We start from the raw sequence: 144,179 nt of genomic DNA on the forward strand, positions 1-144,179 counted from the left end.
CAGCAGGGAGACTGCTTGTCCCTGCCTTTACAGATGGTCAGAGTGCCATGCTCACAATACCCAACCACTTCATCAGGGATCAGTTTTGTGGTCACTGTAATACGTGGTCATTGTGGTCACTGTAGACTATGTTAAATATTACAAATAGAAAAATTTAAATTATCCACAATGCCGACCACAGATGTTGGGTGGAAGGGTTCTTGTCCTAACTTACCTCCCTGAGCCCCTCTTGCACTGCTCTCCCGTACTCACCCTGACACAACAACTTGGCCAAGCTGCTGCTCTCCGAACAAACCCTCCTTTCTCTATCCACTGTGCTTCCTTTTCCTGGAATGCTTTCCTCACTCTATTTGCCTGTTGCTCTTTCCCTCCACAGCCCAGATTGCATGTACTTCTCTCTTACAGGTGAAATTCTGAACACATCCTCCGCTCCAAAGGGCGAAGCTCCACCCACTCCGACCACACGCTGTTGCTCTCTAAAAGCACTTCTGTTATGTCCTTGTATTGTTCATATTTTTGCAGTCATCTCAAGCCCCGACTAACCCGCAGGCTTGAAAGTAATTCTTACTTGAAAGTATGAATTTTGTTTTACTCAACTGTTCATCCTCCATGCTAACTCGTGCAATGCCTTCCTTGCAAATAGTACATACCCAGTAAATATTTGTTGAAAAATATATGTATGCACCAGCAATAGAAAGATGATGTATGAATTTAGTTAGCCCAGTCACATTCTTTAAAATCAAAATAAAGAGTATCAATGCCTATTACATGTAAGATACCAGGTATTTATTTCAAAATTTTCTTAAATTTATTTGGAAAAAGTTCAGATATAAAATATTATAAATCATATAATACCCATACATCCACTATCCATATTAAGAAAGAAAACACTGCCAATACAATTAAAGCTCCATGAAGCCTTTCCTGAACATATCTCTTTCCCTCGCCACCATTGTGAGTCAAATCCTGAACTTGGGAATGACTCTTTCCAAGTATTTATTTTATATTGTAACCATATGACACATGCATTTATACTTTGTGTTTCCTGAATTATTTTAAAAATTCAATTCTGCTAAGATAAATAAATATATAGGGAGAAAAAATGAAATTATGAATCAAAGAAAATAGAAACAGGCAAAATCCATAAGACATGTTAATAAGAATAAGTAAGTTGCCCAGCCAGTGTGGCTCAGTGGTTGAGCATCAACCTATGAACCAGGTCACAGTTCAATTTCTGGTCAGAGCACATGCCTGGTTGCAGGCTTGATCCCCAGTGTGGGGTGTGCAGGAGGCAGCTGATCAATGATTCTCTGTTATCATTGTCGTTCCTATCTCTCTTTCCCTTCCCCTTCATCTCTGAAATCAATAAAAATAGATTTAAAAAAGAGAATACGTTGATAATCACTGAGATATGTTAACCATAGATAAAGTAAGTAGAGCATTTGTGTAATGAACATAATTAGAAAGAGATGGGAAGAGCGAGAGACACCTAGTAGTCATGATACACTAAATATGTATGAGGCTGTGAATCATCAAATATTCATGACACACCAAAGATACTTGAGAATTATAGGCATTCACTAATTAAGAGGTCTTAATTGGGCCAAATATTGGGTCCTCATATCCTCTGCACAAGGAATGCCAAAGAAATCCATAGGTGTTCATGGGGCTAATTGGTAAGTGATGCACTTTCTCGAAAGCCTATAGAGTAACTATGTTTTGACCCCAGGAACCTTCTACATGTTGGGCCACTTTGCTTAAATTTCCATTCTGGTCCTTGCAAGCAAACCCTTATCAAGAAGAGAGACAGGACTGAGGCCTCAGGCAGTGCCATCTTTCATCCTGCATACACCACGTCTTACAGGTGTTAACCTAGCCCATCTCTTTCACCTTGCTTCTTGCTGTGTGTTTTTAATTGAGTTAATAAACTATGTGATTTAAGCACATTGTTTTTGTCTGTAAGCTTTTTTATGATCTCTTGGATAGCCTGCCTGTTATTATACTTACAGGCTTCTGTTGCAGCAAGGTAATTTCCCATACAACAACAGTACTTGCAAGTTTTCAACCTGGATAAAAATTGCATCATATTTTACATATTCATCTGCAACATGTTTTTTTTGCATCATATTTATAAGATTCTTCCATGAAAGGTATGTAGATCATTTTTAAAAAAATATTTTTATTGATTTCAGACAGGAAGGGAGAGGGAGAGATAGAAACATCAATGATGAGACAGAATCATTGATTGGCTGCTTCCTGCACACCCCCCACTGGGGATTGAGTCTGCAGCAGGGCATGTTCCCTGACTGGGAATTGAACCTTGGTCGATGCTCACCCACTGAGCCACACCAGCTAGGCTAGATCTTTTTAATTTATTTTCATGGCTATATCCATTGTATAAATTGATCACAAATTGCTTATGAATTCTTCTCTTGATCTAATGTAGGCTGTTTCCAATTTGTTACCATTGTAATCAGTGCTGCTGTAAATATTATCTCCTTGGTCACATGTAAGAGAGTTGCTCTGAGGATAACCTAGAAGTACACTTTCAGGGTCCAAGGGTATGCACATCTTTCACTTGACTAAATCTTGCCAAGAGTACATGAGTTCTGGAGTGCCGGGAGCCGGTCCATCCTTGCTGTTTCAAGGGACCTGGCATATATGGCATACGGTTCTTAATATGTTTGCTCACCTTCTTGGCGCTGTGTTTTAACCAAAGTCACCTCTCCGAGAAAGGTTGAATCCCCAGGTAGGGATTTTCCCCTGAAGTTAGGGAGGGAATAAAACCCCTCAACTAAGTGCCAGGCGGGTAATTAATCCCTTTAACTACGAACAATCATGCTTAAACTACATAATCTTTTCTCCCTGGAATGGAAATAAGAAACGCCCTAACCTTTGTAATAGAGATTGATAGGATTGAATCAACTGGTATAAATACAGTTGTAACAAGACAGAAACACTCAGAACTTAGAACAGAATCAAGAAGACAGAACTCAGAACACAGAACTAAGGACACAGGGCTTGGAAGACAGGACCAAGAGAGACAGAGCCTAGGCACAGAACCTACACAGAACGTTCTCTAGAGACAGAAGAACTTCGCTGGCGAGAGCATGCCGGAGGATCCTGGACAGGGACTGGCCTCGGAGCCTGGAGGCGGAGCCTGGCGAGAGAGCATGGCAGGGATCCTGACTAGAACCTGGTGACTGAACCTGACTGGAGAACCTGAGCAGAACCTCTCTGGAGATCCAGACCAGAACTTGGCTGGAGATCCTGGCTGGAGATCCTGGCTAGGCTACTGATCAACTGAACGTTGTCTCCGTGTCATTCCTTCTTCGCCGACTCCGTCTACGCCTTTGGGGACCCCTGGACCTGCTGGGGTTGGACCCCGGCACTGGAGAACCAAGATGGCAGCGTAGGCAAACGCCTGTACTCACCGTCTCCCACAACCACATCAAAATTACAACTAAAATACAGAACAACCATCATCCAGAACCACTGGAAAGCTGGCTGAATGGAAGTCCTACAATTCGAGAAGTAAAGAAGAAAGCACACTGAGACTGGTAGGAGGTGGGGAGGTGCAGGACGGGCTGGTCTGGCACCCACGTGGGCTGCTTTTTTAATTAGGAGGGAGATCACCTCTGTGGAGGCCTCCTGGAGGAGCAAGGTGTCCCAGCCCCACACCAGACCCCTAGCCGAGGGTCCCAGAGCTGGGGAAAGAAGTCCCTATGGGCAGTAAGAACTACAGGCTGTAAAAACCAGTGCGGATTGGGGCTGAGTGACACACAGGCTGCTGGAGACCCAGCTGCTCCTCTTAAAAGGCCAGCACCACAAACTGAACTTACAAGCTCCCGCTTCCTCTGAGCTCCAGGTGAGGCTCTGGGGGACCCAGACATATACGAGGAGAAACTGGACTGTCTGGCATCAGGGCAGGAACTCGCGGGCGCTTTCTTCCAGGAGTCACTGTTCCTGTACTGGCACCTCCTGGCAGGGCTGACTGGCAGCCATTTCTGTTTGCTCTGCCTGGTGATTCCCTGAGACCCCGCCCCACCCAATTTACAACCCCACTCAAGCTGTGGGCAATGGCTTTTGCATATGAAGGGCCTATCCTTTCTCAGGCTAAAAACCTGTCAAACAAGCTGCAGCTGGGTCAGGGAGCCCCAAACCTATCAAAAGGCAGAAGACCCAGCACGAGCACCAGCCTGCCTTGCTTCACAGCTGGGCCTCGTCTGGGCACTTCCAAATCTGATACAAAGAGGAGGAATCTGCAGATCTCTCTGTAGCTCCTGCTGGGTGGCCCCAGGCAGTGGCTGACTTTGCACCTCCCTGGAGACCCAAAAGCCAGTGTACCCAGTGGTCAGTGTGAGACCATACCAGATTACAACTCTACACATCCACAAGCAACACACTCAAGGGGCAGACTCAGTGAGCACCAAAGCCCCACTGAAGCCAGTCCTGCCCCATGAGGGTGTCTCCTGCACAGCAGCTCTCCCACTGTAGTCACAGCTGGTCCTCACAGCCAATTGGCCTGGAGGTCAATTCCTCCCAGTGATACCAACAGCAATCAAGACTCAACTACAACAAGACTGTGCTCACAGCCCACAAATGGGTGCACCTAGAGCTCCCAGCTCAGGTGACTGGGGAGGCTGAGCCATTGGGCCCTATAGGACACCTACTACACAAGGCCACTCTTATCAACTCAAGAAGACTTAGCAGCTCTATCCAATACATAGAAACAAACACAGGGAAGCAACCAAAATGCGGAGACAAAGAAATATGTCACAAATGAAAGAAATGGAGGAAAGCAAACTACTGGATATAGAGTTCAAAACCATGATTATAAGGTTACTCAAGAATCTTCTAGAAACCTCCAAGGGATTTAGTGAGACTTTCAAGGATCTTAGTGAGAATGCAAAAAAAAAAAAAAAAAAAAAAGGAAAAGGACCAGTCAGAAAGTAAGCATACACTGACTGAAATAAAGAATATAGAGGGATTCAACAGTAGAGTAGAGGATCCCGAGAATCAAATCAATGATTTGAAATATGAGGAAGCAAAAAAGATCCAACTAGAAGAGCAAAAAGAAAAAAGAAACAAAAAATATGAAGATAGTGTAAGGAGTCTCTGGGACAACTTCAAGCATATCAATATCTGAATTATGGGGGTGCCAGAAGAAGAGAGAGAACAATACATTGAAAACCTATTTGAAAAAATAATGACAGAAAACTTCCCCTACCTGGTGAAAGAAATAGACTTACAAGTCCAGGGAGCACAGAGAACTCCAAATAAGAGGAATTCAAAGAGAACCACACCAAGACTAATTAAAATGTCAAGGGCTAAAGGCAAAGAGAGAATCTTAAAAGCAGCAAGAGAAAAACAGTTAGTTACCTACAAGGGAGCACCCATAGGACTGTCAGCTGATTTCTCAACAGAAACTATGCAGGCCAGAAGGGAGTGGCAAGAAACATTCAACGTGATCAATAGCAAGAACCTACAACCGAGATTACCTTACCCAGCAAAGCTATCATATAGAATTGAAGGTCAGTTAAAGAGCTTCACAGATAAGGAAAAGCTAAAGGAGTTCATCACCACCAAACCAGTATTATATGAAATGCTGAAGGGTATTCTTTTAGAAGAGGAAGAAGAAGAAAAAAGTAAAGATAAAAAATATGAACAACAAAGTGGCAACAAATCCGTGTCTATCAACAATTGAATCTAAAAATCAAACGAATAAAAAGTCTGATGAACAGAATAAACTGGTGAGTGGAATAGAATCAGGGGCATGGAAATGTAGCAGACTGATGATTCTCAGAGAGAACGGGGTGTCTTAGGGGTGCAGGAAGAGATTAGACAATAACCTTATATGCATGGATGCATTACCTATGGACACAGACAATAGGGTGGCAAGGGCCTGGGCGGGGTGGGAACTGGGTGGAAGAAAGCTATGTGGGGGAAAAGAGGGACATCTGTAATAATCTCAATAATAAAGAGTAAGTTTTTTTAAAAAAAGTACACGAGTCCCTGTGTTCTTAATCCTAGCCGACACTGTGTTGTCAGCCTTTGAAAGTTTTGCTGATCTGATGAATGGATGCACTCTGGTTATAAAGAAGTTAATAACCATGGCAACTAAAAAGCCTCATGGCATTTCCTCAGCACCTTCAATTATGAGGGAAAAGTCTGTGCTAACTCTGTGTCAGATTTTTGGACTTTCCCATTCCCTGTTTAACGCCAAGTCGTTTCCTCTTTCTCTTTCCAACTCTGTGAACACTGAAGAAAAAACAACTTTGCGACAAAATTTGTCATCCCCCGCGCTCCCTAGGGATTAGGGTTTGGAAGAATACCATGCTAGTTGCTTTATGTCACAAAAATATCCCTCTGATGGTAAAGGGCACAAGAAAAAGAATTTAGCCGTATCCATGCAAATCTGTCATCACTAAGCACATGGCATAATGATGGTGGGTCAGGAGCTGAACAACCATTACTCATAGGCTGAGAATGCCCTCATTTAAAAATTCTAGAAAGTTGTTCCTTGCCCAAGAATATCTACTCCAGGGCTTTGCTCTGTACCTTAAATTCAACTATTAGAAATGAATGCGCTCAGGTAGATTTTTTTCCTATTTAAGGAATCTCCAAATGAAAACACATCTCAAATAATACATTAGTTCTTATAAATCATTGGCACCTGCTTGTCACGACTCCTTCAAGAGCACAAAGGGGAGGGGACCCAGGGCACACAGATGCTATCAGGCCTAAGATGGTGGCCATCCTCAGCTTCCTCTCCCTCATCCAGCACAGGCGGACAGGCAAAGCTTTTGTTCTTAATTTCTCGCTTAAACCTTCTGGGTAACTCCCCACCAGCCCCAGCAGTGTTCTCAAAGTGTGGTCTAGGGGTCCCTGTGGCTTCAGATCCTCTAACATAATTGTTTAAAAAGGCAGATTCCTTATCCTAGACCCGGCTTCCTCAACCCTAATGACTGTGAGAGGGTCTGGAATCTGTGTTTTCAAGAAATTACCCAGCTTGATTTTTTAAAAAAACTTTTTTTTTTTTAACAATGAGAAGAATAACGCACATGAAAAAAAGTAGTGGAAACATAAATATGCAGTACAGGAAGTTCTTACAAAGTGAGCGTCCATATAACCATGCCAAGGACAAGAAAGAGAGCCCTGTCGGCACTTCAGAAATCTTTCCAATCCCCTCCCTCCTCCCTCATCTTTACTATTCTGAGGTCTAACACTACCAGCTTGATTCTTACATTCTCTGGAGGTGGGAACCACGGTGACAGGGTGAAATCCACTCTGCTTAGAGTGTCATATGAGGCCATTGCCTAACTTGTTCTTTGCAACGTCGCCTCCTACCTCTGGCCTCTTCACATTTCATTCTCAAGTCCTTTGGAACCAGTTGTGTCATTTTACAACTAGTGACCCAGCGCGTGAAATTGCACGAGACCCAGACCTGTGGGAAATTGCATGAGACCTGGGACCCCATACCCCGCTGTGCCGCAGGACTCCCCCAAGTCCTGCCGTGCCATGAGACCCAGAGTCAAGTCCCACTGTGCCACGGGACCCAGAGTCAAGTCCCTGCCCACCTGCGCGCGCCTCACCGCGCATGCAGCCTCCTGGTGACCTGTCTTTGGTCGTTATGGCATTAGGGTCTCGGGGTTTTTATAATATAGATATTGCCCTAATTCATTATTCATACCCCATGCTGTTTCATTGGCCCTGTACTTGCTGGAGATGTTCCTCGTTCCTGAGTCCTTCTATTAAGGTCATCCCTCAAGACCTGTCCACTTGTCACTTCCTTTAAAAAATATATTTTTATTGATTTCAGAGAGGAAGGGAAAGGGAGAGAGGGAGAGAAACATCAATGATGAGAGAGAATCATTGATGGGCTGCCTCCTGCACCCCCACACTGGGGATTGAGCATGCAACCAGGGCATGTGCCCCGCCCGACCGGGAATCAAACTGTGACCTCCTGGTTTGAAGGTCGATGCTCAACCACTGAGCCACACCAGCCAGGCCCACTTGCCACTTTCTTATAAGCCTCATGACTTTCACCTGTGTCCCAGCCAAGGCAGAACCCTCGCTCTCTGCACTGTGTGACCAGGAACATCTTATGACGTGGAGCAGCTGTTCTTTCACAGTCCATTCCCCTTTCCAGACCAGAAATCAGGATGAGAGTCCTCCTTTAAAATGCTCTTGAGTACATAGACTTAGTCTGTGTCCCTCAGTAGGTGCTTAATAGTTGAACAAACAAATCATCCCCCAAGCATGCACATCTTCAGAGAAGTGGCATGTGGAACCTGAACACGTCCGGGTCGGTTTGGATCAGGTCATGCCCTTCCTTGTCGGGAAACAAGCTCAGACATTAGGAGAATGCTGGGTCTGAAAGGGAGGTGACAGCAGCTGAAGGAAGTGGGATGGAAATAAAAGGGCAGTGGGGAGCTGGTGACGCTGCCCAGATCCCTGGGGGCCCTGCAGAGAAAGGAGTGTGCGGACTGCTCCAGGCAGCCTTGGGGGACCTGCCTCGCCTGGTCCTCCCTTCTTTCTCAGATAGCACCCCTAGGAAGCAGGCCACTGTGCTGTGTGGGAAGCCTAGACTGTTCTGACTTCTTTACATCCTTCCCTGCCTCTGATTATCCTCAGATTGCCCATGTGCTTGTGAGTGCTCATTCTTGCTTGAGAAATGCCACCTTATAAGAAACCTGCCTATTTCTTGACCTTAGCACACAAGGAAGGTGGCATGTTCAGTTCTTCGACTCCTACCCATCCACAGTATGTGCGTGGGAGTGCAGGGCAGCAGCGGGACACAGAGGCCTTGTGTGGCTGCCCTGGTGCTCAGAGGATGTGGATCAGCAGCATCTGGGCAGCCTGCCCTGGGACCTTCGCAGCAAGGCAAGCCGTCCTGGCACAAATGAAACTCGACTGTGAGGCAAATGGAGAGTTTGGAAGAACAGGAATGAGAATGACTCAAAATGGATATAGGCCAGAAAAGATACTGTAAAACAAGATTAGCGTCTACCAAACGTGCTCTGAAAGAGAACCCTTGCTGGTGGTTGAATCCCAGGGCTGCGGAGAGGGGTGATTTGAGTCTGGAGGTGCACAAGGCCAGCATGGAGTCCACACTCTTGGGAGGTGACCTGGAGGTGCACAAGACCAGCATGGAGCCCACACTCTTGGGAGATGACCTGGAGGTGTGCAAGGCCAGCCTGGAGCCCACTCTCTTGGGAGGTGACCTGGAGGTGTACAAGGCCAGCATGGAATCCACACTCTTGGGTGACAGCTGTGCTTGTGAAATGAGGAGGGCTGAGCCCCGCAAACGCGGTCTTGGAGACAGTGACTCCTCTGTCTTCCCTAAAGACCACAGTGGCCTGCAAAAGGGTCTCCAGCAGCACCGACCAGCACTGCGGTCGGTTTGGTGGCAACACAGGACCAGTGAGAAACAGTGACATCAGAGGCTGGCCTGACACCAGTTCTGTCACTGTTTGGATGTGGGAGCCCAAGGAACTAAAGCCACTCTGAATGACAAAGCCTTGGGCTGGGCAAGTCCCTGGAGTCGGGGCACCTGCAAGAAGATGGAAGTGGATGCCTGCTTGAACAATTACTCAGAAAAATAAATGACTGTTTTCGCAACGACACATAAAGCAGTTCAGGCAAACTTTATCTGCACCTGTCTGACAGGTGGTCGACTCTCAGTACACGTGGGTTCTACAACACTGTTACCTACGAGGGCTCAATTTATTGCTGGGTGAGTTCCTGATTTTTGTTGTCCTCTTCAAACAAGTAGGTAAATACAGTACAATTTTGCCTTAATTTTCATTTCATTGTAAACCACTTTTAAAGTAAGATCTTTGTTTAAAATAACATTTAAAAATTTCCCGATTTTCAAACTAATGCATGCTTGTGATTGAAATTTTTGAAAATTAGAAAACCATAAAAAAAAATAAAAATTATCTATAGTATCATCAGCCAGAGATAACTACTGGTAGCATTTGGTCAATTTCCTGCCATATTTGCTTAGGTAGAGAGATTACAGACTGTTCTGCCCTGTTTTGACCAGTAATATTTTACCATGAGCATTTCCAATTACTATTAAATGTTAATTGAACATATTCCATCAAAAAGATGAAATATAAATCAACAATCATAATTTTGAGTGTTTTGGTTTTTCAATTTATAAATCAAGTTGTGATAAATATTCCCTTCTTAGATGTTAGTAAACTTTGGATAATATTCTAGAAGTGAATCTGTTGGATCAAATCACATGAACATTTTGAAACTCATGGTTCAATTTACCAACCTGCCCTTCTAAAGGTTGTTACCAGCAATTTGCATAACAGCCCTTAACAACAGGGAAATCTGGGAACTTTTATTTAAGGAACATGTTTTATAGTTGGAAAGAACTCTCACTCTCACTAATAGAGACTGTTCTTAGAGTAGGAGGTAAAAAATATAGCAATAGATTGAAAGATCCTTAAAATTTTTGACTACTATATATTATTGCCAATACTGGGCCAGCTGAGTCATGATGTCTAAATCTGGGTAAGCTCAAAAATATAATTAAAACTGTAAACATGTTACTTGGCAGTTATATGTGAACAGAATCATGTTTGATTTACCTTTGTTTCAATAGTTTTAAATCTCTTATTATACAACACAGACACTGTCCTTTCAAAGTGTCGCTCTTAGAAGGCAGTCAGCGTTGAGTAATTTGTGGTGACAATGAGCTCAACTCATTATTAACATACTCACTTTCTTTATATCTTAGCTGGCATGGTGAAAGCACTTGGTGTTTTTGAGCCCATTCTACTTGTCTTTCCTTTTCCTGTTGTACACCTGCACCTGATGCATGCACCACTTCTTCCTGTCTACCTGAAGGATACGCGCAGGCTCTCTGCGGGTGAGGACAGGCTGGCCGACTGCGGCTCTCCTCCGTTCTTCCTGCGCATCTGTCCCAGCCACTCCATCCCAGCACTGCCACCTGCCCCAGGTCCAGAGCACACTTGCATGGCCCAGAGGCATTTATGTGAAGGTAATTCTTCTCTGCCTCTTCTTTTTTTCCTCTTCAGGACAGTCCTGTACTTGGGTCCCTTTTCTTTGGTTTATTACTTCTCCCTGAATAGTAATGTCCATTTTAGTCAGCTTCTCACAAGTGCAGTTGTCTTCTTTCCATCCTTTGATCTCTCCTCATTTTCTTCCAACTCTTGCCCATTTATTCTAAGACTCTCCTCTTTCCATGCTCTCTTCCTCTGGCCTTGCTCCCTTTTAAATATCTATATTCCAGAGAGAGGAAGGGAGAAGGAGATAGAAACACCAATGATGAGAGAGAAACATTGATTGGCTGCCTCCTGCATGCCACACAGGGAGATTGAGCCTGCAACCCAGACATGTGTCCTGACCAGGAATCAAACCATGACCTCCTGGTTCATAGGTCGACACTCAACCATCTACATTTGAATATTTTAAATCTACAATGTACATCCAAAGCTTTAAATTTCAAATGACAAAATGTGAGAATTTTAAATTGTATTTCTGATATGAATACTGAACACAACTCAGTTAATTGCAGGGCCTCCACCACACAGAGCAGAAAATCCGTTAAGTGTAGCATTGTTCTGAGGGAATAACAGAACAGAGAACAGAATTGTACTGTATCTTAGATCTTGTAGGTCATAAGCCATGCTATTCTTTCTCTCTCCTGAGAACATTTTAAGTCAATTAGGAGTTCTTTTGTTTTGAATCACTGAAGCATTTTAAAGTAATATGTCTTTCTGAAAGTAGTAAATTAATGTTCCTTCAGTGAAATTTTCACTCAGATGTCAGAACCACGACAGAACTCAGAATCTAGAGACAGAAGACAGAACTGAGAACACAGGGCTTGGAAGACAGGACCAAGAGAGACAGAGCCTAGGCACAGAACCTACACAGGAACGTTCTCTAGGGACAGAAGAACTTCGCTGGCGAGAGCATGCCGGAGGATCCTGGACAGGGACTGGCCTCAGAGCCTGGAGGCAGAGCCTGGCGAGAGAGCATGGCAGGGGATCCTGGACTGAACCTGACTGTGGAGATTGGCAGGAGAGCCTGACTAGAACCTGGTGACTGGACCTGCCTGGAGAACCTGGACAGAACCTGGCTGGAGATCCTAAGCAGAACCTCTCTGGAGATCGAGACCAGAACTTGGCTGGAGATCCTGGCTAGGCTGCTGATCAACTGAACGCTGTCTCCGTGTCATTCCTTCTTCGCCGACTCCGTCCACACCTTTGGGGACCCCTGGACCCGCTGGGGTTGGACCCCGGCAGTTACCTACAAGGGAATACCCATGCGACTGTCAGCTGATTTCTCAGCGGAAACTTTGCAGGCCAGAGGGGAATGGCAGGAAATATTCGGGGTGATGAATGGCAGGAACCTACAACCAAGATTGCTTTGTCCAGCAAGGCTATCATTCGGAACTGAAGGTCAGATAAAGAGCTTCACAGATAAGGAAAAGCTAAAGGAGTTCATCACCACCAAACCAGTATTATATGAAATGCTGAAAGGTATCCTTTAAGAAGAGGAAGAAGAAGAAAAAGGTAAACATACAAATTATGAACAACAAACATGCATCTATCAACAAGTGAATCTAAGAATCAAGTGAATAAATAATCTGGTGATCATAATAGAATCAGGGACATAGAAAGGGAATGGACTGACTATTCTTGGTGGGGAAACGGGTGTGGGAGATGCGGAAAGAGACTGGACAAAAATCGTGCACCTATGGATGAGGACAGTGGGTGGGGAGTGAGGGCGGAGGGTGGGGCGGGAGCTGGGAGGAGGGGAGTTATGGGGGGGAAAAAAGAGGAACAGATGTAATAATCTGAACAGTGAAGATTGAATTAAAAAAAAAAAAAAAAAAAAAAAAAAAAAAAAAAGATGTCAGAACCACTACCAACTTTCTACATTATTAGTTTTACTAAAAACTTTTTTAGTTCCACAATGTGGAAATGTTTTTTTAAATCTAAATAATTCCTTATTTTTGCAAAAGCACTAATAATTGAAGTATTTTTAACAATATTATTTTTTTAAATCCTGTTAAACATATGTTTTTCTGAATTTAAAAGAATAAGATACACTTACAGGATGGAACAGAATATGGAATAGACACCATAGCTGTTCTTACAGGATGGAATGCTTTCCCTCTGCAAACCACGAGGCCTAGCAGTGGGAGAAGAGTGTGTGTGTGTGTGTGTGTGTGTGTGCGCGCGCACGCACGCACGCACGCACGCACGCACGCACTCTAGGGATGGAGATGGTGTTTTTAAGGGTGGGATGGGTGACAAAAGTGGTAAGGAGATAATAAGAATCCGAGTTGTCTCAGATACTGGTGAATGCCTCTTTTTGAGCAGTCATATTGAATTAAGTGTTGTCATATAGACATACAGAATTGGATGCCTACAAGCTAAAAATTTTATCTTTTCTTCACTTTCCTTCCTCCCAACACCTGCCCCAGCAAAGGACACTGAAGATGCCACAAAGTGGGCCAAAAATGCCATTCTTTTTTGTGTGTTAAAACTTACCCAAGGGATGTTTTTTTCATTGATTTTTGAGATTAAAAGGGAGGGAGTGAGACATAGATTGTTTATCTCCCTGATTAGGGGGAGGGAGGGCAACCAGGGATCAAACCTGCAACCTAGGAATGGAACCTTCAAACCTTCAACCCTTGCATGCATGGGCCAAGGCTCTAACCACTGAACCCCACCAACCAGGGGCAATAATGCCATTCTTAATGTGGAAAACATACCATCTAAACATGCTTAGAAAACAAACAAACAAACAAACAAACAAACAAACAAACAAACAAACAAACAAGGGGAGATGTCAGCATTTCCCTGCAGAAATAACCAGTTGCAAGGCAGAAGAAACAGTGTCTGCCCTGACACCCTTCCCTTCAGCCTCATGGTCAGTGGTGGAAAGACACATACAACTCGCCAACAGGATTGAGCCTTATTTCTCCCAGGCTGGGGACAAGTCTCCCGGGAGGCTCAGTCCAGGTACAGCTGCTCATTTTGTGACCTGTGAATCACTCACTGATGGTTCACCTTCGCGGAAGAAAGTTCTTTCCCTCTAACTGCTCCTCGCCAGCTCTGTTTGCACAACATCAGGAATCCAGAGAGTAACCCGAAGAGAAGACCTTTCAGACTTCATCGCCTGACAACTTAACTTTTATCTTTCCCAGAAACTGTCTTTATTTTATAGCAATGTTCTCTTTAACAGAACAAGGTGCACAGATGCAAAACCAGGACAATTAGGCTGAGACAAACTTCCGGGGGTGATTTCTGCAGGAGAAGAATTGGGCGAAGCAAACATGCTTACTCATTTGAAATATCAACACAACTACCTCGCACAGAGCCTTTTACCGACACTGGAGAAAGGCTTACGCATGTACACAGGCTGTCCCCCCCAAATGTATAAGCACTTTGAATGTAATTATAAAGGCGGTGCTTATTAAAATACACTTCATTTGCATTTAACAGCTATCAGCTATGAAAGCCTGTATACATTTTTGGGGGACATCCTATATGTTCCATTGTGGCATTACTCACTCCTACAACGTCTTCCCAGAAAGAAAAGAAGAAAGCTTCGGTACTCGAATAAGATCTCTTTCTTTCAATGCTATCATACCCCCCATTGCTCCAACATCAGGATGTGGTGTGAAGCATTTCCCATCTCAAAGAATGCCTTGTGTCCCCGCGGCAGTGGGCATGCTCGCAGGCCGGCCAGGATGTGGGCGTGGCCGCCCATGGAGCCGGATTTCTCTGCGGACGCCAAGCGGGACTCTGCCCGCCTTTGCGCTGGTTCCACCTTCACTAAGCGCTCTCCACCCTTCAGGAACACAACGCTCAACACTGGGGAGTCTTTCATTTTCCCATCTTTGCACAGGAAGGAAGAATAGATTTCGGGCAGTTGTCTAAGTGCATTTTGGGAGGTGTTTGAATACTTTCTTTGGTTAGAAAAGTTCATGCAGGCTAAACTCAACAATTCTACATCGTGCCGTGGGCACCCTCCTTTAACAAACACCCAGGACTGTTCTATCGCGGCCGGGCTTCCACACCACGGAAAGGGAAAATGTTAACCAGCAAATAGCAGGCAGGTTTTGAGGAGGGTTGATGAGGTTGGAATTAAGTTACCAGCAGGCAAGACCCTTGTCAAAGCTGCACTTTGGGTTGGTCGGCTCCCATTCCCCCCCCCCAAGCCCCCCACCCCACCCCGCAGAGCCGGGGTTGCGGTGGGGAGGGGGCACCATAGGCGAGGCAGGTCCTCTGTGAACCCCGGTTTTCCACCAGCGCCTGCACCTGCCGCCCCCACCCACGCGGTCGCAGCCACCTTCCCAGGGCCCCTGGCCATCGGGGCGCCCGCCCCGCCCCCCCCCTCCCCCCGCCTCCAGGGGCGAGGACGGGTGCGCACCGGCGCGCGGGCCCAGCGCGATCTGTATTTTTACGTTCAAGCCGGTCTCGGGGGGAGTCGGACTTGGCGGGGTGTGCTCTTCGCAATACTATATCGGGAACCTCACACGTTAAAAAAAAAAGACTTTTTCTTTTTATTGCAAACCTTCCCGGTTCCCTGGCAGCTGGAGAGCAGGCCCGCGGCGGCGTCCTCTCCCCGCCGCCCCCGCCCGGAGCCGGAGCCGGAGCCGGGAGCCCGGGCGCGGGAGCCGCCCCCCGCCGCCCACGCGGAGCCTCCAGCTGCCGTGTGAATGGGCCGCCCTCCGGGCCCGCGGCGGGGGCGGCGGGGAGAGGCCGTGCCCGGCCCCGCGGCCGCCACCCCCCTCCCGCGGCGGCCCACGCCGGGCTCTGCGTCACTCGGCCGCGCGTGGGCGGCAGCCGGAGCGGCGCTGGTGGCAAGAGCGGAATCTCCCGACGTGACAGCGCGGGGGCGGCGGCGGGGGCGGCGGCGGGGAGGGCGGGCGCCGCGCGCAGGGCCGCGGGGAGCTGGGGGCGGAGGGGAGGGAGCGCGAGGAGGCGGAAGGGAGGGAGGAGGGAGGGAGGAGGAGGGAGGGCCCGGCGGGGGAGGCGCCACGGCCGCAGCCCGCGCGCCCCGAAGCGGAGGAGCTGCTGCCCGAGCGGCTGGGCGAGAGCCGTCGGGGCTGCGGGCGGGAGGCGGGCGATCGGACTGGCGGGGAGCTGAGCGCGCGCCCGCCGCCGTCCCTTCCCCCCTCGATGGGAGCGGGGGCGTCCCGGCCGCCGCCGCAGTCTGTGCAGGGAGAGCCGGGGGCCGGCACGGAGTCGGGGCTGAGCAGCCTTCGGGGGAGCGCGCGCCCGGACCGCTGGCCGAGTACGTACCGACCGGCGTCCGCGGGTGCGGGACGCGCGGGCACCGGGGTGGGGGGGGGGAGGGGGGCCGGCGCCGCCGCCGCGGGGAGAGGGCGGCATCCGGCTGGTGTGGGCGATTCCCGGAGAAATGCGGGCGCGGGGGCCGCGGGACGAGGACGAGCCGGGCGGCGGGCCTGACTCGGGAGGCTCCGCTCCGGGACAGCCGGGGTGCCGATCCCTGCCCCCCGGCGGGGTGGCGCGCGGGGCGCGGGGTGGGGGCCTCCCCGGGCCGCGTCCCGGTTGGCTGGCTTCCCGGGTGGGAGTCCGGCGCTCCCAGTGCCCGGCCTCGTCCCGGGCATCCTCGCCCGAGCGTCGCACGCTTGGAAAGCGGAAGGCGGGTTTGCTGGGAAGTGGCTGGCGAACTTGGCGCCGGACGCGGGGGAGCGAGTGTGGAATCTGCACACACACGTGGGACACGAGGCTGGGACGCAGAGGTGCGTGGCCTGGCGCGTGTGGAAGCGCCGCGAGTGCTGTCAGAGGGTTCTGGCCGGCAGCCCCGGGGCTCCCAGCGCCGGCGAGGAGAAAGGACGCGCAGGCAGCCCGCGGAGGTCGGCGGAAGGTGCTGGGGTAGGAATCCGCCCTGGCCGGGGTCGCTGACCGAGCTCTGCAGCTGGGGGCCTGGAGGATTCCTTGACGCGCATACACTGCACTCTCTCACACCGGCAGATCCTGGAAGCGGTCACAATTTGGGGATAGCTGTCATTTTAAAATCTCATCCGCGTTCACCTGTCACTACCAGTTGGTTTGCCCGTGATGTGTCTGCAAACTTGCAAACTCACGGAGTGCAAAGATCAGAAGCTGCAAGGGAAACGCTCAGGTCTTGTTTAAAAATATTTTGGCAGTTTTAACAGGAAATATTAGATTGCATAGGAACAGAGGAGCGGAATTTAAAATGGATTAGTCACGTAGGCAGCGCTCGGCTGTTTTGTTAGAAAAGTGCTCGCAGTGAGGAGTTACCTTCTCAGGTTCTCACTTTCTGGTAGTTCCTCCTGTGAAGCAGCAAATGGTGACATGCCATAACGTCCGTCCGCGAGGGCTTGGGAGACACTGGACGAGAGACGCGCAGCCTTTACTTTCTTTCGGGTGGCGGCTGATGTCCTCCTGAGCACTTAAAAGAGCTGCTTCTAATCTAAGTGCCAGTCCAGTGGCCCTTGGGTTCAAGGGTACCCTTTCCCTCCGTTTTTCGGTAGTAAGACATTAAATACTGTCCTCTCGTTAAGCTTTAACAATTAAGCTGTTCTTACAGGTGTAAATCCTGCATGGAAGGGTCCTTACAGATGTTTGACAAGGGCAGCCTTCTTTATTCTTGTTTGAGTGTAAGATATTGGAAAATTGGGTCTGGAAAAAGAAATTTCAAGGAGCCATTGAAAGGTTCCTTATTTTAATTTTATTTTTAGCATCTTGCACAAAAGTTAACCTGCCATCTTGGTATTAGAAAAATGTTTTCCTTGGCTATGGTGATTTCCTGTTATATGTGAATATCAATAAGAATAGGAGTAATAAAAACATTGAGGCATTGTAGGGTTTTAGTTTATTTCATTCTGTCTCTGATTAAAATGACAAAAATCCTTAGGAATACTATAGCTGATATAAGGAAATGTAGTCAGCTTGTATGTCTAGTAAATAATTTGCTAAGTTTAACAAATACTTTACATCTTGTCTTATTTCAGAATTACTGATAAAATTGAGTAATCTCGGCTAAATTGATTTTAAATTTTCCTTTTTGTGACTAGTAAATAACACCCATTGTTCTATAGGAAAGTTAATAGGTCTTCATTCTCCTTGTTTAGAGAATAAGTTAAGGCGTTAAATATTTTTTCTTTTTTACAAAATATTTTTACTGATTTCAGAGAGGGAAGGAGAGAGAGATAGAAACATCAGTGATGAGAGAGAATCATTGATGAGCTTGATGAGCCCATGGCCTGGGTATGTGCCCTGACTGGGATCTAACTTGACCTCATGGCTCCATTGGTCTGCACTCAACCACTGAGCCACGCAGGCCAGGCAGATATTTTCTTGTAATACCACTTTAAGTCATAGTGGTTTGTTATTAAGGATTCTGGGGCTGTGCACTGTGGATCCTTTGAAATAAGAAATTACATGTCTTACAAAATGGGGGGTTGAAACTTTTGAAGAATTTATTGCATAAACTCTAAATATTTAAAGCAAAAGATGGTTGGATGAGAATAGAAGTATGTCAGGTTTTTGTGTCTGTTGACCTAGACACTGTCCTAAGACTGAGGCCTCATCTCTTCCATTGTAATAAATCTAGTTGTTTTTGTTTGTGCTACTCATGGGCATTACTGGAAATGAGAGCTCTGTAAAAACACCCTGAAACGTGAATCTCTATTCTGGATTCCACAGACACATGATCTGTTTTATTTTCATGGACATGACCATTTTATAGTATGTTTTGAACAGTTTAAGATCTTGCTAATGTATAATTAACTTGTGTACATACATTTCATTGTGGAGTTTTTAAAAATTTTAAGGAATATGTAGTACCCACTCAAGTATCACATGTTTGCTAGCCCCTTTGTTTTGGATTTATCTTGCCTACTTCTTTTATGCTTTTTAGTAGAATGAAGAATTGTACAGTTATATTAAATGCAAATTTCCTTTCTGAACTCACATGTTCAAAAACTAGTACAATAGAATATACTCTCTTAAACTTGATGGAGCAAGTAGGAAATTAGAGAAGTTGATGCTGGGGGGAAACAGTAATACTCGTCTTGTCAGAATTCTCGCAGCTAAACATACCATTCAGCTTTCAGATAGTTTGTCATTTCTCAATATGTTGTATTTAGGAGGCTGCACATGAATATAAACAGTATGTTAATTTCATAATTTCTAAAGAGAACTTTCTGAAAAAGATAAAATTTAGATAATACTGTGTATATACTACATGATCAGAGGGCACGTACTGGGTGATGAATGACGTGGCTGTTGGTTGTTTGAAGATTTTCCAGCCAAATTGTATGATGCTGATATTTACCTATTGGTATTACAGTTAGGTTAATGTATAGTTATGGTTTATTTGCAAAATAAATCTGATTTACTTCTTTCTCATTTTGATAATTTTAAACTTACACTTTCATTAGAACTTTAAGGGGTCTGAAAGAGTTTTTTTCTACAGCGTCATTTCAGAATTCAGAAAAGAATCAATAGAGAAAAATATTTTAAGTTTCCCAAATTACCATTAATTTTATTAGAAGCTAATGTTTAATTCATAGCAATGGCAGTATTAAAATCCAAAAATATCTTGATTTAAGATATATCATTGCATGCTTACTAATCAGTGCCTCTGGGTAAATCACTTGGTACGTGAAACACAGACACAGGAGTCTAGTAGCTAGGCCAACCCCTCAGTCGCGATGGAACTGAGCTACGTTTATTATGTTAGCTTAGCGCTAGGCCTAGAAAGAAGTGAGAAGACTCCATTTCCTAGGGTCAAGGCTCATCCTTCCCCAAGCCAGATTCTTGTTACAAACCTTTTCAGTTGCCGCCTCCCAGTGTGCCCATGGCACCCTTCCCCCGGCCTCCAGGCCACCCTCTTCCCAGCGAGGTGGCATGTCAGGGGCTTCCAGTGTAGTCTGTGCCCCAGCGCTCCCATCCCTTCCTCACCCTTGCCCTCCTGTCTCATTCCGCTGGATCGCATCTAGATGTGAAGAGGAAAACAAACGGTGGAACTAATTCACCTTAAACTGTAAGTGACTCATAAGCTAACTCTCCCCAAGGTTCTCCACGTGTTTTGTAAGTCTGTAAGAGGTTGCTGTTAACTTAGATAATTTTAACGTAAAATCCAGGCAGCGTCCGGAGGAAGGAATTTACAGTCTCTGCATGAGTAAGCCACATCTCACTGGGAGTTAGCCCAGGTGCCTCTCTACTCCTGGATGAGCGGCTCTCTGGAATGCCATAGATTTCATAAAAGTGTGCGTATATACACGCTACGTACGTATGTGTGTGTGTGTGTGTGTATAGATATAGATGTAAGGAGTACCTGTATCTATATACCTTTCCTACATCATGAAGAGGAGAAGTTAAGAGTGGTGATTATGAAACCATTTGAATATAATGGTCATTTATAAGATATTTGTTGTTTGGGGATAGTTGATACTGCGTGTTAATTTATAGGAACCATAAAGAAAAAGACATAGGATCTCGCATGACTAAAATTGGCTTCTTAAAATTCGGCTGGGGCTGGACTATCTCATATGACATATATTACAACATGAACCAGGGTGTAGTTCTTACATTTGGGAGGGGATCCTTTGATCTCTTGGGGAAAATACCTGTGTTATGGGAACTCAGCATATAGCCCCATAAGAAAGAGGAAGTGCCCTGACCGGTTTGGCTCAGTGGATAGAGCGTCGGCCTGGGGACTGAAGGGTCCCAGGTTCGATTCTGGTCAAGAGCATGTACCTTGGTTGTGGGCACCTCCCCAGTAGGGGGTGTGCAGGAGGCAGCAGATCGATGTTTCTCTCTCATCGATGTTTCTAACTCTCTATCCCTCTCCCTTCCTCTCTATAAAAAAATCAATAAAATATATTTTTTAAAAAAAGAAAGAGGAAGTATGAGGATGAGAGAACAGAGAGGACTGTAGTTTGTAAAGTAGCAGGAGGTGCTGTTACTAGATTGCGAATTCACTGGGACACCGATCCGAAGGCATTCCTTTTGGATATGAAAGGCGGCTGCTGATCAGATTCTAACTCAGACATTGGGTTTCATGTAACAGCAGCCTTTCTAGAGATGTGATTGAACACTGTGCGGGGAATAGAGGGGGTAAAAGATGAATGAGACCAAGTTCCTGCCCTCAGGGAGCTTATAACAACTCCTGCTGAGTCCTTGAACCACAAGGAAGCACTCCATAGGGCTGTGGGAACAACCTCCCTCCATGCTGGGATGTGGGGATTAGGGTAGGACAGAGGCCTTTCCTGCTTACCAGGGAAGAGAACTATTCCTTCATTCCTGCCTCAGTCTATTCCAGGCTTCAGCCTGCAGTATGGCCCCACAACTCTCAAAACTCACGAATAACTACTGGCCTCGCTCTGCAGCTGGACACCAACCGTTGAAATGCTTTTCACCTAGACTTACACGTTGTCTTCCCTACCTTCCCTTTGCAGTTCTTTGCAAAACTTTAATTCCAAAGTTTTAAATTCAGTCTCTTTTCTACTGCCTTTTGCTATTCTCCCTCAATGAGCACATCCACTCCCAAGCCTCAGTCACCGCCTCTCGGAGACTACCCTCCAGATTGCTAACCCTAGCTGGAGGAGTGGTTCACGGGCCAGGGGCCAAGGGTATTGCAAGTGCTCTCAAATCCAAGTGCACACCAGCACTGGCTGCGGAGTCAGATGCCTCTCACACATGTCCAGTTTGCAAATGGAAAGTAAGCAAGCACGTTATGACTTACTAAAATATAGTCACTTAATTAAAAGTATAACCAAATTCATAGTAGTCGTCATATGCATTCTCAACAAATACTAACAGTAAAACTATCAATGAATATTTGCCACTTTGTATTTAAAGTGATTTTCATACCTGAAAAGTTTGAGAACCATTAGCTCAAATCATTTTTCTGATAATTCAGCATTTCAACTACTACTTGGGGATTATCAAAATCTCAAAATGGATACGTCCAAAAGCAAGTATGTTTATCTTACCTCCCTCCCTTCTTCCAGACTCCCAGATTTATCCTTTCCAACGTTCTTCTTTCTTTACTTGCACCACTGCTCTCCCAGTTTCCTGAATTGACAGGAGTGGGATTGCATCTTTGTGTTTCCTATTCCTTCCTCACATCTGCATGTCCTAAAGCCACAGCACCCCCCCTTTTTCTTTCTCTGCCTCCAAAGCACCGGGTTCTAGTTCTCAAGCGTCTTGTCCCAACAGCTGCCTCACCTCCTCGCTGTAGCGCCGGCTTCCATTTCCTAAAGCACTGGTGTGGCTCCTCGCTCGCCTGGGCCACTGTCTCCTCATAGAGGCGCCCCAGACCCACACCTCCTCCCCGGCTCTCTCTCTGCTCCCCTGATGCCCCTGTGCTCCTACCAAACAGATCCGCTGGCATTCCTCACATGTGCCTCCTGCTCCCTCACACCTCCAAGGCCTCTCCCAAAGCCTCCCGCCCCGCGCTGTGCACCGCTCTCTGAACCCACCGTGTGGTGTGTTCTCTTACTTATGTCTGCCAGAGACTGAGCCCGTCCTGGGGAGACAGAGGACAGCGGGCCCGCCCGGAGAGCCATTTCACAGGAAGGACACCAGGAACCCGCCTCGCCGCTGTGATGAATGCTGTGCTGAGTGGCCCTGCTGTACTGCTGGCTCCCTGTGCAGAGCGTGTGAGCAGAGATGCAGTAGAGGCTTTCTCTTGATGTATTTGACCTTCATGTTGAAGCATGAAGAGTTTGTAAAAACAGAAAATCTCATCATATAAAAATTGTACATTCAATCTAATATATGAAATGGTGGGTGTTTAAATGATCACAACACGCTTCTGTGGGAACTGAAGCCTTCTCCCACTGCAATAGCTTCGGGAGAAAACTCCTTTCCCAGCAGGTAGTGTGGGCCGCCTGGGCTCTCAGAGCTCGCCTCCTTCCCTTTCAGCTGGTATCTTGACTTTGGACATATAAGTCCTTACAGAGCTTTATAATCATAACTACTTCCTCACCAGGACCGGAGTTTTCTCCTGGGAACAAGGGGGTTTCCCTTACTTCTGGGTAAAGATGAGAAAGGATAAACAGTTGAAAATGAATGTATTCTAAAATCGTGGCCTTTTCTCAGAAGAATAAAACCTAAGTTTGGGTCTTTAGTTCTCCTTTTAAGTTTCTTTTTAAATTTTATTTGCCTAACATATTTTTTCTTACTGCTCATAAAAAGATTCAAAAACTGTATTCTAGATTTTCTCAAATACTCTTTCCTCTATTCCATAACTTGGGGGAGTACATAGGATGAGGTAATTGATGATAGAGACCTTGGGAAGTTACAGCCCTCTTATGAAAAGGATTTGGGGGGTGCGCGCGCACAGGTGTGTAGGCGTATTTGTATGCTGTTGAGTTGATAGCCTGTGGAGCTGTTGCGTCAGGTGTGTGACGGAAAGTTAAGTTCCTTCCCTTCCACCTTAGGCCGTTTCTAGAAGCCTTTCTGTTTGGTGTGACGGCGGGAAACAGAACTGAGCTCGTGCCTGTCCCTCCTGAGAGCTGCGTTTTTGTGGGCCAGTTTCCAGCTGGGTGATGGGAGGGGAGGACCAGCAGACCAGCCCGTGGGGACTGGAGGAGGCAAGAGTGTCTTTGTCCAGTGGACTGAGGTGACGTGGATGTGAAGGCGGCCTTAAGAGGCTGGATGATCACAACGCAGAGGACTCTGTGGTGCCCAGAGGGGATACTAAACAGGGATCGTCTAGTGCGGTTTGCGGGAGAAATCTCTCGGAAAGGCGTCAGTTCACATGGCAGTACCCTTGTCAGGGAAAAGCCTGAGAAGTTGAGGAGTCGCTGGCTGATGAGAGCAGATTGTGGATGAGCAGGGGTTCCAGGAGTGGGGCTTCCCAGGAGTCAGCCTCAGCGTGGCAGGGAGAGGCGCTGCCCTGGGATGGGGTGGCCGAGACTCGCATCCCCGGAGCATTCTGACCGGTGGCCCAGGGCGGAAGTCCCGGCTTTGGTCTGGCCTTCAGGGATGTGCCTGGCATTCCTCTGCTGGCCTCATCTCCCAGTGAGTGACGGCTCCATACAGCTCTCACTTGAGAGTGGAGCTTCCATTTCCCTCTGCATTCTTTTCGCCTTCTGTAATTTTCTCCACAGAGGGCTGCAGGGTCCTTTTAATCCTAAGAGGGTGCGTTATTACAAGTTTGTTTCTCTTAAATGGAAGTACTTGGCCCACACCTTTGTATGTGGGAGGTCTCCAGGCAACTGTGAATAACTTGTAAAGGCTGCTAAGAGGTCAAGAAGTGCTTTGCTGGGTCTTGTTCTTTCTCTTTAAAGGCGGCTTCTCTGTCTTGGTTGGCTCTGCCCTTTCTGTTTCTTCCGTGGCTCTGCCTTGGGCTCTCTCGCCCTCCCTGGTTTCATCCTGTATCTCTAACCTTATCCACACTGACACCCCAGCGCTGGCCATGAAGTGCACGTGTTTGAAGGAGATCCCATCGTCCTGATTGGTCTGTGTCCCCAAGGCCTGTCACAGTCTAGACTCTCCCGTCCTCACCTATCACTCCTTTCTTCCCGGAACCATGAACTCTTAGGCCTAAATGATCACCACGTCTTGTCATTTGTTTGTCTGAAGTCTTCCTGTCTTTTTTTCTTGTTCCTAATATACCATCTTCTATCTTCTCACCTGCAGTTCATACTGAAAGCTCTCTCTTCCTCTGCCTACCAGACTGATGTGGCTGTTTTTCCTTTATAAAATGGGAATAACTAAACCTATCTTGCGGGTTAGACATAATGTCATGTACAGCGTTTATCATATTGTCTGGCACAAAATCAGTATTCAGCGAATGGTGGAATAATAGGCTTCTTACGTCCTCCTGAATCTGAGTACCCTCGCCCCCCTCTGTGTCCACACTATGGGAGCGGCAGAGTGAGTGGTTGTCAAAAATCCGGGCTATCGAGCCCTGAGAACCTTGGCTGGAGTCCCTAGACTTCTGCTCAACAGGTAGTGAGATCACAGGCAAGTCTGAGCCTTCCGATTTTTCTCTTTAAAACGGAAACAGTTAAACTGGTCAGTGGGATTGTCAGGAAGTAGGAGATGACTTCTGGACAGGGCATGGTTCCTTCAGTCCGGTGCTCTGCTGATGCGTCTTGTGTTGCACCTCCCACCCGCATGCGCAGTCCGGGAGTGTCTGCCAGTCCTGGGTGCGGAGTTCGGAGCCCTTGTGCTGAGTCTCCCCTCTTCCCTTTGCAGGCTAAGCACCTCCACAGTAATGGCTGCGGCCTTGCCCCGGACGCTGGGGGAGCTGCAGCTGTACAGAATATTACAGAAAGCCAACCTGCTGTCCTACTTCGATGCCTTCATCCAGCAAGGAGGCGATGACGTCCAGCAGCTGTGCGAGGCTGGCGAGGAGGAATTCCTGGAAATCATGGCCCTCGTGGGCATGGCCAGCAAGCCGCTGCATGTCAGGAGGCTGCAGAAGGCTTTGCGGGACTGGGTCACCAACCCCGGCCTCTTCAACCAGCCGCTCACCTCCCTGCCCGTGAGCAGCATACCCATCTACAAGCTGCCCGAGGGGTCGCCCACGTGGCTAGGAGTGCCCTGTGCCAGCTACGACAGGAGCAGCGGCGCCCGGGAGCCGCACGTCAAAGTCCCCAAGTGCGCGGCCATCACGTGTGTGCAGAGCCCCGGGCAGGGGAAGCCGGACATGGGGAGCCTGGCGCTGCCCAGTGTCGGGGAGTCCAGACTCTGGCAGGGCCACCACGGCACCGAGAGCGAGCACAGCCTCTCCCCCGCCGACCTGGGCTCCCCCGCGTCCCCCAAGGAGAGCAGCGAGGCCCTGGACGCCGCGGCCGCGCTCTCGGTGGCCGAGTGTGTGGAGCGCATGGCCTCCACGCTGCCCAAAAGCGACCCGAACGAGGTGAAAGAGCTGCTGAAAAGCAACAAGAAGCTGGCCAAAATGATCGGCCACATCTTCGAGATGAGCGACGAGGACCCCCACAAAGAGGAGGAGATTCGCAAGTACAGCGCCATCTACGGCAGGTTCGACTCCAAGAGGAAGGACGGCAAGCACCTGACGCTTCACGAGGTAAGAGCCGTGTCCCTGGGGCTTGTGCTGCTGAGAGAAGAGATTGGGGACGGCGCCCAGGGGTGCCCCCCCCCCCCAAAGCAGCGATAGAACATGGAGGTCTCCGCGAAATGCAGCCTTTGCGAAAGAGACCATGTTTCCTGTGCTGGTATTTTTATGTTGAGCTCAAACATGTTGAGCTTCGGAACTACAGTGTAGGGTAACTTAGGAAAATGTCAGAATTTAAACAGTGAAAGCACCAAGTCTTTGCATTTACAAAGCAGTTTGTTTTTTTCATTAAATAGGATTTAAATGTAACCATTCATTTAAAAAACATTTTTGTAGACAAAAAGAAATTGGAGAAATAACCAGAACTTAAAGCAATTTTCAACTAGCATAGAAAGCAAAATTAGATGAATGTTGTAGGAATTATTTTAACTTTGGTTTCATTTATTTGGACTTATATTGTTTTGGTTTGATACTTGGCATTAAAATTCCTCGTTTTATCTTCCTGGCACTCTATTTAGAAATACTCCGCTTATGTGTAACGCATATCTCATTTGCATTTACTCCCTTTCTCTTGTCCATCTGGCCAACACATCATCTTAGGATTTGGCTCAAGCATAAGCTTAACTCTGATATGCTTGCCTCCAGTTCCAATGACCTCTCCTTCCCATGTTTATCCCCACAGACACTGCTGTCGCAGTCACTTCAACTCTTTATGGTACTTATTTGTACACTGGTCTGTCCCTCTCAGTCTATTTGGGTTTTGTGAAGGCTGAGATAATGTCTCATTCATTTTATGTCCTCAGAACCTAACACACCCAACAAATGCTTGGAAAATAAATGCATTTTCAAAACTTTAAAAAGATATTCTATAGTTAAATTTTTTTATAGCCATTTATCCTTTACAAGAAAGAAATAAGCCCTGTTTGAAAAAAATGTTCCGTTGGATGCAGAATTTCATGTTAGAAACATGAGATCTTCCCCCCAGACTTGTATGTAACAATAAAAAAGAATTTATACTTAGGCAAAGTAGTCAGTTATTGCAAAGGATGTCAAGTGATTGACTCTGTAAACTTTGAGATACTTTCTTTACATATACAAATATGAGATCATATTTTGCACACTGTTCTCCAAATTCCTTTCTTTTTAAAAGTTAACATGCATACACAGTACAATATGCTATTAGATATTTTTTAAGTCAGTACACACAGAGCTACATTATTTATGGGTTGCATGTTTTTCTATAGAATATATGCCAACATGTAAAATTATGGGGTCAAAGGAAATATAAATTTAATATTTTAGTAGCTACTGCTAAATTACCTTCTAAAGGCTGCAATAATTTACATCTTCACTATCATTATATGCAAGTGTCCATTTCTCTACGCTTTTGCTAATATTGTGTTTATCATTCTATTTTAAATTTTAAAAATTGTTTTCAATTACAGTTTGCATTCAATATTATTTTGTACTAGAGGCCTGGTGCATGAAAATTCATGCACTCGGGGGGCGTTGCTCAGCCCAGCCTGCGCCCTCTCACAGTCCAGGAGCCCTCAGGGGATGTCCTATTGACAGCTTAGGCCCTCTATGGGAGGCAATTAGGCGGGCAATCAGGGGACAGCTCCCACCCCCATCACCCCGCCGTTGTCGCTGCCACTGACCTCCCTCTGTGGGAGGCGACCGGGCAGCCAATCAGGGGACAGCACCGGTGGGCGTGTACCCCCCCCATCGCCCCTCTGCCTACCCTGGTTGCTGCCACCTCCCTCCACATCGCTGTTTCCTCCCTCTGCCCGCTGGCACGCACCTTGGCTGGCCTGGCATGCCTGCTTGCCGGCCCCGCTCCCCCACTGACTGGTTGTTCCGCCATTGGGCCGACTTGCATATTACGCATTTATTATATAGGATTAGTTTCAGGTGTGGAGCATCATGGTTAGACAATCGTATATGTTACAAAGTGTTCCCCCCAATATTTCCAGTGCCCACGTGGCACCAAACATAGTTACTACAATATTATTGACTATTATCCTTTTTAATCTTTGCCAGTCTAGTTAGTAGAGGAAAATTTTTCATTGCTCAAATTTACTTTGCTTAGTAAGGATAAATAATATCTTTTAATATGTTTTACAGACATTCAATTTTATGTTTATATTTTTGTTCTAATATTAAGATTGTTTGTCTTACCAGTAAAAAATTGATTGGTAAGAACATTTTTATTTTAAAGATATTAAATTTTTGCCCTGACCGGTTTGGCTCAGTGGATAGAGCGTCGGCCTGAGGACTCAAGGGTCCCAGGTTCGATTCCGGTCAAGGGCATGTGCCTTGGTTGCGGGCACATCCCCAGTGGGAGGCGTGCAGGAGGCAGCTGATCGATGTTTCTCTCCCATCGATGTTTCTTCACTCTCTATCCTTCTCCCTTCCTCGCTGTAAAAAAATCAATAAAATATATATTTTTTAAAAAGGTATTAAATTTTTGTCTTTGTAAATGTTCTCCCAGATTCTCATTTGTCCTTTGACCTTTCAGACAGTTTGCCCTGTGGAAGTTTAATTTTATGTGAGAATACCTATTGTCTTATGTGAGTGCACAGTCTAATTCTCTAACCCTTCACCAGTGTAGAGTTATTCTAATTAGCTTAGCTAAATAATACAGTTTGATGTCTGGAAAGGCAAGTGCCCCTTCAATAGTCTTGTATTTCAGCTTTGTATTTTTTTAGGTAATCTTATCCATTTCTCCTTCCAAATAAAATTTTTTAATGCATTTGTCACATTTTCCAAAAATTTCTGGTGGTATTTTCATTATAGATGCCTTAAAAGTACAGATTAATTTGTAAAGAAAAAATGACATATTTACAACACTCCCATATAGTATATGTATTTACTTATTTAGATCTTTTATATTCCTTGGTAATTTTTAAAGTTTTTAATTCACATAGGTTTTGCATATTTCTTTTAAGGTCATATACTGTGCATTATATATGTATGTTAATGTCTATATTATATATATGAAAATTTAATTCATTTATATAGAATATACAAATATCCTATATAATAAAACCCTAATATGCAAATCGACCAAACGGCAGAATGACTGGTCGCTATGATGTGCACTGACAACTAGGGGGCAGACGCTCAACGCAGGAGCTGCCCCCTGGTGGTCAGTGTGCTCCCACAGGGGGAGTGCTGCTCAGCCAGAAGCTGGGCTCACGGCTGGTGAGCGCAGTGGTGGTAGCAGCACTAAGGAACAGGGAGCAGAGCAGTAAGGAGCAGCGAGCAGGCAGGCGGTAAGGTCCTGGACTGCAAGAGGGATCCCAGACTGCGAGAGGGTGCAGGCCGGGCTGAGGGACCCCTCCCCTCCTCCAGTGCATGGATTTCATGCACCAGGCCTCTATTATTAAATGAATTTTTCCACTTAAAAAAAATTGCTCTCATTGGCTGATTTTTGTATATTAATCATGTTTGCAGCAATTGTACTATCTAATCTTTTTTAAAATAAGTGACTTTATTTTTTAAAATTTATCTTTATTGTTGAAAGTATTACAGATGTCTCCCTTTTTTCACCCATTAACCCCTGTCCCCACCCCTACTGTTCCCCAGGCCTTCACCACACTATTGTCTATGTCCGTGGTTTATGCATATGTGAATATAAGTTCTTGGGTGGATCTCTTCCCACCCACTCCCCTCTCTGCCTCCCCTCTGAGATTCTTCCGTCTGTTCCCTGCTTCTAAGTCTCTGGATCTATTTTATTCATTAGGTTCCACATATGAGTAAGATCGTGTGATGCTTGTCTTTCTTTGGCTGGCTTATTTTGTTTAGCATAATACTCTCCAGGTTAGATATGAGTGTATATGGGAGCTTAAGATCAGAGAAGTGATTAGCAAAAAGTACTTAATCACAGTGAACCTGTGACTTGATCTGTTTTGGGCCTATCCTTTTGCAGATGTTATGCCTTATTGTTGCCATACAATAACTGACTCTCGAGAACTTGTAAGTAGAGCTAGAAAGTACACTTAGTGTTATAATTCGGACATACCTGGGCACTTTCACTACCTGCGAACCAATAAAAGAACCTACTAAAAGGCTATTGTGGTTGTCAGTATTAGAAAACAAAAAGCATAACTTGTTGGCAATTTTATTTCATGCTTTAATCCAGTTTCATATAGTTTTTAAAATATAGCAGATGAAACACAAAGTTTCGTTAAAAGACCCGTATTTTTTATCAGAGCAGAAGTATGTTAAGGAGATGACTTTAATAAACCAAATCAACCTCACATTTTTAAAAAACAACCCACTATAACCTATTTTGAAAATATCCAAAATGAATAATTTCACATTTGGCTTTGCTAAGGGGCTCTTTGCTTCTTTGGATAAAGAGGTACAGATGGTATTTAAGTAATGAAACCGTGGTGGCTTTCCCAAAATAAGGGGACACTTAAAATGAATGCTAGTAGGCTGAGATGTGGGGGTGGGGGCTTTGGAAAATGTGACTTGTGTTTTTGAAACTTACACTACTGGTTATTTGCAACTCCAGTATGTGAACCTGGTCCAGTATTATAGTTCAGGATAGACGTTTATAAATCAGAATTTTTTTTCAAAGTAGTAACCATTCAAAAGCTTGGTGGAAGTTATGAAATCCTGAGGGAATTAAAAGTGTACCTTTTAGATATTATGATAATTTCACATTTTTTCACTTGACTATTTAAAATAAGAATGATTTTGCCCTAGCCAGTTTTGCTCAGTGGATAGAGCATCGTCCTGTGGACTGAAGGGTCCTAGGTTCAATTCCGGTCAAGGGCATGTATCTCAGGTGTAGGCTCGATTCCGGCCCGAGTTAGGGGCACATTCAGGAGGCAACCAATTGATGTGTCTCTCTCACATTAATGTTTCTCTTTGTTTCTCTTCCTCTCTTCCACTCTCTCTAAAAATCAATGGAAAAATATCTTTGGGTGAAGATTAACAATAAAATAAAATAAAATTTTTGAGTTTTTCTAAATTTCTAAGATAGATGAATATTACTAGTTTGTCCTCAATTTCCAAATAAGGAAACATACGATTTATTATTAATTCACTGTTGGTAGTATTTCTGAGAGGGTTTTTAAATATAAACCCTATGGACAATGTTCTTTTAATCTTTCAAGTGGATGAAAATAAGGAGGTTATCTACATGTGAAAAGATTTTTTTCAACTCTCACAATTATGGAATGAATCATTGTTATAAATACTTTTTTATGAGCTAAATAATCAGTGCTGTCTTAGGAACTGGCTAGGTATGACCTGGTTTATAGGAGTCGGACCATGAAGATAGTGTGAGGGAATGAGGCTTAGAACCACACTAATTATTGGTGGATGGCATGAACCCAGGAGCAGTACTAGAAAGAAGTCCAGGCAGGCAGTGTTCCATCCATCCAGAAACGTGTAAGGAGGGTATGTGGTTAACTACACAATCAGTGTGTGTCCGATCTTAAGTCAGAGGTGGAGGAAGAGGAGCAAACGATAGGCTGAGAACAGCAAGGCAGCAGAGACTGCAGGAGCTTGTAATATTCAGAAATATAAGTCGGTAGACAATTTGGCATGATAGAATAGTCGTCAGCAGATAGCAGCTTCCAGCCAAAGGGCTCTGGAACTCAGAGATAGGAAGGGGGAGAGGGGCATGGAGATAGGAGCAATGGGTAAGTTGTAGAGCTAGTGGGACTTTTACAGGAATTGCAGTTGCTAAGCACATTATTAAGACAAGGATGAGGATGCCAAGTGTAGGTCCGTTTCCACTGTAGTGTTGAGAAGTCACGGCTGAGTGTTCCCGAGCAGTTCAATAATCTTAGTTTTGAGAGAGGAAGAATGCTGAATCTGGGAACCCCACAGACCGGTCCACATTTATTAGTAAGATATTATGCTTTATTCTGAACTCTTAGCTCAGAATGGATAGATTTCAGCATCTAATTCTTAAAAACAGCTCTGGGCGGCATGGCTCAGAGGTTAGAGTTGTCAGCCCATGCACCAGAGGGTCGTGGGTTTGATTCCCGGTCAAGGGCATGTACCTGGGTTTGGGTTTGATCCCTGCCCCCTGGTCAGGGAGCATGTGGGAGACAATCAGTCCATGTGCTTCTTTCACATTAATGTTTCTCTCTCTCTCTCCCTTATACCCCTCCCCGCTCCCTTCCACTCTATCTAAAAATCAAAGGAAAAAATATCCTCACTCCTTGAGTGAGGATTAAAAAACAAAACAAGAAATGTTAGCCATTTCCTTTGGATCGTTTATAAAAATGGAGTATAGAACTTTTAGGGTAGTCTCTTTTTAAGTCACTTTTAGTGAGTCACATTTTTCTAAGAATATGTTCATTTTATCTAAGTTTTCAAACTCACTAGCATAAAGTTGCTTATAATTTTTAAGACCTAATATTATTTGTACATTTAAGTATTTTCCCTCTGACCAATCATGCCAGAGATTTGTCAATTTTATTAATCTTTCCAGGCAGCTGCAAACTAGAGCCTGTGGGCCAAATCTGGCCCACCTCCTGATTTTGCAGATAAACTTTTATTGGAACATAGCCATACCTATCCTATATAATAAAGAGGTGATATGCAAATTGACCATCACACCCTCTGGGCACAAGATGGCCACCCCCATGTGGGCTAGCAGGGGAGTACAGTTAGGGGCAACCAGGTTGGCAGTTGGGGGGACCAGGCTGGAGGGGGGGAAGCTGGGGGTGACCAGGCCCACAGGGGAGGGCAGTTGGGGGCAACCAGGCCCACAGGGGAGGGCAGTTTGGGGGCGACTGGGACGGCAGGAGAGGGCAGTTGGGGGCAATCAGGCCAGCAGGGGAGCAGTTAGGCGTTGATCAGGCTGACAGGGGAGCAGTTAGGGGGTGATCAGGCTGGCAGGCAGAAGCGGTTAGGGGCAATCAGGTAGGCAGGCAGGCGAGTGGTTGGGAGCCAGCAGTCCCAGATAGTGAGAGGGATGTCCCAGATTGGAGAGGGTGCAGGCTGGGCTGAAGGACACCCCCCCACCAGAGCACGAATTTCATGCACCGGGCCTCTAGCCCAGGGGTGGGCAAACTTTTTGACTCGAGGGCCACAATGGGTTCTTAAACTGGACCGGAGGGCCGGAACAAAAGCATGGATGGAGTGTTTGTGTGAACTAATATAAATTCAAAGTAAACATCATTACATAAAAAGGTATGGTCTTTTTTTTTTTAGTTTTATTCATTTCAAACGGGCCGGATCTGGCCCGTGGGCTGTAGTTTGCCCACAGCTGCTCTAGCCTATATATATAAAAGCCTAAGCGACCAAACGACCGTTTGCTATGACACGCACTGACCACCAGGGGATAGACGCTCAATGCAGGAGGTGCCCCCTGGTGGTCAGTGCACTCCCACAGCAAGAGCACCACTCAGCTGACCAATGGGCACCAGAGGCTGGGCTCACAGCTGGCGAGTGCCGCTATGGCAGTGGCATGAGCCTCTCCCGATCGGGACTGACTAGGCGTGAGCCCACAGCAGGCGCAGCGGGGCCAGGATGAGCAGGAGCGGCAGGCAGCGTTGGACTGCCAGTTTCTGCCTTATCCCTGGCAGGCCACGCCGCGGGACCCCACCAGTGCATGAATCCATGCACCAGGCCTCTAGTGTATATCTGCGGCTGCTTTTGAGCTGTGATGCCAGAGTTCAGTAATTGTAACAGACTATTTGGCCTATAAAGTCAAAATATTTTCTATATGACCTTTTGTAAAAAAAAAGGTTTCCGACTCAATCTTTTTGAAGGAGTAGCTTTTGGCTTAGTTGTGCTGTGTGTGTGTGTGTGTGTGTGTGTGTGTGTTCTGTTTCACAGTTTATTTTATTCTTTTCTAATTTAAGTTGTGTGCTTAGTTCATTAATGTCCAGCTCTTCTTCTTTTCTAAGGAAGCAATTAAGGCTATAAATTCTTACTATTTATTGTATTAGCATCATTCAAAATTGTGATATGAGGTTAATATTTTTCCCAATGATTTCTAACGGAATTACATTGTAGTCAGAGAACATGGTTTGAATGCTGCCAACCCTTTAACTTTTGTTGAGATTTCAGTTATGGCCCATATGTAGTGAGTGTTTTTTATATATTTCTGCAGTTGTGATAGAGTGTTTTGTGTTTGTCTGTTTTAACAAGCTTATTAAACTCCGTTATTCAAACTTTCTAGTCTTACTTATTTTTTTTTACTTGCTCTGACAATAACTGAGAGTTGTGTGTTAAAGTCACCTACTGTGATTATTTCTCTTTGTATTATGCAGTAAGCTTATTAATCTTTAATAATGCATTTTTCTTTAAAAATTTATTTTCCTTAAAATACCACATGATCTCACTCATTCATGGACAATAGAGACCATTATAAACTTTTGAACAATAATAGATACAGAGGCAGAGCTGCCTCAAACAGATTGTCAAACTGCAGCGGGAAGGCAGGGGAGGGTTGGGGGGCAGGAGGTAGGGGGGTAAGAGATCAACTAAAGGACTTGTATGCATGCATATAAGCATAACCAATGGACCTAAGACACTGGGGGATAGGGGAGGCTAGGGGACTGTCTAGGGCGGGGGGATAAAATGGATACATATGTAATACCCTTTGTAATACTTTAAGCAATAAAAAAAATTTATTTTCCTTGATATTAATATAGATACATGTGCTTTCTTTTTGTTAGTAATTGCTGTTAGATCTTTTTTCTATCCTTCTACTTTTCAGTTGTTCCTAATCCATGTTTTAGAGACATCTCTTATAAATACCAATAGTTGGATTTCTTTTTTAAATCCAATCTTATATTCTTTATCTTTTAACTAGAACATTTGGTTCATTTACATTTATTTAGTGACTAATATATTGAATTTATTTCCATTGAATTGTTTTGTATCTCTTCCCCTTCCCAACTCTTTATATCTCAGATTGACCATCTGGAGTAAGTTAATTTTAGCCTGAAGTGCATCATGTAGAATTTCCTTAATAAAGGTCTGCTGATGGCAAACTATGTCCTTCCCCACCTCACTAGAAATTATTTTTATTTTGCCCTGATTCTTTTTTTTTTTAATCCTCACCCCAGGACATGCTTATTGATTCTTTAGAGTGAGAGGAGAGGGGAGAAAGATAGAAACATCAATGTCAAAGAGCAACATAGATTGATTGCTTTCCTAAATCCTCAACCTAGATATGTGTCCTGACTGGGAATTGAACCCCCAACCTCTCCGTGTAGGGATGACGCTCCAACCGAGCCACACTGGCCAGGGCTGCCCTGATTCTTAATTGACATTTATTCTGGGTATTCTATATTGTCAGTTATTTTCCCTAGTAATTGAAGATACCATTTCCTTGGCTTTTGGTTTTCATTTTTGTGTTTAGAAGTTAATGGTTATCTGACTGTCGTCTGCTTTTGAACTCTTCTGTTTGCCTCTGCCCCAATTTCTTCTCTCCTCCTCATTTCTCAGTTTTCCTGTTTTGTTTGTTTGGTTTACTATAGTACTCTTCAGTCATATTTTCAACTTTTATTTCTTTAAATGAAGTCTTTAAGGGTCTGATCCTGTTATCTGTTGTTTCTCCTGATTTTTACTTTTGATGCTTTGGGGGATTTTTGGGGTGTTTTATGATTTCTGTCTGTGAACTCATTTTTCTTGGAAGTGTGGGAATGTTTTGAGGCCTGGGAAGAAAATGGACTCTCCTAGAGGTTATCTGCTTTTGATTTTACCAGGCATCTGTACTCTGCACACTACAACTCTGGGACCCTGTGCAAACACAATCACAGCCTCCGTAGTGTGAATGAGGGCTGAAGTCTGAGGGCTGATTTGGGGTTAGGAAACCTCAAGAGAGCATCTCTGTTCTCTCCCACTCAGTAACAAGGTTCAAGACAGTCATTCCCCTGCTCTGTCCCTGGGGGTGCAGGTGTATTTCCAAGTCAGCCTTGCATTGGGTGTATAGTGCTTAGTGATTTCAGCCTTATGGAGGAGAGGTCTTAGACTCCTCGCCTTCCATGGGTCCTGGGTGTTCCCGCCACACTCACTTTTCCTCTCACCGCTCTCCCTCCACTCTCACCAGCCCCACCAGGCTGTGAAGGTTGAAGCTCAAGTTCATCTGGTTTAGTAACTGTCCCTAATGCACTCCTTTGAGATACTGTCTTCATTCATTTTGACCTGTCCTACTGGCCCATTGATGTATTTAAGGTCATGTTCTTCCCTCTATTTTATTCAGAGATTTTAGTTATCTGGGAGAGGGGCCAGCCGTTCATGGTACCTAGCTGTCCCTGTGCTGGAGACGAAAGTTGAGCCTCCCTGTCACCCAGCATTCACCTAGCATTTTATGCCAACAACATTGAACCCAGAGTCACAATCATTTGATTGCTAAAGGTTATAATTTTAACTATCAGCAAAGAGAATTTTTTAAGTCTGGTTATGATAGAAAGCTAAGTTTAAGAAAATTTTTACATCAAGTTATGAATGGAATTTTGGTATTTTTATCCACGAAAAGAGGAAGCGGAGGAGTAAGTAAAACAATTAGGGGGAATATCTTATTTCATACTTCAACAAAATTAGAAACTTAGAATTAAAAAAAAATTAGCATTGTGATCCAGTCTGCGACTACTGTTTTGGAGTATTTGTATCGTTTTTAAAAAATAGAATCGTCGTTGATTTAATTATTAGTGCCTAGGAGCATGTAACCTATAAAACAGTGACAGAAAATACATTTTTGATGGGGAAGTTTGATGATCATCTTCTTACTACAACTTGGACTGGGTTATAGTTATTTCTCTAGCCTCAGTTTTTTTACCAGAAAACTCCCTGAGGGCCTAGAAAGTTCAGTCTACCTTTTTGGTTGATTGGAGCCTGAATTTAATAACAAAGAATGTTATGTTTGTTTTTCTTAGTTTCTGTTAGGATGATGGGAGGAATGCTAGAACATTGTTTTCGGTTTATATTGAAAAGTTATTTTCTTTGGTTGTGCATAAGCTGATACTTCTGAAATGTTATCAATTAGTATTTAAATCAACCTCATTCCGGACATTTATACTCCCCCAAGTTTTTTTTTTTTTTACAAATCTTTACTGAGCATCTAATCCATGCCAAATGCTGATGTAAACAAGCCAAGTCTCTGTCTTAATACATGTTTAAAGTAAAAAATAACAGCATACATAAGTGAACAAAGATTACAAGAGTGAATTCACATTTATATGCTTATGTGTACACAGAGTAATATTGGAACCATACATAAGTCATTCTGGATGGTTGCATGCTGTATTTATTGTCTTGTTTTGCTTCTCTGTATTTTTTAAAAATTTAAGAAAAACGGTTGTTAATAAAGTGGGATGCCTGTGTGGGGAAAAACAGTAGACGCCCGATTTCTTACAGAAGAAAAACAAGAACTAACACTAACAACAGCCTTGTGCCGGGTGTGTCTCTCAGTACCTCCTGTTGTATCACCACCTTTGCGGTGGTGATACATCCCTGTGGGGCCCTGAGAAAACTGAGGCTCTGAGTTGTTACATGTCCAGCACCCACAGCTGGTGAGTGACGGAGCAGAACCTATCCCAGACCTGTCTGCCCCAAACCCTATTCTCTTCTTGCCCCCAATCGTGCCTTGAATGAGTATGTTTCTTGCTTTTAAAATAAGTCTAATATTAGCCCTTGGCAATTCCCTACATCTATTTAAATTGACAAATTATGTGAAAAAATGTTCTAGCTTATAAAACTATTACAGGTTTTGAGTTTTGGATAACATTTGCTATTTTAAATTTTACTATGGGGTGTTTGGTCACTAGTAACTCTGTATTGGCAATGTTTAACTCTTGGGTGAAAGAATAGAATTAGGTGAGTCTCAGCGACTCTAAGACCTTGCTTTTCCATTGTAGTCGTAATTTGTGATAACTATTCGAAATGATTTGGTAAATATTTAACTAAAATCATTTAATTTTTATTCCTTCAGGAATTTTTATGTCAGTTCGCATTGAAAAAAAACCTTCTAGACCATGTATACTCACTTTTAGTTAGGGAAATATTATCATCTTATCACACAGTGAAATCCCGTGGTTTTTCATAAGAAAAATGAGATGCAGATATTTTTACTTTTTATTTTGATTTTGCTTATTTTCCATAAACTCTCATACCTGAACAAAAATAAAGCGTATAAACAAATAAGCCTACAGTGACTATTTTGATTACTCTGAGTTCTGAGAGATGATAGGTACTTGATTTTCTTTGGAAATTAGGCATTAGGACTAATTAGGGATAAAGACCTTCATGATTTTTTATAAATTCTGATTTCATTATATATTGATATGACATGTTTATATTCTGTTCTTAAGTGAAATGTTTTATATGTCGATAAATTGAAATACAGATGTTTCTGGTTTTAAAAACTCTATTTTGATACGCAGCTCACTGTTAACGAAGCAGCTGCTCAGCTCTGTGTGAAGGATAATGCCCTCCTGACAAGAAGGGATGAACTTTTCGCGCTGGCGAGGCAGATTTCTCGAGAAGTTACCTATAAATACACTTACAGAGCCACCAAGTAAGTTTAACTCATGGGCAGCACTTTTGCATTTTTTGAGAGAAGTAGAGCTTGAAATACCGACCCTTTGATAGTATATAAACGAGCATTTCTGAAAACAGTGTGATTATAGTTCAACTAGAGGCCCGGTGCACAAAAATGCATGCACTCCGGGAGGGTTCCTCAGCCCAGCCTGCACCCTCTCACAATCCGGGACCCTCGGGTAGGTCCCTAGGCCTGGCCTGAGATCAGGGCCTATCGGGGCTTTCCTTCCCCCGGCTGTAGGCAGCTGGCCCCACTGCTTGCCATCTGTGCAGCGCTGCGCCCCCTCCCCTGTCACTGGTGGCCTCCCTCTGCAGGTGACAGGCTGGGGTGCAATGGCTTGGCTGGCCTGGGCCTCCCTCTTTCTTTGCTGGGAGGCGGGGCCAGCCCTGCGAGGGGCCATCTGCCTACCTGATCACCCCTAACTGCTGGCCTGCCTACCTGATCGCCCCTAACCCCTTGCCTGCCTACCTGATCACCCCTAACCACTGGTCTGCCTACCCGATCACCCCTAACCACTCTGCCTGCCTACCTCATCGCCCCTAACCGCTTGCTTGGGGGCGGGGCCAGCCCAGTGAGGGGCTGTCTGCCTACCTGGTCTCCTCTAACTACTTGTCTGCCTACCTGATTGCCCCTAACCACTTGCCTGCCTGCCTGATTGCCCCTAACCACTTGCTTGGGGGCGGGGCTAGCCCAGCGAGGGGCCATCTGCCTACCTGATCACCCTTAACCGCTGGCCTGCCCACCTGATCACCCCTAATCACCTGCCTGCCTACCTCATCGCCCCTAACCACTCTGTCTGCCTGCCTGATTGCCCCTAACCACTTGCTTGGCATTGCCAACCCTGCTGGCATGGCTCAGTGGTTGAGTGTCAACCTGTGAACCAGAAGGTCATGGTTCGATTCCCCGTCAGGGCACATGCCTAGATTGCGGGCTCGATCCCCAGCGTGGGGCTGTAGGAGGCAGCCGATCAATGATTTTCTCTCATCATTGATGTTTCTCTCTCTCTCTCCCCATCCCTTCCTCTCTGAAATCAATAAAAATATTAAAACAAAACAAAACAAAAAATATTGCCAGTGTTTTTTGTTGTTTTGTTTAATTCTGTTTGTCTTTCTTTAAAAAAAGCAGTTCCCTGGCACTATGACATTGTTCTGGTGGGTTTCAGACAGTCCCTCATGCAGATGCTTGGGCTGTGAGTGTGATGATGGGGTTTAGTTAGTCAGCATTATAGACTGATCTGTACAGCACTCACTGTATGCAACTGAACTCAGAGGAAGAAGCAGGTTAGTCCCTCTTGCGAGGTGTTTTGAGATTAGCTGAAAAAGTAAAAAGAATCCATTGACCAGTATTTAAGGGAAATTGGAAGATACTTTTATTACTAGCAAGTGGAATACGGAACATGTGTTTGAAAGGAAAAAATAACTGATGTTACAAAACAATGATGGTTCTCAAATGTAAACACTCCTCACTTGAACTCCAAGCACTGTCTGTGGGTGTAGTGCCCCTCGACTTTGCCCCCTCGGTTCCACGTGGTCCCTGGCTCCCAGTGCCCATCCTTGGTGCATGCCCCTGCGGCTCTGAGCGCTTGCAGATGGCCACCCACGTGACAGTGACGGAGCCTGTGCTGAGCCACATCCTCTGCACCCTGCCCGGCCCTAATAAATCACAGTCTCTGGGGACGGAGCCTTGGAATCTAAACGACACGCATCCAGACGATGTGCACGTCCAAGTTTGAACACCCCCTCCTGGTTGTCATCGCCATTGCTTTTCCTAACTCAGAGCGCTTCTCGCCACTGGAGCTCACGTATTTACAAAGTGACAACAACTGAAATTATGCAGACTAAATGAGCAGGGTAACAATATACAGCAATATTATAGGGTCACTTACAAGATTTTTTTTTTTGGGAGTTAGCTAATCAAGAGCTGATTTAGTTATTTTTTTAAATTTTCTTTATTATACAAAATTTTCCTTCTGATTGTTTTATTTAAATAATTTTCTTGAATCAAAGTAATACGTGTCCATGATTTAAGAAGTCATATAGTGCACAAGGTTTACAATGGAACTCAGCAGTTCTCCTGCTCACCCCTTTCTCTCTTTCCCCTTCTTAATATGGCCTCTAGAGGCAACTACTTTCAACAATTTTTAGTTGTTTTTTGTAGTATTTGTATTTCTTTTTTAAGTTAAATATATTTCAAAATACATAACACTTCTATATAATTTAGAAGACAAAACTATGTAAATAGGTAATACAAAAAAGTTGCACTCCCATTCCTGTCTCATTTTACCTTGTTTTTCTCCTCAATGTAGATAGCTTTTTAAGTGTTTTTTATATCTTTGCAGTGTTTATGTACATGCAAAAAAATAGTTTCTCATTTTCACCTTTTTAAAAAAACACAATAGGTAGCATATGTCTATATTATTATATGTTTCGCTCTTATTTAAACACTAGAGGCCCGTAGGGTCCCTCTGCCTGGCCTGCAGGATTGGGCTGAAACTGGCTCTCCGACATCCCCCAAGGGGTCCCGGATTGCGAAAGGGCGCAGGCCAGGCCGAGGTGCACGATCAGGCCGGCCAGGGAGGGACAGTGGCAGGGCTCCAGGGCGTGTCCGGCCCATCTCGCTCAATCCAAATCTGCCGGACCCCAGCAGCAAGCTAATCAACTGGTTGGAGCATCTGCGCCCTGGTGGTCAGTGCCCGTCGCGGTGAGCGGTTGAGCAACCGTAGCATATCATTAGCATGTTACACTTTGATTGGTTGAACGGACGACCGGACCCTTAGCATATTAGGCTTTTATTATATAGGAAGTCTTGGAGATCTCTCTCTATACATATTAGTACATATACATCTTCCTCATTATTTTTTACATGGATGTATCATGATTCATTTACCCAGTACCCTATTGATGGATACCTGAGTTGTTTCTAGTCTTTTTCATTATAAATAATACCACAGTAAATAACATTATGCGTATCTTATTTATTCTGAAGTTCACGTTTTTGACACTCTAACACAGGGGTTCTCAAACTACGGCCTGCGGGCCACATGCGGCCCGCCGAAAACATTTATCTGGCCCGCCGGGTGTTTTTGCTGCCGCAGTGTGCATAGGAATTTGTTCATAGTTTTTTTTCTAAACTACAGTCCGGCCCTCCAACGATCTGAGGGACAGTGAACTGGCCCCCTGTTTAAAAAGTTTGAGGACCCCTGCTCTAACATCTTTTATATCAGGGGTGGGGGACCTCTTTTCTGCCAAGGGCCATTTGGATATTTATAACAGCATTTGCGGGCCGTACAAAATTATCCACTTAAAAATTAGCCTGCTAGATTTGGTGAGACATTTAATTAACTCACCCCAATGCCTTGGCAGGGCCAGACCAAATGATTTCTTATGCCCCATATGGCTCGCGGGCCAGATGTTCCCCACCCGTTTGACATGAAAGTGTAGCAGAATTGATGGCTCGCCATAGTTCAGTCGGCAGTAGCAGTTCACGTATGTGTAGGACCTCTGTGGGCTAGGTTCCCAGCAGAGGGATCTCTAGGTGAAGGGGGAGTGCGTTGTTGTCTCGGTAGGTAGATAAAAAGCATTTTAATCTCATGTCACTTCAGGTGTTCATCTTAAATGGCCATTGTTGTCATTTTGTCCTAAATTGTTTCTACTGACCCATAAAGGGATATTATGGAATACAATCCTCAATTTTTTCTCCTTTTTCATTATGTAATAATCATTACATACTTATTGAGTACTTTCTGTGTGGGGAATTCTAAATAGTATACATCTTTAAAAATGGATAATAATTGCATCTGCATCTTTCAGTGTTGATTTAAAAATGAAAAATCTAGTTTTCCTCACTTCAGTGTTCGTTATGCATGTCTTACTTTTGGTGTCAGGTTTCAGGGTTATATGTTTCGGTGGACGTTTATAGATTAAGATGTCTCTAGAATAAAATTTCTTACCTTCTCAAGTTTGTCTCTCTCTCCCCTTCCCCTCAGGTCAAAATGTGGAGAAAGAGATGAACTGTCCCCGAAGAGAATTAAAGTGGAGGTATGATTATGTTATTTTCTTTTCTTATGTTAATAATGTTTGCTTTAGTAGTTTAAAGTAAGAAAAAGGATGGTCCCATAAACTAGTGAAAAATGTGAAATGCAGTATCTTAAAAGCAATATATAATTTTTTTGCTTTGATATATCTATGGTCATTTGAACTAGGATTCTAAGGAAGTTCTTAGAAGGAAACAACAATGATAAGATTGATGTCCAGTCGGTTTATCAAAGGTTGATTTATAAATAGGTGTTTTTTACAGATTTTAAACTCTACAGGTTAAACTATTTCTTTTTTAATCTTATTTACAATGTAAGTCACCTTATTAAGTATTTTTAAAGGAGCTAAGATTTAATTTCTTTACATTAACTATCTGAGGGAAATGACAATTGAGTAGGTGCAAATTATAGAGACTTCAGTGTAATTAAAGCCTCTTTTAGGGGACATGTTTGAGGCTGTCCTTCTGATTTTAGACCTGCCAGCGGGAAGGTGGGAGTTAAGCAACAACAATGTGCTTCTTTCTCTCAGGGCTCTCAGAGCTCAGAAGGTTTCAGAACGCGTTCCTTAATTTGGATTGATACAGTAGTTCCCCACCAGCAGCCATGGTTTCACTTTCCATGGTTTCAGTTACCTGTGGTCTCAGTTTCCCACAGTCAGCTGCAGTCCAGAAATATTAAATGGGAAATTCCAGAAATAAACAACTCACAAGTTTTAAATTCTGCACCATTCTGAGTAGCGTGATGAGATCTCGCTTTTTCCCGTCTGGGAGGTGAAACGTGCCTTTGTCCGGAGTACCCAGGCTGTGTATACTCTCTGCCCAGGAGTCCCTTGGCCGCCTCAGTTATCGAGTGACTGACAGCATCACGGTGCTTCTGTGCAAGGAGCCCTGATTTGACTTAATAATGAATGCTGAGTGCAAGAGCAGTGATGTTGGCAGTTCAGATACGCCAAAGAGAAGCAGTAAAAGGCGTCCCTTAAGTGAAAAGGTGAAAGTTCTCAACTTAATAGGAAAGAGAAAAAATCATATGCTGATGTTTCTAAGATCTACAGTAAGAACCAATTATTTTACCTGTGAAATTGTGGGTAGAAAAAAAGAATTTGTGTTAATTTTGCTGTTGTACCTTAAGCTGCAAACGTTATGGCCACAGTGCGAGGTAAGTGCTTAGATATGATGGAAAAGGCATTACACTTGTGGGTGGAAGACATGAGCAGAAAGTGTGTTTCAATTGATGGCAGTGTGTTGCACCAGAAAGCACTGAGCCAACACGCAGACTTCAGTAAGGGATCTTCTGAAATGACTGACACCAGCCACTTACTGCAAGTAAGGGATGGTCATACAGATTGAGGACTAGGTTTAGGCTGAAAAATATACAAATTACTGGGAAGGGAGGGAGGGAGGGAGGAGGAAGAGACCACATTCACATAACCGTTATTACAGTCTGTTGTTACACTTGTTCTTTTTTAATAGTACTTGTTGTTAATCTCTTACTGTGCCTGATTTATAAATTAGACTTTATAATAGGTATGTATGTGTAGGAAAAGCACAGCACGTACAGGATTCAGTGCTATCTGGTTTCAGGCACCCGCTGGGGGTCTTGGGATGTGTGTTCCCTGTGAACAGGGTGGGGCTGCTGTACTTTCTTAGGGTCCAGTCAGTAGCAGAGGAGATATTTTGAAGTCTGGTGGCACCTTCCTTGTTTTCTTGGGTAGGAGATAGGGCTCGGTGCTCGTAGCCATCCATTATTGGATTTCAAGGTAAAGCAAATAAGCTATGTTTGACTACCCTAAATATCTATCATCAAGTAAGATCTGTTTGTATTGGAACAGTCCGTCATGTATACCAAAGCCACAGTTACCCTTTAAAAACATAAATCCCTTTTTTGCTTACATCTCTCCAATGGCTGTCTACTATACTGAGAATAAAATCTACACTTTTCCCTTAGGCATCTAAAACCCTACATGATCTGACTCTGGGTGGCGTCTCTGACCTCATCTGCTACCACAACTCTTGTTGTGTCCCACCCACAAGGACCAATTTTCTGTTCCTGGAACACGCCAGACTCACTTGTGCCTCCGCATCAGTTATCTCTACCCAGATCTCACGATAGTCACTTGGTTTCCTCTGACTCCACTGCCTCCCTTTCTAAAAGGAACACCCTTACCCCCAAATCATTTAGGCTCGTTCTCATGGTTTGCTTAGCTTGTTTTCCTACCACTCCCCAGTATCTGGAACTAGTATATATTTGTTTTAAATTTATTATCAGTCTGCACCATTAAATGTGAATAGAGCTTTTATCTATCTATCCAGCATATCTTAATACTGAATTTAGAAGAGTGACTTACACTTGATAGGCATTTCATAAAATCTGTTAGATGAAATGATGAGTAGCTATGGATGAGCATCTTTGACTTCTAAAATCTTTAGCCTAAACCAACACCCATCTGCTGCCTCTGCTGAGGATCGAGCCTGCAATCAGGCCTGTGCCCTGACCAGGAGCCCCCCAGCACCTTTGGTGCACGGGACGATGCTCAACCCCCTGAGCCACACCTGCCAAGGCTGAGCTTCCTTTAGTAGCGTGGAGTATTAGGTTATAGCATTAGAAGTGGCCCTTCTATTCCTTTAGAAATAGTCCACTAGAGATGATGGAATTAGAGTTCCGTATGGTTGGTTGGTTGATTTACTGCAGTTCACAAAGCTCTTTGAATAGTTCTGAATTTAGAATTAAGATAATCAGCCCAGCCAGCGTGACTTAGTGGTTGAGTGTCAACCTATGAACCAGGAGGTTATGGTTTGATTCCGGCCAGGGCACATGCCCAGGTTGTGGGCTCCATCCCGTGTGGGGCATGCAGTCTGCAGGCGTGGTGATGCTCTATCCACTGAGCCAAACTGGCTAGGGCTATTGGTTTGTTTTTAATTTTTTTTTTACTTAAGTTTTTTTAAAAGCACTCGTGTACGATAGATATCAGTATCTCTTCATTATGCGTGTGTTGTATATATGTGTGTATACCTACACGCACATATAGTGTAACTAAAGACCTGGTGCACGAATTTGTGCACCAGTGGGGTCCCTCGGTCTGGCCTGTGGGATTGGGCCAAAACCAGCTCTCCGATATCCCCCAAGGGGTCCCGGATTGTGAGAGGGTGCAGGCCAAGCTGAGGGACCCCACTGGTGCACGATTGGGGACGCGGAAGGATGCGGGAGGTTGGCCAACTGAGGAGGGACCGTGGGAAGGCTCCAGAACGTGTCCGCCCGTCTCACTCAGTTCCGATCAGCTGGATCCCAGCAGCAAGGTAACCTACCAGTCGGAGCATCTATCCCCTGGTGGTCAGTGCATGTTATAGCGACTGATCGACCAGTCAACTGTTTGCCTCCTGGTGGTCAGTGCACATCAGAGTGAGCAGTTGAGCGGCCTTATATCATTAGCATACTAGAGGCCCGATGCACGAAATTCATGCAAGGGGCTCGGCCCTCGCAGCCCCAGCTTTGTCCAGAAGGTTGTTTGGCTGTCCGGTCCAATTAGCATATTATGCTTCTATTATTATAGATTATGCTTTGATTGGTTGAACGGACAACCGGACACTTAGCATATTAGGCTTTTATTATATGGGATTCTTTTTGAAATATACAATGTTGGCATAAGTCGTTGCCTACATTTTCCTGTGTACTCTAAGTCAGATTAGAGGTGCTAGAACTGTTCGTTTGGTTTGGGAAGCTGAGGCTGAGGTAGCAGTACTGGCTGTATAGGGTCACTACTACTCCCCTACGACTTTTCCACGCATTAGTGCTTTGTTTGTGTCTCCCTTTGGTGTGGCTGCTGAGGAGGGGGAGAATTCCTGGCATGAGAAGAGATTAGGGAGAGTTCTATTGAAGAGATATCATTTGAGCTGGGTTTAAAAAGAAAGGTAGGATTTCAGAGGGTAGGAATGTGGGTTGGAGGTGGAGGGGCATTACAAAGACAGAGAGGTAAGAAAATACTGTGAGTGTTTAGAGAACATTGAGACCAGTTTGTCCAGAATATATGACTGACACAAAGGACTTCGTAAGTAAAACTAGATTTTAGAATTCTTTTAACATACTTGTTCATCTTATTTCATTTGAATATTTCTTTTGGGATTCTTAGCTTCCTAATTCTCTATTTAACAAAAGTAATAAAAAGATAAGCTTAGTTTGTTGTAAAATACAACAGAGTCCTAATTATTGGGCCCAAATTAATGAGAATTTTTTTGTCTTTTCATCTTTATTTTTCCAAAGTCCTTGACAATGACGAATGAGCATACATGCCAAGTTGCTGACTTATTTTCATTTTAAAATTATAATTTTTACAGCGAACAAAAAGAAATGTAATGCCCAGTGGATAAAATAGAAATGACATCATAATAGACATGTAAGGGAAAGAAAAACATTTTCTTCCGTGCCATTACCAGCACGTTATGATACACCAGTGAACTAAGCCAGTGCCGTGTTCAGGCTCAGTCAGATGCCTTCTTGTTGCTGACTGCTTTCTGTTCCCGATCTCTTCGTGAAGGGCTGAGGGGGATGAAGGTTTTAAATCCTTGTCTGATTTTTCCCATTATGTTCTAGTGGCTCCCCTTGAGGATAGTTAGCTGTTTGGTGTTACTGTTGGTGGTGGTGGTGATCGGTGTGCATGTTATGTGAAAGTATAATTGCTAGAAGGCATGAGGAGACCCCGAGGAAGACGCCTGCTCATGGGGAGCCTGAGGGGAGCCCTGACTTGGAGTGAGGCCTCTACGGAAGGCTCCTCCTCCTCCTCCTCCCTCTGTCAGCGAGCGAGGTCCGGCCATGCTTCTCCTGCCCAGGCTACGGAACAGCTGCCCACCCGGGCTGGCCGCCCTCCCTGTGTGTGAGTCCTCTTTCAGCTGACATGAACATGGGTCAGACCCCCCAAGTCTAGCTCTGGGACCATGGTCACATAGCTACTTGGTTACTGAATCTGTTATGTGCCTGTCCCTCTAGGGCAGTGATGGCGAACCTTCTGAGCTCGGCGTGTCAGCATTTTGAAAATCCCTAACTTAACTCTGGTGCTGTGTCACATAGAGAAATTTTTTGATCTTTGCACCCATAGTAAGACAAAGATTTATATTTTTGATATTTATTTTATATATTTAAATGCCGTTTAACAAAGAAACATCAACCAAAAAAATGAGTTCGTGTGTCACCTCTGACACGCGTGTCATAGGCTCGCCATCACTGCTCTAGGCATTTGAAATTCATTGTCACAAGCCTTCATGTCTACCCTCTAGGAGGCTTTGTGATTTCCACTTTACAGCGAGGAGAGGCCCAGAAAGGCTCAGGAACTTGCCCAAGCTGCCACATTGCTGCCTGGTGGCCGAGCCAGGCCTTCCAGTCTAGGTCTGACTCCTAAACTTCAGAGCAGTGGCCATTCACAAAGCGCCTTCGGTGTGAAGAACACTACGTACTGGAATTACACTTCCCACTAGTGCGCCATGGAGGGCAGAGTGCGCAGAGAAGAGCGGCAGCTGCCATTTTCTTACCCAAGGAAGCTTCTCTGGGAAGCAGTGATAGGGTTTGAGGAGAAAACTTAATGTAAATTACAACACAAATAATGTAAACTTAGCCTAAATTATAAACACTTAATATAAATATAAGGCATTACCATTTGACACACTAATGGTTTTGAGTGAGGAAAAACTGTGTTGGGAAGATAATAGTAAATAAAAAATTAGCTTGCTTTGTTTATATTGTACCTGTGACAGAAAGGATTTAAGACAGCTTGACAACTAGCAAAGAGGATGAAACATCAAGAGGCCAAGGCCCTGGCACTCTGGCCTCCACCTCATTTTTTTGAAACATTAGTTAAAGTGGACTCGGTTGCTAACCTTTTTCATATAGAACGTGTTGCACTCCATGAACGAACCCTGTCATGCCTCCAGTGTTACAAGTGGCATCTCAGGAGGAGGGAAGAAGATGTAAAAGCCGGTCTACTGGCGTGGTAGCTGACTACATGGGCTGTTAACTGTTCAGATCTCAGCTGTGAGTTTTCTTGTTTCACTGAAATTGCTGGAGACGGGGCAGGGAGCTGGGAGGTACCGCATTCTTGATCCTGTGTGGGCTGGGAGTGCAGAGCAATCAGAGATGAGTGGATGAGAGAAGTGAAGTTTGTTAATCGAGGCCACAAAGTCAGAGAATTGGGGCTTAAAGAAGAAAGCCTCAGGAAACATCTGCCACAGCTCCCGTGGGCGGGGGAGGGAGCCACGGGAGGGGGAGCGGATCAGAACCCACCTACGCTGTCACGAAGCCTGTTGAAGAGGAAGCTGGTCTAATTTGATGTCGATTCTTCCCCTCTGGATCAGAAAACAGAAGCCTTACAATCTGCTATTCATATAGAAAGTGTGAGTAGAAAAAAGGAGAATGCACGTGTGAGGCTGAGAACATCTGCTGGGTGAGTCAGTTAAAGACGGCTCAGCAGCACATGAAGGCAGCTTGCTAGTGTTCAGTGGGAAGGTTGAGGGGTGGGGGTGAGGGTAATGAGGTCACAAACAGCACCCCACCCTGCACTCCTGTTTCCTCAGTGCTCAGACGCAGAGCCTCGCCACTGAGGGCGCGCTGTGATTAATGGCAGCAGCCAGGAATAGGACATGAAGATAAATGGCTCGTAGCATGGTGCCTCTGGCTTCCTGGGAAAAAGCTGGAGAGACAGAACGAAAGTCCGGCCCCACACATAATGCGAAGAGCCCAGCTTGGGAACGGTCTCCCTTTTACTTCTGAGTCATTCCTCTTGGGTCCTTTTGGGTCCCTGGGACCGCCTTTACATGTCATGAGTGACAGCTCCTCCACCCTGTAGTTTTCCCACCACATGAACTGACTGCCAGAGGCTGTGGGGCACCATCAGAAGGCCCGGCTGCTGGGCTCAGGAACCTAAGTGGTGGGCCTGGAACATGGACCAGGTCTTTCTAACCCAAAGCTCCACTGCCTGGCAGTGAAGGTCCAGGGAAATCACACGCGACGTGGAAGAGTCCCTCAGAAAATCAGATGGAGACTATTGGGTAGCACCTAAAAGAAAGTTTACTTGGATCTTTACCACATTACGTTTAACAAAATAAATTCCTGGTGGGTTAGAGATTAAATAAACACACACACACACACACACACACACACACACACACACACACACAAGGCTTAGAAAAACTAGAGGGTAGATTTGAATACTTATCAAATCTCTAAAGCAGAATCCTTTTCTAAACTTTATGGCAACAGAAGAAATCACAAAGTAAAACACAATTATATGCAACTACAGTATATAAAATTTAAATTTTTGAATATCAAAACAAAAATAAATTGGCAAAAACTGAGAAAGCAACACCACCCAGTGCTGGACAGAACTGTCAGATATTGCTTACTAGAGGCCCGATGCATGGAATTTGTGCAAGAGTAGGCCTTCCTTCCCCCGGCTGCCAGCACCGGCTTCCCTCCAGCACCCGGGACCCAGGCTTCCCTCACAGAGGGGGGCCCCGCCCACCCACCACAGCCCGCCAATCAGTGGCAGCCACGGTGGCTTGCCTCTACCCTCACAGTCCCAGCTTCGTCCAGAAGGTCGTTCAGCTGTCCGGTCTAATTAGCATATTACACTTTTATTATAGACTAGAGGCCTGGTGCACAAAATTTGTGTGTGTGTGTGGGGGGGGGACGTTCCTCAGCCTGGCCTGCACCCTCTCCAATCTGGGACCCCTCGGGGGATGTCTGACTGCCAGTCCCTGTAGGATTGGGCCTAAACCAGCAGTCGGACATCCCTCTCACAATCTGGGACTGCTGGCTCCTAACCACTTACCTGCCTGCCTGATTGCCCCTAACTGTTTCTGCCTGCCAGCCTGATCGCCCCCTAACCACTCCCCTGTTGGCCTGATTGATGCCTAACTGCTCCCCTGCTGGCCTGATTGCCCACAACTGCCCTCCCCTGCCGGCCTGATCACCCCTAACTGCCCTCCCCTGCCGGCCTGATCGCCCACAACTGCCCTCCCCTGCCATGACCCACCTCCTCCATGCCACATGGAGCCATGGGAGCCCCAGGCCTCACCGCGCAGAGTGGCCACTGGGCCCCATCTCCGCTGTGCATGCAGCCATCTTGTGGCAGGATCGCACGCAAGGGCACTAGGACCACCTAGGCTTTTATTAGTATAGATGATATGGCGAACAGTGAAAGGCCCTTGTAGAAAGTATGTGGAAAACATAAAAATGCTCATCTCTCTGCAGTAATTCTACTTCTGGGAATCTCTGAACTATGTGAAATGCTATTTCCATGGAAATATTTTTGCAGTGTTTTTCAAACCAAAAATGAGGAAAATAATATAAATGTCCAATATGGGGATAGTGGTTATGTAAGCAAATCACTAGATGAAAAGTTATATGAAATGTTATATAACCATTATTATCATTGATCATGAATTCTGCCTTCCAGTGTAAAATAGTATGGATGTATAAATCTTTTCATCTTTTTCATTTATGTTTTTATTGAGGTTACAACTCTAGAATAAGGTAGTTGTACCATAAAAGACAGAAATGAAACATTGTACATTGAAATCTTACTTAAGATGGTTGTCTTTGCTTTATTTTCTGAGCTTTAGATCATATGTTTATTTATTTAGAAATTCTAAATAAAAAAGGACTTATTCTTCGATCTACAGGATGGGTTTCCAGATTTCCAGGACTCTGTTCAAACCCTCTTCCAGCAGGCTAAAGCTAAGAGCGAAGAACTCGCTGCTCTCAGTTCCCAGGTAACGTAAACCATCAGTTCATAGCTCATAAGAATATCTGTAGGTTGAAAAGTAAATGGCTGTTTCAACTGGCTCTAGTTTTAAGCATCCAAGGACTGAATTAATTTCTGGTTCTTAAAATGTCATCTGATCACAGCTGTGTCAACAAGATAGCAATAATAACTTGGTTTGCTTTGGTTTATGAGCAGAATCTTTTTGAGCAGAATGTGATATGGTGATACTTATTTATTCTTTGTAGTTTTGTAGGAAGTAAAATAGATTCTCTCCCTAAGAAAACCCAAAAGAAATAATTTGATACCAGTAAATCAGCCATTCTGACTATGTCTGTGTGAAATACAATTCTGAGATAAAATAGTACTAGTTTTCAATAAAATATTAATCGTCGACTTTATAGCTTTTGTTAATTATTTTAATTAATGTGTAATAACAAGTGTTAAATTAATACACAGCTTCAGGTACTTTTGCTATTATTTCATTATGTACACTGAAATTAACATTTTAAAAAGTCATTTCTGCAAACAGCACCTTTTGGAAAGTACTGTAAGTTTTATTCCTGCTGATCTTCTCCCTAGTGCATTAGTAGTGCCAAGTTTTGTTGTTCATGTTAAAAGGATGAAAAATACATTTCCCACTCAGAATTCTTACTGAAATTTTATCAGTTAATTCAAATGAATTGAAGTTACAATTTCTTTTGATCTGGTTTATGAGCAGTCAGAAAAATAGTAAAAAACTTATATCCTATTCATTGAATTAATATATTTCCTATTGATTTTTACCATTGTGAATCAGGATTGTTTGTAAATGATTTTATATAGCATTTTCCTTATATTACTCTTTTATATAGAATGGTAATGATTCATGTCTATAATTTTTAACATCTTTTTATTGATTTCAGAGAGGAAGAGAGAGAGAGAGAGAGAGAGAGAGAGAGAGAGAGAGAGAGAGAGAGAGACATCAATGATGAGAGAGAATCATTGATCAGCTGCCTCCTGCAGGCCCCCTACTGGGGATCAAGCCCAAAACTCGGGCATGTGCCCTGATTGGGAATTGAACCGTGACTTCTTGGTTCATGGGTTGATGCTCATCCACTGAGCAACACTGGCTTGGCTCATGTCTACATTTTGACTATTACTCTTTAGCAAAATGTCACCAATACACTGTCCTGAATATCATATATATATATATATCCTATCTAATAAGAGAGAAACATGGTAATTAGCCATACATCTGCTACCCTTCCCATTAGCTAATCAGGGCAATATGCAAATTAACTGCCAGCCAAGATGGCAGCCGGCAGCCAGGCAGCTTGAAGCGAACATGAGGCTTGCTTGCTTCAGTGACAGAGGACTCCAACGTTCCCCGCCTGCCACTGCCGGCCTCTGAGCTTGCAGTTTGAAACATTGTTACAAATATAGACACTAAACAAAACCCCAGAAACCTGTTTTTAGCCAGCCGGGATCTCAGAGCAGGAGTTGAAACAGTGTTTTGATTATAGAACCCAAACAAACCAGATACCTGCTTTCAGCAGCGGAGGCCTAAGAGCTAGAGCCACGCCTCAGAGCTAAAACTGGCCCAGAATTTAAAAAAAAGAAAAGAAAAAAGGAGCGGTTGGGAGCTTCAGACACCCGCCAACCTAAAAACAGCCCTCAGCCCCTCACCCAGACTGGCCAGGCACCCCAGTGGGGACCCCCACCCTGAAGGGTGTGTGACCAGCCGCAAATAGCCATCATCCCCTTATCCAGGCTGGCCAGGGACCCCAGTGGGGACCCCCACCCTGATCCAGGACACCCTTCAAGGCAAACCAGCCGGCCCCAACCCGTGCACCAGGCCTCTATCCTATATAGTAAAAGGGTAATATGCCTCCCGGCACCGGGATCAGTGTAACAGGGGGCAGCGCCCAAACCCCCTGATCACCCTGCTCTGTGCCTGATAGTGGAGCTCCCCAACTACCTGATCGCCCTGCAGCTCTGTGTGTGACAGGGTGTGGCGCCTCAACCCCCTGATTGGCCCTGCTCTGTGTGTGACAGGGTGCTGCACCCCAACCCTCCCCCCACAGGCCCTGCTCTGTGTGTGACGGGGTAGAGCCATAACCTCCCCATCGGCCCTGCCCTGAGTGTGACAGGGTGCGGCGCCCCAACCCCCTGATCCGCCCTGCTCTGTGTGTGACGAGGCGGTGCCTCAACTCCCCTATTGGCACTACTCTGTGAGTGACAGGGGGGAGCTCCCCAACCCCCTGATGGGCCCTGCTCTGTGCATGACAGGGAGGAGCTCCCCAACCCCCTGATCGACCCTGCTCTGTGCGTGACAGGGTACAGAGCCCCAACCCCCCTGATGGGCCCTGCTCTGTGAGTGACAGAGGGCAGCACCCCAACCCCCTGATTGGCCCTGCTCTGTGTGTGACAGGGGGTGGCGCCGCAACCTCCCCATCGACCCTGCCTTGAGTGTGACAGGGGGCAGTGCCCCAACCCCCCAGTCAGCCCTACCCTGAGCGTGACTGAGGGTGGCATCGCAACCTCCCAATCCGCCCTGCTCTGTGCATGACAGGGCGGCGCCCCAACTTCCCAATCGGCCCTGCTCTGAGTCTGACCAGGGGCTGCACCTAGGGATTGGGCCTGCCCTCTGCCACCCGGGAGCAGGCCTAAGCCAGCAGGTCGTTATCTCCAGAGGGGTCCCAGACTGCAAGAGGGCACAGGCCGGGCTGAGGGACCCCCCTCCCCCCAGAGTGCACAAATTTTTGTGCACCGGGCCTCTAGTATATATATATGTATATATAATTTAGAGCAGTACGTAGAGAAGGAACTTATAAAACACACAGAGATAAACATATTTTAGCCAGCTAACTGTGTCTTTTATTTATTTATTTATTTTTAAAATATATTTTATTGATTTTTTTACAGAGAGGAAGGGAGAGAGATAGAGAGTTAGAAACATCGATCAGCTGCCTCCTACACATCTCCCACTGGGGATGTGCCCGCAACCCAGGTACATGCCCTTGACCGGAATCGAACCTGGGACCTTTCAGTCCGCAGGCTGACGCTCTATCCACCGAGCCAAACTGGTTTCAGCGCTGTGTCTTTTAAAACATGGCTTTTCGACCTAACCGGTTTTGCTCAGTGGATAGAGCATCGGTCTGCGGACTGAAGGGTCCCAGGTTTGATTCCAGTCAAGGGCATGTACTTTGGCTGTGGGCACATCCCCAGTAGGTGGTGTGCAGGAGGCAGCTGATCGATGTTTCTCTCTCATCAATGGTTCTAACTCTCTATCTCTCTCCCTTCCTCTCTGTAAAAAATCAATGAAATATATTTTTTAAAAAATCAATAAAACATGGCTTTTCATGGTTGGTTGGGAAACACTGCCATTTCGTTCTGTGACGAAAGTGAAGACCCTAGCTGGCACTGATGTTTTCTGCATAATCTGTTTTGTTTAATTTTAGGGGAAGTGTGTCTTCTTTCTCTAGACAACCATTTTACACTTTCTCCCCAAACACTGTCGTCATACCAGAGTCTGTGTAGTGCCAGATCCTAAAATAAAAATGCCGAGATGTCACCGTTAGAAGCAGCTTACAGCAGATGCTGCTGCTGCACTGAGGTTCCTTTTTCAAGAAACCTTCCAAAGGACTCGGCACCTTAGAAGCCAGAACTGAGGCTATTTTGCTTTTGAGCTGAACTGGAATTCTCTCGTTGGATTGAGCAAGATTTTCTCCCTTTGCATACTTATGGGACGTGTATGCCACATGAAGTGTGAACTAATTTTAATGAATTCTAAATATATCTGCGCGAGTCTGAAATTGGCATCTTTAGACCATTAAAAAAATCTGGAATGTTGTGGTTACTGATTTTATTTTTGCTTTCTTCCTAGCAGCCTGAGAAGGGAGTGACGAAGCAGATGGAGTTCCTGTGCACCCAGGCGGGCTATGAGCGGCTGCAGCAGGCCGAGAGGCGGCTGTCCGCGGGGCTCTACAGGCAGAGCTCCGAGGAGCACAGCCCCAACGGCCTGGCCTCCGACAGCTCGGACGGACAAGGTGCCTAGACCGACCGCCCCTGCAGACCCTGCTGTCGGTGCACTTCAAAGAGACAAAACTTAGCTGGTTTTTAAATCTTAATATTTTTAAGAGATTATCTTACAGATTCTCTACCAAAATTAATTGTCCAATTACAAATTGTCCCTTTTTCAAAAAGGGAAGGAATTCGCTCTGCAAATTTAATTTTTAAAGTTGTGTGGGTTTTTTTAACCTTATCATCCCTAAATAACAGCTGCACATACAGTTGATCTGTATTTTGTAAAGGGTGGTGGGATGGGAGATGTAAGTAGTGCAGTGTTCAGGGTACCCACAGGAGGATTGGTTTCAGGTCCCCCTGCAGATACCCAAGTCTGGATGCTCTAGGCCCTTAGATAAAACAGTGTGGTATTTGCAGATAACCTATGTGCACCCTCCCTCCTGTCTACTTCAAATCATCTCTAGGTTACTTATAATACCTAATATAATGGAAATGCTATATAAATAGTTGTCACCCTCTACTGTTTAGGGAATGACGACAAGATAAAAAGGCTCCACATGCCCAGTACAGATGCATCCATGTAAGCCGAACTACATACTACATGTCAGCAACAGCATCATCCCCCCCCCCAATATTTGTGATGTGCCACTGGTCCGCAGATGCGGAACCCCTGGATACAGAGGACTGGCTGTACTGACCGTTGTTCTCAAAGAAGTGGATTCCCTGGGAGATCTTTATCACTTTTTAATGGATGACAGCTTCCTATTTTTTATGGGTTAAGAACAGATTTGTCTGTGGAATGTGTGACATTTGGTTCCTAAGAGAATATGCTGAATGCTTCCTAAAGTGTGACAGCACAGAGTTGAGGACACGGGCTAAGAATGGAGAGACCTGAAGACGTTCTGTCCACTCTCAGCCTGACACTCCCGCAGGCCCTCTGGAATCTTCTGTGTGGTGTGCCCGTTGGGAAGTGGCCTCTTAAACGCTTTAAGTTTAGAAAGCTGTGGTTTATGAGTATTTTTACCATTGTAAAAACCACTTCATTTTTCTTCTTATGGGCGCATGAAGAAAATAGGTCATTGTCGTCCACTCATTCAACAGATGTGTGTCAGTGCCTCCTCTGCGCCAGGCGCGCTCCTAGGCACCAAGCTGCAGCAGCGAGCAAGGAGGGCCTGTTGCTTGGAGCTCACACCAGTGGAGGGAGATCACAGGAAGCAAGTGTGGGAATCGGGCCCCTACTTTCGATGGCGATAAGTGCTTGAGCAGAAACAGTAATTTTCTAGGGCTTTTTTTTTTTAATCCTCACCTGAGGATATTTTTCCATTGATTTTTAGAGAGAGTGGAAAAGAGAGGGAAAGACAGAGAGAAATATCTATGTGAGAGAAACACATCGATTTGTTGCCTCCTGCAGGAGACCCAACCCGGGTCTGGGCCGGGGAGGAGCCTGCAACGGAGGTACGTGTCCTTGACCGGAATCAAACCCGGGACCCTTTGGTTTTCAGGCCGGCGCTCTATCCACTGAGCCAAACTGGCTAGGGCGAGGACCTTCTTTTTTATGTTACTATTATGCTTTTCTAGAGAATGGTTACTATTGTCAAAAAGATAAGATTTCTTTCTGAGTGGGAAAGCCATGTGAAGCATCATCTAGCTGTTGAATAAAATATTACTGTGTCAGCAGGTCAGAGTGGTAGAGGAGAACGCTCTTCCTCTTTTAAATGTTAGGGAAACTTTCTAGTTGAGGTCTTGTTTAACCTCTCCAGTCATCCTTGACAGTGAAGACTTCAGAGTTAAGAAGCAAAAGCATTCGTGAAAGATTTTGATGACTAATTTGTCATGCCAGGGTAAATCAGTGGGGGTGGCAGTTTGTTAAGTGTGGTAGATTTAGGTTTATGACAGGACTAGAGGCCCAGTGCATGACATTCATGCACTGGGGGGTGGGGTCCCCTCAGCCTGGCTTGCACCCTCTTGCAGTCCAGGACCCCTCGGGGGATGTCCGACTGCTGGCTTAGGCCCACTCCCCATGACCCCAAGGGGGATTGCCCGACTCCCATGGGGAGCAGGCCTAAGCTGGCAGTTGGACAATCCTCTGAGGGGTCCTTAGCACTGCCGTGGAGGCGGGAGAGGCTCCTGCCACCATCACTGTGCTCACCAGCCATGAACCCAGCTTCTGGCTGAGCAGTGCTCCCCCTGTAGGAGCACACTGACCACCAGGGGACAGCTCCTGCTTTGAGCGTCTGCCCCCTGGTGGTCATTGCATGTCACAACGACGGCATTCCACTCTTTGGTCAATTTGCATATTACGGTTTTATTATATAGGGTATGCTTTGGTATATAAGGCATTTTCACCATATCTGTGATAATTCTGTTTTTTTCACAGATTTGAAATAGGTTTTGCTGTCATTGTTTTTAATAATAAGCAGTTGGCTTGAGCCATCTCTGTCCCTCTAGTATTTATTATGTAGTTCACGATAGGCCTTGGCAAATGGTCGCACTAGTAAGAAAATGCCTGACAGAGGGGATGTATATATACCAGAGGTGAGCACTTACTCAGAATCTCAGACTTTTGTTTAGCTCGTGATTAGCTCTTAAAAATATCTGGCAGATTTGTAAACCTTGGGACTAGCAAGAATTACCATTTTCCTCCTCTATTCTTCCACAAACTATATCTCCGACTGTTACTAGATTCTTCTGTGCCTGTGGACTTTTCCTTATTCCTTTCCGAAGGAGTGTTGAGGCAGTTTGTGGAAATTATTTTTAAGAAAAACCATGGTGTGTTTTTAATATTACTCACACTGCTTTTTTTTTCTTTCCATTAGGAGAAAGACCCTTGAATCTCCGAATGCCTAACCTACAGAACAGACAGCCCCATCATTTTGTGGTGGACGGGGAGCTGAGTAGACTTTACCCCAGTGAGGCCAAGTCCCACTCATCAGGTGAGAACGGGAGATGATCAGAGAGAAACACTGAATAAAGCATCTTTACATTCTATTCTTCACCTGCCACTGTCCCTCCCCTGAAAAGGTCATTCCTAACAACGTGACGAGTCAGTTTTTCTCCCCTTGGACGTGAGAGATGACCATAATAATGGCCAGTCTTCTTGAGACCATGGTCTTCCAAAGAGTTGACAGGGAACTCAGGAAGGTTGAGATGATTTTGATTAGCTATTACATGAGTGGTGACTTTAATATAAAATTTTATACCAAATTATAAATGGCTGGTTTGAGTTATGTAACTGTCTTTTTTCTGGCCTTTCACAATATGAAATGGATGGACTCCATGTTTGCTCTCTGCTGAGAAAACCTTGTGTATCAGAAGCTAAACTTGCCATGCAGATAGGTCGTGGAGATGACATTCGTAGTTCAGATGTAAACTGAACTCCATAAAAGGATGCGCTGTTCCTTATTATAGTTAGATGTTTACATATTTTTGCCCAAGTAAAGTGAGTTAGGCAGAGTTAAATTGCTAGAAACGACACCATGCAAAGGAATCATTCAGTCTCTGAGTTAAAGTAACATTAGGAGTCACTTGAAGTCAGGTGCTTCATCTGTAAAACAGAAATTCTTACCCCTCATAGAGTGGTTATGAGGATAGACAAGGCAGTGTACCTGAACTGCCTGGCTGATAGGAATTCAACAAATGGTAGCTACTATTTTTATTACTCTTCTTTGCTGAATTTAAAATCCACTTCTGTATAGGGAGGGTCAGTTCATAAACGGAACCACCTAATTTCAGATAAGCTATGAGTATTGGTTACCTTTCCATCATTCTGTAGTGTTTTTGTGAGATTCAAATAACTATACACACTTAACTCCAAGGAATTATTCCTTATGAATGAGTTTTCATTCTTTGACTCCTGTTTCTCCCACTTAAATGTCTCATGGTTAGAGAAACTTTTAAAAATAGTGCCATGTTTAAACACAAAAGATGTTTTTTTGTTTCATTGTTTTCATTGACAGTAAATATTTGGCTAGTAACTTGGTTGTGTATGAGTGGCTGGTTTTCTTTTATATATTTTACTTACCACATTGGACCAAGCATTAAAGGAAAGTCAATATGTTCTGTATGATAAATGCTTCACATGCATTTGGTGACTTCACTCTCACATCACCCAATAGAGATATTATCCCCAGTTTATAGATGAAGACAGTAGGGCCTTAGAGAGAGATGTAATGCCCTGAAATGGATACAGCTTAGTAACTGGCAGAGATGGAATTTTAATATAGAATCCAACCACTTCACAACTCTCCATATAAACATTAAAGTTTTACATGGAATGGCAGCATTATGAATAATTGATGCTGTTTGCTTTGGACTTTGGGGGCTTGTTTTGCAAGTTTGTTTGCGTTTGTTTTGTGATCCACTGATGTAAAGTATCGTACACTTGCTGTTTCCCTCTTTATGCAGAGAGCCTGGGGATTTTAAAAGACTACCCTCACTCCGCTTTTACTTTAGAGAAGAAAGTCATCAAAACAGAGCCTGAAGATTCAAGATAGCTGTGATTTTCCCACTCTTCTCTGGAAACGGCATCAGTTTTAAGGATAATGCTCCATCATAGAAATAAGCCTTAATAACCAACGTTGCCTCATTCAGCTCCAACAGATTTCATAGCCAAAGCATAAGGACTGACACAGTGGTCTGGAAGCCAGGAAGACAAAGCAACAGCCACAAGAGAGAAAACAGAGAGAATGTTGTAATAGAAATATTGATCCATTCACATTCCTGTGTGAGTCGGTTTATGTGGAAAGGCTTACAAAGTAATACTGTAAGCATTTATTTAAGAATGTACAATGTATTTGTGTAATTTATAGAAGTGAAATGTAGATGTTGAGACCTGTTCGGTCCAGTAGATATGGATACAGTTTATTTTACTTGAAATTTCATTGTCTACTTTAAGCATACTTAGCGTAAATATTATATGTCAGAGTTTAGAATCTTTGCAGTCATAAAGAAAGTTTAAGTAATGTAGTTATTGGCAGGGTAGCAGTGACTTTGGAGAAATGGAATTTAGCAAATACCCGGTTTAAACCAAGGAAAATATTGTGGATTTAATATCTGATGAAACTGATTTTGTTTAGTAGGAACTGTGTCATTTATAGTCGTAAAGTGTCATTTTTGCTGACTTAATCAGGCACATGTACACAATTAACCAATACTGGAGTAAAGTTAAAAAGATGAGAAGCACAGAAGGCAATCTTTCTTAACCTACTTGCCAGATTGCATCCTATGGTCGCTACTTAAGCTACGGCAGACATAGGAAGCCGTTGCTGGGACAGAGACCTTGAAACAAGGGGACCGATGTGGACAAGCCTGGACTCAAACATCGCTGTTCCTGAACGTGTGAGATAGATTGAGACATAGTAAGTTAACCCTAACTGTGACAGGATGGTGACTGTTAACAAAGGCTGTACCATAATAAAGGAAGTACCGTTTTATGTCCAGAAACTCTTCTCTACGCACTGGAGTCGGAGAAACTAGAGTCTCCCCGGGGGTCTTCCCACCCAGCCCTTCCCAGGAGGGGACAGTCACTACATCACACGTGCAGCATGTTTCTGTGGCGGTTTAGTTGACATATACTCATTATTTATTTTATAATTTCATTTTTGTACAACTTTCAGATTTGTGAATGCAGGTTTTTTTTTAATTCATTTTCACTTGAAAGTCTGTTTTAATTCCCCCTATTTAATTAATGGGCTGTGTGCATATACGTGGGGGGCTGTGCTTCAATGTTCATAATGTACTTGCACATTTACGAGAATTTCACATTGGAATTCATACTAAGAAAACAGATCCTATTAGAAATTTATATTTTTTTTCTGTTGGTTTAAGAGGAGAAGATATTAGATGGCTTTACCTACTTCCTCCAGATTCGTCTAAACCCCAATATTGCTAAGAGGAGCGTATTGACTTGGAATATGTGTGGTTTTTGTTTCAGTTCTGCTCTGGGTCACAACTGCATAAAAATATTGTCATAATCTGTTCTACTACAACTCCTCAGCCCCATGTTAGATGAGACGTCTGTGCTGGAGTTGTGTTCACTGTCGCATACACAACTGCTTTTTCATTCTGATTTGTGGACTAGCTTTACACAGAAACACCAGAAAGCAGCTTCTATCTATCAAAAGCTTCCCCTCCTACATGTTCTAACTGTGCCAGAGCATTCCCCCTGAAGCAGCTTTTCGGGCCTTGCACCTCTGTTGCTAGCTTGAGGTTGAGCACTGTGGTTGTCTTGCTCACTGTGTGTGGAAATAGTATGAATACGATTTAAATAGGTTATTCGATTTTTAATATTAGCCATAGAACTGGTTAGTATCTCAGTAGTTTCATGAAACGTTTCCTGTATTCTAATCTATTTTGAGAAATTCTGTAGGTTTTTTTTAAAATTGTGTCTTACAGTTGAAGTTTGTACATTTTAATAAGCAACCATTTTTAAAGATGCTGTAATCTTCCAACTAACATTTATCCGTCTTTCATGGCCAAACAAACTGCATCTTTAAATCCATAAATAAGTTTCCTTAAGTATTAGACTTTTCTGGTCTTTTCAAGTTTAGTGATAAGAGGGAAGCACAAGAAAAATTTCAGTAGAATACAGTTTTTATTTTATAAACACTAATGTATTAAATTTGCTATACATTGAAGCAAATAATATATATTTTTATTTGAATTGTATATATGAATTGGATGTTGTAACAGTTTGTGTTGTTGTTTTCATTGTGTTAGAGGTATTTTCACTGACCAAGGTCAATTGGTTACCTCGGTATTACCGCCAATACAGCCCAAGGGGCCGTTTCTCCCTCCGTCGGCGTGGTACTTTATCATGTGAAGTCTGCGTTTCTGTGACTCTCAGCTGTTGGTGAGGCGGGGTGAGTGCCCCCGCATCCCGTGGCAATAAAGGTTTTGTGCCTCACGCGTGTGTGTTTATAGAACTTTCTGCACTGCACTGTCCCCAGCAGGCGTTCTGGCTCCTCTGCCTCCCTCTCTGGGTACCGGGGCTGGGCTTGGGACTCGGGGCCCAGGGGCTGTGTCTTCAGTCAAGACTAAAGGTCCTTCTCCACTGCCCGTCACTGCCAGAGAGCATGTGGCCAACAGGTGCTCAGTCGACTCTGGCCTAGCAGAGAGAATTTGGTTTGTTCTCACAAGAAGTTTACAAAGCCATTAAAAAACTATAAAAAACAATACTGTATTTAACCAACTAAATGTTTAATAAATGAGAGGACCATCAGGATTTAACATTTATAATATACTACTGTTGAAAGTTACTGTGGCTTGGCTTCGGTATTACAGGCTGCCTCTAGGAAATTGAGCTAACCTGTGGTAGAAAATTAGCAAAGGCTTTGCAACGAAGTTTTAACTGATGCGCTTCATAGATTAAAGAGGAGCTGCAGTGTGTCAAGCACTGTGCTAGGCGCTGTGGTGAGGGCGGGGTGGGGGCACCGGAGAAACCTAAGACATGATGCTTGCCCTTTGGCAACTCTGTACCTGGTAGGATCGTAACTAACACCACTCAGGTGAAACTACCCATGTGTGTGTGCCGTAGACTTGGGATGGATAAGGAGCTGACACGTGAGTGCATTCGGTGTCTCTGGGCACGTTTAGTGAGTGAGACTTGCAATAGATGGACCAGGATGGAAACAGTTAACAGAAGGCTGTGGGGTCTTGCCGGGGTCCAACCCCAGCAGGTCCAGGGGTCCCCAAGGGCGTGGACGGAGTCAGCCCTTGGAAGAAGGAATGACACAGAGACAGCGTTCAGTTGATCAGCAGCCTAGCCAGGATCTCTAGCCCGGATCTCCAGAGAGGTTCTGCTTCGGATCTCCAGCGAGGTTCTGTAGCCATGTTCCCTCGCTAGGTTCTCCAGCCAGGTTCTGTCCAGGCTCTCCAGTCAGGTTCAGTGTCCAGGTTCCAGTCAGGTTCTCCTGCCAATCTATGTTCTCCCACTAGGCTCTGTCTCTAGGCTCCGAGGCCAGTCCCTCTCCAGGATCCTCCGGCATGCTCTCTCCAGCGAAGTTCTTCTGTCTCTAGGCTCCGTGTAGGTTCTGTCTTCTTGATTCTGTTCTGAGTTCTGAGTGTTTCTGTCTTGTTACAACTGTATTTATACCAGTTGATTCAATCCTATCAATCTCTATTACAAAGGTTAGGGCGTTTCTTATCTCCATTCCAGGGAGAAAAGATTATGTAGTTTAAGCATGATTGTTCGTAGTTAAAGGGATTAATTACCCGCCTGGCACTTAGTTGAGGGGTTTTATTCCCTCCCTAACTTCAGGGGAAAATCCCTACCTGGGGATTCAACCTTTCTCGGAGAGGTGACTTTGGTTAAAACACAGCGCCAAGAAGGTGAGCAAACATATTAAGAACCGTATGCCATATATGCCAGGTCCCTTGAAACAGCAAGGATGGACCGGCTCCCGGCAGGGTCTGATGTAAAGCCAGAGTGGTTGTGCGTTTCGCCTTGAGGCCGCTTAGAGGAAAATCATTGCTGTTTTATTTTGAAGCTGAATGCCGGTTAGATCTTCTTACCAGGATAGTAGTTCTTCTGATAGTCTCACTGAGCCTGTCACATGACAGGAGAAAAATTGGCTTTTTCCTGTCCTTAGTTAGTGAAACCACTTGGGTAAAAGCTTTAGAATGCTAGCACCTAGAAGACCTTTACAATTATAGTTGACTAGAGGCCTGATGCACAAATTTGTGCACGGGTGGAGTCCGGCTGGCCAGCCCTGATCAGAGCTGATCTGGCTGGAGGGAGGGGCCATGGGTGGTTGGCTGGCCGGCCCCACCCCCTGGTCGAACTCCCAGTTAAGGGAACAATTTGCATATTAGCCTTTTATTATATAGGATAGGATGGTACTAAAGATTTAAAACCTAAATAAGCATGCATGGAATTTCCTAGCATATGGCTTGCTGGTTGGCTGCTCAAATGTTTAAGCATTACTGACACAATGCCTATTTTGCTTATGACTACTTAATACTGCACTGTCTTCAAGAGAAAATGAACCTGGGTACTAACCTAGTGAAACTAGGAGGTCTATCTCTTATGGGAAATGAATGCCGTTAGTAAATAGCTGAAGTTAGAATTGCACAAATGTTCTGTGTTAACAGTTTGAAGCATATGACCAAATATGGCAGCTATTTAACTAAAAAAACCACCTAATGGTCCAGCTGCGTGCATGGGTGGTGGGTGGTTCAGGGAATCCAAGTTTATTTATTTGTTATTATCTTTGGGTGTCTTTGTAAATGAAATTCTCAAGTGGGCCTGCAAAATTAATAAAAGAATGATCTAATGTCCAGAAATTTATTTTTTATTGCAAATATGTTTAATCTCAAAAACCTTGCTGTTAAATGTAGGACTCTGTGGTATGACCCTTATTTTACCCAGAAATCAAAAGCTGAATGGGAGGGCTAAGAATTTTTTAATTCATTATTTTGAATATGCAACAGTTGCAGCTTTAAAACCTCTTTTCTGCATCTGTTTCTGCTGACCTATGAAAACAAAAAAATAAAAAACACCTCAAAGATGTTTTATTTTTTTGTTTAGAAAAAAGTCAGAATTTATTCTTGAAGTTCAACTTACAAACCTTTAAGTTTAGCAGATTTTATCCACCACTTTTATGGGAACAATGAATAATGATTTGTTCCATTTACAAAATTGGTTGATTAAGCTCTTTTATTCTTTCATATTCTTCCTGTGTTTCAGGGGCCACAAAGTTTTTTATTAGGAAAACAATATCCTGTTGAATTCTGGGTCTCCTGGCTGTGTCTGTTTGGTCACAGTGCCCCAGGTTATTCCTCTGATAGCTAAACAATGCCCTCCCAAGGGGTCACTCAGCAATGCCGAAGGTTTCACCTTTACAGTTCATCTCAAAGGAAACTCTCCAACAAGGAGCTCTGGAAATGAATCGCATGCAGTCCTCATCCAGGTTTTACTTCAGCCTTCATATAAAATATTCGTTAGGATCCTTTTTTGTTTCATTGCCTGATTCAAGACACTTGAGTGAGAAAGTGCCTCTGTCTAGTTTTTTTAGTATACAATTGCTGTCTATAAATTTTTCAGTGTTACGTCTTAAAAGAATTGACTTCACAATCTGGGGGAAACAGTGAATTGAATGCCGCCATCAAACAACGTCGCAGAATGCAGGTTTAGTACATATAACACCGCTTCAAGATGGTAGTGTGCACGCAACTGTTAAAATCGCCCCCGAATTGCTCTCATCAACAGGTTTTGTGAGTTTCCTGGTAGTCCAAACAACTTGGCATCGGCCCAGGCTGCTGTTGCTGTGGGTGAGCACCAGTGACGGTAGAAGTTAGACTGCGCTTCGTATTTACACATTCTGAAACCTTGTGAGTCATCTTTGCATTGAAAGTTTGCACCTCACACATTTACGGTGAAGTACCAGGCTCACCGCCCACACACAGCGCTAAGCAAGCACACGCTCTCTCCCAACTGTCACAGACACCCCTGCTGCCAGGTCACTCGGGCTGTAGTCTGTAGGAAGACATGTAAGTAGCACATACGTGGGTGGAATCTTACCAGTAACTGGCTCAGCAGAGGCGATTTATAATTTTCTGAGACTACCTGCCGCCCTCGGCTGTGAGCTGTTAAACCCAAGCATCTGTGGTCCAGCCCATACCCTGCTATCTATTATCTTTCCCAGAAGACAAAGTGATTTGTTTGGTACCATATTCTTGTCCTGGAGGCCCTTCGGATCTCCTCCTCATTTAGTTGTTTCCAAAAAATACAACTGACCCTGAACAACACTAGTTTGAACTATGTGGGTCCACTTATACATAGATTTTTTTTTCCAATAAACACTAAATGTATTATGATTTTCTTAACATTTTCTTCTCCCGGCCTTTATTGTAAGAATTCAGTATTAATGCATGCAACACAAAATATGTGTTGATCGACTATGTTACCAATAAGATTTCCAGTCAACAGTAGGCTATTATTAAGTTTCTGAGGACTCAAAAGTTCTATGTGGGTTTCTGATTATGGGGGTCAGCAGCCCTAACCCCCATTTTGTTCAAGGGCCAACTGTACACACTTTCTACCCTCAGGTCCCTGACAACATAATGGAGGGATGTTTTCCATCAACAGTTAAACTGGATTGGATATCCTTTTCCTTCCTGAATCCAGCCATTTTCCTATCAGAAAGAACATGCCCATATAGTGATGGTGTGAATTTCTCTTGCATGCAATGGCTAACGCTCAAATTAGACCCCATCTTTCTGACTTGTACTGATGAGAAGACAAGACAGCTCACATAATGGATAGACAGATAGCACTTAACTCGGGGTACTTAAAAAGCAAGTTGTTTTTTTTAATTAGCATTACAAAGTGAAATAATTTTGTGGTTATCTAATTTATTCAAAGATAAGAAAAAATACATTTAAAAGTGAGAAGAAATAAGGATCTCACTTCCCAAGATTTTAAGAATGATAGTTTATAGGAGAAATAAGTCCCTTTCTTCTATGCTCCCTTGTTAAAAAGACGAGAACTAGTTCTTTGTAAAGCAAATGACCTCAAATGGAGGCTAATCCTCTTACTCTGGGAATGAATGTAGTGGGGCTAACCATCCACCCTCCCCTTCCTCGCCTGACCCGCCTGCTGACACTTCCTCCTCTGCAACTCCAGGGGGTAATTGTCCCCCCTCCAGAGGGTAATCCTCCCCCCTCCAGAGGGTAATCCTCCCCCTCCAGAGGGTAATTCTCCCCCCTCCAGGGGGTAATCCTCCCCCCTCCAGGGGGTAATCCTCCCCCTCCAGAGGGTAATCCTCCCCCCTCCAGAGGGTAATCCTCCCCCTCCAGAGGGTAATCCTCCCCCCTCCAGGGGGTAATCCTCCCCCTCCAGAGGGTAATCCTCCCCCCTCCAGAGGGTAATCCTCCCCCCTCCAGGGGGTAATCCTCCCCCTCCAGAGGGTAATCCTCCCCCCTCCAGAGGGTAATCCTCCCCCTCCAGAGGGTAATCCTCCCCCTCCAGAGGGTAATCCTCCCCCTCCAGAGGGTAATCCTCCCCCCTCCAGAGGGTAATCCTCCCCCCTCCAGGGGGTAATCCTCCCCCCTCCAGAGGGTAATCCTCCCCCCTCCAGAGGGTAATCCTCCCCCCTCCAGGGGGTAATCCTCCCCCCTCCAGAGGGTAATCCTCCCCCCTCCAGGGGGTAATCCTCCCCCCTCCAGAGGGTAATCCTCCCCCCTCCAGAGGGTAATCCTCCCCCCTCCAGGGGGTAATCCTCCCCCCTCCAGAGGGTAATCCTCCCCCCTCCAGAGGGTAATCCTCCCCCCTCCAGAGGGTAATCCTCCCCCCTCCAGAGGGTAATCCTCCCCCCTCCAGAGGGTAATCCTCCCCCCTCCAGGGGGTAATCCTCCCCCCTCCAGAGGGTAATCCTCCCCCCTCCAGAGGGTAATCCTCCCCCTCCAGAGGGTAATCCTCCCCCTCCAGAGGGTAATCCTCCCCCCTCCAGAGGGTAATCCTCCCCCTCCAGAGGGTAATCCTCCCCCTCCAGAGGGTAATCCTCCCCCCTCCAGAGGGTAATCCTCCCCCTCCAGAGGGTAATCCTCCCCCCTCCAGGGGGTAATCCTCCCCCTCCAGGGGGTAATCCTCCCCCTCCAGAGGGTAATCCTCCCCCCTCCAGAGGGTAATCCTCCCCCTCCAGAGGGTAATCCTCCCCCCTCCAGGGGGTAATCCTCCCCCTCCAGGGGGTAATCCTCCCCCTCCAGAGGGTAATCCTCCCCCTCCAGAGGGTAATTCTCCCCCTCCAGAGGGTAATTCTCCCCCTCCAGAGGGTAATCCTCCCCCCTCCAGGGGGTAATCCTCCCCCTCCAGAGGGTAATCCTCCCCCTCCAGAGGGTAATCCTCCCCCTCCAGGGGGTAATCCTCCCCCTCCAGAGGGTAATCCTCCCCCTCCAGAGGGTAATCCTCCCCCTCCAGAGGGTAATTCTCCCCCTCCAGAGGGTAATCCTCTCCCCTCCAGAGGGTAATCCTCCCCCTCCAGAGGGTAATCCTCCCCCCTCCAGAGGGTAATCCTCTCCCCTCCAGAGGGTAATTCTCCCCCTCCAGAGGGTAATCCTCCCCCCTCCAGAGGGTAATCCTCCCCCTCCAGAGGGTAATTCTCCCCCTCCAGAGGGTAATCCTCCCCCTCCAGAGGGTAATCCTCTCCCCTCCAGAGGGTAATCCTCCCCCTCCAGAGGGTAATCCTCCCCCCTCCAGAGGGTAATCCTCCCCCCTCCAGGGGTAATCCTCCCCCCTCCAGGGGGTAATCCTCCCCCTCCAGAGGGTAATCCTCCCCCCTCCAGAGGGTAATCCTCCCCCCTCCAGAGGGTAATCCTCCCCCTCCAGAGGGTAATCCTCTCCCCTCCAGAGGGTAATTCTCCCCCTCCAGAGGGTAATCCTCCCCCCTCCAGAGGGTAATCCTCCCCCTCCAGAGGGTAATCCTCCCCCCTCCAGAGGGTAATCCTCCCCCCTCCAGAGGGTAATCCTCCCCCTCCAGAGGGTAATCCTCCCCCCTCCAGAGGGTAATCCTCCCCCTCCAGAGGGTAATCCTCCCCCCTCCAGAGGGTAATCCTCCCCCCTCCAGAGGGTAATCCTCCCCCCTCCAGAGGGTAATCCTCCCCCTCCAGAGGGTAATCCTCCCCCCTCCAGAGGGTAATCCTCCCCCCTCCAGAGGGTAATCCTCCCCCTCCAGAGGGTAATCCTCCCCCCTCCAGAGGGTAATCCTCCCCCCTCCAGAGGGTAATCCTCCCCCTCCAGAGGGTAATCCTCCCCCCTCCAGAGGGTAATCCTCCCCCTCCAGAGGGTAATCCTCCCCCCTCCAGAGGGTAATCCTCTCCCCTCCAGAGGGTAATTCTCCCCCTCCAGAGGGTAATCCTCCCCCCTCCAGAGGGTAATCCTCCCCCTCCAGAGGGTAATCCTCTCCCCTCCAGAGGGTAATTCTCCCCCTCCAGAGGGTAATCCTCCCCCCTCCAGAGGGTAATCCTCCCCCTCCAGAGGGTAATTCTCCCCCTCCAGAGGGTAATCCTCTCCCCTCCAGAGGGTAATCCTCCCCCTCCAGAGGGTAATCCTCCCCCTCCAGAGGGTAATCCTCTCCCCTCCAGAGGGTAATCCTCCCCCCTCCAGAGGGTAATCCTCCCCCCTCCAGAGGGTAATCCTCCCCCTCCAGAGGGTAATCCTCCCCCCTCCAGAGGGTAATCCTCCCCCCTCCAGAGGGTAATCCTCCCCCCTCCAGGGGGTAATTCTCCCCCTCCAGGGGTAATCCTCCCCCTCCAGGGGGTAATCCTCCCCCCTCCAGAGGGTAATCCTCCCCCTCCAGAGGGTAATCCTCCCCCCTCCAGAGGGTAATTCTCCCCCTCCAGGGGGTAATCCTCTCCCCTCCAGAGGGTAATCCTCCCCCCTCCAGAGGGTAATTCTCCCCCTCCAGGGGGTAATCCTCTCCCCTCCAGAGGGTAATCCTCCCCCTCCAGAGGGTAATTCTCCCCCTCCAGGGGGTAATCCTCCCCCTCCAGAGGGTAATCCTCCCCCCTCCAGAGGGTAATCCTCTCCCCTCCAGAGGGTAATTCTCCCCCTCCAGAGGGTAATCCTCCCCCTCCAGAGGGTAATCCTCCCCCTCCAGAGGGTAATCCTCCCCCCTCCAGAGGGTAATTCTCCCCCTCCAGAGGGTAATCCTCCCCCTCCAGAGGGTAATTCTCCCCCTCCAGAGGGTAATCCTCCCCCCTCCAGAGGGTAATTCTCCCCCTCCAGAGGGTAATCCTCCCCCTCCAGAGGGTAATCCTCCCCCTCCAGAGGGTAATCCTCCCCCTCCAGAGGGTAATCCTCCCCCTCCAGAGGGTAATCCTCCCCCCTCCAGAGGGTAATCCTCCCCCTCCAGAGGGTAATCCTCCCCCTCCAGAGGGTAATCCTCCCCCCTCCAGAGGGTAATCCTCCCCCTCCAGAGGGTAATCCTCCCCCTCCAGAGGGTAATCCTCCCCCTCCAGAGGGTAATCCTCCCCCTCCAGAGGGTAATCCTCCCCCTCCAGAGGGTAATCCTCCCCCCTCCAGGGGGTAATCCTCCCCCCTCCAGAGGGTAATCCTCTCCCCTCCAGAGGGTAATCCTCCCCCTCCAGAGGGTAATCCTCCCCCCTCCAGGGGGTAATCCTCCCCCCTCCAGAGGGTAATCCTCCCCCCTCCAGAGGGTAATCCTCCCTCCTCCAGAGGGTAATCCTCCCCCCTCCAGAGGGTAATCCTCCCCCCTCCAGAGGGTAATCCTCCCCCCTCCAGAGGGTAATCCTCCCTCCTCCAGAGGGTAATCCTCCCCCCTCCAGAGGGTAATCCTCCCCCCTCCAGAGGGTAATCCTCCCTCCTCCAGGGGGTAATCCTCCCCCCTCCAGAGGGTAATCCTCCCCCTCCAGGGGGTAATCCTCTCCCCTCCAGAGGGTAATCCTCCCCCTCCAGAGGGTAATCCTCTCCCCTCCAGAGGGTAATCCTCCCCCTCCAGAGGGTAATCCTCCCCCCTCCAGAGGGTAATCCTCCCCCCTCCAGAGGGTAATCCTCCCCCTCCAGAGGGTAATCCTCTCCCCTCCAGGGGGTAATCCTCCCCCTCCAGAGGGTAATCCTCCCCCCTCCAGGGGGTAATCCTCCCCCTCCAGAGGGTAATCCTCCCCCCTCCAGGGGGTAATCCTCCCCCCTCCAGAGGGTAATCCTCCCCCTCCAGAGGGTAATCCTCCCCCCTCCAGAGGGTAATCCTCCCCCCTCCAGGGGGTAATCCTCCTCCTCCAGAGGGTAATCCTCTCCCCTCCAGGGGGTAATCCTCTCCCCTCCAGAGGGTAATCCTCTCCCCTCCAGAGGGTAATCCTCCCCCCTCCAGAGGGTAATCCTCTCCCCTCCAGAGGGTAATCCTCTCCCCTCCAGAGGGTAATCCTCTCCCCTCCAGAGGGTAATCCTCCCCCTCCAGGGGGTAATCCTCCCCCTCCAGGGGGTAATCCTCCCCCTCCAGGGGGTAATCCTCTCCCCTCCAGGGGGTAATCCTCTCCCCTCCAGAGGGTAATCCTCCCCCCTCCAGAGGGTAATCCTCCCCCCTCCAGGGGGTAATCCTCCCCCCTCCAGAGGGTAATCCTCCCCCCTCCAGAGGGTAATCCTCCCCCTCCAGAGGGTAATCCTCCCCCCTCCAGAGGGTAATCCTCCCCTCTCCAGAGGGTAATCCTCCCCCCTCCAGGGGGTAATCCTCCTCCTCCAGAGGGTAATCCTCCCCCCTCCAGAGGGTAATCCTCCCCCTCCAGAGGGTAATCCTCCCCCTCCAGAGGGTAATCCTCCCCCTCCAGAGGGTAATTCTCCCCTGTTTTGCAGAGGAGAAGACAGGTCTCCGGGTGGGCAGAGTCATCACACCGCTAGTAGGTAGTGATGGGCCGGTCCACTTGTTTGATGCCAAGGCCCATGTGCACCCCGTCCTATAACAGTTCCTTTGAGCGAGTGGCCTGCACTGTGTGAACAGTTTCCACTCGAGCACAGCGGACACTTTAACAGCAGACAAAGCCTAACTAGATTCCCACGTAGACACCAGAGGCTCTCTGTGAGCCTTGACCAGCCCGTTAGTTGTTAGTGTGTCTAGATTCCAGCCGACGCTCCCTCAAGGAAGTGAGTGCCACGCCACTGTCAGGCAGGTCTGTACGCAGGGCAGTGCAAGGATCAGCGCTGCTTGGGGATGAGCGTGTGGGAAAGGCCCAGGCAAGAGAACAGCAAGGTCACATGTAGGTACCACTGGGAAGTTTAAGGGACTAGAGCAGAGAATTCAGGTCAATGAATTGGAGATGAAACATCCAGAAAAGAGAATGCCCACTAGATGAAATCCTTTGAAACGCAAAGTTCTCATTTAATTTGGGAAGCAATTAGAAGCTTTTGAGGAGAGGAGTGAAACAGTCCAAAAATGTTTGGAATGTGAGGACCAAGTAATACAAGTTGGATCCTTAACATACGGGGTTCTCAGCAGCTCCCGAACGGCTTGATTCTGGCTCTGAAGGAGGAAGAAGCAACGGGAAGATTTAAAAGTGAGAAGCGACTGTTGCAGTGCCCAGTCTTCAGGTGGTCAACCTGAACTTGAGCTGTGAGAATAAGGACCCGGGGAACAAGATTGAAGGCCATTCATTCATTCATTCATTCATCAAACATTTGCTAAACCACCTGTTTAAAAATATCCAGGCACAACGAACTGGAGATACAAAGATATCGCCCCTGTCCTCAAGGGACACTGTCTAGACAGCGATCGATCGTTGAGGATGAAGCGGCAGGAGTTGGTAACAGGTAAAGTGCGTGTCTGGCCCGTGGGAAAGGAACAGACTGACCAATGAGATAAACATCACCCGTGCTGTGACCTTTGGGAAAAGGAGGGAATACTAGCACCACTTTCCAAAAGAGAACATAGGGAGGAGCGAGCTTGGTATTCAACAATGCTGTTTCAGAAAAGTTCGGCTTGGGGGGTTGGTTGATGTGAGTAGAGTTGCCCAGCAAGGAAGACTGAACCAGTGACAGTGTAGAAGGTCTAAGCTGGAATTGGGGTTCTTGTGAATTTGAAATCATCTCCCTAGAGGAGACTCCACCAGCAAAGTTAGTTGCAAATAAATTGATAATCCATGAATAAACCGTAAAGAATCCTGATTAAAGGGCAAGGTGAGTTTTGTGTGTGTTTAGAGGAAGGAGGGATTCAGTGAAGGAGACAAATTAGCTCGATTTCAAACCATGGGTCATTTACATCTTCAAATTTTACCCACAAATTATGTATTAATTACAGAGGGAAAAGCCTACTTTTACAATCTAGTGTGTTCTCCTTGCCTGAACTGAGTAGAAAATTTCTAGAAAAAGCACCTGTCCTTAAAGCTCTCAAGGCTATCTTCACTGTTACAGTTTCGACCTAATTAATCCTTTTCACAAACCAGCAAATTTGGCGTTATTTTTCTCATTTTAGGAAAGAGGAAAACAGCACTGATATAGGAACCCAGAGAAGGAATCAGTTTGCAGGTGATAATGGTCTCAGCTTTGGTTTCTGTCCTGACTGTGGAAGGAAAAACCAGACTGTACATTTAAAAATACAGGTTGCCGCCAGCTCCTTTGTGTGGGCCATTGTGAGGGCTGTGTGAGAGGATTGTGGAAGGTTGAGGAAGAAGCAGCAGGAGCACTGATCGCTGCAGATACATTCAAAAACAAATGTAATTAGTGTACTTTATCTGGTTCCTAAATTGCGGGCCTTTTTGAAGATAGAGAAATCATGTGTTGTTTCGTTAAAACATGTTTTTAATCAAGGGTTTTCTGATACAACAAAAATGATCATCACTAGCATGTTAGGCTCACCTAAAAACTAGGTGATCAGAAGGACAAATTAAGGGCTGATTCCTGCCCTTGAGGCATTTGTGATATAAAACAGCATGATTTTCCGAACAAATGCCAACAACCAGAGAAGGAGCTACCACCTGTGCCGCCCCCAGACCCCGCCTCTGCCTCTCTCACGGGCATGCATGCGGGACAAGGTACCTTAGCAGCCATCCTGGAGGCTGTGCTCCACGCGGAGTGGGGACCACGCGGTCTGCTGGCTTGTTGAGGTTATCCCGGGGGGGGCGGGGCAGAGTTTACTTGAAACAAAAGTCTGGAGCTCAGGAAAGCCTGGAGCTCAGGTCAAGCGGGGTCACAGATTTTGGAATTATGGGTGCCTCATAAATTGTAGTTGAAGCCATGGGAGTGAATGAGAATGGTAAAAAATAGAAGACAGTTAAAGACGACCTCCTGGGAAATATTAACTCATGGGCCAGGCACAATGACAAGTGCTGCCAAAGATCCAAAGATACCGAGAAAGGAAAGTTAGAGGAGAGAGAGAGAGAGAGAGAGAGAGAGAGAGAGAGAGAGAGAGAGAGAGAGAGAGAGAGAGATCCTGGAAGCACTGAGTAGCGGTCGTCAGTAATGTCAGTAAGAGTCCAGTAGGATGGGAGCTGGCTGTTGGGCTGTGACACTAAGGAGGTCATTGTTAACCTTTAAGAGAGTGCTACCAAACACATTAATTGGGAAGAATAGTTCATGCGCTTTTTAAATGCAATTTGCTGATAAAAGTAAACAGAAAGAGTATGAAATTAGTAATGGATCTGCACCTCATATTCAGATCATAGGAGTGCCTGTTCCTTGCTAAATACCACATCCCTGTTCATCACAGAAGGTCAGTCAGATTTGCTGAGAGCTGGTTGGCACGCCCACACTCACTAGGAAAGCAGAATTCAATGCACCTAGAAACCTTCAGTGCCTCCTCCCATCCCTCTCACATCTGTGTCTCCAAAGGCTGGAGCAGAATCCATAACGGACACAGCAGAGCAGATCTGTGTAAAACAAAACATTTGTGGGGTTTTTCTTTTCTTTGTTTCTCTACACATTTCAGTTAGAAAATACTGATGATTCTTAACCCATGCCGGCCGACCACCATGATAAACATCTGGCTGTTTATAACTTTGTTTTCTTTGTTTTAAAACACTACATTTACTTGATCATTGCTAATTTACAGTTTTTATGGCTTCAAAAATAGGTAGCAAAAATCAAGAATGAAAAGAGTGTTTAAAAGAAAACAATAAGAATTTACCAATGAATACATATTTAAAAGATTTGAAGTATGTTTTAACCTCTAAAATGTATCTGTTTCCTTCATGCTGTGTTAAGGGTGCCTTTGAGGTCTGATTAGAACACCCTACCTAGTAGCTGTAGTTCAGCCTAAACATACTGTCACAGAAATGATGAACTCTGATGACTTTAATTCCATGAAAGTAAACTTGATACATCTATTCTTTGCTTCTGCCCCCAAAAGAGTGCCTAAAGGAATATGTACAGTTTGGGAGGATAGGATCTGCCCAAACTCAAAGAACATAGGAATCAGAAGTAAAGAGCTACAAAAATTAAAATTCTAGTAGCCGATAATTCCTGAGCTAAATAAAGTACAAGGTAATTAACTTATCTTTAAAAACTTCAGTAAAAGAAATCAGGCTAATTAGCCTTATTCTTTGTAATGTGCTGTTTTTGACTTAGTAAAAGTAGCTTTCAAAATTAACTTCATTCTCTCCAAGGCTCGCACAAGATGTCCATTTCACGCCTGTCTGTCTGCAGACGGGGTACCAGAATCCCATGAGGGAATGTTACCACCTGGGCTGTGGTACACATACTGATGGAAGAATCGGAGGAACCTTTTCTACTGGAAGAGTGCAGGATGTTGAGATCACCTGCTCAAATCTCAAAAGGAACCCCGGCCCCGGGTGTTAGAGAAAATGGCATCATGGGGGGAATAGTGTGGGTAAGGAATGCAGCTAGTAATTTCTAACTGTATTCTACAAGCAACAGAAATGCTTTCCCGCCCTAGCTGGTTTGGCTCAGTGAACAGAGCGTCAGTCTGCAGACTCAAGGGTCCCAGGTTTGATTCCCGGTCAGGGCACATGCCCAGGTTGTGGGCTCGATCCCCAGTAGGGGGCGTGCGGAAGGCAGCCAATCAATGATTCCCTCTCATCACTGATGTTTCTCTCTCTTCCTCTCCCTTCCTCTCTGAAATCAATAAAAATATATTTAAAAAAAGAAAAAAAATGTGTTACCGTTTTGAGAAGAGTGCCCTCATCTAACTTTTGATAAAGAAATAGAACTCTATTCCAACGAGAGGCTGGATTAGAGAGATACATATCAAGCCCCTGAGACGAGGGTGAGCTGTGCGTGGACAGATCATGCTTTTTCATTCCATCTGCGTCTCAGCGAACCCAGTCCTATCATTCCTCACGCCTCACAAGGTCTTCCTGTGGCCAAGGCCTGCGTCTCCCAGCTGTGCCACTGACCACTCTTGATTACTCCTAGTAACCTATGCAGAGGGTCGAAGCCCCGCTTGGTATTGTGTAACACTAGAAATACCCTTGGAAATATACAGTAGAAAGGCGGGTAACTGTGTTTAGCTAGAAAAATGTAAAATGTGCTACTACCACTTTAATATTTAACTGTATTATTCATGATGGTTACTGTGCATGTTTGAAGATCCATAAAACTGATTTTCTACCCACTGGGTAAAAAGTGGGCTTTTTAGAACCATCGGCCCACAAACAGATCTCCTGAGGGGCATGAGCGCGCACTTCCCTCCTGATAATCGCCCGCAATTCGTGCAGATCCTTTCAGATACAGAAATTAAGCCAATGGAATTAGATAACTATAAATAGCAGTGCTGGTTCAAACTGAAGGAGCTGAGCTGTAAACGACAAACCCTTGCCCAAAATAACTTTGTTCTGTCGTTGCAAAAACTGGTAAGAAAAGGTTAGAGAATCACCAGATGGGAATAAATCTTGGTCTAGTGCAAGTTTTTTTTCCAAACTCGATTGGATCCAGCCTTCCAGAGGGACAAGAATCTGTCTTGCGTTCATCAGCCATGTCAAGGGGTCTCGCTGGAATAGACTGAGAAAGAACTGGGAGTGCTTGTGGGTGTCCCTTCCCTACTGGTCACACCTGTGCAGTGTCCCTTCCCTACTGGTCACACCTGTGCAGTGTCCCTTCCCTACTGATCACACCTGTGCAGTGTCCCTTCCCTACTGGTCACACCTGTGCAGTGTCCCTTCCCTACTGATCACACCTGTGCAGTGTCCCTTCCCTACTGGTCACACCTGTGCAGTGTCCCTTCCCTACTGATCACACCTGTGCAGTGTCCCTTCCCTACTGGTCACACCTGTGCAGTGTCCCTTCCCTACTGGTCACACCTGTGCAGTGTCCCTTCCCTACTGGTCACACCTGTGCAGTGTCCCTTCCCTAGGAGGTGAGAAATGGGCGAAGGCTGGCAGGTCCCACAGGCTGTAGCCGTGCTCAGGGCAAAGTATGTCTTCTTCCCTGTGGCTGGGATAGTGGAGGCCAGATGGCAGTACCAGAGAACTTGTGCTGAAGAGGCTTCTGCGATGTTAAACCTGAAACTGGGATGCCAGTCTGTGGGGAGACTAAGGGTGAAGGTATGGAACCAAAATAGAACAGAACCAAAAACCAAGGATCCAGAAGAGCCTGGGTGGATGGGTTGGGTCTCTTCAAAAGAATTTTTTTTCTGTGACTATGAGGTGTGTGTTTTTAATTAATCTACCCCTCTACCCTCCTTCCCTCACCAATAAAATATAGGTAATAATATATAGGGCTTTAAGGCTCACATGAGATCATATATATGACGGTGCGAATACAATGTCTGATATTGGGTAAGGACAACACAACGTTCTAGGGAAGTTTTCTGGGAATCCAATGTGGAGGACAAAGTGTTAAGGACCAAACAATAAATGATACATGAGCAGGGATCAGACATCCCTCTCAGGACTTATCATGAAGTGGCTTGAACTGGCTCTGCCTCCCCAACCTTCATCTCTGTCACCGGCTCCCAGGCCCTAGAAGCAGACAAGAGCCAGGAGGGAAGAATCCCGGGGAGTCGCCTGTCCCCTTGGGGTGCCGCACTGTGAAGGGTGCTTTTCCTGCCCCTGCTCTCTCAGGAATTGGGTGTTTCCTGATCCCACAGAGGGGCCGGCTCCCTCTGTCCCACCTGATAGGGGAGGATAAGCAGGAGGAGGAGGCAGAGCCAAGAGAAGTAGGAGAGTGCAGCTTCCATCCCAGCAGTTAGTGTTGGGTCATGGCCACGTGATTTTTCTCCCTGGGATCAGAGGAACATGGTGGAAGGCGGCCAAGCCTCAGGCTCTCACCGGTATCCCACCCAAGAGAACTTGCTGCCAGGAACAGGAATTCTGACGTGTATCACCAAGAGTAGGAGCAGATGGTGGAAGTGGTGATGTGGGAGGCCCCCATGGGGGCTTTGGGAAATTCACCAAATGAGGGAGCCAGACTTGGATGCCTGCCACAAAGAGGGAGCCAACAGCCAGCCGTCACTGGCCACGGGGCCTTTACCACCCCAGGTGCATAACGGGTCTGTCCCTCCTGTCTGTCGATCCTTGCTCTACACAGAGAGGAAGCTAGCAGGTAGGAGAGGAGGGTGCCCGTGGAGCAGGGAAGCCCTGAGGCACCCCAAGCCACTCCGTGGGGGAACCGGCCAGGCCTGGGATGGGGGACATACTCAGTGTATTACAGTAAGACTGAAGATTGATCATTTATCTATTTTAAAGGAGAGGCAGAGAGAGATTGAAACATCAATGATGAGAGAGAATCATTAACTGGCCGCCTCCTGTACACCCCACATTGGGGATTGAGCCCACAACCTGGGCATGTGCCCTGATCAGAATCGAACCATGACCTCCTGGTTCATAGGTCGATGCTCAGCCTCTGAGCCAGGCTGGCTGGGCATGATTGAAGTTTTAAATTTGACTAGACTGGATTCTGTTTTTCTACCCCCCCCCTCCCCCCCAGTGTGACGGTGACTTTAGAGATCTGCCCAAGATGTTGTCAGAGGACACACAGGGAGACTGTGAACACTGCAGAGTTGCGGGCAGTGACTGTAGGAAAAGAAAAGCATTCCGTAGTTGACCCTTCTATGAACTGGGCTTGTTTGATAAACCAGATGCGGTAGCTACTGTTTTCATTAACAACCAAGTAGCAAGAGGCAAGACTGAATGATGGAGCTTTGGGGGAATGCACTGGTCATGAATCACTGTGATTATGCGGGTGGGGTTTCCCCTGAAGAACGGGAAGGCTCCCTGCCCGCTGTCCTCAGCAGAGGTCAGTGCTGGGGCAGGAAATGAGCATTCTGGGACCTGGAGTCCGACTTCCTAGATCTCCCAGGAAGGGGGCACCCTGAGGCCCCGAGTGCCCCCTGGGGCCGTGAGCTGCCAGGAACAGCAGGCTTCCTGCTGCAGGGGAGGGAGCCTGTCCCAGGCACTGACTCATGCTGTGCTCTTTCCCATTCACTGTCCCTCTGCTTTCACTAAGATTTGATCAACGTCTCACAAATGTTGACTCCTACTGCCCTGAGGGATTGTGGGAAAAAGTCCTCAACCACACTCTGGCAAAGCAGTACAGAGGAGGGTGCGATTCCTGTCCGAAGGCCTCAGTGGTGGGGGCAGCAGCTCTAGTAAAATGAGCTTTGCCCAGGAGTGACCCTCCCACAACAACCGGATACTCGAGGGACTGGCCTCTGTTACACATGACAGGTGACCCCGAGAGATCCCCAAGATTCCCCAGCATAGCAGAGGGCATTGAGGGGGGCGGGGTGTAATTTATGTCAATAAAACTAGTGGGAGTCGCACCATATAGTTAGAGTTAAACTATAATTAGAGTTACTCAACAATGGAAGGAGCTCCTTGTCACTACAAGTGCTTAAAGGATAAATATTTTCCATTTAGGAAGTCTTCTAAGGGTGTTCCTGTGACATTTATTTATTCAACATGTATTTATTTTGCATTTACTGCATAGAGAGAATTACGCTAAGTGCTTTACAATCTACATTAATAGCTTAACAGCTACTAAGCAGTAGAGATAGATTGTCTAACTCTAAACACTACCTGTACTCCTCCAAAGGCGAGCAGACTAGGTAGAGCACACTAATCCAGTGGGGAAGGCTGAGAAATTACAGAATAATTCACTGATGCAGATATGCACAGATTGTTATGGGCACATGACTTAGCATAATGGAAGGAGGAGAGTGGAATGGAGGGGACGATCAGGAGACAGGTGGCTGAGAGGAGGCTGACATTCCAGACAGAGGGGCCAAGAAGCAACGCTCACAGCAGGGCATGTCAATATTTGTTTAGTAGTTGAATGACAGCATGGACGAAGTCCCCAAAGACACACTAGGTGGGAGACTACAGGCATGCCAGCATGGGATGCAAAAGGAAAGGTAAGGTGTGCCAGTGAGGCTGCAGATATCACGGAAGGTCATGAGCCAAATGGTTAAAAAAATACAAATAAAAAGCCGCAGCAGCTGTGGAGAGAGAGGAACTGTTTGGAGGTTGTTTTCCAACAGTAGACTTGGAAGCTGAGAGTTCTGCGGTGAGCACTTCCAGATGATGAGAAGAGGAATGGGGTCACCGAGGAGGTTGGCTGAATGAGCAGGTGGTGCAGATCACTGGAGTTCAAAGAATGGCCCAACACCTGAGGCCAAGCAGATTCCCCACAACCCCAAGCACCTCTAATTCTCGTAATTACTTGGCCTTTCTTGAAATGAATGAGTTTGTGAAATGCTCTAGTATTATTATAGCAAAGCTGGTTGCCTCATTAAAAGTTGCTATTTCACTCAGCTTTCACAAATGCATGGCCAGGGGCTTACCATCAAAGCCTCTATTTTTGCAATTAAGCATTTCGGTTTTGTGCTGTGTGGACAGTGTTTGTTTGTGACCCTAACACCCCAGAAATTGGTGCAATGAACACATGCAGATCCAGTTCACTGGTCTGCATGCAACTGATCCAGCTCACATATGTGTCACCATAGGAAAGGGATGGTCTACTTGGCTTTGAGGATGCTGGCAAGCAGCTTAGCTGGAGGACTCTGAAAGCCTCACCAGCACGAGAGGCATCTTTGGTGTCTGCAGAAACCTTGAGACGCGTCCCCCGTTCTATGCAGCCTCTCCTAGACACCTTCCTGGTGCATGAGGCCCAGGTAACAACTCTCACCACATGTCACCTGGACAAGGTTATGCAGACAAAGCACACCGGAGCGCTGCAGTTACCTTTTCGCCTTTGAACAGCCGGCCTTGTGGAGGCTGTGACTTCTTGCCACATTAACCCGTTACAGATCGGTGTTCTGTTAAAAAAAAAAGCCAAGATCCCAACTATGTCTAAGAAACTGTTCAAAAGGGTTCACTGCCACATGTAATCATTACAGCTTGAACTTTTGCCTTCTCCCCAAAAAGAAGATAGTGTAGAAACACAGATAGTAATGAGTCACACTGAGAAAGCCAACGTTGATCATCCGCAAAGGCCGTGTGACAGAAATCGGGGAGTCTCTGACAACTAAATCCAGGACTGTTGTGCCTGCTACCTGCTTCTACCCCGTTCTAGGCCCTCAGGGGAAAAATGTTCTGGGCTCTACAGAATGCCCATAATTTTCTGTATCTTCTGGGTGAAACTCAAAAAGATGGTCCCTAAGGGACACCATCCCTACCCAATTTCAGTCTTGGAAACAGAACCCTTTATTGTGTTGTGTATCTCAGAGCCACACCCCTTCTCTGCTGCTCACTGGGAAAGGTCACGTTGGTCTGAACTCTATCATTTGAAAAAATACATGTTCTCAGCCTTTAAAGAAATGGCCTCAAATTGCTCCTTGTGGTGAGTGTTCATGGTTGACTTACAAAGGGCTGGAGACCGAGGGGACCTGAGAGGCTGGGAGTGGAAATGCTGACAAGCATCTGCTCACTCACATCTCACAGATGCAAACACGAACCTTGCACTTCTGAGTTTCTGTGGGCTTATCGATGAGGAGACAACAGATGTGCTGAGCTCACTGGAAATTCCCTGGTGAAAGGACACTTCCTAACGTTTTGGGTCCCCAGCTCTGATAACTCACCGGCCATCACAGTAGGGCTTCCTGACCGGTGAAGCCCATGAGAACGAGAGAAACGAGTCTTCTCCCTTAGCCACATGCTCGCCCGGAGGAAGAGGCCGCCGTCAGTGAGCAGGTCCATGCTTGCCGGTGTTCAAGAGGAAGGGTCCAACCCTGACCAGGCACAGCAAAGGCCTCTATGCATGGCTGGGCATCCTCTAGTCTCTTCTGCCTTCAGACTATACTTTCCAGAAACTTGAGATGAAAAACTCCCACAATTGTGCTTCCTCACGGCATTTCCAAAACCAACAGCATCTCTCTCAATCAGCAGGAAATGTGAATTCCCAAAGCAGGAATGGGTCCTGGCAGACCTTCACCATCTCCTGGCTCATTACGTTTGTGTCTATTTAGTCTCTAATTTGCCAGTGATTCTGGAACTTTGGCCCCAAATAAAACAAAATGGAATGTTTCAATGTTAATTTTTTAACACTGAAACTTTTCCAATCTCAGGCTTTGGTTCTGTCTTCTAAGAGAGGGATCTGACAGTGATGCAGAGGAGACATGTGGGGAAGTGGAAAGAATCCCGGAAATCAGGCTCATCAGCACTCAGGCCCCCATCTGCTACTTACTGGCAGTGGAACTCTGGCTCATCCCGTAACCCCGAAGCCCCAATTTCCTCAGTTATAAGAACTGTAATTTGGCCTGCCAAAGTTTCCATGAGATCAGAAGACCTAATAATTGTAGAGAGATTTGAAAGACGTCAAGCAAAAGAATGTCTGAAAACCATTGAGTGGACTAATTTGGAAACTGGACACTTGTATTTAATGGACAGGATGCTTTTGTCTGCTACTGGGTCAGATTCCTTGCTCCTGGACAAAGCATTTCAATGCAGAATTTCTTTAAGTGCCTGGTGGGGTTGGTAATAGGGTTTAGTCAGGGTGAGTGGCTGATCAATAAAGTTCGCCATATGGTCTTCTTGAGAAGAGTTAGGGCTGTTCTGAGGGCCTTTAGGTGCCAAGATATTTTAGAAATATCCTGTCCTATATATCCTATATACCCTCATAGCTTGTCTTATATACCTACTAGAGGCCCGGTGCACAAATTCATGCACGGGTGGGGTCGGGCCAGGCTGGTTGAGGGGAGTGGCTGCAGGCATTTGGCCAGCAGCCCTGCCCCTGGTTGGGGTGGGGGTGGGGGGGGGGCACCTATCGGGGGTGGGGCCAGCCGAGGGAGGGGCCCAGGGCAGTTGGCCAGCCAGCCCCGCCCCCTGGTCAAACTCCCCGTTGAATTCCCGGTCGAGGGGACAATTTGCATATTAGCCTTAAATTATATAGGATACACCCTCAATGCTTGAATTTAGGTCCCCTGGAAATCAAATTTCTGCCATCATTCCAACATCTTCAAAGTGGTTGGATCCCAATAGCAAAGAAGCAATGGTGCCTTTTATACAACTAACAGCACTCAGTTCATCATGCCCCTGAGGTGGGTGCTAGGGCATGCCAATCGCAGGACTGAAACACACATTGGCCCGCTTCCTGGGAGGCTGCCCATGCAGGGCTCGATTCCTTCCTTCTCTTAGGATTGCTCCAGCTGGAGGGAGCTCACAATGCCTGGTCTGTGTGGGCAGGAGGGTCTGGCCCCTGGACTTGATGTAGAACATCTGTGAAGAGCATCCATTTCCAGAGCTCGCAAAGGGCCCTTTACCCATCTTCTCTCATTAAATTCTATCACCATTTTTCAATGCCAGTCTTCTTTTGAGAAGCCTCTTCCCTAAAACCTTTCCAATCTGCCTTCTCAAGGTAAAATTCGTCTTGTCCGCTGCTCGTCTACAGCAAAAACAGATTACTATGTCTCCTACCCCCTGTGATGTGTGTCTCTGAAAGTAATAACAAAGCTTCCCCTTATTATGATTTGGCTAGACAAGAGCAAGAGGAAATTCTTGAGCAAGAGTTTTTATTCCTGCTCTCTTCCTGTCTCTCATCATGGCGGATCAAGGGGAAAAGGAGAACCTCATGCGGGAGCTGCGCATCCGCAAGCTCTGCCTCAACATCTGTGTGGGGGAGAGCGGGGACCAACTGACGCGGGAGCCCAGGTCCTGGAGCAGCTCACGGGCCAGACCCCGGTCTTCTCCAAAGCCAGATACACCGTCAAGTCCTTTGGCATCAGGAGAAATGAAAAGATTGCTGTCCACTGCACAGTCCGTGGAGCCAAGGCAGAAGAAATCTTGGAGAAAGGTCTAAAAGTGCCAGAGTATGAATTACGAAAAAATAACTTCTCAGATACTGGAAGCTTTGGTTTTGGGATCCAGGAACACATCGATCTGGGGATCAAATATAACCCAAGCATTGGTATCTATGGCCTGGACTTCTATGTGGTGCTGGGTAGGCCAGGTTTCCGCATCGCAGACAAGAAACGCAGGACAGGCTGCATTGGGGCCAAACACAGAATCAGCAAAGAGGAGGCCATGCGCTGGTTCCAGCAGAAGTATGATGGCATCATCCTCCCTGGCAAATAAATTCCCATTTCTATCCAAAAGGCCAATAAAATGTTTTCGGTGAAAAAAAAAAAAAAAGAGTTTTTATTCCTTATGAGGTAAAAACCATCCATAATTTATAAACTGTAATCCGGACCAGTGGTCTCTAAATATTCTGGATTATGTAACTTCAACTTGATATGTACTTGTTTATATGGTATATACATGTACATTATACTGACATTTTCTGTACATGACAGATCACACACATAAATAGTAATATTCAAAGGATGAGATAAAAAACAGATACAGAGCATTCTGATATTTTCATGCCATGCCCCAGTGAATCCGCTCACACTGAGGTGTGTGCGCTCCCATGCAGAGAGCCCTGGGTCCCACCCCAGGATGGTGTGCTTAGCTTTCCCTCGTGACTGCCCTTCCTTGAGTCGAAGTTGTGCCATGAGCGAAGCTGGGAAATACTAACTTCTTTGTGTGGCCAGAGAGCAAAAAGGTTGACTTTCTCAAAGGAAAGGTGACTTTAATGGACAGTGCAGGTGCTGGTGGCGTGGCTGCCTCTGTGTAGCCAGAGGCTGTCTGAAGGGAATCAGTCTTATTTTCATTAAAGCAGGCAGTGTATTCAGACAGACCCTGAGGATTTCTGTTCTTGTTGTTGTTGCTCTGGGGTTTGTTCAAACCACACCGTCTGATAGGCTCTATGATTAGGAACACTTTTCAGAGTCTATGCTGGACTGAAGGCATGTGGAGGCAAACATCTCCCCCACCCCCCACCCCTATCCCCCGCCACCAGTAATGACAAATCCAAACTGATAGAGCAGCGTCTCAATAGCAGTGACCTTGACTATGTAAAGGTCTAAGCTCACTTCTGCTGTCACTACAGACTCTTAGGCAATCCGAGCAGAAAAAACAGGGGCACAGGAAATATGTAAAGGGAGGAGGCGTGCATAAAAATAACTATAGGAAGGTTTCCAGAAATACAGTCAAATGCATTTTAGCATCAGGCATAAACTTGATGACAGTGAGGCTCAGAAAGAAAGCATATTTCAAAAGAACATTTATAAAACCTTGGATTCAATAATGAGACCTTGGGATTTGAATTATTAAGGAGAGAGAACCCAGAGACAGAACATGGCTGTTGTGCAGTGAATTTGGGGCTAGTATTCTGGAACACTTTCCCCACATAACAGTCATGTGATTGCATTAAGATCAACATGAGTTGAAACCTTTGTGTTTACGAGTGGACTCTCTTCCCACTTTGGCAAACAAGGCTTCCTGGAAACCACTGTATGGAAACTCATTGAAACGTATAGATACCACAATGACTCCCAAGGCAAGCTGAGCATCACCAATTGCCACTTCACACACACCCCACACCCCACACACAGAGGTAGAGATGGCTGCAGTTCACACTCTGGCTCTGAGTATAATGTGTCAAATCCGATCACCAGCCCTCTACTAAGAGGGGACAGTTTGGGTTTAAAGAAAAATGCACATTTACCTGGGGAAATTTCATTTCAACGAAGGTCAAAATAAATGGGGCAGAAAGGGCATACAATAAATTGCTTTCTTCTCAACTGTGCTGGTGTATCCTATGTCTACCGGGGTTCTCACGACATCAGCCTTTGCCTTGTACACCACTCCATTCTCACATGGCTGCAGGGTAGGCAGCGAGGAAGCGGGGAAAGCCTGGCAGACTCTTGAACAATCACTCCGGTGCATCATGGTGTGCATTTCCAGCCACTTGTTCCCTGTGTGTCTGTGTGTGTGTAAAGCACATTTAACACACATACTATACATTTATAACATTTTTTGAAAATAAGATATTTGGAAGCTCATTTTTCACTTAATATAAGATGAATATTTTATACGTCATTAAATCTAATTTTCAAATTTTTATGGCTACATAATATTCCATTCCATAGATGGACTATGCTTTACGTATTTAGCTGCTTCTACTGTTTATTACATTCATTCTATTGATTTTTATATATTATGAAAGTGAGAGAGAAAATGCATAGTTCTTTTCTTGTTATTACTCATGAGTCAAAAGCAGATATAGGGATGACTTAGCTGTGAGAATAAACAAAAGTGGTGACAGTAGAGACTGTTTTTTACTCACTATCACTGCCAGAACATTGATTTTATTGGGGTAGCAATGTTCCCAGCTTTTTAAGAAAAACATCAAACCCCCTTGATTTCCCATATAACTAGGGTGATGTGATCCAGTTCTAAGCAATGAGAAGTCAGCAGAGTGGTCGGGAGGAGCATACAAGAGGGCACCTTTTTGGCGACAAGGGCAAAGTCAGTTTGGAGAAGCTTTTTTCCCTTGTTCCTGGCTGAAGAGGATGCAGACCTGATGAGCTCCGCAGCCATCTCCAGAGCGCGAAGGTGAGGATCTCCATTTAAGGATGGCATGAAAGCCATTTCCAGTGTCACGATCACCCCAGTGCCGAGGTACGTGGAACAGAATGGAGAGCAAAACCATTCTCACTGTGTAGATTGTTCTTTCTTTCCCTCTCTCATGTGTAGCTAAATTTGCACATGTCAAATGTGCATATTATATATCCTCTCTGTATTTCTATCAGTCCTAATCTATCTGACACCACCTCAGAAAGCCAGCAGTTACTACTGGATACCTACACGACCAAAGACTTCTTTAAAAGGATTAAAAATTCCCAAAGGCCAATGGTAATTTTCATGGTGGACCTATGAGTTAAGGACATTTTTTTTTTTTGCATTTTATGTAGTATGTGTGCTTACGTGGGTTGGGTGGTGAAAGATAGGAAAAAGGGAGAGGGGTTTCCTCACTATGGGCCTATCCATCCTTAAGCTCCTTAACTATGGGCTTAGATCCCTGAGTTTGCCAGGTTAACCCAACTGTAATCACCTGATCCAGCCCCTGGGTGAGCCAGACTGTCCAGGTATGTTTCTACTCCAAGGATACATTTAGGAGGCACAGAAAGTTATATAAGCACTAAAGGCCTGGTGCATGGATTCATGCACTGGTGGGGTCCCTTGGCCTGGCCTGTGCCCTCTCGCAATCTGGGATGGACCTCTTGGGGGATGTCGGCTAGCCGGTTTCAGCCTGATCCCTGCAGGCCCGATCCAGACAGCAGAGAGCCCGATTCTGTGCGTTGAGTGTCTGTCCCCTGGTGGTCAGTGTGCGTCATAGCGACCAGTCGTTCAGTCACTTAGGCTTTTATATAGATAGACTAGAGGCCTGATGTACGAATTCATGCACAGATGGGGTCCCAAGTGGGGGGTGCGGGACGCGACAGGCCCTCCGGGCAGGTGGTGGGACACCCTTGGAGGCCTGGGATCTGGATCCATCCCGCTGATATTCTCACTGGTTGTTGGGAGCCACCTGGAAGCTGATTTTATATTGTTTCTTCCTTGCGGAGTGTCTAGGGAGGGGAAGTGGCCATGGTGCCCAAGGCCAACTTCCAAGAGGCCAGCAGCACTGTCAGGATCATGCTGGCAGTGCTGGTCCATTTGTGCCTGGCCTGTTCTCCGGAGATTGGACCTGCAGAACTACTGAGGAAGTGAGTGACTGCCACCAGGCTGGTGGGCTGCCGGGATGGGTAGGTCAGCTGAGCAGCATTCCCACTGTGGGAGTGCACTGACCACCAGGGGGCAGCTCCTACATTGAGCATCTGCCCCTTGGTGGTCAGTGAGCATCATAGCGATCGGTCATTCCGGTCGTTCAGTCATTCAGTAGCTTAGCCTCTTATATATAAACTAGGGGCCCAGTGCACGAATTCATGCACCTTGAAAGGAACTGTGGGCCACGAGGCTGTGGTGGGCAGAGGGGCGGGTCTTGGCCCATCCTCCGCATCCCCACCTGACCCCTCCCGCCATGGCCCCCGGTCCCCTATCTGCCAGCATCCCTGCTCCTGCCACCGCCACTCCCATACGCTGACGGCGCTGGCCCCACTCGCACCCACTGACAGTGCAGAGCGATTGGGTCCAGCACCACCAGTGGTGTGAGTGGGGCTGGCACCGTCAGCGGGTACGAGTGGTGGCTGCTGCCCAGATCACCCCTGAGGAGCAGTGGGAGGTGGAGAAGCCCTGAGGGGTGATTGGGGCTGGCAGCCACCGCTCGCACCGAGTGATCAGGGCCTGTGCTGGGTGCAGGCAGCAGGTGCAAGCGGCGGCTCTGGTGCCAGCAGCAGGTGTGAGCAGGGCTGGAACCACCAGCAGGTGCAAGTACCCGGCGGGACCACGGCGCGCGGGAGCAAAGAATTTTCAGTAACCACCAGAGGCTCACCTTGATGACAGTAACCAGTGCCCTGCCTTGGTCTGGTGTGCCCGTTCATCTGCTCCACCATCCTGCCACAGCTGATGCCTGCCATGTTCTGCACTCTGCCACCTGCTGCCGACATCCGCCATGTTCTGTGCGCACCCCCTGGTGGTCAGCGCACGTCATAGTGACCGGTTGCTCAGTTGCTTGGTTGTTTAGTTGTTCTGCCATTCAGTCTATTTGCATATTAGGATTTTATATAGATAGATAAGGTGACTATTTGGGTGGGGCAAGGATAGTTTCTTCAGCTGAGGATATTTTTCCATTTTTAGAGAGAGTTGAAGAGGGAAAGGCAGAGAGAAATATTGATGTGAGAGAGACACATCGATTGGTTGCCTCCTGCACAAGCCTCGACCAGGCATGTGCCCTTGACTGGAATCAAACCCAGGACCCTTCGGTCTGTGGGCCAATATTCTATCCACTGGGCAAAACCGGCCAGGACAAGAATGGTGTCTGAAGCACGAGACTATGAGGAAAGATACGCGAGTCTAAGGGCAAAGTTGGGACAGAGCCACACAATGTCAGCACAGAAAGGTGTCCTGAAGAGACAGCATCATCCAGAGGTAAGCAATCTTCACTCGCCAATTCAAGATACATGAGAGCATTTATAGGTCCCCGTGTCCCCTTCCAAATTGAAAATAAATTTTTTAAGATCTCATGGAGAAATGCAAAGTCTTATAATTTACATTACTCAGTTCATTGAATTAAAAAACATCAATGAGAGAGTGACACTGCCTTTTAGCTACTAAAATATTAAATAGGCATATTAAAAATTATTAAAAGGCAACTTTATAATTTTTCATCCTGAAATTATATTTCAAGTGAATTAGTAAAGGTAAATAGTGGTTCCTGGATTGGGACTGATTATCATTGATCACTGTCATTTTACAAGTGGGAAAACTATGGATAAGGTTCAGAGATTTGCCCAAAGTCACAGTGCTGACAGCTCGAGGCCTGAAACCCAAATCCCCTGACTCCCAATTCAAGGCTACCCCAACCCATATTAAGAACGTCAGGAGGTGGCAGTAGGGGAGGTGGAGTCATGTGGGTCTTGGGTGACTATTATTTTCATATAAAATGTTTTGTGTCGGACAACTGTTTTTACTAGTTACAGCTAATACTGTTAATTCTCATTTTAAAAATTAAGTTAAAATTAATAAAGTGGGTTTGGGTTTTTTAGGTTTTGATCTTTAAAGTGAGTTATTTTTTTAAAATAACGGTTAGTTCTGGATATTTTGCGGAACATACCATCCAACACTATACTCTCCAAATAACATCATTTTGTATTATTTCATCCCTCTCAGTCTAAACTGGCAGTGTTTTAGGGTAGAGATTTTCAACTGGGGTGCCACAAAACTTTTAAAACGTGCAATACCTGACTTTTTAGTCAGGGGCACAGATCTCTTTTCCCTTAGATTGTCAAGTAAAAAATGACAACAGCCAATACAACAATAGCCGTCTGGTGTGAATGAATAAAAATTATACCTATTTTTTTTGTCAAATTGACAAAAAATGCATTCTTTGGTGTGCCACAGAATTTTAGTAATTAGTTTATGTATACCATGAGATGAAAAAGGTTTAAAATCTCCATTTAGAGGATAAGATTCTCTCAAGAACTTTGTGAGCCTCTTGTGAGTCAGCTCCATTCGACAAACCCACGCCTGCAAGATCCTCTCTCTCCTTGGTGCCGCTGCAGAGCTGCTGAGGCAGGGGAACTTCTTGGAGGCCCCCGTGCTGGAGGAAGAGGGTCGAGAGGCACAGGGAGTGTTTTAAAGGGCCCTTTGTGTGAGTGGATAGTACTCTGAGGAACCACATTTGATCTTTGAAAAGGTTTTACAGTCACACTTTTGGCTTTGACTTTCGACTTGGATTTGACCTTTGCTCACAACCATTTCTTAATTGTATCAACGTGTGCTGTCTGAAGAGGCTGCACATTTTCAAAATCATCCGTTTCATAGTCTTCTCAGTTTATCTCTTTCCTTTCACACCTCGCTATACACGGGCTGTACCTTCAACACTGTGTGGAAAGTTCAGCTAGAACACCAAGTCCGTTAGGCCTGCTCTCCATGTGGGCCTGCTCTCCACGTGCTGAAGACACCAGTGCTGCTTCCATTTCTGCCTCTACATCACGGAACCTCCCTCCTGCGTTCCTTCCTTTTGAGTCCTTACCACCAGCATCCTCAGGGCGCAGATTTCCACCAACAGTCTATTCAGAGAAACTTAGGTTTTCTCTAACATGCTTCTCAAACTCCTAGCTTCCCCCGCTGCTTGGTTCCAAGCTCACTCGCACACATTCGGCATTTGTTACGGTGGCACTCTCCTCTCAGCACGGGTGTCAGCAGAGAAGCAGCACTGGGATGGCTATCTGTGTGCACAGGATTTGATCTGCCTGCATTGTCGGAGCTGGTGACTGTGGGAGCAGTCTCTGCAAGACTGCTGTACTCACATCTGAACCTGGAGCGTGAAGTCCGCCAGGCAGGAAGAGTCTGGAAGGGATGCTGGAGATCAAGAACAAGCCCAAACCCACAAGCATGAGGTTTGAGCCCATGAATACAGACTGAAACCCATGCCAACCTTTACTGCCTCTACCTTTGGTGGTGTGAGTATCCTGCAGAAGCCATAGCTCATTGTCACAGAGCTTAACACTCATGCTGGGCTCAGGAGTAAGATGCTAAAGGAAAATCCAGGGGAGGATGGGGCAGTTGTTGCCTCACATCAACGAGGAAAATCCTCAGATCAGCAACAAGGTGTGAGAACTACAAAATGGCTGAAGCTCTCTAGGTCTCCTACACAAACCTCTGCGGTCTGCCCTAACTGGAAACATACAGGAAAGAGAATTCTGGCTAAATTAACACAGTCCAAGTCACCATATCCACCATATCTGTATCCAGCCAGTCAGAAGCAGGAAGGAAATGAAGAAAAGCTCGCCCTCTTCCATTTAAGGACACTGCATCAAAGGAATAGCTAACCCTATGGGCTAAGACCTAGTCGGTTGACAAAGCCACAAGGGAGGTGGGAAATGTAATCTTCATTCCAGCTGGCATGGGCCTAGGAATTCCTTTCCTGGGGAAGGAAAGATAGATATTGAAAATGACTCATAGTTCTGCCACAACACACTTGGCTTTGCCTGGAATATCTTTTCCTCCTTTTCTGCTCCGCAAAACCTAGTTCACTCGTATAGACTCAATTATTATCCTTCACTCTGTTTTCTTATTGGGTTTTATAAATCCCTCCATTTTGGCACTTTCTTATTTATTCATTTAGAAAATTTTAAATCCATTGTTCTTGGAACTGGGGATCTAGCAATGACCAAAACAAAGCCCTTTTGTTTGCAAAATGTATTGCATCATAATCACATGGTATCCTCTGTACTCCAAGGCTGTCGCCAATTGAGACAAGAAGGGTAAGATTTATGGATAACTTCAAGCATAAATCTGTTATCCAGAACTAATATTAAATAATTGGGTAAGGCTTCAAAAGTATTTCATATTCTTTCCTATTAATCACAAAGGTAATATTTGTGATTTATAAGTCATGTCTCTTTTAAGGAGTCATGGACCTTGAAAGTACCTTGGGGATGATTTAAGTTTAGTTAAGAAGTCTGAGTCTTGGATCACAAGATTATTTGCTCAGGCTTATGTGCCAAGTTACTGTCAAGGCTAAAAAGTAGAATCCAAGAACACTGATTATTAAACAATTACCCTTGATGCATGGCATTTTTATGACACACACACACACACACACACACACACACACACAAAAGAAAACTACTATGTTTATAAAATCAGTCTTTCTGACAATTATAGCATCAAAATCCAGGTTAAAAAAACCTGTTAGTGAATTAATTTATTAGTTCTAATATTTTTTGGTGAAATCTTTAGGGTTTTCTATATATAGCATGGTGTCATCTGTATAATTTGGATAACTTTTTTTTTTTGTCTGATTGCTGTGGCTGGGACTTCTAATACTATGCCGAATAAGAGTGGTTAGCATGGGCATCCTTGTTGTCTTCCTAATGTTAGAGAAAAAGCTTCTAGCTTTTTACCATTGAGTATGATGTTAGCTGTGGACTTGTCATATATGTCCTTTATTATGTTGAGGTATGCTGCAAGTTTTTATCATAAATGGATGTTCGATTTTGTCAAATGCTTTTTTTTACATCTATTGATATAATCACATGAATTTTGTCCTTCATTGTGTTTATGTTGTGTATTATGTTGATTGATTACAAATATCAAACTATCCTTGCATTCCTGGAATAAATCCCACTTAAACATGATGCATAATCTTTTTAATGTATTGATGAATTTGGTTTGCTAATATTTTGTTGGGAATTTTTACATCTATGTTCATTAGGGATATTGGCTTGTAATTTTTTTTAATAGTCTTTGGTTTTGGAATCAGGGCAATGCTGGACTTAGAATGAGTTTGGAAGCTTTCCTTTCACTTAAATTTTTTTGAATAGTTTGACAAGGATAGGTATTGTTTTTTCTTTGAAAGGTTGATAGAATTCACCTGTGAAACCATCTGGTCCTGGGATTTTGTTGTTGGAAGTCTCTTGATGACTGATTCAATTTCATTTCTAGTAATTGGTCTGTTCAAATTTTCTGTTTCTTCCTGATTGTCTTAGAAGATTACATGTTTCTAGGAATTTATCCATTTCTTCTAGTTTTTCCAATTTGTTGGCATATAATTGCTCTAGTACTCTCTTAAAATCCTTTGTATTTCTGTGATGTTGATTATCATTTCAACTCTTTCATTTATGATTTTATTTGGGCCTCTCTCTCTTTATTTTTTTTATTTATTTTTTATGAGCCCGGCTAAAGGTTACTATTTTGTTTCTTCTTTTCAAATAATTAGCTCTTAGTTTCACAGATCTTTTTGTTTCTTTTCTATCATTTTTGAGTCTCTAATTCATTTACTTCTGCTCTGATCTTTATTATTTCCTTCTTTCTACTCATTTAGGATTTTGTTTTTTTCTTTTTCTAGTTCCTATAGATGTAAATTTATATTGAAATTTTACTTATTTCTTGAGGTAGTACCTGTATCTCTATGAATTTCTGTCTTAGAACTACTTTTACTGGGTCCCAAAGATTTGGAATAATTTTGTTTCCATTTTCATTTGTTTCACGATATTTTTAAATTTCCTTGAATTTTTCCCTAACCCATTATTGTACAATACCATGTTTAATAATGAATAACATCTAAAAATTAAGTCCAATAAAGTTGCAGGTTGCAAAATAAATACTCAGAAATCTGTTGCATTTCTATGAACAAATAACAAATTCAGGAAAGATAAATTAATAAAACAATCCCATTTATAATTGCATCAAAAATAATAAAACACCTTGAAGTAAATTTAACCAAGGAGATAAAAAACTGTACTCTGAAAACTATAAGACACTGATGACAAAAATTAAAGAATACACAAATAAACGGAAGGATATACTATGTCCAAGGGTTAGAAGAATGTTATTTAAATGTTTATACTACCCAAAACAATCTATTGATTCAGTGCAATTCCTATACCAATGGCAGTTTTCACAGAAGTAGAACAAATCCTAAAATTTATATGGAATCACAAAAGATCCCAAATACCCAAAGAAACCTTGAGAAAGAAGAAAAATCTGGAGATATCATGCTCATTGATTTCAAATTATACCACAAATCCATAGTAATCAAAAGTGTGGTACTGGAATGAAAAGAAACACATAGATCAATAGAACAGAATAGAAAACCCAGAAATAAGCCCATGCTTATATGGTCAATTAATCTACAACAAAGGAGGTAAGAATAGGCAATGGGGGAAAAGACAGTTTTTTCAATAAATGGTGTTGGGAAAACTGGACAAATACATACAAGAAATATAAAACGAGACCACCGTCTTATACCACATACAAAAATAAACTAAAAATAGATTAAAGACTTAAATGCAGGATCTGAAACCATGAAACTCTTAGAAGAAAACATAGGCAGTAAATTCTTTGACATGTCTTTTAGTAATATATTTTTGGACATTTCTCTATGGAAAAGGCAACAAAAAGCAAAAATAAACCATGGGACTACATCAAACTAAGGTTTTTGCACAGCAAAGGAACCCATCAACAAGACAAAAAGCAACCTACTAAATGGGAAAAGATATTTATAATGATATATTGGATAAGGGTTCATATCCAGAATATATAAAAAACACATACAACTCAACATTAAAAAAAAACACAACAAACAAACAAACAATACAATTAAAAAATACAATTACAGCGGGAAGGCTGGGGAGGGTTGGGGGGCGGGAGGGGAGGGTAAGAGATCAACCGAAGGACTTGTATGCATGCATATAAGCATAACCAATGGACATAAGACACTAGGGGGTAGAGGAGGCCAGGGGATTGTTAAGGGTGGGGAAAAAAGGAGACATATGTAATACTCTTTGTAATACTAAAATAAATAAATAAATAAATTTAAAAAAATGGGCAGAAGACCTGAATAGACATTTCTCCAAAGAAGACACACAGATGACCACAGACACATGAAAAAATGCTCAGCATCACTAATCATCAGGGAGTTGCAAATCAAAACTGCCATGAGCTATCACCTAACACTGTTAGAATGACTGTTATCAAAAAAGACAACCAATTACAAGAGTTGACAAGGATGAGGACAAAAGGGACCTTTGTGCACTGGTGATGGGATTGTAGATTAGCACAGTCATATGGAAAACAGTATGAAGATTCCCCCAAACTTAAAAACAGAACTACCATATGACTCAGCAACTCCACTTCCGAGTATTTATCCAAAGAAAACAAAAACAATAATTAAAAAAGATATATGTACTCCTATGTTCACTGAAGCATTGATTACAATAGCCAAGATACGGAAGCAACCTGGTGTCCATCGATAGATGAATGAATAGAGAAGGGGTGGTACATCTAAATAATGGAATATTACTTAATCATAAAAATGTATGAACTCTTGCCATTTGCAACAAGACAGATGGACCTGCAGGCTATTATGTTAAGTAAAATAAGTTGAAGGAGAAAGACAAATACTGTTTGAGTTTACTTATATGTGGAATTAAAAAACAAAACAATGAACAAACAAAATGAAACAGAAACAAACCCAGCGATACAGAGAACAAACTGATGGTTGCCAGCAGGGAGTGGGAGAGTTGGCAGAAAAGGGAAAAGGGATTAGGAAGTACAAACTTATGCCCTAGCTGGCTTGGCTCAGTAGATAGAGCATTGGCCTTTGGACTGAAAGGCCCCAGGTTTGATTCCCGGTCAAGGGCACATGCCTGGGTTGTGGGCTTGATCCCCAGGGTGGGGTGTGCAGGAGGCAGATCAATGATCCTCTCTCATCATTGATGTTTCTATCTCTCTTTCCCTCTTCCTTCCTCTTTAAAATCATTAAAAATATATACTTTTTAAAAAGTAGTATAAACTTCCAGTCATCATTTTTTTCTTAAAAAAACAAAACCGTCACAAGACAATATGTTGGTGTGTGTGTGTGTGTGTGTGTGTGTGATAGTGTTAGGAACATTTTCTAGTTCCAATATGTGAAAAAAGGGATATAAGTAATTTGAATATAAACATATTAGAGACTGGTAATATGGAGTTGTAAAACGTCAAGTTAAAATTTAAGGATGACAGATGACTCTTCTCACCAAGGTCTATGAAGCTCTTTCCTAAAATTTCATGTACTAGTATTCCATTGGAGATCTATTTATGTTAATTTGAGTTCTGTAACAGTACACACAGAGACTCAAAAACTGAAAATCAGAGTTATAATAAAAATCATATAAAAAATTAAAGGTGTTATACAGTTTTGAGCAGCCCTAGAATTCTAACACACTTCCTTTATCTTTGAACCTGTGTTCCCACACACCAACAGATGCAGTCTAAAGCACAGGCCCCACGTTCACACCTACACACTCAGCTGCTCACCTGCCCTCTCCACACCTACACACTCAGCCGCTCACCCCCCTCTCCACACCTACACACTCAGCCGCTCACCTGCCCTCTCCACACCTACACACTCAGCCGCTCACCCCCCTCTCCACACCTACACACTCAGCCGCTCACCCCCCTCTCCACACCTACACACTCAGCCGCTCACCTGCCCTCTCCACACCTACACACTCAGCCGCTCACCTGCCCTCTCCACACCTATTCACTCAGCTGCTCACCTGCCCTCTCCACACCTACACACTCAGCCGCTCACCCCCCTCTCCACAGATCTGACACATGTGTTCCACCTCTTTCCTCACTATGGGGGATGGTGTGATGGAGGAATGGAAGTCAGGAGCACAGATACAGAGCATAGAAATATGTGTACTACACAAAGCCTGCGTGCGGGGGGGTGGGGGGGGAAGCTGTCAATGAAATAATACTAATTTCAGAAAAATTAGTTTTCAATAGAATCACTGAAAATATAGCCAGCTCCTCAGACCAAGTGCATGAGACTAGAAGGGAAGATTGTGACTCAGAGTTTAATCCAATATATTTTTGAAAACAAGTTATCTGAGCAAATACAATACATTGATGATTTCCTTAGGAAAGGGTTTAAAGCAGTACTATGAAATTAGCTCTCAAAGTCCAAAAAACAAACAAACAAGAAGAATTTAATATTTTTCTGATGGTACAAGAAGACTCCAAATTTAACTCACTAGAGGTTTTGTCCTGGAGCCTGCAATATTTCTGATTGTGCACTATATTTAGATGGAGGGTACCATTAGATCAAACACCAGATTTTTAAAGAACATGAATATAAATCATCATCAATGCTACTGCTAAACATTCACAAGTCAGGAACCATGGCAAATCCAAAATTACCAAGTAAGACAGATGTTAGGAATTCTGTGTATTACTGCTACTGACAAAACATTTGCATTTTACATAATAAATTTTTCTTTGTCAAGGATCTTGGAGGTTCTGGCAAGCAATAAAATTATGAAAATGGGATAGAAAGATGCACACTGTCTCCACTGATGCACAGAAATTCCTCACCTTTGGCTCAGGCTAAGACTGTAGGAATAAGTGGGGTTCTTTTGGTTACAAGTGGCAGGAAACCTGACCCAAACAGGCTGAAAAGGAAATTTGTTGTCTCGTGTAACTAAAAAGCCCAGGTGTAGGTCCCAGGCTTTGAGCCTGGTTGAATTCAGGCTAAACAAGCCTCTTGTGCTTGCTGCTCTCTGTTCTTTAACTCTGTGTGGCTTCAGTATCAGGGTCTCCACAGCAGAGCTCCAGTCTTTCCACCCTTTCAGCTTCAACAGCAAAAAGTGAGAGCAAGTGGCTTCCACCCACTGTGGCGCAGGGAACAGGACGCACTGACTGGCTTCAGCCTCAGGTGTGTCTCACCTCTGAGTGAAGACAGCGGGCAGTCTTGGTGCGCGTGGACTAACGCGGGGGAGAGTAAGAATAAAACTCAATCTAAAACCTGGGAGCTGCTGTTGGAAGATGGAGTGGGTGGGGTTCTGGAATACAAACCACACATGCCTAGTTTGGGGGGAATCTCAATGGTGGCCACGGAGGTACTGTTTTACTGGCTCTGTCAGGACCAATTAGCAAGTAGCCTTAGTTCAAAGGTGACGGTGAAAAGGCCTGGTGAACCCACTGCTGATAAGGCCACTGGAGCATCATTTCTTTAGCTGGACGACAATGATACCACTAACACCTCAGGTGGCTGTTGTTTTCTGGTAAGGATAAGCCAATGCCTGTGTAGACACAGGTGGTTAATAAATGTCAATCATCATCCCATTTCCCTTTGAGTCAACTTTTCCTTTCTTATGCTGGGAGATTTTCAGAATAGAAAGTATGTCTGATTCATTTTTTTTTTATCTCTAGAACCTAGGGCTGAACCTAATATATTATAGACATTTGATGTACAGTGAGCAAACAGATGCTGGGTATATTCGTTAGGTTATAGGATAAGCTGCTGTAACAAAGAAACCCCAACATAGAACAGCTCAGAGGAGGTACGTGTTCCTCTCTCTCTCTCAGCCGTCTGGAGCTGTGGGGCAGTTTTTGGTGGGAAGGCAGCTCTGCTCCAGGAGACCACACAGCTCCCTTCTGTCTGTTCTGCTCCATTCCCCTTGTTTTCCGCGTGGGCATGCTTGAAGCTGGCTGGCCACCATCACAGCTGTGCTCCAGCTCAGGAGAAGCAGGCAAAAAGCTCCCTCTTAAGAATGTGATACAGACGTTGTGCTCGGCTCTTCTACTCGCATCCCATCAGCAGAGCTTAGTCATGTGGCTACAGCGAGCTACAGGCCGATGAGGCAGATGGCCTCTAGCAATGCAGTCATCTGTCTACTGAAACTCAGGTGGGTCCGTGACCAGTTTTCGCAGTGTCACTGCCAGGGAAAAACCAAGGGAAGGCCACATGGAAGGCCACAGTTTCAGAGTGTTACCTGAACTAGTAAGTGTGCCTCTCTGTTAGAGATAAAGATGGACGTCAGACTAATGGGCCTGGATGCTTAGCAGATTAACTAATTATAATGCACTCTAGAAAGAACCTATTTCTTCTAATTCAGCTCATCTGATTTTATTATGTCAGAACCATGAACTTGGATTTTATTTATGGAATTTTACTCTTAAAGAGTTACTTTTCTAGCAATGATTCACCCTCATCTGACCATTTTTCCATATGAAAGTTCTAAGGAATGTAAGAAGCATTATTTGAGCTAAGAATTATATATTCAACTAAAGATATATATAAGAATCTTAATTGGTGAGTATACTTACAGTCTGTTCCATGCTGAAGGGAGTTGTCCTAAATCAAATAGGACATATTTAAGGCAATTAGATGTCCCAGAAAATCTGGGGCAGTCTAATTTTAGATATGTGGTGTTGACACCAAAGCTATGCAACATTTCTGAGCAGGCACCACCAATCTATGTATACTTATACATGTGTTCTTTACATAAATGTGAACTGAACTGTTGTGTACATTGTAAAACATACACCAAAATAGACGTTTAAAGGATGAGCTAAAATAAATGTACATAGAAGTTCTAATATTCACTTTTCACATCCCATTCTACACTTCCTGCTAACAACAATGACAAATAACAAAATATACAAGTCATTTACCAGAAGACTTGAAAAGTGGCAAAAAGAAAGGTGAAGTAGCTGGAAAACTTGGGACTGAGGAGTGACCCGGCAGTGAATTGCCTGGGTGTTTTTCTGGACCTTTATACTGTAGTTCCCCTTATCCACAGGAGATAAGTTCCAAGACCCCCAGGGATACCTGAAACCAGGGATAGTGCCAACCCCTATATATACTATGTTCTTTCCTATAATGCACACCTATGATAAAGTTTCATCTATATGTTAGGCACAGTAAGATAGTAACAACATAAATAATAAAATAGAATCCTATATAATAAAAGGCTAATATGCAAATTGCCCCCTCCAGAGTTCGACTGCTTGCTATGATGTGTGCTGACCACCAGGTGGCGGTGCAGAATGAAGGAAGGCCCGACCGGCGGCCAGCAGCTGGGGGAAGGAAAACCTCAATTGGCCCTGATCACCGGCCGGGCCTTGGGACCCACCTGTGCATGAATTTTGTGCACTGGGCCTCTAGTTATTAACAGTAAAATAAGGGTTACTTGAACACAAGCATTGTGATACCATCACAAACAATCTAATAACCTAAAAAGCTACTAAAAAGGTAGGTAGCATATACAGTGAGGATACACTGGACAAAGGGATGATTCACATTCCAGGCAGGATGGGACATGATGACATAAAATTTCATTACGATACTCAGAATGACACATAATTTAAAATTTATGAATTGTTTATTTCTGGTATTTTCCATTGAATATTTTAGGACCATGGTTGTCTTACAAGTAATTGAAATTGTGGAAAGCGACACTGTGGATGGGGGTGGGGAGGAGCTACTGTATATCCAGGCCTGAGTGGTAGAAAAGTTTGCAACCTGGGAACACCAATAGGCAGAGACAGAAAAATAAAATAAAGCCCCAGGACAATCCGGCTCTCTCCAGCTGAAAGGCCTGCACAGGGGCAGCCCAGCAGAACAGGAGCCCTTAGCCATAGAGGGTGGGGAGAATTCCACACGTCCCCTCAGATTTCCTGCCCCTGATGTACGTGCCCTGACCTGGAACTGTGAATGTGATGGGCACTGCATCTGTGACAGGAGATGTTGCATGGCCTGGTTGACCTTAAGCTAGGGAGATTGTCCAGGTGGTCCTGGCCTAAGCATACAGCCCTTTAAAGGTGAAAACTTGTCCCTGGCTAGTAGTAGAAGGGGAGGTCAGAGGGATTCAAAGCATGAGAAGAACTTGACATGAAGGAGGTTTTCTGTTGCTAAGATGAAGGGTCCACCTGACAAGGCCCCGAGAATGCTATCCGGGAGCCAAGCAGAGTTGCCAGCGGACAGCTAGCAAGGCACAGGAATCTCAGCCTCACAACTTCAAGGGAGAGAATTCTGCCCACAATGGGGAGGAGTTGGAAGGGGGTCTTTTCCTACTGAACCTCCTGGTGGGGAAGTAGCTGGCCCATATTTTGATTTAGCCTTATCAGACCCTGAGCTATGAGACTCTTGATTCAGGGAAACCAGGGATACAAATTTATGTTGTTTAAGCCCTTAAATTATTGGTCACTTGCTTGTTCTTGAGACAATCACTATGAAAAAGGCATGCCCTTTCTCATGCCAATGGGGCTGCAGTTGTAGAGTTGCTTGGCGGAACTCTGACTTCCACCACTGTATGAGTTGCCTGTTGCTGTTGTAACAAATTGTCACAAATTTAGTGGCTTAGAATAACACAAATTTATTATTACCTTATTGGTCCGGAAATCGGAAGGCCAAAATGGATCTTATGGGACCAAAATCAAGGTGTCCATAAAGCTGAATTTTTTCTGGAGACGCTGTGGAGAATGCATTTTTACCTTTTCTGGCTTCTAAAGGCTACCTTCATGCCTTGGCTCACAGCCTCTCCCTTCATCTTTAAAGCACATCATTTCAACCTCTATTTCTGTGATGACAGGTCTTCTTTTTTTTTTTTTTTTACCTTTTTACCTTCCTGCTATAAAGACACTTGTAATTACATTGAGCCCACCTGGGTGATTCAGGATACTATTCCCATATCAAGATCCCTAACTTAATCACACTTACAAAATTCATTTTACCATGTAAAGTAATGTATTCATAGGTTCTAAGGATTAGGCTTTAGACACGGGGAGGAGGGGGGCATTATTCTGTCTACCACAACCCCCTGCAGAATAGCACTATTGAGGCTTATAAACCAAATTGACATTTGAACCACAGCCCACAAAAGTGGTCCAGGACATACATTCTAAACATAAATAGGTTATCCACATGCTAAATTAGGAGATCTAAATAAGGAGCCAGAGTCTTAAAACATAATATCCAAATGTCTAGGACAGTGATGGCGAACCTTTTGAGCGCGGCGTGTCAGCATTTTGAAAAACCCTAACTTAACTCTGGTGCTGTGCCACATATAGAAATTTTTTGATCCTTACAATGATAGTAAAACAAAGACTTATATTTTTGATATTTTATATATTTAAATGCTATTTAACAAAGAAAAATCAACCAAAAAATGAGTTCGCGTGTCACCTCTGACACGCGTGTCATAGGTTTGCCATCACTGGTCTAGGATATAATCCAAATTTACTCACCATGAAAAGGAAAATGGAGGGGGGTGCCTTGCAACCTAGTTCAGCATCTGGTTAAAACTGTAGTCTTGCCCTGACCGGTTTGGCTCAATGGATAGAGCGTCAGCCTGCGGACTCAAGGGTCCCAGGTTCGATTCCAGTCAAGGGCATGTACCTTGGTTGTGGGCACATCCCCAGTAGGGGGTGTGCAGGAGGCAGCTGATCGATGTTTCTCTCTCATCGATGTTTCTAACTCTCTATCCCTCTCCCTTCCTCTCTGTAAAAAATCAATAAAATATATTTAAAAACAAAACAAAACAAAAAAAACTCTGTAGTCTTCCTTCCCCACTCTGACTGACTTGGGTGGAGCTGCAGAGCCTACCCCCAGGGCCCCGCCACAGCTGACTTGGGTGGAGCTGCGGGGACTCTCAGGGGCCACCACAGGAGGAGATATACAGTTCAGAGCCTCCCCACGAGTTGAGATCAGGCTTTGGATCCGGAATTCCCCTGGACTAGCAGATGTGCGAAATAAAGATTAAACTTTCCTCCCTCAGAACTGGCTGATCATTCTCCCATGCTTTCTGCCTCAACAACCATATCATGAAAATTTCAACTCAAGAAAATAATCAACGGATGCCAACACCAAGATGACACAGATGTTTGAATTATGAGCCGGGGATTTTAAAGCAGTAATTACAAATACTCTTAAGTCAAATGAAAAAATGTAGTCAAGATTTATAAAAGATACAAAAAAGAGCCAAATGAAAATTTTAAATTAAAAAAATACAAGAACTGGCTGCCTGGACATGCTCCCAGGAACAAGCTGGAATTACAACTGAAATATGGAAAGGCTTCCTGAATAATCAATGGAAAACTCACAGGAGAGAACCCTGATACCCAAGGACCGAAGGTGGAGACCACATAGAGACTGGTAGGAGGGGCGGAGGCGCGAAAGGGCTGGCTGGGCACCCACATACGGGCAACTGAAGCCCCGGAGAGATATCTCAGCTGGGGCGGGGGGGGGGGGGGGCACTGAGAACTCTGGGACCTAATCCCGAAGCTGGGCTCCCCAGCAGAGAGCACCAAACTGAGGAGGGTACCCACATAACATCTATCTGTGAAAAGCAGCGGGGTGCTGTCTGCCAGGGAGTGGCAGCTGAAAGTTCAGGCACCCTCTTGAAGGGCCAAAGCACAAAAATTCCCTGTGGAGCCACTCACCTTGTGCTCTGGCAGAGGGAGGGTGAAGTGGACTGGAGCTGTAAGACCAGAACCCAGGACTGGGGACTCGGGGGATAGAGCTCAGAAGGCAGACACCCCAAGTGTCCTGGGCTGAATCATTCCCTCACACAGCAGAAGACATCTTTCCCACATAGAGAGCTGCCTTGCCTAAGGGAAGACAGTCAACACACCCTATTGGAAAACACCTTGCCCTGAGGCCACATAAGAGATTAGCCTCCAGGCAGAAGCAACTGCCCCACCCTGTTGAAATAACTCTCACCACACCTGAGGACAATTGCCTGGGGGCAATTCAAGTCGGAATCCTATTAGTCCAGTGGTTCTCAACCTTGGCTGCACATTAGAATCACCTGGGAATCTTTTTAAAATCCTGATTTCTGGGCCTCATCCTCTGGAAATTCTGTTTCTTTGTTATGGGGTGAGGCCACAACATTAGTCACAAAGAAACAGAATTTCCAGGGGATGAGGCCCAAAATCAGGATTTTAAAAAGATTCCCAGGTGATTCTAATGTGCAGCCAAGGTTGAGAACCACTGTATTAGTCTGTAGGCCAGCGGTTCTCAACCTGTGGGTTTCGATCCCTTTGGTGGTGGAACGATCCTTTCACAGGGGTCGCCTCAGACCATCCTGCATATCAGATATTTACATTACGATTTATAACAGTAGCAATATTACAGTTATGAAGTAGCAACGAACATAATTTTATGGTTGGGTCACAACATGAGGAACTGTATTTATTTAAAGGGCCAGAAGATTGAGAGCCTCTGCTGTAGACAGAGGTGGTCTCTGGAGGCTTTGAGTCTTTTCCTGATCCAATTAGTCAGAAACAGCCTTTAACGCTGCCCTGCACTAGAGATTGAGAGGCATAGCAGATATACCTAATTAATACATAGTCACAAACCCAAACTAACAGCCAAAATGAGGAGACAAAGAAACAACCCCCAAATGAAAGAACTAGCAAATTCTCCAGAAGAGATAAATGAAGCAGAGATAAGAAATTTATCTGAAACAAAGTCCAGAGTAATGATGTTAAAAATGCTCAACAGTATAAAAAAAGATATAGCAACTATGAAAAAACAGCCTGAGATAAAGAATTACATAACACAAATAAAGAACACATTGGAAGGAATACACAGCAGATTAGGGAAAGCTGAGGATCGAATCAGTTAATTAGAAGACAGAGCTGAAAATATGACTCAATTAGAGAACCAAAAAGAAAAACAGTTAACAAATAGGAGGAGAGCTTAAGGGCGCTGTGGGACAATGTGAAACATAACAATATTAGAATAGCAAGTGTGCCAGAAGAGGCGGAAAAGGAGAAATGAATAGAGAAGGTGTTTGAAGAAATAATGGTAGAAAACTTCCCTAACCTGGTAAAGGAAAAAGTCACACAAGTTCAGAAGGCACAGAGAACCCCAAACAAGAAGAACCCAAACAGACCCACACCCAGACACATCATAATTAAAATGCCAAAAACTAAAGACAAAGAGAGAATCTTAAAGGTCGCAAGAGAAAAGAAAACTGTTACCTACAAAGAGTCCCCATAAGGCTGACACCTGATTTCTCATCAGAAACTCTATAGGCCAGAAGGGAATGGCAAGATAATGGAAAGCAAGGATCTGAAACCAAGGTTACTATATCCAGCAAGGCTAGCATTCAAAATAGATGGTCAAATAAAGAGCTTCCCAGACAAAAAAAAGGCTAAAGGAGTTCATCACCACCAAATCAGCATTACGAGAAATGCTAAAGGGATTGCTGTAAGGGATTGCTGAGAAGAAGAAACAGAGAGAGAAACCTAGCCATACGGAATTAAAATGGCTATAAGTACCTCTCGATAATAACCCTAAATGAAAATGGATGAAATGCTTCAATCAAAAGGTGTAGGGTAGCTGAATGGATACAAAAACATGACCCAACTATATGCTGTCTACAAGAGACCCACCTCAAAACAACACACACACAGGATGAAAATGAAGGGATAAAAAATAGTTTTCCATGCAAATGGAAAAGAAAAAAAAAAAGCTGGAGTAGCAATACTGATATCCAACAAAATAGACTTTAAAAACATCATGCTAAGTGAAATAAGCCAGTCGGAGAAAGATAAATATCATATGATCTCACTCATTTGTGGAATATAATGAACAACATAAACTGATGAACAAAAAAGAGCCGGGGCTGGGGGGGATATACTAGAATATAATAGAAGTAATCCTGTTATTTGCAGATTTTTGATATTTCCTACAACTTTTGTGATATCATACTATGTTAGTACAGTTTTGGTAGTATTTTTATACTTAAAATCCTTTTATTCTTAAAATATTAATGTTTATGGCATGTAATATTATATGTAAGATCATTTTTCTTGAATAACTGGTGTTTATTGCATGTAACATTATTATATTTAAAATCATTTTGCTTGAAATAAAACTGAAAAAAATAAAAAAACACAAGAACCGAGATTTAAAAGCTCATTAGATGGGTGGGTTTTTTTATTTATTTCATTTTATTGTTTAAAGTATTACAAATAGTAGTACATATGTCTCCTTTTTTTCCCCATTGACCTTCCCCTGGCTTCCCCTACCTCCCCGGCACATGCCCTCACATCCCCCGTCCCCCAGTGTCTTGGGTCCATTGGTTATGCTTATATGCATGCATACAAGTCTTTTGGTTGATTTCTTACGCCTCCCCCGCCCCCCCGCCACCCTCCCCAGCGTTCCTGCTGTAGTTTGACAATCTTAGATGCGTGTTTTGATTGTACCCAGGATTTTAATTGTAGAGATAACTGAGTGAGAACACTGAGAGGCCAACACCATGAAGAGAGTTCACTAAGGGGCAAGCCAGGCCAAGCAGGGATATGTGAGGAAGAGCCTGCCGGCCCAGGCAGGAAGCAGCAGGAGGGAAGGGAAGCCACAGGCACAAGCCTTTCCTGTGGTTTCTGAAAGAGGCCATGGGCAGGCAGGGCAGGCCAGTGTGAGCAAGTTCAGGATTGTGTAATCTGAATCATTTCAGTGGGTGCTGGGCTAGGGTGGTGGTCTTTAGTTGTCTAATTCCTGACCCTGGGGTCATTTAGGGCAGGGAAATATTGGCCTGGTTTGTGAAAGATGGATAAAAGAGATGGTTGGGAGTGTGGGCTCTGAGTTGGTTTGTTTGTATATGGAAAGCATGTGATGGGGGTAGTCATTTGCTATTTCTAGGAATTTGTTAGCTTTGAGAGGAAAAGTCTTTCCCTGGCCAGCAAGGTCACCCCAGATATAAAAGAAATATAGAAAATAAAAAACTAGCCGGTTTGGCTCAGTAGATAGAGAATCAGCCTGCAGACCTAAAGGTCCCAGGTTCGATTCTGGTCAAGGGCACATGACCGTATTGTGGTCTCGATTATTCCCAGTGTGGGGCGAGCAGGAAGCAGCCGACCACTGATTCTCATCATTGATGTTTCTATCTCTCTCCCGCTCCCTTCCTCTCTGAAATCAATAAAAATATATTTTAAAAAAACAAAACAGCCCTACCCGATTTGACTCAGTGGATAGAGTGTCAGCCTGCAGACTGAATGGTCCAGTCAAAGGCACATGCCCAGGTTGTGGGCTCGATCCCCATTAGGAGGCGTGCAGGAGGCAGCTGATCAATGATTCTCTTTCATCAGTGATGTTTCTCTATCTCTCTCTCCCTCTCCCTTCCTCTCTGAAATCAATAAAAAAATTTTTTTTTAAGAAAAAAAAACATACTTAAAACAATGGCTCATTCTGTGCACAACCCCTTCCAATCTATACACACAAATGTATATTTGCACACTTACACAGGGACACAATTATAGTCATGTAAGTTTCAGTATTTCCCTGTTTTTCTAGTAATCTCATTCCAGCCATCTTAGATTTTTCTGTGCTTAGCATTTAGAAAGATCTCTCAGATCATCCCTCCTTTCCTGTTGGTGGTCTGACCCATTTAACTCCTCTCCCCATTCCCTCAACTCTTAACCTTTTTGAAACCCTTATACTTGTTGTTTTCATAAAATGATAGCCTTTATTTTTAATAATTATGTTGCTAACAGCCTATTTAACATCCTGCATTTACTGCAGCCTTACTAGATACGATGGGGTGAGAGGCACAGACCCTGGACTAACACTAATAATGTCAGACAAAAGGAGGCACCACCGAGGTGCCCACAATCTCACTGTCACATTCCTGGGGCCTACATGTCGTCTGGAGGGCGGTGGGTGGAGAACAGCTCCAGAAAAGTCTGGGGAAACCACGGCAGGTAAGTAGGAAGTTGGAGGAGAGGAAGGAAGTAGTGAGAAGTTATCCCGTTTATGAGAATAGTATCCAGCTCAAGTTCTTTGATAATCATTCAAGCTGGGACTGAGAAAGGACAAGAGAAGTCAAGAGAACTGAAGGAACAGAAAACTTCTTGCAGCCAAGTTCCCATCTTGTTCTGAGGTTAGAGGGAGAGGGACTACAGAGAGCTCAGTTGGTACGGATGACCCTGAGAATCCACTCTGTGTAGTGGGAAACCTTGGTGTAGTAGCCAATATCACCTCTCAGAATGCACCCCTCTGCCCAGGAGAGGATCCCTTGGAGCTGGTTTTGGCACAGGATTGGGGCAGCATCTATTTCCTATTAGAACAAGGAGAGATGGGTCAGGCAGAGTAGCCAAAACAAAGATGATCCAGTCCCAAGTCCCTACCTGAGGGCCCAGAACAGAGAGGTGTGGTCATAAGGACTGGGAGGAATGTGTGGTGGCCACCCTGGGGCCATCCCACCCCTCTCCCTAGGCCACGTCAGAGGACGCCATAAAAAAATGAGAACACTCTGAGATGTCCCCACCCTGGCACCTAAGTTCACTCCTGATTGGAAGGGGGATACTTATTCCTTCCTGCACCCCATTTACCTTGATCTGCTCTTGAATGTAGAGACAAGACATTGGATTGGGTTACGGGAGATATGGATCCCAAAACAGCGTCTCAGAGGGAAAAGAGTTACCTTACAGGAGTGCGTGCTCTCCAGAGATGACCCCGCACAGAACATGTTCTCTGTGATTTTGACAGGAAATTTCCTTATTGGAGACTCTTGGCAGTTTTCATTAGAGAACCAAAAGACAGTCTGGTTTGCCTCGGTATCAGGATCTGTCTCTGAGCACACGCGTGTGAGCACGAAGACAGAGAGAGAGAGAGAGAGAGAGAGACTTTGTTTCTCTTTGATCCTTCACATATCCATCTCCTTTTCTTCTCTTTCTTCCCTCTTTTCTGTTATTAACTTCTCCATTATTCAATGAAAGAAAAAGCCAAAATGAAAAGGACCCAGAACCCTAGCCAGTTTGGCTCAGTGGACAGAGTGTTGGCCTATGGACTAAAGGGTCCCGGATTCGATTTCAGTCAAGGGCATGTACCTTGGTTGCAGGTTCCTCCCCGGTCTAGACCCTGGTCAGGGTTCATGGAGGAGGCAACCAATCAATGTGTTTCTCTCACATCCAGCCCTCTGTCTTCCACTCTCCTTAAAAATCAATGGAAAAATATCCTTAGGTGAGGATTAACAAAAAAAAAAAAAAAAATAGAAGAAAGAAGAAAGGAGGAAGAGGAGGAGGAGGAGGAGGAGGAGGAAGAAGGAAGAAGAAGAAGAACCAGAGAAGAAAGCGGATAATGAAATGAGAAAACCAAGGTCTGGTTCCAGTATTATAAACTGCATGCCTTGGACCTGCACATGCATGTTTAAAAAAAATTAAAAGAAATTATTTTTATTTGTGAGTGTTTGTAAGTTTTTTAACAAATGAGCCACACTAAGCATTTACCAGTGAGATTGCCCTCCAACCCCTTCCTCACCCAGACACCCTTTCACCTGGTTGGTGAATGAGGCAAGAACACTGGATTCTAGAGACCTCTAGCCATAAATAGCCATGTTAACCCTGGGTATATCGTGTCGACAATTTGAACCTCAATTCTCACATTAATAAAATTAGAGGTTAAATATGCAAGTTCTCAAGCCCCATCCAGCTTTCAGGATCCTATATCATAAAAGCCTAATATATTAAGTGTCTGGTTGACTGGTCGGCCGTTCAACCAATCAAAGTGTAATATGCTAATGATATGCTAAGGCTGCTCAACCGCTCGCTATTACGTGCACTGACCACCAGGGTGGGGCAGACGCTCCAACCAGTAGGTTAGCTTGCTGCTGGAGTCTGGCTGATTAGGACTGAACGAGAAGGGCCGGACATGCCCTGGAGCCCTCCTGCAGTCCCTCCCCGACTGGCCAACCTCCCATGTCCCTCCCCAGCCCCACTCGTGCACTGGTGGGGTTCATCAGCCTGGCCTGCGCCCTCTCGCAAGCTGGACCCCTTGGGGGATGTCAGAGAGCTGGTTTTGGCCCAATCCCACAGGCCAGGCTACGGGACCCCGCTGGTACACAAATTCGTGCACCAGGCCTTTAGTCTATAATAAAAGTTTTATGTTAATCCTCATTGATTGGTTACTCAAGGAACACTAAAGGTCTATCTTGAGGTTCACTCACCGAAATTCTTCCAGGCCCACCCCCAGCCAGAAACAGTGCACGTGTCCTCTCTTCTGTCCTCCATGGTACTGGGCAGATCGACCAGCTTCACCTCATCATTGGGCTTTAGGGGCTTTGTCAACTTGACAAGCATGAGGTCATGCTCAGAAGAATCCCGGGTGAAATTTGGGTGTTGGACAGTAAGCATGGCTCTTAAGTTCCCCCCAGTTTTTAAGAAACCCTCATCACTTGCAGCAGCAATATCTATCTCAAGAAATCTGGAACAGGCCATGAAAAATTGGTAGAGAAAGGAGACATTATTTTATTACTCATCTTGCATCCTATCTCCCCCTAACTTGCTTTGTGACTTGGCATGAGTTCTATCACTTGCCAAAACCCCTATCTTCTTATCTGGAAAATGAGCAATTTCCATTGCAGTTCCATAATTCTTTGATTTGTATCATACTATATGTGGGCTTGTATTCCCTATTGGTTCATCCCTTGGTCCTTGGCTTCCCCAGTTCCCCCTGTCTACATCATCCCATTCAAGAATCTAACTTATAACCACATAGATCTACTTCCTGCCTCCTTCCAACCACTTCTCAGGTTTGAGAATCCCCTGTCCCTGTCTCTTAAAGGCTGAGCCTCGGTACCCCCTGAGCAATCCCAGTGACTAAGGGGGAAGTCCTTTCCCTCCAGGACCCCCATCACTCACGGCAAGAAGCAGTGGGCTGCAGTGAGAGCCCATTGATGGTGGATCAGGGTCCCCAAACAAGGCTCATGTTCTGACTTCAGGAAAATAAAAAAAGTTGGTGCAGTTTTGATGCTCAACTGATTGAATTGCTGAGCTAATTTTTTTTGTGCTGGCATTGGTGTTACGTTTGTTGCTGTTATTGCTGCCAGATTGGAGAAAGAAGGGGAGAATATTAGAGACAGGGACAAGCATTCCCGAGGACAGATCTGAGATGTTTTATGTGGAAGTGCTTTGAAAGTGTCAATGTGTTATTGATGCTTAAGGTATTACTAAGCCTCTTACAAATCCTTCTGTTATTTTCCCTTGTTCCTGCTTTATTAGTGTCCTCCCTCCCTCCCTCTTGGTTCTTCTCTTTTCTTTAAGCTTCCTTCTTAGCTATATAGCAAAATCCCACTTTTGCTAACACCTACCATCCATTGTATAAAGTCTTGTTATCTCAGTTCAAATTCTCTTGCACCCGGGATCCAGGAGCCAGAGGAAAATCAATGGGCTCTAGATGTCTGAGTTCCAGGAGGCTGCAATCACTGGAGTCCTGCATTCTTTTTCTTTCTGATGACCTCCCCGCCCCTTGGATCCAAACCCATGTCCTCTGGTTTTTTTCTATGTGGCCTTTTCTGAATTGTAAGCCAAAACAGGAGCCTGCACTCACCTGTCACTGCCAGAAAGGTGAAGAATAGAAAGAGGTGGTTCCTATCTGCTGTCTCCATAGCCTCTTCCAGTGAGAAGACCTGGGAAGGGAGGGAACTGCTCAACCGGCCTGACCACCTGGAAGCTTTGCAAAGGGAGAAATTATAAGGAGGGATGGGGAGGCTCAAGAGGGCAAGGTGTGCTCAACTAGGCGCAAGGTGTGCTCAGCATCAGAGGGAGGAAAAGCAGCCAGACCGTATCTCTCTCGTGTCTGCCCTCCCATTGTAAGCTGGGAAATTTCTCCAAGGGGAGAGTTCTGATCCCTCCCCACAGAGGGATATATCATAAGCCATAAATTAGCTCCTTTATTAGCTAAGAGAACTCCCCGCCGGCTAATCCTGTCTGCCTGAGTCCACGGACTGCAGTAATCATTCAGGCCCCTGGTCCCCTCAGGCTTACTCACCTCCTCACTTAGTGCAGCGATCTCCACCTCTGACAGGTATCAGCCCTCAACTGAAAAATAACCTCCCTCCTCTATGAACTACAGGACCCCTCACCTAACACCCTGAGCCCTCCCCGTGTCACACTGACCCTTGCCCTCATGTCACACTGGCTCTACCCCAAGTCATCCTCTCCTCATGTCACACTGTCTCCATCTCATGTCATCCTCCCCCAGCCCTCAGGCACCACTGACCTCCCCTGGCAGATCTGCAGAGCTGGTCAGTGACAAACGGGAGTGCTCAGCATAGAACTCCCTTGGGATGGATTCAAAGGGATACTGAGTAGAATGTAGCTGTTCACTTTTGCCGCATAGCACATTCCCTTACAACTTAGTGGCTTAAAATGTCAGTCAACTATTTGCTCACAATTCTGTGAGCATCTCCCATCAGCACCCCGTAGGCATCAATTTCTACCTTGACCTGAACACCTTCTTTTCCTGGGCTCCTTATCCAAAGCCCCTTGATTTCCATTTCTCTAAGGTCATCCGTGTTCCTGCTGGTGAAAAAGGACTGGCTCCTCCCCCTGCCATTTGGTCACGCCGTGGCCCTGTTTTAAATATTTCTCTGATTGGCTGTGAATCCACTTCCTGGGTGAATCCCATCCATCCTCTGGCCTAGTCCATCCCTCACTACACCACGAAGACTCTTCTCCTCTCCCCATCTGTGCCAATCCCTGTCTGGCACCCGCTGAGCTCCACTTGTCCAGACTAGGTTTTAAAAGCCCCTCGAATTCCGATTTGAGTCCATTCCTCCGAAAACTGTTCCCTAGTGCATTACTTTTATCTTATCTCTACTACAGATTTTCCACTCAGCGATCTTCAGGTTGACCATTTCCATACATGCTTCCTTTCATTCGACTCACTGTACAGACATATTTGGAACTACCTACCCTACCCACTCTTTGTCAGGGAGTCTACCCCTGCCCACAACCCTTGCTGAGTGGCTCAAGTTTGGATGTCAAAAGGCTAGAACCTGGATCCTCAGAGATGCATCCGAGATCAATGCAGCTCAGTGCCCAACCCCAGTTCTTCCTGATCTGGGTCTGACCTTTCCACACTCATAGCTCATCCTATCAGACCTTCACAGGCTTCTGGATTGTCTCAGACATAAGAAGCTCCATTTACCTGGTTTATGACCTTGACTTCCCTAATGGCAGGATTCATATCTAATTCAACTCTGTCTCTCCAAATCCTAGCATAAAACCTGACATCACACAGATTTCACACACACAATTGTTTGTTGTTGATGAATGAGTGAATACCACCCCTGTACCTCCTAAGTTAAAACTTGCAACACCCTGCCACACTGACCTGACCTCCAGGTCGTCTAAGCTCACTGGCTTACCTCAGGTCACTTTCTTGTGGGTTACAGTGGAGACAGAATTCCCAGAGTATGGTCTTTGATCCAAGGGGCAGGTATTGGACATGAGATTGAATCTTTTTTCTTTTAACAGCTCAACTGAAGCATGATGACATACAATAAACTGTACACATTTAAAGTGTAAGTTTGGTAAATTAGTGAGCACATTCCCAAATGATGCCTTATGCCTCTTTGTAATTCCTCCTCCTTTCTCTCCCACCCACCACCATGTCACCAGGCAACCACTAATCTGCTCTCTGTCACTATAGGTTCATTTACATATTGTAGAATTTTAGATAAATAGAATCATACAGTATGTTCTCCTTTTTTGGTCTGGCTACTTTTACTGAGCATAATTTGAGATTCGCATATGTTGTTGAGTGAACTTTAGAGCTCATTTATCTTCACTGCTGACTAGTATTCCACTGTACTGATAGACAAAATTTATTTATTTACTTTTGTTGGACATTTGAGTTGTTTCCAGTTCCAGGTTGTTACAAATAAAGCCTCTATGAACACTATACATGTGGATCTTTATACACACACACACACACATTTTGTTTTCTCTTGGGTAAATAACTAGATGTGAAATGGATGGATCAAATATGGTAGGTGTATGCTTAACTTTTTAAAAAACTGCCAAATTGTTTTTCCAAAGTACCGTACATTCTCACCAGAAGTGTGAGAGTTTCAGTTCCTCTATCTTCACCAACACTGATGCACTCAGTCCTTTTTTAATTGAGATATAATTGACATGTAACATTGTACTCGTTTTAGGTGTAGAGTGTGCTCAATCTTTTAACTTTAGCTCTTCTCCTAACTGTGGCAATGTTTCATTGTGGCTTTGATTTGAATTTTCCTAATGGCTAATGACCTTGAACATCTTTCATGTGATTGTCTGCAATGCATGTATCCTCTTTGATAAAATGCCTTCAACCCTTTTGCCCACTTTAAAAGTAGGTTGTTTCTTACAACTGAGATGTGATAGGTTTTTAAATATATTCTGGATAGCAGTCCTGCAATACCCCCAGTGGCCAGAGGACTGGCACACCATAATCCGTCCACATACCTCTTCCCCACACCTGCTTCTTCCCAGTTTCCATGCTTTCCCCTTCCAAGTCCATGACCAAGCAGCCATACTATGAATCACTGGCATGAGTCACTTATGCTTTTATTTCAGGCTACTTTCTTTCTACACAATGTAGCAGACTAAGTGTACTAATAAAGCTCTTCCCATCGCTGCTGTCTTCTAGGCCATCTTTGAATGGGGCTAGAGTGCAGTGGTCCATTTCTGGCTTCACTCTATACCAAGCTGACCCATCTGTGTACCAAGCAGTTTTTTTATTTGCAATGAGTTTATCTTAATGACATCTCCCTGTCCCCTCTCCCCATGCCCTTCCTTCCAAACAGTCATAAGTGTGAGCTAGGGAGAGGCACAGTGTCATAGTATTGGATGACACAGGAGGCCGTGCCATCTATTCGTGCAACTTCCTTGTCCTCTGGCCCTGCTCAGGCCCAATCCTGCATGTCTCACTTCCATCTTTCTATGGGTCTCTGCTGGGTTCTCAGGACCCTGTGACTGAGTGCAGCAATTTTATTTTAAATTTTTTTTTAAATCCCTCACCCAAGGATATTTTTTTCATTGATTTTTTTAGAAAAAGTGGAAGGGAGGGGGCAGAGATGGAGGAAGAGAGAGAGAAAGAGAGAGAGAGAGAGAGAAACATCCATGTGAAAGAGACACATCGATGGGTTGTCTCTCGCACATGCCCCTGCTAGGGTCGGGGATTGAACCTGCTACACAGGTACATGCTGTTGACCAGGAATCGAACTGCAACCCTTCGGTGCACGTGGCAATGCTCTAACCACTGCGAGCACACCAGTCAGGACAGTGCAGCAATTTTCAACCTTTTTCATCTCATGGCACACATAAACTACTAAAATTCACCGACACACCAAAAAATATATATTTGCCAATGTGACTACAAATAATTTTGATTCATTCACACCAGGCGGCTATTACTGTGTTGGTGGACCCCACTTATAGCTGGCAACCTGCCATGTCACTCGGCAAATGGTTTGGTGCAGTATTTCCCAGTGTTGAATATGCTGATTCCAGAACCCAGTAGGCAACATGCCTCTTCTTAGTGATGGGTGCCTGGGATGTCCCAGACTACTAGACACTTACGTGGAGAAGCTCTGAATTTTCTTGGAGTGTATATTTTACCCTTTAGAGTGTGTCTATCTTACCAAGGCCTCCAACACTCTTGCCATTTCTCAATCATCTGTTCTGATTAATCTGATGTAGTCATTACCTGTTGCTCTGTTACAAATTTCCTTGATGTGTAGCCTATTAAAACACTAAATGTTGATTATCTCACAATTTCAGTAGGTCAGGGATTCGGGAGTGGCTCAACTGGGTGATTCTGGCTCAAGGTCTCCCCTGAGGGTAAAGGCAAGGTGTCACCCAGGGCTACAGGCATCTGAAGGCCTGCCTGGGGCTGGAGGATCTGCTTCCAGGATGGCTTGTTTAAATGCGTTTTGGCAGGAGGCCTCTCAGCTCCTTTTCATGTGCATCTCCCTGCAGGGCTGCTCCCGTGTCTTGTCACACGGTGCCTGATTTCCCTCACAGCTAGTGATCCAAGGGAGAGCAAGGAACAAAGCTGTAATATCTTAGAAGTCACACATCATCACTTCTGTAAAATTCTGTTTGTTAGAAGCAAGTCACTAAGTCTGGCCCACACTCAAGGGCAGAGGGCTTAAGCTCCGCCTCCTGAAGGAAGAAATATCACAGAATTTGTGGGCGTCCTCACAAACCACCACACATGGTATCATCAATTAGTGGATCACCGTGATGGTATGCGGAATGTCCAGGCAGTCCAGCTTCCCCTGGGTCAGACTGTAACAGAGGGCAAAAGAGTTAACCCCACGCAAGACTGCAAATGTCTCTGTCATTCACGTGCATCGGTTTCCTCTCCTTGATGGGACTGAAAAGGAATGCATTTGCTAACCAATGCCAGGTAGCCAAGGGCCTATCAATCTGCTCCAGAAGAGATACCACATTTGGCATAGAACTGCAATTAGGGAAGTTATTTGGTTGAGTTTACTATTTTCCAGGATGAGACATTATATAAGGGCCAGACTGGTGAATTAAATGGGGATAAAGGAGAGCCATCACCCTGCATTTTTTAAATATATATATATATTGATTTTAGAGAGGAAGGGAGAGGGAGAGGGAGAGATAGAAACATCAATGATGAGAGAATCATTGATCGGCTGCCTCCTGCACAGCCCACACTGGGGATCGAGCCCACAACCAAAGCATGTGCCCTTGACCGGAAACACACCAGGGACCCTTCAGCCCACAGGCCAACGCTCTATCCACTGAGCCAAACCGGCTAGGGCTTGCATCTTTAAAAAATATATCTATGTTTTTATTGATTTCAGAGAGGAAGGGAGAGGGAGAGAGAGACAGAAACGTCAATGAGGAGAATCATTGATTGGCTGCCTCTTGCATGCCCCCTACTGGGGATCGAGACCACAGCCCGGGTATGTGCCCTGACCAGGAATCGAACTGTGACCTTCTGGTTCATAGGTCGATGCTCAACCACTGAGACACGCCAGCTGAGCCGCCTTGCATTTTTAAGGTAGTCCTAATCTCTGCCATTTCCCCCCAGGATGTAGTAATGTATTTTAGAAAGGGAGAAAATTAGTTTCAAAAATCCCCCACTAATATAGCTTTTATCCCACAGTAACCAAGTATATCATTTCAATTACATTTTGGAGAACCTGAAAAATAACCCTTTTCTCCTTTAGTTTTCTCCATCACATTTATCACCATCTAACTCAACATACACTAAACTTATTCATTTCATTTATTATCTGTTATCCAAATGAATATAGTTTCTACAAGGACAGGCATTTCTTTTTCTAAAACCGATTTATTCGTAATGCCTATAGAGTGCCTATCACATCACAGAAACTTTATTGTTCTATCACATAGCAGGCATTCAGTAAATATTTGTAGAGTGAAAGAATAAACAGTGCCAGACTCTCAATATAAGTTTGCTATTGTTATTGTTAGAATTTCCTCTAAGATTTTTCCATCTCTCCAGCAAGTATGAACTCAAGTGTGAAGCAGTGACTCTGGAGCAAATTAGGGAGAGGTTTCCACAAGAAGACCAGAAACGAACAGCATATGTGTGGGGGTCAGCTGAGAGGTGGAAGGCAGACCATGAGAGACACCTCTCCAACATTCCCAGCGCTTTCTATCTCTCTCTTCTCCCCCACTGTGGTTTGAAAAACACATAGTTAATCTTCCACATTTCGAGTGGTAATTATTGGAGTTTGGGGCCTCCTAGAATGGAATTGTTTGTTTTTTAAAGCATTAAGCTAGACATGAAATATTTAAATACTTTCAGGTTTTCTCTTTAAAAATTGAGAGATCTGGCTATTATCATCCATTCAGATGGAGTATGTGCTTTCTAATTTTATTAGTTCTCACGACTCCCAATTATCTCTTTCACACTAAGGCAAAGTGACAGCTGCCATTCATCCACGTATAAACAGCACCATTTTTCTTTTTTTTTTAAAAAAAATATTTTTTATTAATTTTTTCCAGAGAGGAAGGGAGAGGGATAGAGAGTTAGAAACATCAATGAGAGAGAAACATTGATCAGCTGCCTCGTGCACACCTCCTACTGGGGATGTGCCCGCAACCCAGGTATATGCCCTTGACTGGAATTGAACCTGGGACCTTTCAGTTAGGGCAACAGCACCATTTTTCTTCAAGTTAAGAAGAGAGGGATACAGTTTTTATATCCAAGTCCATATAAAAATTGGGAAGAATAAAATGTAAACAGAGAGAAGTATACATTTCAATAAAAATGGAAAGAGTGTTTCCGGAGGCAAGAGAGAACCAAGATTATTCCTAAGCATTTAATATATAATATGCAAGCAAAGCATGACTGAGTACACAGAGTGCCACTCTAGCCTGAGTTTGCAATCTTTCCTCAAGTTCAATAAAGAGGAATAAATAGTATATGCACATAATTTGCAAGGTACTTATTTCTCTTTTAAAATATCTCTAATTTGCAGTATTAAGCATAGCCATTTTGGTTTCTTTTTTTCATACTGACATCTTGCCCCCAAGATACAGATTGTCTCACTTCCACTCCCCAATGTTGCCCTTTGGGATGGGAACAGAGGGGCTCACTGGTAGTTTACAGGCTTTTTAACTGTCGCTTCTTATTTGCATAAAGAAAAGTTTCACAGTTCTAGCTCAGGAAAGACCATTAAAATCGTAGCTAAGGACCCTCATCCTCTTCAATTCTGATATGGGGAAGAGTGACTTAGTGTTCCAGTTGCTTTTAGTTGATGGTTTCAGTGTCCATCGACTGTAATTACAACAGTAATAGGACATTTTCCAATTAGTAATATGAATTCCGGGATGTCCTTAGCTAGCAGATACACATGATGACGCGAAAAATGTAATCTCATCAGGTAAAATTAGCCAGATGTTTTTTTAAAAGGCCAAACAAATCTCCGTCACACTCTTCATTAAGCTAAGCTTCCATGGTAGTTAGGGTACCGGAGTACATTTGTGAAACTCTTGCAAAGAAACAGGGTGTTCTTATATTAATCTGAATGTCTTTCTCCCTCCACCACCTTTTTTCATCTTCATTCAAGCCAGTTCTAAAAATAAGGCAGTTATTGAGCCCAATATTCACTGATAGCCAAGCAGGAAGCTCTTGGGTATGAACCAGACTGGGGATGACTCATTGGAAGCCAAATGTTTGCATGAAAAGCTCCCCCTAAATTGGCACCAAAGCAAATATTTATAAACATGTTTTAAAAGCATTGTAGAATTCTTGGGAGGAAGGGTTAAAATATTGCCACCCATTCCTCATTACAGCATTCTGATGACACACTGCTTTGCTGCCATGGAGGCTGGCCCAGGCACTAAGCCTTCAAACATGGGGTTGCAATAATTGGCGGAACTGTCCTGACTCACAGTACTACTTATTTTTAAATATGATTCAATTTTGATAACCTCAGCCCTATCTGTATTGTGAATGCATTGAAAATTTATGTGTAAAGAAAGAATATGCATGTGCTACTTGTGAAAAATTTAAATTTCCTATAGATAGGTCTCAACCGCAATCTATACAAATAGAGGTCACAAGAAGAGTGGTTAAACATGGAAATTTGCTTCTTACTGAGCAAACTTTTACCTCAAATGATGTAAGCATATATTCAATTTTTGTACCTTGAAGTTACCTATTGTTTTAAATACCCTTCCTGAGTCCTCAAGCAAATAAAAATGTGTGGTTTTTTTTTTCATTCTGATGGATATTTTTGGCACACATAGGTTTCTGTTATTGGGTCCTCGTTTGAGAGCCTAGAGCCCACCACAACTCGGGCTGATTGGAGGCCTATAGGAAGTCAGTTCCTGGTAGAAGTCAAAACATGAGGTGATGTAGTGGTGGAAGGTTGCTATTCTTCCATCTGGTCCTAATTTGGAAAGGAACCAGGGGGTCAGGAGGTGGTCAGGCCAAGAGGCCAGCCCTCCAGCTAAACCAAGCTGCCTGCCCCTGTTCCGTGACTCCCTGCAGGGGTCTTTGGTATGCTGGATTACTTAGAAAAGGACATTGAGTCATTCAGGCACCTATGACTGAACTCATGATTGAGCAAAGCAGTAGCACTCGTTCAGAATTTTGTCTTGTATCCAAAAAAAAACCACACAAAACACTGGGAAGTACTTAGGACAGTGGCCATAAAGAGATGCAAATAAAAAGGCTAGTATCAAGGAGAGATATCATCTTTGATCTCCATATCTGGGGCTGGTGTTATCTATTTCTGCAGCAAAAACATCGTGATCAGGTGAGTGTATGGGAACTACGGTAGATTCAGCCCTGCTTCCATTAGCCAAGATCATGAGAAAATGGGTTCTCTAGATAAATGAATTTTCTAGATTTCTAGGCTTCCCTTATTAAGTACCAAAATGTTAAAAACAAACAAACAAAAAAGAAAAATCTAAGACAATGGAAGGACCTCTGGAAGTATGATTGAAGGGGCAGGGGCAAGTAAGTGAAAGTTTTTACTTTTCTCTTTATGCCCTTCTATAAAGAATGCATTTTAAAATAATATGTTTCATTTTATTATTTTTAACAATTCACTTGAAACTATTTCTACATAAATAAATGGCTTTCACACTTCTGACGTCTCAAACAGCCAAATTGAGCTTTGTGGCTTTGTTTTGTTAATCCTCACAAGAGGGTATTTAAGTTGCTTTTCAGAGAGAGCAGGAGGGAGGGAGGGGGAGAGAGAAAGAGAAATATGGATGTGGGAGAGACACATCGAGCCCCAACCTGAGACAGGAAGGGAACCTGCAATCTAGGTATGTGCCCCGAACTGGGAATCAACCCCAAGAAGCTTCAGCACGTAGGCCGATGTTCTAACCACTGAGAAATACCAGCCAGGGTATTTCTTTTGATGGCACATTATCATCATTATAAAACTCAATTCTTCCATGTGCCAAAAAGCAATGATACCCCCAGCCCTGGAGTGCCCAGTGTACTGAATGACTTATTCCTACACTAAATGTTCTCAGGCTTCTAATTTACTCGACACATTTGCTGCTACCTGCTTTGGTATGAGACTGTCAGAGCTCTGCCAATCGTTGGTAACCTTTCTTCTGAATTTGTTGTTTTGTTTTAACTTGATGCTCCTGTCAGCTTCCTGTTAAGTCACATAAACAAACTTGTGAATAGCCTGTGTAAAATAAAATTAAATGGGCACAAAGTGAATGCCCAAGGGTCACTCCTATGAACAATGTACAGAAAACAAAAACAAAGAACAAACCCCAAAACCACCAACAAAAAAAACCCCCAATAACTTCAGTGCATTTATTTCAAGTCTCATTCTTCCTATCTGGACCACAGCTATGTTTCAGATACTAGATGTCACTGGTACAAGGATTACATATCAGTGAAATGATGCTCTTGTATCATGATTCCCTCCCTCATATAATTGCTCAGTGGCAGTCCAAGTAGATGCATGTGATATTGACTGGAGGTATTCTTATTCTTCAGGCTAAATGAAATGATAGCCCTGGACATTTTGCCAGTTTTAGAGTAATATTTTAAACTAGAGGCCCAGTGCATGGATTCGTTCACCGGTGGGGTCCCTTGGCCTGGCCTGCAGGGATTGGGCAGAAACTGGCTGATATCCCCCGAGGGGACCTGGATTGCTATTGGGCAGTTTTTGGATGATACCCCCCGGAATCAGGCTCTCTCCTCTCTGGTTCCAGGTGCATCACCCAAGAATCATAGCTGCTGAGTCACCACAGCTCCGCAGCTCCTGCATTGAGCGTCTGCCCCCTAAGTTGTCACTGTGCATCATAGCTACCGGTTGGACAGTTACTTAGGCTTTTATCCTATATAATAAAAGCCTAATATGCAAATTGACTGAACAGTGGAATGAATGGTGGAACAACTGGTCACTATGACACGCATTGACCACCAAGGGGCAGATGCTCAGCGCAGCAGCTGCCCCCAGTCCATAGGCCCTAGGCTGGCCACAGAGGGTGCCAGCGGGGTCCCCGATCGTCCCGCTGGTCACCCTGCAGAGGGAGATGACCAGTGGTGGTGGCAGGGGTGGGGCCGGCAAGCAGGCAGCGCCAGGCCGGCCAAGGTGGGTGCCAGCGGGGGCCCCCTAATTGCCCACTGGTTATACCACAGATCAGTCCTGATCACCGGCCAGGCCTAGGGACCCTACTCGTGCAGGAATTTTGTGCACCGGGCCTCTAGTAATAATAATCCTATCCTATCTAATAAAAGAGAAACATGGTAATTGGCGTACGACCGCTACCCTTTCCATTGGCTAATCAGGGCGATATGCAAATTAACTGCCAGCCAAGATGGCGGCCGGCAGCCAGGCAGCTTAAACTGAACATGAGGCTTGCTTGCTTCAGTGATGGAGGACTCCAACGTTCTCCGCCTGCCTTGCTGGCCTCAGAGCCTGCAGTTTGAACATTGTAACAAATATAGAAGCTAAACAAAACCCCAGAAACCAGCTTTCAGCTAGCCGGGATCTCAGAGCTGGAGTTGATACAGAGTTTCGATTATAGAACCTAAACAAACCAGATACCTACTTTCAGCAGCTGAGGCCTCAGAGCTGGAGCCAAGCCTCAGAGCTAAAACTGGCCCAGAATAAAAAAAAGAAAAGAAAAAAGGAGCGGTTGGGAGCTTCAGTCCCAGCCTGAAAACAGCCCTCAGCCCCTCACCCAGACTGGCCAGGCACCCCAGTGGGGACCCCCACCCTGAAGGGTGTGTGACCAGCTGCAAACAGCCATCATCCCCTCATCCAGGCTGGCCAGGCACCCCAGTGGGGACCCCCACCCTGATCCAGGACACCCTTCAGGGCAAACCAGCCAGCCCCCACCCATGCACCAGGCCTCTATTCTATATAGTAGAAGGGTAATATGCCTCCCAGCACCGGGATCAGCGGAGTCGCGAGGCCTCTCAGCACCAGGATCAGCATGACAGGGGGCAGCGCCCAAACCCCCTGATCGCCCTGCAGCTCTGTGTGTGACAGGGGGCGGGCCCACAACCTCCCTATCGGCCCTGCTCTGTTCCTGACAGGGGAAAGTGCCCCAACCCCCTGATCGGCCCTGCTCTGTGCCGGATATGGGGGAGCTCCCCAACCCCCTGATCTCCCTGTGGCTCTCTGTGTGACACGGTGCAGCGCCCCAACCCTCTCACCCCACAGGCCCTACTCTGTGTGTGACGGGGTAGAGCCATAATCTCCCCATCGGCCCTGCCCTGAGTGTGAGAGTGGCGGCGCCCCAACCCCCTGATCGGCCCTGCTCTGTGGGTGAAAGAGGGTGGCGCCACAACCCCCCCACCCCACGGGCCCTGCTCTGTGTGTGATGGGGTAGAGCCATAACCTCCCCATTGGCCCTGCCCTGAATGTGACAATGGCGGCGCCCCAACCCCCTGATCTGCCCTGCTCTGTGCGTGACAGGGGGGAGCTCCCCAACCCCCTGATCGGCCCTGCTCTGTGCGTGACAGGGGGGAGCTCCCCAAACCTCTGATCGGCCCTGCTCTGTGCGTGACAGGGGGCTGCGCCCCAACCCCCTGATTGGCCCTGCTCTGTGAGTGACAGGGGGTGACACCGCAACCTCCCATCGACCCTGCCTTGAGTGTGACGGGGGTGGTGCCCCAACCCCCCAATCGGCCCTACCCTGAGCATGACTGAGGGTGGCATTGCAACCTCCCATTCCGCCCTGCTCTGTGCATGACAGGGGGTGGTGCCCCAACTCCCCAATCGGCCCTGCTCTGAGCCCAACCAGGGGCTGCACCTAGGGATTAGGCCTGCCCTCTGCCACCTGGGAGCAGGCCTAAGCCAGCAGGTTGTTATCTCCCGAGGGGTCCCAGACTGCCAGAGGGCACAGGCCGGGCTGAGGGCCCCCCCCCAAGTGCACAAATTTTTGTGCACCGGGCCTCTAGTCCTATATAATAAAAGGCTAATATGCAAATCAAGCAAACGGCAGAATGACCGGTTGCTGTGACATGCACTGACCACCAGGGGGCAGACTCTCAACACAAGAGCTGCCCCCTGGTGGTCAGTGCATTCCCACAGGGGGAGTGCTACTCAGCCAGAAGCCGGGCTCACAGCCGGCAAGTATGGCGAGTGCAGTGGCAGTGGTAGGAGCCTCTCATGCCTCCAGGGCAGTGCTAAGGATGAACTCCCGGCCAGTTGGACATCCCCCGAGGGGTCCCAGATTGTGAGAGGGTGCAAGCCGGGCTGAGGGATGCCTCCCCCTGCCCCCGCCCCTCCAATGAGTGGACGAATCTCGTGCACCAGGCCTCTAGTATATAGATTAGAAATAATTGGCAAGACTTGGATAACCAAGGATTTAAATGTTCCCAAGTGTGATTAACATATATTTGGTCTTTGGCCCTGATTTAAATCTTCTAAAACCCTTACTTTTCCTAAAAGGAGTGATAGGACCATCTTTTGTTATTCATAACAAGCACCTTGCAATCCTACCTCAGTTGTATATGTCATCGAGGTGACCCTTGGAGGGCTCCTAGATAGCTTCAGGATGAGGGATGATTGCCAGAGGAACCAATCCTGTGATTAGAAAGAACTTTCAACCCTACCCCTATGACCTTCAGGGAGGGAAGAGGGGCTGAAGATTGAGCCAATGATTTAATCAATCATGTGTATGTAATAACGCCTTCTTAGAACCCCTGACCAGTGAGGTTCAGAGAGCTTCCTGGTCGGTGAACAGGTAGAGGTCGTGGGGGAGTGGTGCTCCTGGCGAGGGCACAGAAGCCCTGCCTCCACCCCACCCCACCTTATACTTTGCCCAATGCCTTTGTTCCATTTGGTGTTTCCTGGGTTGTATTCGTCATAAATAAACTGGTAATAGCTAGTAAACTGTTTCTGAGTTCTCTGAGCCTAAAAAATTATGCAACCTAATCTACAGCCGGTCAGTCAAGAGCAGTGATGGCGAACCTATGACACGCATGTCAGAGGTGACATGCGAACTCATTTTTTTGGTTGATTTTTCTTTGTTAAATGGCATTTAAATATATAAAATAAATATCAAAAATATAGGTCTTTGTTTTACTACGGTTGCAAATATCAAAAAATTTCTATATGTGACATGGCACCAGAGTTAAGTTAGGGTTTTTCAAAATGCTGACACGCCGAGCTCAAAAGGTTCTCCATCACTGGTTAAGAGTATGGGTGGCCTGGGACCTGCCATTTCCACCTGAGGAGGGGGCAGTCTCGTGGGAATGAACCCTTCACCCATCAGGGTCTCCACTAACTCTGGCACTAACTCTTAGTGTCAGAACTGGATTGTAGGGCACCCAAATGGTGTCTGGAGAATTGGAAAACTGGTTGGTGTGAGAAAAAACACACAAAACCACACATCGGGTGTCAGAAGTGTTGTGAGGGAAAAACAGCTCACAGGGCTTTTAAGACGGCAATACGCTTGCACATGTGTCAGGCTGCCAAATCCGTCTGAAAAACATACATGTGGGCTCTAGCCTTCCGGGTAGATCCGACGAGACTCAGCTGATTCACAGACACATAGAAAGAGATGAGACAAGTATCATGTGCTTGAAAGGAACCCTGGAGTTGGGTAGAGAGTGGGACTGGGGACAATCTGAATGTGAGGCAGAGTGCAGGCTTGCACGATGAGTGGGTGGGGAGACATCTGTGGGCGTCAGAGACTGACAGAGATAGATGGCTGCAGTTCGGTCGCTCATAAAACAACTATAATAGTAAAAGAAATTTAAAGGCACAGGGCTTCATGGAGCCTAGAAAATAGTTTTAAACAAACAATGTCTACAGACAGGCTTATTTAAAGTGCCAATTGCTTCCCACAAAGAGTTTAAATTACTCCTCCTTACACAATGCCAGGCAATTTTCATTTACCACTTACTTGAAATTTGGTAATTATCACAAATGAAACCCTATCCTACATTCCTGGTAGTCAAAAGTTTTTAAAAATGGAAAAATAGAGATAAATAGGCTGCATTTTTTTTACCTGGAAAATGATCTTCAGCTGTTTGCAGGTCAAGACATACAGCAAATAACTAGCTAAGGAAAGAGGAGCTAAATAGGTAAATTGAATAAGAAGAATTTTATCTGAAGCCATAACACAGGGGTCCTCAAACTTTTTAAACAGGGGGCCAGTTCACTGTCCCTCAGACCATTGGAGGGCCGGACTATAGTTTAAAAAACAACTATGAACAAATTCCTATGCACACAGCGGCGGCAGAAACACCCGGTGGGCCGGATAAATGTTTTCGGTGGGCCGCATGTGGCCCGCGGGCCGTAGTTTGAGGACCCCTGCATAACAAGATGATTTCTGATATACTCACCTATATTCAGTAATTGGACAGTACAGAGACAGAAAAAGATAGGGAACTGGTGGTGTAATTGCTTGTCTGGTTTTGCCTGGGAGAGTCATGATGCTGGTGAAGTGGGATCTATGCATAGAAACTCCATTTAACAAAACATTAACCAAAGGACTTGTATGCATATGTGCATAACCCATGGACACAGACAACAGTGAGGTGAAGGCCTGAGGAGGGTTTGGGGTGGAGGGTCGATGGGGAAAAGGGAGACATCTGTAATACTTTCAACAATAGAGATAAATTTTAAAAATCACAGGTTATTACTGTCTTGGCAACCCCATTGTTGCATCCCTGGACCCTGTCAAGTGTGCGTTTATGGGCAAGTCTAGAGCCCAAAAGGTACTGGGGATAGCACTCAAAATGAAAGCAAGTAACCCTGAGTGAGAGAGGTGATGGATCCATAAGCATAGGGTATAGAGTCAAAATGTAACGCACATAGCTGAGCCTCCATGCTGGGCCTTCCTACTTCGCTTGCTTCTAGAATTACCGTCCTGCACCTGCCCTCAAGGAGCTTATCCCTGAGGTAAACAGTTCAGGGAGCTGAGGACACTGTTCGTGCCAGGTGCTATCACACGGGTCCCAGGAGGAAACTGTTATTAACTCTCCATTTACCAACCGTGACTTTTTCCAAAAGAGAGATAACTTTTTCTAATTGTAAAAATAACACATGCTCCACATTTTAAAAATTCAGATATAGTGGAAAAGTCTCTGTTGATGTGAGGAGAACTCATTTAAAGCCATACTCCCACTCTTTGCCGTCCATCACATTTCATTAGTAACTGGCCTAGCAGGGCAAGAGGCCCAACTCACTCTTTTTTAAAAAAAATATATTTTATTGATTTTTTTGCAGAGAGGAAGAGAGAGGGATAGAGAGTTAGAAACATCGATGTGAGAGAAACATTGAACAGCTGCCTCCTGCACACCCGCTACTGGGATGTGCCAGCAACCAAGGTCCGAACCAAGGTACATGCCTTGACCAGAATCAAACCTGGGACCTTTCAGTCCGCAGGCTGATGCTCTATCCACTGAGCCAAACCGGTTAGGGCGCAACTCACTCTTTGTCGTCACACCATTATTGGTTCTCACATATTGCAAGCATAATATATATTTATTTCATCAGCTACTTGGGCCTGGGAAAATTTTTAGAAACTACTTGCCCCCCCCCTTTTTTTGCATAGTAAGATCACTCTTTTAAAATATACATTTTTAAAAATTTTATTTCAGAGAGGAAGGGAGAGGGATAGAGAGATAGAAACATCAATGATGAGAAAGGAAAATCATTGATCGGCTGCCTCCTGCATGCTCCACCCTGGTGATAAGGCATGTGCCCTGACCGGGAACCGAATAGCGATCTCCTGGTTCATGGGTCGACACTCAACCACTGAGCCACCCTGGCTGGGCAGTAAGATCACTCTTGTACTCATAAGAAGGGCGCTCTTACCTCTCTCTATTCTAAAGCCCTGATTCTTTACCTCACCTTTCCCCTTCATAGCTAGGAGCTCATTCCACGTAGCCCGTGTGAGGATGACTAATGGTGGCTTTGAGCTTTCATGAGTTTGGAGCTGTTGATGTGGAGGATGAACAAAATGCAGAGAATGTGTAAGGAAAAGATAGGCGTATGTTGCGGGGACCCCATTCACCTGACTTAGCACAGGAGGGTCCCATTCTTGCTGGTGCTGCGTGTCCGGCACAGTAGGGAGGGCCAGGATGGTGGAGGCTCACCATCCTGGCCGCTCCAGCCCCTTAGCATTGCTGCAGGGACGGAGAGACAGGGACTCTGAGGTGGGCCTGTCGCCACCTCGGCCCCAAAGCAGCACCTGTGGCTTCTGCTCACAAACAATCCCATGGTCTTCCTAATTTCAAAGCAGCTGAGGAATGTGGAGAACAGATAAAATGATTTGTTAGAACGGTCTCTCCTTCAAACCTAAGTGTGCATTCTCTGCCCATAGACTGACATCATTCCAAATCAAGTCATGTTATTTACTTAGGTCAATTTTCTACTCCTTTGACATGAAGATTTCAGTGTGAGATGTATGTAGAAAAGAATGTACCTTACCCACAGACACAGTTTTCTATACATAATTACTATGTACATAATAGCTTATTATTTTCCACAGCCGGTATTCAAGAAGAGGAAGATGATTATGGAAGAGAAAAGAATACCCAACCCTCATTTTTTAAAAAAATATATATTTTTACTGATTTCAGAGAGGAAAGGAGAGGGAGAGAGAGACAGAAACATCAATGATGAGAATCATTGATTGGTTGCCTCCTGCACGCCCCCACTGGGGCTGAAGCCTGCAACCCGGGCATGTGCTCTGACTGGAATTGAACCCGGGACCCTTCAGTCCACAGGCTGACGCTCTATCCACTGAGCCAAACCAGCTAGGGCCCAGCCCTCATTTTTGACCACAAATTCTGACTAAAAGTAGCAACATGCCTGGGTTTGTCAGGGCAGACTGATTTCTGTAACAAGTAGTTATCTCTGGTCTTTGGAATTATGTCTAATATGCTTCTTTTGTTTATCTGATTCTATGGTTTTTGTATAATCTCAGTGATTTAAGACATTGGAATTTAATGGCTGTGTAACCACAGTTCAGTGTGGGCATTTGACAAGCGGCTTTCCTTGCAGTGACTCAGGGACCTGAGCTCCTCCTTCCTGACACTCTGGTCCTCCAAGTCTGAGTCCTCTGCAGATTCCTCTGCGCCAGCCAGACACACAACAGGAGAGAAGGGCGGGGAGGGCTGGGAGCGGGGGCCAGGCTGGGAAACAGCATCTATCATTTCCACCCACATTCTGTTGGCCAGGCCTCTTGATCACAGTTAACCCCAGGGGAGCCTGGGAAATGTAGTCTGGTTGTGTGCACAGAAGGAAAAGAAACAGGTTTGGTGACTGTCTCTACCTCCAGTCCCTCATGTGACGTACGTACGTACATACATACATACATACATAGGAAAAAAACAAAGGAATCTGACTAGAGTTGGATGTGTCTGGGGAAAGGAACTTTTTTTCTGTGTCCAGGTTCTTATTTCCTTCATTTATGCTTATATGTTGCTTCTTTTCACGTTCTTTGTTTCACTTTCTTCTAAAACCAGTTTTTTTAAATCAACAAACGATAAGTGCTGGCAAGGGTGCAGAGAAAAAGGAACCCTCGTACACTGCTGGTGGGAATGCAGACTGGTGCAGCCACTGTGGAAAACAGTATGGAGTTTCCTCAAAAAAATAAAAATGGAACTCCCATTTGACCCAGTGATCCCACTTCTAGGAATATATCCCAAGAAACTAGAAACACCAATCAGAAAGGACATATGCACCCCTATGTTCATAGCAGCACAATTTACAATAGCTAAGATGTGGAAACAGCCCGAGTGCCCATCAGCAGATGAGTGAATAAAAAAGCTGTGGTATATTTACACCACAGAATACTACACGACTGTAAAAAAGAAAGAACTCTTACCATTTGCAACAGCATGGATGGATCTGGACAGTATTGTGTTAAGAGAAATAAGCCAGTCAGAGAAAGACAAATATCCATGATCTCCCTCATATGTGGACTCTAATGAATAAAATAAACTGATGAACAAAATAGATGCAGAGACATAGAAGCATGGAACAGACTGATGAATTTCAGAGGGAAGGCAGCCTGTGGAGAGATTAATTATGGAACTTATATGCATATATGCACAGCCCAGGGACACAGACAATAGAGTGGTGAAGGCCTAGGAGAGGCAGGTGTGGGGTGGACGGGGCAATGGAAAAAAAACGAACAAATAAAGGGGACATCTGTAATACTTTCAACAATAAAGAAAAATAATAAATTTTTAAAGGATTTAAAAATAGCTTCTAACAATAAAGTAAAGAATGTTTTTAAGAATGTCTGTACCCTGCTTTGTGGAGAAAATACAGAAATAAACACGATGGCATGCCCCTGGTTGGATGTAAACTGATATGACCTCACGAAGGGAAATTTGTCTATATTCAAAAAATTTAAAAGGAGTACAGTCAACAATTCTACTTCTAGAATTTCATCCTGGAGAAATAAACAGAAAATGTAAACAGCTGTATGTACAAGCGTGAAACACTTTCATAACATAAGTGTCCAGGAATTGAAGGTAAATTAATAATGCTACTTTTAATAAAATATTATGTGGCCATGAATAATGCCATAGATGTCTATTTAGTAATATCAAATAATGTTCCTTAACATTAAGCAAAATTATCAATTTACAAATCTATCTAAATATCCCATTTTGATTTTTCAAAATATGATTATATATATATATATATACACTGAGTGGCCAGATTATTATGACCACCTGACATTTGTAGGCAATTTAGCTATAATTTTGCGCTGAAGTTGCTAGAGGGCCAGACCATTATAAATAGGGAAGCAGGTTGTTTACCACGACAGTAGATGTGATTTTTTTCTGAAGATATGGATATCCCACGTTCAAAGGCTGTTAAATTGTGTTGCTTATCTTTGTTTTCTATATAAAGCATATTTTTCTTAAAAATTATTTTTTATTTTAGATCAAAAAATGAAAAACCCCAATGTTAAAAACAAAAGCACAGTTTTAATCCATAGGCACTCAAAAGAAAAGACAACAAACATGAGACACCTGGTTACTTGCACTGCCTCTAGTTTCCAGTGGCCCTCTGGCCTGGCACCTGGGGGCGTCCCTGCCTGGGGGGCGGGGGGGGCGTTGGGGCAGAGGAGCCAAGTTCTTGGTAGGACCTCGTCTCAGAGCCAGCTTAAGCACATTATAGAGTCCACACATAGCTGCTGCTCTCCATTCCTCACCTCCCTCACTCTGACAATGGCCCGCTTTCTTTTCTTTGAGTAGGAAACCTGCAGAGGCAGCTGGCTTGTGATATGTTGTGTAGGCATGTGAGTTCGATGCAAATCACATGCAGATACTCAGAGTTCCTTCTCAGACGGTCCAAGTTAGGAATATTTGTCTTCAGTTTGTATTACACCTAAAAGAGGGCACATACTTCTGATATTTCTCTTGGTTACTTTCTTCAGAATAAGTCAAGCTGCTGTCAGAAGAGGTTTCTGCCTTTTAAGTGCTCTATTCATCTTGGAGTTACCCATCATGCATACTTACAAAAGGTAAATTATTTTCAAAGATAGAATAATTTTTCCAGAATAATTAAAATCAAAGTAAGTGAAGAGCCAGAACAGGATCATTTTATATAAGAACCAATATCCTTTATAGTTCAAACAACTTATAATGTGGATTTATAACAGCTGGATGATAAAAAACATTTTTAGTTGCTTTTGGTATTAATAGTGATTTTATGAACTGCAGACTTCACTCAGCAAAATCAAACATTTCTGTTGCACACATACACATCTCTTGAATTTTATCAATACTTGTTAAAATTATAGCCATTTAAAAGTTAACTCAAAGTAGTGTACTTTTAAAAAGATATTACCAAGAACAGATTTTTGTGGATGACCTGCTGCTCTCCCATGCTGCCGGCAGTATTGGAATAAACGCTCATATATGATTCAACCGTCTCTGCTTAATTGGCTCAGGTAGTGACCGGCAGCATGGACCCATTATTGTCCAATTACATGTTCTGGCGACCAGGAAAGGACATACACAAGAGACTCCACTGGGTTCTTTTCCTAGGAGGGCCTGATCTGCAGAAGTGCCCTCCAGCAGGCTACAGAAATAGCTACAAAAATGGGGCCACTCCCATTTTTGTAAGGAAAAATAAAATAAAATAGTACATTCACATTAAAGTCACTGAAGGCTGGTTACAAGCCCTACTCCCACCTAGGGAAAACCACCTCGAGGTGCCACTGCCACCTCTTTCTGTGCCCGGGCCTCATCTTCCCTCTGACAGAGAGCAAGGACCTCTTGGCTCTGAAGGAAAACTTCACCCCTCCTTAGCAGGAAGCAGTTACAGAAGAGACGCTGTGCCCCTTTTCTCAAAGAATTCAGAGCAAGATACTTGAGGGGGATGTGGTGTGATGTTAGACATGAGCAGAGCAGGAGGATGAGCCAACTGGAGGAGAAGTGGACGGGCCCTGAGACATGCTTCTCACCACTCCAACTGCTCTGAAGCTGGCAATGGAGGAACCTGTGTAGAATGGACCTTTACATTTTGCTGAGTAGGTGGTGGGACACCTATTGATAATATATAGAATTAGTCCATTCATTTTTGGAAAGTCATATACAGGGACCTTTATATGTTGGGACCTACTGTCTGGGAAAAGGATGGCTATTGCCTCTAAAGCAAACATGTCAAACTCGTGGCCTGTGGGCCAACAAATATTTCTGCAGCCAATATAATGGTATGTAAGAAACGTTTCAATAAAAATTTTGTAACTTAATTTTTACAATATCCTGTTATACATAATCCTATATAATAAAAGTCTAATATGCTAAGTGTCCGGTCATCTGCTCAACCAATCAAAGTGTAATATGCTAATGATATGCTAAGGCTGCTCAACTGCTCACTATGACATGTACTGACCAACAGGGGGCAGAGAGTCAACCGGTCAACCAGTGGCTATGATATTCACTGACCACCAGGGGGTAGATGCTCCAACCGGTAGGTTAGCTTGCTGCTGGGGTCCGGCCGATCAGGACTGAGCGAGCAAGGCTGGACATGCCCTGGAGTCCTCCCACGGTCCCTCTTCAGCCCCAATCATGCACCAGTGGGGTCCCTCGGCCTGGCTTGCGCCCTCTCATAATCCAGGATCCCTCAGGGGATGTTGGAAAGCCAGTTTTGGCCCGATCCCACAGGCCAGGCCGAGGGCCCCACTGGTGCACAAATTCGTGCACCAGGCCTCTAGTTATTAATAACGAACTACAACGTTCGATAATGACTGATTACTATAATCATGTTGCATTCATTTCCTTTACATGCCTTACATGCAGGCGCACCATTTCTCTCCACTGATACTAGCAGCGAATATTTTAGCAGCCGATGGCCATGTCATTAGTCTTGGACTGACTTGTTTGGTGTGCGCAATGGGAAATGTTTTGCTTTTGGAGAATAAGAAAAATAGGTTTATTTGCATTATGCTTATTAATTTGTGCAGTTATTCAGTGTCTGGTAAGTTAATTTTCAAGAAAAAATATTAATTTTTATTAAAATGTTCTATTATTTTGTTAATGATTACTCATTTATTTCAGCCCTTTGTATTCAGCATGTCTCTACTGAAATAAACCTACGTTTCTATGAAAATGGAAGCTTTGGGTTTTTTGTGGCCCACATAAGCTTAAACCTTTTTATTTAGCCCCTGTTAGCCTTTGAGTTTGACATGCTTGCTCTAAAGGTTAGTGCAGTAGTTCCCTGTGGCAAATGTCTGACTTCTACCAGGTGTTCTAGTTATTGCCTTTAAGTATCTAATAACTACGATAGGAATTGTTCTGATCATTTTACCCTCCCTTAGAGTAATGGACGTATTAAGCCGCCGGGTGATTGGTTTCTGATATGTGGGGTAACTGTTCATTCATATATCCCTGCCAACAGCACGGGGGCTGGGGCAGAGGGGCCTTGTTCCTTAGGATGACTGACATCTTTGAGCCCCAGAAACATCACAGGGTTGGAACCAAAAGAGACCTTCTCACGCTGTTACACTGGACTGCAAAGACATCCCCCCTGTGGAGCCCTGCTGAATATATTGTTTTATCCATCTTTGTTATGCCGGTACTGGTAGGCTCCCTTACAGTAGAAGTGACCCAGCTGGCTTGGAGCATGGTAAAAGCCCTGAATGCCACCTCAAGAGCTATACGTGGGATAAATTAAGAGCTGAGCCAGGTCAGGAAGGCAGCTCTAGAGAATTGGGCAGCAATAGATTGTTTGCTTTTGTGGCATGACCACAGTTGTGAGGAATTCAAAGGAATGTGCTGTTTTATCTTTCTGACAATTCTCAGTAGATAGAAAACATATACAAGATCCTGCATTTGGTGTATTCCATCCCTGGGAACTGCTTTCAAGGCAGAAGCAAATGCAGTCCAGCAAGATGAGACTTTTCATGTAAAAGGAATTTATAGATATGAAATGATAGAAATAGCAGTGGGGAAATGTTAGGGGCAAAAATAGAATATTGGGGGCTAGCTATGGTTATGGGAAATATTCATCATGCTGTTATCCATGATTGTCTTGTGTTAGTTAAAGGACATTCTGACCTGGCTGGGAGTTGTATGTCCCGGGGCCTGGGAGTCAACCTTGGAATATGGTCCATTCTCATTCAAGAACTGCCTATTAACATGGAAAGATTAACAATCTTGTTGCCCAAACAACAGAGCCCCACCCCAGCCCACATTGCCTACTTCACCATGCCTGTAATGCCTACTATCCATGTAATCCTGGTCCTACCCTGATTAAGCAGCTGGCTTATGGGGTGTCACAGAGCAGATTTTTGTGGATGATCTGCTGCTCTCCCCTACTGCCAGCAGTATTGGAATAAACACTCATATAAGATTCAGATAGATAGATAGATAGATAGATAGATAGATAGATAGATAGATACTATCTACAATTAAAAATAAAAACTAATCTTGGTTCTCTATTAAAAGACCAATTTTTAGTCAATAGCTATACTTTCTTCAGGAAACTATTGTGAAACTCAGAGAGAAAATAGAATGCACCAAGACAATTTGCTAAATTACAAGACTCTATTCTAGTATAGGCTGCTGTTTGGTGCCGGGGTCCAGCCCCAGCAGGTCCAGGGGTCCCCAAAGGTGTGGACGGAGTCGGCGAAGAAGGAATGACATGGAGACAGTGTTCAGTTGATCAGCAGCCTAGTCAGGATCTCCAGCCATGATCTCCAGAGAGGTTCTGCTTCAGATCTCCAGCCAGGTTCAGTCACAAGGTTCTAGTCAGGCTCTCCTGCCAATCTCCGCAGTCAGGTTCAGTCCAGGATCCCCTGCCATGCTCTCTCGCCAGGCTCCGCCTCCAGGCTCCGAGGCCAGTCCCTGTCCAGGATCCTCCGGCATGCTCTCACCAGCGAAGTTCTTCTGTCTCTAGAGAACGTTCTGTGTAGGTTCTGTGCCTAGGCTCTGTCTCTCTTGGTCCTGTCTTCCAAGCCCTGTCTCTGAAGTTCTGTCTTATAAGTTCTGTGTTCTGAGTTCTGAGTGTTTCTGTCTTGTTACAACTGTATTTATACCAGTTGATTCAATCCTATCAATCTCTATTACAAAGGTTAGGGCGTTTCTTATCTCCATTCCAGGGAGTAAAGATTATGTAGTTTAAGCATGATTGTTCATAGTTAAAAGGATTAATTACCCGCCTGGCACTTAGTTGAGGGGTTTTATTCCCTCCCTAACTTCAGGGGAAAATCCCTACCTGGGGATTCAACCTTTCTCTGAGAGGTGACCTTGGTTAAAACACAGCCCCAAGAAGGTGAGCAAATATATAAAGAACAGTATGCCATATATGCCAGGTCCCTTGAAACAGCAAGCATGGACCGGCTCCCCGCAAATTCCCCCTTTTTTATTTTTTAAAAGCAGGCATTAAAAAGAAAAACCCGAAATGCTCTCTTGTATCCATTTTAAGAGAAGGATTGGCGCTTTCCGCTATTACCTGAGTCATGATCTATCACCCCAGGGAGAGCTCGCCAATCCTGCACTTTCCCAGGGTGGAAAGGCTGCAGTGGGGTTAAGGATAAGGCTCCTTGGGCCTACCTTCTCCCATGCCTCTACATTTACCTTTCCGGCACCTTTCCTTCCTCAGAAAAGCATGGACATATTTGTTGTACAAAACGTTCTGTCTGACTGGGAGTAACCTTAATTCCTCTGCTAGCAAGCATATGTGTTAAAAGATAAATACAGAGTCTTATTTCTTTAGACTCAGTATGGCACATCTTCTTAATCTAAGTTCTGTACTATCCACCTTCTTACCCTACTTATCCTCTATAGGGGGGTCTGTAGCACCCTGGTGGAGTCCTATCCGTCCCGAGTGTGGGGGTTCTCAATGGGGGGGGCTTACCTAGGGGAATCCTTTTCCAGGGGTTCCCAAAGGTGTGGACGGAGTCGGCGAAGACTATCCACCCTTTTCCTATGGTGGAGTCCTATCCGTCCCGAGTGCGCGGCGCTTACCTAGGGGTCCCTGTTCGGGCGCCAGATGCCGGGGTCCAGCCCCAGCGGGTCCAGGGGTCCCCAAAGGTGTGGACGGAGTCGGCGAAGAAGGAATGACACGGAGACAGTGTTCAGTTGATCAGCAGCCTAGCCAGGATCTCTAGCCAGGATCTCCAGCCAAGTTCTGGTCTTGATCTCCAGAGAGGCTCTGCTGCTGTTTATTGTCTTGTTACATCCGTATTTATACCAGTTGATTTTAATCCTGTCAATTTCTATTACAAAGGTTAGGGCGTTTCTTATCTCCATTCCAGGGAGTAAAGATTATGTAGCTTAAGCATGATTGATTGTAGTGATTAACTACCCGCCTGGCACTTAGTTAAGGAGTTTCATCCCCTCCCTGACTTCAGGGAAAAATTCCTACCTGGGGAAACAACCTTTCTAGGAGAGGCATCCCCTCCCTGACTTCAGGGAAAAATTCCTACCTGGGGAAACAACCTTTCTCGGAGAGGTGACCTTGGTTAAAACACACAGCGCTAAGGGGAGCAAACATATTAAGAACAGTATGCTATATACGCCAGGTCCCTTGAAACATATGCTGTGCAGATGTTTCTTTCCTGCAGCGACTGTGTCAAGCAGCAAGGATGGACCGGCTTCCGGCAGTTTGGATTTCCAAAGCAGGTTGAAAAGAGGAAATACCAGCAATCATATGTAACTCGTTGTGATTTTACTGATTAGCAGTAAGTTGAGAATTGTCTTGCTGACAGAAATGGGTAAGATGTTAACTCTCATTCTGCCTATCTGCCGGTGGGCATAGCACTTTTCCACAGCTGAACTCAGACCGTGTGTGAGGGGTTCACTGTGTTGGGCAGAAAGAAGCTAGAAAAAGAAGCTACCATCTCACCTGAGGACTACCCTAGACTACAGTTGGGCCAGTGGGAGGGGCTAGTAAATTATAAAGGTAACTGCATGTACAACTTGTCCTCGGATACCAGAGGTCAGATAGTAACAGGTCAGATAAGAGAGTAAAATTTGGCAACTCAAGTTTATTATGGTTTGAATCTCTTTGACAAAGAGGCTGTTTGATGGTTTCTATATGATATGAACACCCACTCATCTTCCCACTCCCCCATCTCACCCATCCTTCGATCTCTCCTCCCTGTCCGCCAATATCTTTTTACTCACTACCGTGATTCTCCCACCTACCAATCAGCGAACCCATGTCCATGCCCTTGAACCCTTTCACTGTTATATCAGGCATCGTGGTTATCTGTGTGACGTGCAAGTATTTGTTCCTTTTCATCTCTAGAACATGCTGTTCTTTAGGTAAACAGGTCCTTTGGCTAACTTGTGTGCCTATATTGTGACATGATGTCATGAGTAGGTGTGTGGACCTATTGAGCGATGGATGAATCCTGAAGGTGATTTAAAGCAACCATCTTTTTATACAAAGTACAGACTGTATGTATGTAGATATGTACATACCAAGAGGTGTGTAACTCTTGTGTTTATCTGGGTACCTGGGTTTAGGTACCTGGGTTGTATTTTTGTGTGCATAAATCTGCATTTGTATACATCTGTATGTGTGTCACAAGGTGCAGCCAATAGCTTCCTATGAAGTATGACCGTCTGTCTCCAAATCTCTTTGACTTACAGTATATTTCTCATTTTGGGGGGGAAATGTGATAAGATATATGTAACATAAAATTTAACATTTTAACTGTACAATTCAGATGCATTAATTATATTCACAATATTGGGCAAACAATTACAACTACCTGTTCCCAAATTTTTTCAACACCCAAACAGAATCTCTGTACCCATTAAGCAATAACTCCCTATTCCCCTCTTCTCTCAATTCCTCATAACCTCTAATATACTTTCTGTCTCTGTAAATTTTCCTATCTAGATAACTCATATAATAATTGTCCTTTTGGTATCTGGTTTATTTCACTTAGCATGTGTTTAAGGTTCATCCATGTTGGAGCATGTATCAGAATTTTATTCTTTTTTATGGCTGAACAAGAGGCCTGTTGGTTGCATGAAGAGATTCGAGCAATAGGCCTTCCCTTCTCTGGCTGCCAGCACAGGTTTTCCTCCGGCACCCGGGACCCAAGCCTTTGCTCCAGCCGGAGCCACCTTCAGTCTTCCGTCTTTGCGGCTCTGGCTGGAGCTGCCTTCAGTCTTCCATCTTTGCGGCTCCGGCTCGCCTTCAGTCTTCCCTCCGCTGCTTGGAGCCTACATATGCAAATTAACCGCCATCTCTCTTGGCGGTTAATTTGCATATTGTGCTGATTAGCCCATGGGAGGCGTAGCGAAGGTACGGTCAATTACCATGTTTGTCTATTATTAGATAGGATAGTATTCTACTATGTGTACTATATATCACATTTTATTTCTCCATTCATTTGTTGATGGACAATTGAGTTATTTCTAATTTTTAAATATTGTGAGTAATGCTTCAATAAATACTGGCATATAGGTATCTGTTCCAGTCCCTGTTTTAAATTCTTTTGGATATGTATCTAGAAGTAGAATTACTGAGTCATTTTATGCTTCACTTTTTGAAGAACTATTGGATTGTTTCCATAGTGGCTGCATCATTATAGATGAGTTAATAATGATTTGGAGATATGTATCTATGAGGGCATCATATATGTAGTCTCTGTGTGTGTGTGTGTGTGTGTGTGTGTGTGAGTGTGTGTATGTTAGATGAGATGCTGAGGGTCATTCTGAAAACCATTTAACCCATTAGCTCTCCCCATGCTGAGAGCAGAAGGCCCTGCACTAGATTCTACCTCCTGAAGAACTCACTTCATGTAGAATTACTTCCATTTACATGAAGAGTGAAGAAAAGAGCAGAGAAGAGGATGGTGCACTTCTTTACAAACTGGGGGATTCCTAATGTGCTTCAGAAAAAGAGTTGTTTGTTTTTGGCTCCCTCCTGAGGTAAGGGGTCAACTGGCCCGGGACAGTGTAGTCCTGCCTTATTTCGGCATTTTTCCAAGCTGTGCAGTCTCTCCGTCATTCTCCTACCTCTCCTGATACAGGTTTCTCCCAAAGATGGTCCGTCCTCATGGGTCTGGGAATTGTCTGTGTCAATAGTGCCAGATCAGCAGCTCTGGACTTTGGGAGCTGTAGGGGAGCATTGCTAGTTGCCCACTCAATACCCATTACTCTCCTCTTCCTTATTAATAGCTCCTCAATTTCATTGTAGGCAATAATCTACTTAAGAAAAACAAAACAAGAAAACAAACGAACAAAGACTACATTTCCCATTCGCCTTTGCAGCTAGAAGTTGTCATTCACCCAGCTCTGGATAACCAGGGGTGAGCACACGTTTTTGGAGGAGACTTTTAGGACAAAATCTCTATAGTGTAGCAGACAGCCGACAAGTGCCTTTTGCCCTTTACGCTCTGCCCTTCTTCATAGTTGGATTCTAGATGCCATGCTGGAGGTGGAGCGGCCTTTTGTAACTATGGTAACCATGAGGAAAGGGTAAGAAGTCACAGAGATATCAACACTGACCTCACTATGCTGTTGAATGGATGCTTACTACCACCTGCCTCTTGTTACACAAGAAAAACACCCTCTTTTGTTTAAACCACGATTTTCTGGGTCTCCTTCACCCATAGCTCAATTTAATTCTTAGCTGACACAGGAGCTTAAAGAACAAGATGAGATCATTTCAGCCAATGGACTCCCATGTGTCTTTTGGCAAATTAGGTTTAGAGTAACTATTAGGGAGGAATTCTAGGTAGCCAAGATAATGGTGGAGGCATCAATCTGAATCTCCCAACATATCCCTCCGCCCCAACAAACAATGTTGGCAACAACAACAAATCAAATAAAACTACATCAAACCCACGTCTTCAGCATGAAAACAGAGGACGTCCAAATTTCACATTAACTGGAAACAGAAAACCACTGAACCCCAGCCAGTGCCTCCGTACTGTGACGCAGCCTCCAGGAGATAGTCAGGTTGGGGAACTGCGGAGCATAGAGAAGGGGAGCTAGTGGTGAACTTAAGATTGATTTCAAATCACTACCAGAAAGAGAAAGCCCGCCCCAAGCTCTGACCCATAAACACTGTGAGAGAATAAAATTTGCTATTTTAAGCTGCTGTGTTTGTGACAATTTGTCACACAGCAACAGAAACGAACACAATGCTTTCCACCTATCTCGTAAGCTGGGCGCTTTAAAAGATCATCTGTGATCAGGAAGGAAAGGTCAAGCACCCCGGCCCAACCTCTTGCCCCCTAAAGCAAGGCCAGCAGATGCTTTTCTCCAAACATTCTTTACACCAGAAGAAGAAATGTGTATCTGTACAAGGCAATACAAATTAACATGCTCTTCTTTTACTTGCAGTTCAAAGCATTTCTAACTGATAGAGCAGACTTCCAAAAGCAGCATGAACAAGTTCTTATTTATGCATTGGCAAACATTTATAAGGCATCTATAATGTTCCAGAGAGGGGAAAAACACAAACCAACCCACCAAAAATAAAATTTAAAAGTCTTTGCCCTCAATAAGCCTAGTGTTGGGAGGGGCTGTGGGGAATGGGAGGGAAATGACGGGAAATCGGGGTACCATTAAAGTAGAGTGGTTGGGCTGTGACAGGTATAAGCAGAAGGTCTTAGGGAAGCTCAGAGAAAGGGCCCCCCGTGCAGACTTTAGGGCGGCCAGGAGGGAAGATGGCTGGATATGCAGGTTTGGGTGTGGAACAGAATTACGAGGGAGGGGTGTGGTTACTCAGGAGCAGTGGCGGGGGGAGCCCTGGCAGAGAGAGAGTAGAGGCCGGTCAGTCAAGCCATCGACAGCCCCACAGCGCCAAGTTCGAGGCCTGGGAAGGTTCCAGATGCTACAGGTGACAGAGACGGGGGTACCTGAGGCCAACCCCAGGTTCTTATCATCACCCCCCAACCCCACCCTGAAAGGAGCAACTCGAGTGCTCCCTTGTCAGCTAGGGAAATGCCAAGGACACCTGCCACTCTGTTCTGTGGCCTGCTTTCCAGGTGAGTGCCCTTGGCCGCTGCCCCGATGGAACCACATCCAGAGAGCGGCTCACCCACGGGACAATCTAGGCCGGAATCCTCAGGAATGTGCTGGGCACAGGAATGAAAGGAAAGAGAAACAGACCTGGCAGGGAAGACAAGCCCTTCGGCCTTGGAGGGAGAATCCTGAGGTCCTCCGGCTCTCAAACCACAGCCTCTCTCCCCCTGACTTATGAGTCTTAGAGCCTCGGATTTCGCCTGGAAATTGGAAAGCTCCTGTAAATCCCCTTTAAATAAACAAAGAAACAAATACGTCAAAATGATAAACTGCGACTTCTGAAGTAGGGCCTCGAGGAAAACCCTGGAGGTAAAAGACTGAGGCAGATATGACTGCAGGAAGCTGAGAGCAGCAACAAATCTCATTCCATCCACTGACCTGTTTTGTCATATTTGAGGAACTGCTAAAAAAGGGAGCGGGAGCTCAGGGGCAGGGAACCCACACATCCTTCCGGCCTCAGGGGCGTCTTACCCCCTGGTTTCCCCAGAAGAGGTTGGGAACCTTTCTTCGTGGCAGCCTGTAAGGAGCTTGCCTAGGGTTTGTTTTGCACCCACCAGCACCCACCCCAATTTCTAAATATGTCGGTTTTACTGAGGTTGAATAAATAATAGTGACATTCGCCCTTTTTTAGTGTCCAATTTGATGAGACCTGACAAATATGCACAGTAGTGTAACGGCACCAGGGGGAAGACGTGGGACTCTGTCACCCCACAACGCTCCCTCCCGCCTCTCTGTAAACTCAGCCCCACCCCCACCCCCAACACAGGGACTGACTTAATTTCTGCCCTATCCTTTTGCCTTTTCCAGAGCGTCATATAAATGGAAGCACACCGCAGATAGCCTTGTGTGTCTGCCTTCTTGCACTTAGCATTAACACAAGGCCAATTTTTAAAAAATATGTTTTTGTTGATTTCAGAGAAAGGAAGGGAAAGGGAGAGAGAGACAGAAACATCCATGATGAGTGAGAACCATTGATCAGCTGCCTCCTGCATGCTCTTCCCACCCCTCCCCCCTGCAACAGGGGATCCACCCTGCAACCTGGGCATGTGACCTGACGGAATCAAGCCATGACCTCCTGGTTCATAGGTTGACACTCAACCACTGGGCCACACCAGGTGGGCGCAGGGCCCATTTTTAAAAGCATTAATGTTGTCTGCCCAGGCCATGTTTCCTTGTGATCTAAGGCTAAGTGGGTGAAGATCAGTGTCCATGCTTGTCTTAACAAATCCACTGGAGTGTGACTGTGGACCCTAAATCAAACCCACTGAATACCAAGCAGTTTCACTTTGTAATCTATCCTGAAACGCTGGCTCAAATTACACTTGTACAGTGCAAACAATAGCATAGCAAAATTATACATGAATATTGTCGCATTTATTAGCATTTAGAAATGCATAATTGCATCTTAATCATCTAAGAGCATTTATAGGCCTATACTACTGCCTTCAAGGAAATTGCAAAGGTAATTAAAAAGACAGCACATAATTAAATCATAAGGTTTTATTGCTGAAAGGGGTTTTAGGGAATCATCTAGTCATAGCATCATAGAATTTCAGAGCTGGCAGTGACCTTCAAAGATTATGGACCTGCCCATCATCTTAGATGTAAATTTCCTCCAGGGGTGGCAAACTCCAAGAGCAATGAGTGATGTGAGTGTGTGAAGCTTGCCAGTAGACAGTGATGGAGATATTTGCATCCCGGAACCCTTGAGATTGTCTTGAGAAATCTCTGATCCATAGAAATATCTTTTCCTTACTGACATGAAAGTGTCTTTCTAGGTTGGTATCAAGAAGTTCCCTCTATGAGACCATATACTATTGTGTGAATTTGTCCAGAAATCTCCCTCTTTAGAAAGAATCGTTCAACCCAATTCTTAAATTGCTTAATTATTCTTAAATATCTCCTTCATTTCACTCACATAATTATGCCCCCCCAAAATTGTTAGTTTATACACAAAGCCAGTAGTGACAGTCTGGAATTAAAAAAATGCTCAGGAGAAAGAAAAACCCCCAGAAATGTAGGGGTTAAAGGATGATACTGAAGTTCCTCATTATGTGAGATGGAAATTAGACGCATTTTTAGTTAAATGTTGAAAAAAGAAGGTTTCCTGGCCGGTGTTGAGCGTGACCTATGAACCAGGAGGTCCCAGTTCGATTACCAGTCAGGGTACATTCCCAGGTTTTGGGCTCTATCCCCAGTAGGGGGTGTGCAGGAGGCAGCCGATCAGTGATTCTTGTCATTGTTGTTTCTCTCTCTCTCCCTCTCCCTTCCTCTTTGAAATCAATAAAAATATTTTTTTAAAGAAGGGTCAATACAGAAGACTATAGAACATGGAATCATTTTGTTTACATATATAATATATGTATTGTCTGTATAATTTATGGTCTAAGTTTTCCACTTTGGGAAAGAATATGCAAAAATATGCTATGTCTTAGTTTCAGCTTGACAGTTTTCAGGTGTTTTTTTGTTTCCCTGTCAAGTGTATAATATTTGTTCTAGTGTATACCACCTAACAGGGCTTCAAACACTTCGTAAGGGTGCTGGTAGGGTATTAAATTCTCAGCTTCTTTCCAATACATGTATTTTGGGTACACTGTATACAAACTACACATAAATATTTAAAAATACACACAAAAGAAAGGTTCTGGATGGTCTGATCAGTGTCCTGAGAGCATCTCCTACCTATCCCTTCCCATCTTAAGGAGAGTTTTAAGAGACCAAAAAGTTGGGTAAAATGAAGCGCAAACTAGAGTAAAGGGTAGATCTTCAAGTCCTTATGAACATGCCTTCTGACACTGAAATAAAGCACTTGTTGGAGACTTAGATGTACTAGTTTCTAAATTTTGAAAGCACTTTGAGGACATCTATGGCCATTTTTTTACAATCTGTTTCTGGGACATGCTGAAAGAACTGATTACTTGCTAATATGCCTTGTACCCTCTTGTGGACATTCTAAGAACAGCACCCTAGTAAGGGAGGCGTTGCAGTAGTGCTCTCTTGTGGACATTCTGATGTGGACAAAAGGGGCCACTAACCT

At 45.0% G+C, this 144,179-nt stretch overlaps 1 protein-coding gene, 1 long non-coding RNA gene and 1 pseudogene across 6 annotated transcripts; 2 read left to right on the forward strand and 1 right to left on the reverse strand.

The window, feature by feature from the left end:
- The first annotated feature begins 16,164 nt into the window (after positions 1 to 16,164).
- NAB1 (NGFI-A binding protein 1) lies at positions 16,165 to 65,671 on the forward strand. Of its 5 annotated transcripts, none has more exons than XM_059702582.1 (8): positions 16,165 to 16,299; positions 25,215 to 26,049; positions 38,406 to 38,539; positions 42,549 to 42,600; positions 51,260 to 51,349; positions 55,208 to 55,370; positions 58,164 to 58,280; positions 65,555 to 65,671. In XM_059702582.1, the coding sequence occupies exons 2-8, from the start codon at positions 25,234 to 25,236 to the stop codon at positions 65,641 to 65,643; spliced, it is 1,461 nt and encodes a 486-aa protein (XP_059558565.1). In that variant the 5' UTR covers positions 16,165 to 16,299; positions 25,215 to 25,233; the 3' UTR covers positions 65,644 to 65,671. The 5 variants fall into 5 exon arrangements, with proteins under 5 accessions (XP_059558565.1, XP_059558564.1, XP_059558562.1 ...); XM_059702581.1 differs by lacking the exon at positions 65,555 to 65,671 and adding an exon at positions 59,752 to 62,252; XM_059702579.1 differs by lacking the exon at positions 65,555 to 65,671 and adding an exon at positions 62,065 to 62,252.
- An 18,011-nt stretch (positions 65,672 to 83,682) lies between these two features.
- Positions 83,683 to 84,309, forward strand: LOC132238058 (large ribosomal subunit protein uL5-like; annotated as a pseudogene).
- Positions 84,310 to 105,887: 21,578 nt separating this feature from the next.
- On the reverse strand, positions 105,888 to 111,366 carry LOC132237904 (uncharacterized). The gene is made up of 4 exons (XR_009453689.1): positions 111,275 to 111,366; positions 109,893 to 110,767; positions 108,372 to 108,520; positions 105,888 to 108,005 (listed from the first exon to the last, which is right to left on the reverse strand). It is a non-coding gene; the product is annotated as an uncharacterized LOC132237904 (long non-coding RNA).
- Between the last annotated feature and the right edge of the window lie 32,813 nt (positions 111,367 to 144,179).

The sequence above is a fragment of the Myotis daubentonii genome, chromosome 7 (assembly GCF_963259705.1).
Source record: "Myotis daubentonii chromosome 7, mMyoDau2.1, whole genome shotgun sequence".
In the NCBI taxonomy this organism is placed as follows: domain Eukaryota; kingdom Metazoa; phylum Chordata; class Mammalia; order Chiroptera; family Vespertilionidae; genus Myotis; species Myotis daubentonii.

Excerpts from the sequence above, each read along its gene's own strand:
- NAB1 (XM_059702579.1), top strand. The coding sequence starts at position 25,234 with ATGGCTGCGGCCTTGCCCCGGACGCTGGGGGAGCTGCAGCTGTACAGA. Across the intron at positions 26,050-38,405 it reads AGCACCTGACGCTTCACGAG|CTCACTGTTAACGAAGCAGC; the intron begins GTAAGAGCCGTG and ends TTTGATACGCAG. Across the intron at positions 42,601-51,259 it reads CGAAGAGAATTAAAGTGGAG|GATGGGTTTCCAGATTTCCA; the intron begins GTATGATTATGT and ends TTCGATCTACAG.